A 125,270-nucleotide genomic window follows, 5' to 3' on the forward strand; every position below is an offset into this window, starting at 1 on the left:
CTTGCGGTTCCAGGACGACCTGTACAAGTTGGACACCGAACCTACAGGCCTCTGTGTGATCATGAACAACGAGAAATTTACCGGGTCTAAACCCAGAGCTGGAACAAACCTTGATGCTGGTATGAATGTTGTTTGGATACCATGGCACTTACGCTCATGCTCTTACTGTTGGCTGTTTGTAATACTGGTCATCTACACAGCAGTGGTTCTCAACCTTTTCAGCAATTTGAACTGGGGACCTCCCCCCACCCAAACAAGCAATTTGGAAATGTAAACATTTGTTTTCTCAGGGGACTTTTACACAAGTACGAATTTCTTTGACTCTGCTAAAAGAAACTATTGATACAGCGATATTGACACACAGGCGCGTATTTCTGACTCTGAGCGGTTCTCAGGGTGGAAATCCACGTTTTCATATTGAGTAAGCAGCTGTATAAAAAGCCCAGTACGGAAAATACGATGATGTCATAGTAGAGGGTAGCACGGGTCCAAAAAATGGGAGCCGAGCTGAAACGGAACTGAGGATATTTGGACCGAACTTCAAAAAAACAACAAAAAAAAAACTACTGGGACCGGCCCGAAATGGCAGCGAGAGTGATTGGATCCGATCCGAAACGGAGCCCCCAGGTTGAGAAGCACTGATCTACAGATCATTCTCTGACTGCAGTGGTTGTAAACTGCTCTTCGCAAGTTTGTGTCAATTTCACATCTGAAATGGAAATATGAGAAGTAAATGCTATACTGTAATATAAACTGTAGTACTGTACTGTAGTGTTTCTTTGGAGGTTGAACATTAATGAGTCATTTGTGTTTGTGTGTTTGTTCATTTTCCTTTCCTGTAGTTGATTTGGCGCGTACATTCAGCTGGCTGGGCTTCAGAGTGCTGATGTTTAAAGACCAGACCAAGAGCCAAATGGAGAAGACGTTGAAACTCCTGTCGTCTTTGGAGAACCCTGCTGAGCTAGAAGCAAAAAAAGGTAAAAGCAATTTAGCATATGAATGGAACGGAGACAAATTTGACAACTTCCACGCCAACGTCGACGACCCTCTGCAGCACGGAGATGCCTTCGTCTGCTGCGTCATGAGCCACGGAGAAAAGGGCTGTGTCTCCGGGACCGACTGGGGGCGTCTCTCCATCCATGACATCACCGCAACGTTCAACGGGGTGAAATGCCCCCTCCTCGACCAAAAGCCCAAGGTGTTCTTCATCCAGGCCTGCCAGATAGAGCCTCAGCCTGGAGGGGCTCGAGCAGACACCTCTGCAGGAGGAGACGCCGTGCCACCTGGGCCGGTTGTGAAAGCGGAGGGAGATTTCCTGGTCGCCATGGCCACCGTGGAGAATTATGTGGCAAAGAGAGACGGGATAAACGGGGCCCCGTTCATGCAGTGTCTGTGGAAACGACTAAAAGATCTCTGTCCCAGGTAACTGTCAAAATCATAATTATGATACAGACATGAATATTTAAACAGACACTTGAAGTTAATAAGATATTAGTAAGGAATACCATGCAGGTCAAACTTGGTCCACAATCATTCTTTTAACATTTTCATAGTTTCTTTCATTGCTGCATGTACTACACAATTTAAAGTTGTTGGAGTGTTATGAATGCTTGCGCTCTCTCTCTCTCTCTCTCTCTCTCTCTCTCTCTCTCTCTCTCTCTCTCTCTCTCTCTGTGTGTTACAGTGGTGCTGACCTCATGGCCATCCTCTCTGGGGTCATTGCCGACGTGGCCCAGAAGGGCAGGCAGATGCCCGAAGCTAAGAAGTTCACCCTCAGGAAGAAGCTGGTGTTCAAGCCCATCTCCTAGTGATTCCAAACCACAAGCTCACAACGTTGTTCATGAAGTGGGTCTTCCTATCTTGCTATCATGACCAAGACATATAACAAACTGAGATGTGATGTCTAGTACGGCTGTTAACATTCCTCCGAAATTATATTTGAATATTGGTCAGAATATTGAATAATATTATTTTAATTTTACAGGACATCCTGTAAAATACGGGTATCCTGTTTTTTTAAGTAATTTTCTATGGGTTTTTATAATATGATACATTGCTTTTGCATTGACCCTGTCAAATGAAGATTAAAAGAATATTGAAAAATAAAACATTAATAATTCAAATATACATTTTTATATTCAAATATACAATTATTCCTCATATTTGTTTACCAGCCCTAATGTCAAGACGTAAATGTCTTGGGTGACAGCTGTCTCTGTTTCTCTTCCACTCCTACACTCTCTGTCCTCCGATCACACACACACACACACACACACACACACACACACACACACACACACACACACACACACACACACACACACACACACACACACACACACACACACATATGGAAGCGAATGGATGACATAATTCAAATGAAATGGCAAATTCGAAAATTTAATTGAAATAAGAGAAATGCATTTTAATCTTCAGGAAATTAACACATATTTTAAGACAAAAACAAATGCAATAGCGTTTACATTTATTCTACAGTTGTGCTCATTCTATCACGGAACTAAAACTATAAATAAAACATCATTTGATTTTCTAAAATGCCCTGCTAAATAGTGTACAATACTGAAATCAAAATACTAATTCAAAAATGTAAATGAAATGAGAGGAATGCCTTTTTTTGACAAAAATGTATATACAGTATAATAATGCAATAGCAATAAAAACCACAATGTCATGTTTGCCTGTCCTAATTAAGGAAGCCTTTTTTTGCATCCCTAATATTTTGAAAAATGTGAAATATTATAAGTGTTTAGTTTAGTTTAATATATGGGTTTAGTGTTTTATACAATGATTGTATCATTTAGGGATCATAATAGAAATGGTTGTTTAATGAAGTTTTTCTTTTTTAGTTGTCAAGAACTATTGGTTCATTTAGCCTGCGATAACATTTGTAAAAGTTTAGATACAGTGTATAGCATCAGAGTGGAAGAATATATAAAATAACACCACCTTTGTGACCTATTGGTAAATCACAGCAGTTAGAAACCCTACTCCTCCTGGAAAACAAGCGCTAGTAAGAGTGAATCAAGCCATTGACAGGAGGGCCCCAAATAATACAATATCTAAACTAGGGAAAGGGGACGAAAATGATTCATTTGTTTACCGATCACTGTTGCGAGAGGAATTTTGGAGCCTTTAAGCGATTGATTTCTAGAGTTGAATTTAATAATAATTTTCCCACTCAACTTATCAAACAGCTCTATAGCCTCTTGTTGGCAAAGGGATTGTGTGAGCTCCTACGACTACAAAGTATAAACTTTTAGTTACTATCTACTTTTGCAATTTTTTTCTGTGGTACTATTATTTTCCTTTAATATCTCGTTTTACTTTTGCTGTTTTTCTGGGATTCATATTAGTATAATTGTATCCCTTTTTGAAATTGTATAATTTTTGTGACTTTTTCTTTTCTGAAATTATAAATAAATCTGGGATTATTGGACATTAAGAAAATAAAAGCAGAAATAAAAGCAGAAAATATAAAGCAAAGCAAAGAAGGTTAACTTGTTAAAAGTAACAGTGGTCCAAAAATTATGAATGACAAGCAATGAGCTTGAAAACTGCATTGATGGGCCTGCACAATTAAGAGTTTCACCCATGTTATTGTAATGTGATGTGACAATAAAGTTTGATTCTGATTCTGATTCTGAGCTTGTAGATCAGCTATTTGAACAATTTTGAAATGTTTTTCAAAATAGTAAAAACATGCAAAGTGGTTTAGGGTTTAGCTTGGCGAAAATAGGGACCTTAGGCAGCGAGCAGAGAACACAGTCTGTTTATACAGCCGGAACCCCCGGCTGTATGCTGACACGTTAAGGCAGAAAGGCTCTGCTGGAGGCGTTTCATCTCGGGCACCCAGAACGCAGGAGAACAGTGTATGATTCAGACTTTTACAGTTCAGTTTCATTGAATTAACACATGTATGCAATGTATGCTAGATCTACTAGCTAACAATACAATACAATAAAAACTTGTTTTTATTTAATTTTTGACACTTGCTTTGGTAATGTAAACGCATGTTTTCTCATGCCAATAAAGCACATTTGAATTGAATTGACTAGTCCAATAACTATGCAAAGATCACATATTAACTGGTACTAATAAAATAAAATAAAATAACATTACATAAAATAAAATGTAGAGACAAATATTATAGAGCGTGCTTGGGCACCATAGAGGCACGCCACGATTATATACAATATTATTTTTGAAGAGATTTCCTATTATTATCAATATTTTATGTCAATTTAACATTTTGATATTATGCCTAATACATCTGGAAAGGTCAATGCCAAGATGACACAGGTGTCTTTTCCGAATATACAAGATATGTCCCTAGCATCTAACCAGACTAGATTAGACGGTAACTCTTCCTTTCACAGTACAGTAATTACCTGGTAATTATTAGGTAATTACAAGGTAATAACTAGTATTTACTGGGTACTGACAGCATACAATTTGATAGGATAAAATGTTGGCACAATTATAACATAACATTTCAGACAAAGAAATGGAATAAACAAATAGTGACTTGAATACAGCAATAGGGTCTATGGATATACGCCATTTTGTTCTACTTCCGGGCCTCTTTCGACTTCCTTCACAGGTGTTACTAATGAAGGGTCTGTTCCATTCTGGTCAAACAGAGTCAGGGTGCTGATATTGTGCATGTTGGCTCACTGGAAACACTCTGCTACACCAGTGGGTCTCAAAGTGTCCTTGAGTGGATTCCAAATGTCCCCATACAGGTGTGTAACTCTGAGAGTGTACAAATGGAAGCAAATGGACCCGCAAGTGTCCATTTGATTCCATCTGTTGATTCCATTTGTATAGAGTTATGGGGGTCCTTGAAATTAAAGAACCACTGTACAATAAATCAAACAGAGCCTTAATTAGTATCATCAGTAACACCTGTGAAGGAAGTCGAAAGAGGCCTGGAAGTAGAACAAAATGGCGTATATGCATATAGCCTATTGTTTTGAGTCAGGTGCAGGTGTTTTAAGACTTTGGAATGGGTATTCTGGTGTGGACTGAAACGATCTCCTGAGTCCTGCCTAGTTTTTAAGTGCATCTGTGAGGTAGACGGGAGTAAATTTGGGGATAAGGCCAAAGGGTAAGTAAGGCTAGCCTATCACAGCTAAACTATCCACCCATGTTAGTTAACGGCATAAGTCAAGTCTGGCTACGCCAGGTGAGGCATGCATGGAGGAAAGGATGTAGGAATGACATCAGTCCACTAGAGGGCACAATCACACAGGAGAAACCCTTCAATACAATGTGGAGAAAACAAGGCATGACTGAATGACTTTTCTGTTGACTCTTTGCATAAAAGCTTTTGATGTTTTATAATGACTAATATGCATATACATTAAAGGATAAAACTAAAGTTCAAGAGCTTATTTTCATTGTGGTCTTTTGGAGTGTAAATGTCTGAGTGGCACATGCATGTCGGATGGCAAAGCTAGAAAAATACAATAGCATGTGATCGTTGTCTTATTCACTCCCTCTTTTTATAGAGAAAGTCATTTATGTCAAGGACCTGCAAAATGGTATGTATTTTCCCACTACACAGAGCTGAATAAATAACGATTTGTGTTCAGGTCCAGGTATAAATAACTAATATTTAAACAGTTTCCTGCAAATATAAATCCGGGAACCAATTTCAAGATCATACAGTAACATGTTTGTACACACTACATATAGATAGATAATGTACTGATATGAATTAAGCATAATGCATATAGGCTAATGATATCTTCTATAGATTGTTGCTGTCTGGCAGAAGCCTCATACATCCATTTTCTAACTTTTTGTGTTTCCATTGGGGGCCAGTGCCCTGGGGCACCAGCCAAGGGAAAATCCCGTTTGGCCGGTGTAGCGATAGGGTGGTGTAGCGACGGCGAAGTGGACTAACAGGGGCACATGTACGAACGGGCTCTCCTACCGTACTGATGAGCAATACAATGGTTATATGTCACAGTTATTGTCCACGACATTGCAAGCGGCGCGAAGGCCACCCACTAAACAACTTATACTAGACGTCTAAGTTTATACGTATAAAAAATGGTCTACCAGAGGTATAGATATGCAAGTTTTTTAGACGTCTAAACTTAGACTAGACGTCTAATATACGTCTATTATTACCCGGCCTGTTTGGATTCTTGATTCTGATTGGTCGAGCGCTGAAATCAGAGGTCTGTTATCACCCGATAACAGACCGCTCCGCTCTATAACAGACCGCTGCCTAATCAAAGACTCAGAGCACCTGCTGCAGTCAAGTTGCACTGCGTGAACCTTGTGCTGTAGCCAACATGTCAGCCATGTAAACAACCACACAGCAACATTTACAACTAAACGTTGATCTCAAGAATGTTTTTAAAAATATTTTAAGCGAGAAAGAGAGGACGTAGTATCAGAAATGGATTCTATCTAATCAGCACTTCCTTGTTTTCCAAGGCGACCGTGTCGCGCTGGGAGGACGCCCAGCGCAACACTTGTGGAACACTTCCAGCCGTCTGTAAACAAGGAAATACTTTGTTTTGTTTTTAGTTTTGAGTCAAATTATTACTTTTATTTAGTAGCCGGGTAATAAGCGGGATAATGAATGGCTCCTTGGTGAATGACGACAGATAACTTCCCTTCGGACTGATAACTCCCCTCGGCTAGCGCCTCGGGGAGTTATCAGTCCGTCGGTCAGTTATCTGTCGTCATTCACCGCGGAGCCATTCATTATCCCTTACATAGACGTCTAAGTTTATACCTGGGTCTAAATTTAGACGTCTAATAGACGTCTATATTTAGACCTTAAGGGCCGGCAAAAGTAGTGAAAAACTGACCTTAACGGCCGTCAAAAGTAGTGGAAAAACTGATTGCCTCGCTGCCTCTGGTGCTTGAGTTCTGTTCTGATGCTCTGCATTTTTTCACAAATTTAGACCCAGGTATAAACTTAGACGTCTATTAGATGTATATTAGACGTCTAGTCTAAGTTTAGACGTCTAAAAAACTTGCATATCTATACCTCTGGTAGACCATTTTTTATACATATAAACTTAGACATCACGTCTAGTATAAGTTTAGACGTATATTAGACGTCTAATATACCTAAAATGTTTGCTGGGCAGCGGACCTTGGTCCTGCTCTTCGCACCCGAGCGCCTCAGGCGCGAGTGCCCACGAAGAGCGGGCCAGGGTTACGAAGCCGTGGTGAATGCAATGGTTATATTTATGCCCAGGCCGAAGGCCTGGGCAAGCGCACGATAAACGCATGAATGGGACGAAGACGAGTAGGTTGTGATCCAATTACCGAAACCAAAAGGAGTCACAGTGAAGCAGCCTCCAGGAGCCTCTAGGAGCCTACAGACTGTATACCTGACACTCGAGGGACAACCTTGCTACCGCACTAAGACCAGTAAGTCTCTTCTTTTATATCACTGTGTAATTTCCAGTTGCATGCCTATCTGAGGATGCAATGTGTTTTAAAGCTAAGCCAGATGTTGCAAGACTTGGAACTCAACTGTAGCCCGTTTTATTTTTATTTTGAACATATCTCTAATCTCTGATCAAGCGCAAAGAATGACTCAAAAGTCACATACAGTATAAAAATATATATTAAACAGAAACTAAAAACATAAAAAAGAAAATCCAGAAGTGGCCATTACCATGCCAGCTTGTTAAGGATAATTTTGTCAAAATGTTACATTTTTGCCACAGATAGTTAGTAGAAAGGGAAAGAGCAGCACTCATCATCATCGTACTGGTCAAAAATCCTTAAGTCTCGGGTGCACAGTTCAAGCAACAATAAACTTTTAGAAAAAAGGAAACCAGCACTCACTCTTTTCTTGTTTACTATAGACCACTTCTGGATTTTCTTTTTTGTTTTTAGTTTCTTTTTAATATATTTTTTTATGCTGTATGTGACCTTTGAGTCATATTAGCCTTATCAACAGGACTTGCAAGTGATCCCACCTAAAAAAAAAAAAAAAAGAATAGACAAAAAAGAAAAAAACAGGCTAGAGTTGAGGCCTTCCGGGCTGAAACGTTGCTTGTTGATCTGCTGATGGGGGGAAACCCTACACTAAACAAGAAAATAGTTACTGTGAGTGCTGCTTCACACCTTGTGTGTATAGGCCCAGCCCTAAAGTCTACAAGCTCTCACAATGCTTCACATTATGGCATGTTATGAGCTTGCAGATTTGCTACTGCTTTCTAAACATTTTAATCATTTTATTTTGTTTTATTATTATGTATTTATTTATTTATTTATTTATTTATTTATTGCCTATAATGACATGTCACATTTCTAGTTTGACATGAGATTTTTGGTCCAAAATTCCATATCCGTATATGGAATTTTGCATATGGTTGAGAGCTGGGGTCTCATATGACCCACATTCTGTGCAACAACTTCCTCCTCTAAATGAAGAGGTTTCTGACAGCGTATGTTATAACCATAGAGTTATAAAAGGTTATAACTTGTTGCTGTGGAATTTGACCTGCTGTGAGTCACAAAAAGCTTACAGAGAATAACTAATAGTTATAGTATAGTTATTATAGAGTCGTAGATACACTTATACTAATTAAGAATTAAAATACATTTCAAAATAATTTAGAGCGATTTTTAAAATATATATTTTTAAATCATTTTAGAGAGTTTAAAACAAACAAAAAAAACAACTCTAATAAATCCCATAAAATAATAATAATTAAGAGGTAGTGAAAATAGACGATCAACAAGCTCGCAATGCGGCCGTCACGGCGCAACGTGCTGTGCACTTTTTAGTTTGGGTCCCGGGGCAAAATGTCTAATCTCTTTTTTAGGTCTGGACCTGAAAGGTTTGGGAGCCACTGCTGTAGTAGCCTTGGGAAGTAATTTACCGTAGTTTGGCAGGTATCTGAGTACTGATACTCTGAGTATCTTAAATATCCATCATTTAGTTTGACAGGTATCTCTTAAGCAATATTACACGAGAGGGTGTGCATTAACGCGGTTATCCTGCACGACAGCCTTTTCGCAAGAACGAGCCGACAGGCGAGTTCTGTAGGAAGGGCTGGAGTTGCCCTTAAAAAAAAACACGTCAACTGTATTTCATTGTAATTAAGATATTCGATAAGAATTTGTATTTTTTTAATGCCACATTTAGCTACTGTGTCCCTGAACGTCACATGAAAACCGCTAGCCAGCCGCCAAGCATAGTGTGGGGGGAGAGGAGCGCTTGCGGTCTTTCGTGGCCAACGCAGCTGATTTTTTTACATGATGAGAGACAGTGCATCTGTGCTCGTTATATGTACGGTTGGAGAGCCTGTTTTCCATTGAGAGCCCGACTACCTGTTGTATAATATCACAATATCCCATATCATCAACATCACAGAACATCACAGTAGCACACCTCAATCAAGCCTCAATCAATCAAGGCCCTGTCATGGCTTCTGCTCCCAGACTGCAGCTACTAGTAGCAGTCCCCATGCTAGTTGCTAATGGCTAACTCCCACTCACTCTTCCTAACTCACTCTACATAGTTCCCCAGAAAACATACACACAGTGAATACATTCCCAAACATGTATCTTCCCCAAAACGTCATGTCTACAGTATGTGCATTGCCCAGTATACTCATCTCAACTGTAAAACAGAAAATAGCCTACTGCTCTCATTATCACACACACAACATCACAGCTGAACTGAAATCTCACAGACTGCTAAAATCATGACTACAGACACCTCCACCTGGCACAAGCTCTCTGTCCCCTGGTGATACTCTGCCATCTATTGGAGATATACTGGTACTCCGATTACACTGCTGCAATGATAATGAGTTCAACACAGAAAATAACCTTTTTTCCCCACAGTAAAACAAACTTCTCATCCACCACCTGAATATAAAATCACACTTTTTAAATTGTCAGCAACTATCTGGTTGCGCCACACAAACTCACTAATATAAAAGAACAAAAAATAAAAACAGTCTCCTTGATGATCAGGGCAGGTGTGGTGGTTTTAGGTAAATGTAGGCCGATCGGGGCAGATTTGCTCTGTCAACTTTAACTCGTTCAACCTTCGAAGCTCCACCTCTGGAGGTGAAGCCAGCCTAGACTCAACAAGTCCCCCTCAGCATGAATCAGCTACCAGCAGATCTGTGCTCAGACCATGAGAGAGCAATGGTCTGAGCGGTCCCCACGGTCGCTGTGTGGATGGCCGTGTCAGTCCGCCACCTCCCCGTCCACCCCACAGATGCACTTAACGAGGCAGGAGATGGTTTGAGTCCACACCAGAATATCCTTTCCAACAAGTTCACAAGTCTTAAGACGTCTGACTTAGGACAAATGACTTCATTCCATTTGTTTGTCTGAAATGTTATTTTAATTGTGCCCTGCTTGCTATGTGAACATTTTATCTTATCAAATTGTATGCCGTCAGTATAACCTACCTAGTCATCAGCCCCTTAGGTGCTAGGAAGTAGGAAGCTCACTCTCTTATATATTATGAAATGACACCTGTGTCAACTTGGCATTGACCTTTCCAGTTTCAAGATGTATTAGTAATATCAAAATGCTAAATTTACATAAAATGTTTGAAACACTTAGGTTATCCGTACAGGGTGATTATACAGTTTTTGTTATTTAAAAGGTTTATTACTCACCGGCATGCCAAGAAAAATAGCACAAGACAAGTTCTTTATGTCCAATAATCTCTGTTTTATTTAAAATTTCAGAAAACAAAAAGTCAAATATTCAAAAGGGAATAAAATCTAATGATCCAATGATGCTAATAGTAATCACAGAAAAAAAGCAGATAAAAAAGAGATATAAAAGGAAAATAATGGAGGAAAAATAGCAAAAGTAGAACTAGAAGTTAATACTTTGTAGTTCTAGGAGCTCACAAAATCCCTTTGCCAACGATAGAGGATGTCTGAGAGCTGTTTGATAAGTTGAGTGAGGAAATAATGAAGAGGTTCAACTCTAGAAATAAATGCAAAATCGTTAAAGGCTCCAAACTTCCTCTCTCAATAGTGTTCCGTAAACAAATTCATAGTTTTCGGTCCCTTTCCCTGTTTCGTAAAAAAAAAAAAAAAGTCTTATTTTTTAGGGCCCTCCTGTCAATGGCTTTCGATTTATTCACACTTAACTCTTTGAGTGCCAGCGCCCTCTAGGGGCCAAAGAATGCCAGCGCATCTCTCATAGGCGAGCGCTTTAGCTTCCAGGACTTCACCTTCCAGGACCTGACGTGCTCACGTTCATGCACGGCATGGAAATGTCCCGGATGAAGATGCTAACAGAATGGCTATTCCCATTTTGTCATCTAAAAGATCATTTTTGGGCGATTTCGCCGTAAATAAACCTCGCGCCGCTTCCCTAAAACACAAAAAAGAGATATAAGCCTTTAAAGATGCGGTCTTTCATTGGATTAGGCGGAGATTGGCGATTGCGTTCGCAAATTACGGCCGGCCGGGAGGTTGCTAGCTTTCGGCTAGTAGCTAGAAAAATCAGGCCAGGCTTCAGAAGGCCTCTTATCATTTTATTCATTTAATTAAATAAAGCCGAACTACTTCGGGATCGGCACACTCGTGTACTCATCGGAAGCGGCGCCGAACATCGGGTGAACATTGGGGAGCTCAAAAATGTATTTTAAACCATTTTTAATGGAATATATCGTCGGACAGAGTAGAACGGCTAGCTGGCTAGCGGCTAGCGAGCCAGGACCACCCACGACTCTACAAGCAGCTCGGGGTAAGTGAATTAATAAAAAAAAGATTGTATTGGATTGAAATAAAGCCGAACTAGTTCGGGATCGGCACCAGATGAGTTAACACTTGTTTTCCAGGAGGAGTAGGGTTTCTAACTGCTGTGATTTACCAATAGGCCATAAAGTTAGGTGCTGTTATCTTATACATTCTTCCACTCTGATGCCATATCTGAACTTTTACAAATGTTATCGCAAGGCTAAATGAATCAATAGTTCTTGACAACCAAGAAAATAAACATTTCCTTAAACAACCATGTCTATTATGATCCCTAAACAGTCATTGTATAAAACACTAAAACCATATATTTCACTAAACTTTTTTTTTTTTCTAATGACCACCACAGTGAGGTAAGATATCAGTTCTCTCATCATGTTTTGTCAGCATAAACAATCATCAACAACAGTGAGAAAACAATGCATTTTTTAAGTCCTTTTGAGTCTGCCTTCATTGTGAGGGAAAGGATGGGACAAGAAATTGTACTTTTTTGTTAAATGTTGTTCGATATTGTATTGTTAGCTAATAGATCTAGCATACTTTCACTCACCAGGCAAACACAATCATTCAGCATACACACACACACACACACACACACACACACACACACACACACACACACACACACACACACACACACACACACACACACACACAGTTGTTTCTTTCATTCATATGCATACAGTACATGTACAGTTGTTTCTTTCATTCATACATGTACAGTTGTTTCTTTCATTCATAAATGTACAGTTGTTTCTTTCATTCATACATGTAAGCATGGACACTTTCACTCATACCTTACACTCAGGCATGTAAACCTTCTCATTGAACCCCATGGCTTTTCTGCCTACCCCAAAACTTGCTATCGCTAAACTCCTCCCTAGACTTCAGGCTTTGAATGCCAGGCGAACAGTTCTCAGTTCTTAGTTCTTCCAGGCACCCAGAATGGGTGCACCTAGCCATTCCCACCACTAAAATAAAAAAGGTTCGGTAGACATCAATGGGCTCTATTTTGCCAAATGCTGTTTGGCTGTTTTGACTGGCCAAACAGAATTTGCCACGCCTCCAGGTCTTAAGTTAAGGCATAAGAGCTGGTACTTTGAGGCCGGACTCACACATATGCGTGAAACATCTTCTCCGTATCGTATGAGAATGAGGGGGGAAGGGGGGTCCAAATGCATTGTCAATGGAAGGTTGTTTGTTTTTTTGTAGTTGCTGTGTCTCTTGTTCAACCACAGGCTGTCTTTTGGCCAAGAGACACGGCAACGACAAAAAACCAAACAACCTTCCATTGACAATGCATTGGATCCGCTACAAGCCAAAAGGGTTATTTTTTCATGGAAAAAGACAGGGAAAGCTAGCATCGCTCAGTGGTTTAGGGAACTATCTTTGTGCCTTCCTTTAGAAAGAATCACATACACTCTCAAAAACAAACAAGAGCTATTTTAAGAAAATATGGGGGAATTTTATTCAGTATGTCGAGGGCAATGACCTCTCTTATTTGATGGAGGAACCGGGAGTAGGATAGATGATTTCCCTCTGCAGCCATTTACCCGGCCTTGTGGCATAGGAACCTAGGTGTTAATGATATATGTGCTCTTTGTGTCATAATTGTTTAATATCCTTATGTGTCGTGTTAGTGTCAGATATTTTGTTTTTTGTTTTCTTTTGTATGTTGTACTGTATTTTTGTTTTGTCTGAGTGTAACCTTGTCTTGTAATGTACCGGTATACCTTGTCTTGCAAGGTATACATTACAATGCATTGGATCCGCCCTTCCCCCCCTCAATCTCAGACTACACGGACACGATAGCTGTCGCAACTGTGTGTAGGGCGCCTGAGACAATCAAAATAGAGCCCCAATATGCCTAAACCGCTTTACCTACTTCAATGAGTTGATTCCATGCCTACACAAACACACACTCAAAGAACATATTGCAAAAGACTACTGTTGGTCTGTTATGCTTCAAATGGTTTTGGGCCAAACAGATCGTGTGATAAGGAGCAGCAGTCCATGTTAGATCTCTCAGGTCCAGGTCTGCTTTCTGTCCACCCAGATGAAGGCCCTCAGTGACCCTTGGCCTTTTGGTCTGTGACTCTGGGGGATGACCTGAGATGAGGGTTTGGCTCTGGTCTCCAGGGAGTTGACATCCTGGAAGCTCCCCGTGGCCCATGTGCGCTCAAACAAGAAAACAGAAAACAATTTAATTTGCATTGATTCTTCTAGCATTAAGTCTGAGGGAAGGTTCACAATGCACAGACACATACATAACTCTCACTCGTTCACTCACTCAAGCAATGGAACTCAAGGAACAGTAACTATGCAAGTAAAATGACTGTCCACTACAGCACCATAGAAACGACAAGCCCCCAGGAAGGAGAGATAGGGAGAGAGAGAGAGAGGGCGAGACAAAGGGTGGGGGGCTGTCAGCCATGCTATGGACTCTACCAGGGAAAGTGTAAGTTCTGCTGTCCCACCAAGGCCAAGAAAAAGCATTCCTCTCATTTCATTTACATTTTTGAATTAGTATTTTGATATCAGTATTGATCTTTTACTTATAGTTTTAGTTCCATCATAGAATGAGTGTGTGTGTGTGTGTGTGTGTGTGTGTGTGTGTGTGTGTGTGTGTGTGTGTGTGTGTGTGTGTGTGTGTGTGTGTGTGTGTGTGTGTGTGTGTGTGTGTGTGTGTGTGTGTGTGCGCGCTAATATACTGTAGCAACGGAGGTTTTTCTGAAAACCTTTAGGATTTAGAAGACATTTCTAGAATCGGCCTCAGGTCCGAATGCGTAAAGTTAACGTTGCGAACCTGCATAGTTGCCCCACTCTATCTCCGCCAGCCTGGGGAGAGTCCTCTTGATGTCAGCATCAGTTTGTAGGAGGTAGAGAAAGGCGTTGCAAGCGTTTTCTCCTTTTCCAATAATCTTGTCCACAAGTTGGACGATTTGTTTCTCAACATTGCCCTGGTTGATGCTGGTCAGATTTCTCTTCTCACGGTGGTCTATAAACCCTTTCTGCATCGCTTTCTCAAGGATGAGTACAGCATCGTCACACAGAACATCCTGTAGGTCTGTTTTTTTAAGCTGAATGGCTTCTATGGCTGTCATTGTGACCCTGAAGAGAGGAACAGTGTTAAAAACTAACAAATGAATGAATGAATGAATGAATGAATGAATGTAAAAATGAGAGTAGCATTAAGCCACCATGACTATATGAGTTGCACTGGCGTGTACCGTGTACAATGTGTTGACTAATATCTGTAGTGGTGTGTTCCTGACTTCCTGTATCTCTTTGCGCACACAAGCGCCCCCCAAAAATCTAACTACCAATGACATCATAGATCGTGATTCCAAGCTAATCAAAGCTACAGCCTTTATCTTGCTGTAAAGTTTTCACGCTGAAATGGAAGCCATTGTTCATACATTAATAAAATAAATAAAAGCTCACACCCAGTGTGAAGTGAGTGGTGCTTTTATGGGTTCATTTCATTAAGTCTCCTGCAAACTTTGGCCAATAATCCAAGTGTGGGACATACACATTATTTGGTATTGACAGTTTGTCATATCCAACCATATATGGGTATACATCACACACACACACACACACACACACACACACACACACACACACACACACACACACACACACACACACACACGCATAAACTGTGCACAAAGCCAGATGTAGGAGCAGTTAGCACTGCTGAAAAAAAAGGAAAAACATTTTTTTAAATCTTCTATTATAATCTTCTAATGTGGATCTGCCTACTAATGATGGCACCGATAGGCAGGTTTCTGTACTGTCCACTGCCATACTAAAATCAAACTATACAGAAGTCTCAAACAAACGACTAACAATACTAGGATATGATTGACCTCATCCAGCTCACTTTGCTAGTCTGGGTGGGCTCATGGTAAATTAAATGAGTTCAACATCTCTCAATGGGCCTGGATATTTAAAGGACCTACACCATGAATTTTCACTTTTTCTATTTTAAAACCTTTTTTTGGGGTCCCACTGGCACCTTCTATCCTCACAAAGTCCTATTTCTGACCATTGTGTCTTTCTCTGTTTTTGGGAAGGCAGAGTTGAAAAGCTTTCCACAGGTTCTCAGAACAGTGCTGTTCTGAGAGTTGATCCGTGTGACATCACACGGATCCCCCCCCCCCCCCCCCCCCCCCCGCCCTTCAGGTAAAAACCAGAGCTACTGTTGTAAACCCAGCCCCTCATTTGTTTCTAATTTGCTTAGCCTCCACCTCCATCTGCAGCTGGCTTACTGTTCTGGGGCTGCTCACTCAGTGCTCTCTCACTCTGCCTCCCTGTATAGTAGACAGAGTCATTTCCTTCTTTTATTCTATCAACATTTTTGCTATCAACATGTCCAAGGAGAAGTCTTAACGTTCCTGGATTGCACTATAAATGTGACGTTATAGACTGCGAGGACCCAAGCTTCGTCCCTTCTAACAAGGAAACAAAAGACTATTTTTAATGGCGATGGTCCTGTCTGTGGCTGTGAAGAAAACCCTACCATTTAATTTTGGACAGTTACCTTTCCCACAAACCACAAACCAGCCCCCCTCCGGAGCTCAGCTCGCCGCGGTGGCCGGGTGGGTGCTCGCCGCGGAGCGAGCCGCGGTGGCCGGGTGGGTGCTCGCCACGGGGCGAGCTCCGGAGCTCGCCGCGGTGGCCGGGTGGGTGCTCGCCGCCGAGCTCGCCGCGGTGGCCGGGTGGGTGCTCGCCGCCGAGCTCGCCGCGGTGGCCGGGTGGGTGCTCGCCGCCGAGCTCGCCGCGGTGGCCGGGTGGGTGCGGAGCTCGTCAGCCAGACGGAGGTCCACCGTCTCGGGCTGCGAGCGCCCCGGAGCCCGCGGTCAAAAAGTTTGGGAACCTGGCTAGAGTGAGCTAAAACACCCCGGTCCTCCCTTCACTATCCCCGGCTATAGAGAGCTTAAACACGCCGCCTCTTCTATCACCTTCCCCGGCTAGAGGGAGCTGGCCACTCCCTTCACTATCTCCGGCTAGAAAGAGCTCCACACCCCCGGCTAGAGTGAGCTAAAACACCCCGGTCCTCCCTTCACTATCCCCGGCTATAGAGAGCTTAAACATGCCGCCTCTTCTATCACCTTCCCCGGCTAGAGGGAGCTGGCCACTCCCTTCACTATCTCCGGCTAGAAAGAGCTCCACACCCCGCCTCACACCCCCGGTCTTCCCTTCACTGTCCCCGGCTATAGTGGGCTAAAACACCCCGCCTCTCCCCTCACTCTCCCCGGCTACACGGGGCTGCTGCTGCCCGCTGCGCTGCGGATGAAAACGCTCCAAACAGGAGGAAGAGGTAAGCGACCAGACCGAGCGACCAGACACCGTGAGTGATACGTAGTATGCATCGCCGATTCTGAACGTACTTTACTATGAAATGGATGCTTCCCTCTGTTTCCCAAACACTGGGTCGGGACCCATTTGTGAGTCGCGGAGACAGTTTTATGGTTTATGGGCTGTTATATTTCATACATTTTTATACATTATACATAAATACAATGCGGGTGGGGTTGATTGTCTAATGTAGATTAACGTTCTCTAATGTCTGGTCTAGCAACGGTCGCCCTGTGTCATTTGACAGTAGGCTTATATCATACAACATAGGCCTACAGTAGGCTATAATCAGAGCTGCAACATTATCCTATTTTTGGTCTGTGGAGAGGAGAGGAGGGGAGGGGTGGAAAAACCCCACTAGATGCGCCCCTGAGCAAACAAAGGCCGTTTTGGTATTGCAGCTGGAGAGCCTAATTATAGCACAGCTATAAGAAACGGTCAGGAATGGTCAGGGTGTTTGTTGAGGGTTAAAACCTGTCTAAGACTCAATTTTGAGTATATATTTATACAAAAAATAGAGTTTTAAAAGCATGGTGTAGGCCCTTTTAAAGGACCTACACCATGAATTTTCACTTTTTCTATTTTAAAACCTTTTTTTGGGGTCCCACTGGCACCTTCTATCCTCACAAATTCCTATTTCTGACCGTTGTGTCTTTCTCTGGTTTTGGGCAGACAGAGATGAAAAGCTTTCCACGGGTTAGTTGACGAGAGTGACGTCACTCTCGTTTTCCCGTTTTTTTTTCAGAGTCAAAAAAAAAAAAAAAAATTCAAAAAAATTTTTTTTTTCAAAACTTTTTTTTTTTCAAAAAAATGCAATGCAGTCAAAAAAAAATTCAAATTTTTTTTTATTCAAAACTTAGAAATTTTTTTTTTTCAAAAATCTTTTTTTTCAAAAACTTAAAAAACTTTTTTTTTCAAAAAACTTTTTTTTTTCAAAAACTTTTTTTTTTCAAAAACTTTTTTTTTTCAAAAACTTTTTTTTTTCCTTTTTTTTCAAAAACTTTTTTTTTTTTAAAAAACTTTTTTTTTTTCAAAAAACTTTTTTTTTATTCTGGAAAAACCCCACTAGATGCGCCCCTGAGCAAACAGAGGCCGTTTTGGTATTGCAGTTGGAGAGCCTCATTATAGTAGAGCTAGAACAAACAAAAAGAATGGTCAGAGTGTTTTTTGAGGGTTAAAACCTGTCTAATGCTGCATTCACACTACAGATATATAGTTGAACGTTTTGCTTGCTTGGTCAATGTTATCTCAATGGAAACCAGCTTTAAAGATACAGGACATACACAGAACAAAGCTTTGAAAGCTTTAAAGCTGGTTTCCATTGAGATAACATTGACCAAGCAAGCAAAACGTTCAACTATATATCTGTAGTGTGAATGAGGCATTATGCTGCATTCACACTACAGATATATAGTTGAACGTTTTGCTTGCTTGGTCAATGTTATCTCAATGGAAACCAGCTTTAAAGCTTCCAAAGCTTTGTTCTGTGTGTGTCCTGTATCTTTAAAGCTGGTTTCCATTGAGATAACATTGACCAAGCAAGCAAAACGTTCAACTATATATCTGCAGTGTGAATGCAGCATAAGACTCAATTTTGAGCATATATTTATACAAAAAATATAGTTTTAAAAGCATGGTGTAGGCCCTTTAAATAATATGTAATGTGATGTGTGACATGTTATATGAATGTTGGGTTAATACTATACAGGGAAGTGGGTTATTTTGGAAAAGACAATGCATGTGAATGTTTGATACTGTGATTTGTAATGTGATTATTGAATAATGGTTATATTTTGGATATTGTATTTTGTATGTTGATGGTATTGTGATTTATGCAGGCTGTGAGTTCATTCAAGCACATGTATACTGTGTGTGTGTGTGTGTGTGTGTGTGTGTGTGTGTGTGTGTGTGTGTGTGTGTGTGTGTGTGTAACACCAGTTGGAAGCAGCCCCTCATCCTTCTTGGTCCCGTTAAATTTGTAGTTTCAGTGCCACTCCCGCTACGACCACAACTCACCTTGGAATGCATGCCAAATATATAGGCTACTCCGTTGATTTGATGTTTGTTTTTGGTTTTCATTTATGTTCAGTCACTTTTGACCTGTAGGGCTTAGACTGGTATACGCGTAAGCTTAAAGTTGTACCATGTAACTTTTTTTATAAAACAAATCTTAAAATTGTCCTAACTGTTAAATCGCTAAAGTTTTAGAACACCCACTCCGTTATTTTCAGCTTCTGAAGCCTTCTCTTTATATGTTTTCTTCTTAGCAGTGACAGGGGCGGGATTTCGCACCAAAATGACGTAATCTGCATCATCTGTATACGTTGTGTATACGTTGCCCAATCACATCGCCGATCATGCACACATGGTACACTACCGGCCAATCACAGCTTATCTGCTCTGGTCTCCAGGAAGCGCCTCCGCTTGGCTACAGTGTTTACCATGGTGAAGGATTTTAACCTCTTAATCCACAAATCCTGGCCAGAAAATTACGTTCTACCATGCGTTCTACCCCTCCACGGATTACTATCGGTCGCGGTGGTTTGCTGGCGCCGCTCCGGTGGTCCGCGGCGGTGGTCCGCGACGACTCCGGCCGAAAAACGGACGAAAAAAGCAATACCGCTACTGACCACTAGTTGAGCAACTTACACAGTATAGCTTTAATGATCATGACTTTTCTTTATATACTCATCCATACTTATATCCATATACATATAAATCTGTTAATTGGACAGGCCAAGGAGGTGTGTTAAGAGGATCTCAATTGAGAGAGAAAAAAAATTGTGAGGACCTTCTATTTCTTATTTGGGAAGTGAAGTACATATCTTTTTCAATCATCTAAATTTTGTTTGCCATTTTCCTTCCTTGTTGGAGTGACTTTTTGCCACTCCATTCTACACGAACATACACACACACACACACACACACACACACACACAAAGGAAGAGGGACAAACAGAATGGGTGTTCCCGTTTCTTTGACGACGGCTAGCCAGATTGATAAAACCCTGACCCTTCTCTCCCTTTCACCCCCTCTCACCCTTTCCTTCTTATCTTAACCATTTGTCGCCCATTCCTACATTCTCCACGGTCTGTAATAAACGATGTTATTCCAGAACCTTTTAAATCCTCTTCGTCCAGTCCTTCACAACCCTGATGATACCACAGGGATTAAGTGGTTAATACGTTTTCAGGCCAAGGACCCCTTAGCTGAGAGGGAGATGAAGCAGGGACCCCCTGCTTCTGCTTCATACATGTTGTATAAATGTGTGATGGAGATTCTCATCGATTTCATAGACTTGTTTGACACTTAACCACTTAAAATCTTAAATCTTTCACTCTGTACTTGGTCTACTCTTTTTTACCTCTACACCAAACTTATTTGCCAAAAATAGCTGATCTACAAGCGTAGATCAGCTATTTTTGGCTAAAGTTCTCCTCAGAGTATAGGGATGCAAGTTGTTAATTTTAAAGAATTATCCTACCAGTAAGACTCCCTAATCGGGAGAGAAGCGACCGTAGGTCGCTTATCTCCACAAATAGGGCAAAAATGTGTTTTTCCAAAATCGGCCTGAAGGTGGCGCTATATGGGACAGATTCATGGTGATGGGATGAGTGTAGACATACTGTGTAGCGATTTGTGTGATTTTAGGGCAAAAACTGTAGGAGCAGTGTCCAAAAATGTGTTTTAAAAATCAGCCTCATGGTGGCGCTAGAAGAGGGCCATGTGAGAAATGAGGGGTGGGGTGTCCGCGTTGCCTTGGCAGACGAATAGGTACCGGCCCCGGCTCTCACGGACCCTCCTAGCCCGAGTTACGGCATTTTATGTGAGCTGCAGTGGAGGGGGTCCTCCACTGGGGGCGCCACCACTTTTGCATCCGTTCTGGAGCACCAGGAGTCGGTGGTCCCCGGGAATTCCCCGTGAGCAGCCCCGTTGGGGTGGTCATTTGGTCATTTTTGCACATTTTGTCATTTTTTACATCTGGGGTCCCTGGAGCTCCGGGGGTCCTTGGAGGTAGTAGTTTGGCAGCCAAGGAGCGTGTGTGCAAAATTTGGCATGGATCGGGGCAACGGTTGCGGAGATATGAGCAGGGCAATAGTGTGACGTGTGAGGTGTGACAGACAGACGGACAGACTGACTCACTCACAGTTTGTGCAGGTTTTTGCGACCGTCAGGTCGCATTTACTACCAAAACCTCCACCGGCTGTCTGTGCGTCAGTGAGTCAGTGAGTCAGTGAGTCCGTCACACTTTTGCCCTGCTCATATCTCCACAACCGTTGCCCCCATCCATGCCAAATTTTGCACACACACTCCTTGACTGCCAAACTACAACCTCCAAGGACCCCGGAGCCCCAGGGACCCCCAGGTCCCTGGGGGACCCCCAGATGTAAAAAATGACCAAATGTGCTCACACGTCACACGTCACACTTTTTCCCTGCTTATATCTCCGCACCCGTTGACCCGATCCATGCCACATTTTACACACACACTCCTTGCCTGCCAAACTACAACCTCCAAGGACCCCCGGAGCCCCAGGGACCCCCAGGTCCCTGGGGGACCCCCAGATGTAAAAAATGACCAAATGTGCAAAAATGACCAAATGACCACCCCAACGGGGCTGCTCACAGGGAATTCCCGGGGACCACCCACTCCTGGTGCTCCAGAACGGATGCAAAAGTGGTGGCGCCCCCAGTGGAGGACCCCCTGCCACTGCAGCGCACATAAAATGCCCTAACTCGGCCTAGGAGCGTCCGGGAGAGCCGGGGCCGGTACCTATTCGTCCGCCAAGGCAACGCGGAGACCCCACCCCTCATTTCTCACATGGCCCTATTCTAGCGCCACCTTCAGGCCGATTTTTAAAACACATTTTTGGACACTGCTCCTACAGTTTTTGCCCTAAAATCACGAATATCACTACACAGCATGTCTACACTCATGTCATCAACATGGATCAGGAAGATTTTGGAAAAACAATTTTTTGCCCTATTTGTGGAGATAAGCCACCTACGGTCGCTTATCTCCCGATTAGGGAGTCTTACTGGTGATAGTAAGTGCGACCTACGGTCGCAATTAGTCCGGGAGCCGTGGGGGTGAACGTGGATTCGCCTGTAAAAGTTTTTTTCTCAACTGATTCTTGTAGCTTGGGGTCACCTCTTAAGGATTCAAGATGATGACCAGTGATATCCATTGAGCATTTTTTATTATTAATAATAAAAAATGCTCAATGGATATCACTGGTCATCATCTTGAATCCTTAACTCATTTACTGCCTATGACTAGTTTGACGAGTTATATAAGTGTGTCCACTCTGCCTATGACTAGTATGACGAGTTTTGAAAAAAAAAAAAGATTTGAAAAATTATTTTTGGACCCCATCAAATCTAGTAAGCATGATTTCAATCGCGATTTTGCATGTTCAACCCCCATACAACCCCATCTTTCAAACAGGGCGGCCATTTTTGTTTACATATAATGGCTATTATCTCAAGGATGCCTGAACGGATTTCCAATCTGATTTTTTTGTTTAAAAGCTGTGAACAAACTGCACAAACATGGTGCATGATCTGTGCATGGGCGTGCATGCTCTGTGCACTATAAATTACATTGAAGTCTATGGAGGCTTCTGGCGGGGAGCCCTGATGGGAGGCCATTCAAAATGGCAGTAAATGAGGTGACCCCAAGCTACAAGAATCAGTTGAGAAAAAAACTTTTACAGGCGAATCCACGTTCAGCCAAAAATCACCATTTGGCTCCCGGACTATATATCACACAAAGATTTGGCAGCCCCCCTGTAGTAACTAAGGACCCCCTAGGAGTCCAGGACCCCCTGTTGAAGACCCCTAAACTAAAGCCTTCCGTGTATTGCTAATGACCAGCGGGGCGATCCTTTGTATAAAACAAGTTTGTTGGTTGAATTTTGTATTATCTTTTAGTCATTCTCTTTTATCCTCCCATTTGCCTTTGTATTTCTCATATTCAATTGTTCTTGAGCAATATCAAAATCATAACCTGCTGACTGTTTACAGCAAATCCTTCTGATATATTCCCAAAATGCTAGCTACCATATAGGCTCTATTCATTATTCAAAGTCAGAACCAATTAGGCTACTTAGAAATGTGGTTTTGATTGTGGAATGAATAATGATCTATATATTAACATTTCATATACGCTTAACTGTGATACAGTTTCCTCAACAATTTCCTCATGTCTTTATTTATTTTAGTTCTTAATTTGCATGTCAACACTGAATGAAGCAAAAATCCTGATGTTTATAGGCTACTGTATAGGCTGTGTTATACTGAATATTTGAACATTCAGCAACCACTGAGCCCTGTCGCTGGCTACTCTTGAACCTACCACTTAGCCCCATATACAATGGCAAATAGCAATTATATAATTTTTGTGACAGTTTGAAAGTTGTTAATTTGACTGTGGGTTTGTTGTATTGTTCAATAGCAAGGCAAAGTTGCCAGGACAATGTTGTCACTGTTGAACTTAACCACCTTGATATGTTCTAGAACTTCTAGAACTTTTATGAAATAAAATGTCATGTTGCAAAGCTGTCCACAGCCACAGTTTGGTTGCTTGGAAACGTTTGTTATGTCAGGGTTAAACTATTGTTGTGTCAACTAATCTTAAAACAAAGTACCAGTATGTTTGTTTGGAAAGGCGAACGTCATGGTGACAAATATCTATTGTAGCCTAATACCCAATAATTATACATATATAAAACTAGAAGATTTGCTTAAACATGTGAACTTTATATGGGGAAATGTAACTTCAAATGTATTGGCTTTGTGCCAATCCATCTCAAAATACAGTCTTCAGCTTCAGTTGAACCACAAGTGTTCTGCCACACTGCCGATTTCTTCTTGGCTTCTAGTTTTATCAACAATTCATACTCGGACATTTTGGTCTCATAGCATACTATGATACCCAAGGAGGGAATCTGCTCTCACTGATTGTGAGTTCCTTGAAATAGATTTTATTGGAATAAGCGTATAGGACATACATGTAGGTGGTTAATCGCAAATAATTTGAAAGAAGTGTACAGTTTAGAAATATAAGATACCCGTCACTAAGCGTGACGGGTATCTGATCTTGATTTGGGTAAAAAGATCAATTATGATCACATTAATCCCTCCCTGGCAATACTAGGCCTACTTTGAAAATGGTGATGGCACTATGAACTGAACACTGAAACCAGCACCCCCAAAACAACAGGTTTGGGGATCTGTTGTGAATTGATTACATGAAACAGTGACCTGTGCATTCAGTCTTAATGTTGGAGCCAAATTGCTCTTTATGTTTATTTTTGTTTTGTTTTAGTTTAAATGAATGGTCTGGACTTGGTAATGAGGATTATGTCATGTCAATCACCACAGGGGTTACCCATTTATACCTGGCAGTGGGTGATAGTGGCCAGGTGAGCAATGAGGAAGACCACACAGTTTTCGACCGTGTTGATGATATGAATGAGTGTTGCTGGCGGCGTTCAATGTTACTTCAAGTGAGTTTTATGTTACCTGAACAGCTATATCTAACTATTAATTTACAGACTTGAGACGCAGCTCAAGCATACTATGATCAGGTGTGTATCAATAGGTAGAAGCCTACCAGTTTGTACAAAAACTACACAAATGACAACGCGCGCTAGTAGACGTGCACAGAGCTTGCTGAAGTGTGCACTGTTACGGCTGGGGGGGAGTGTTCCGTTTCCAGGCTGTGCTGTGTGTGACGTAGGACGCAACCACGCTCACTGCTAGAATGATTCTCTCTCTCTCTCTCTCTCTCTCTCTCTCCCTCTCTCTCTCTCTCTCTCTCTCTCTCTCTCCCTCTCTCTCTCTCTCTCTCTCTCTCTCTTTGTCTCACACACACACACACACACACACACACACACACACACACACACACACACACACACACACACACACACACACACACACACAGTCACACAGGATTGTTTTTTTGTTAATGATCTTCCTTGTAGCATGGAAGTAACGTGATGCATCAGCACCAGGGGTGTAATGATACATTTTAACAGCGATACAATACGCATCACGATACATTGTTGACGATACCATACATGGACGATATTGATTCATTCATGGCGATGCATTACGATTCAATGATTTAAAATCGATACAGTATTTAGCAAAGAAATAAAATCTGTGTGAAATGTATGGATAGTGCAGGTTTTTGCTCCACCTCCACGCTCCTCCAACCCACACCATGAGTTTGATTGATTGAAGACTTTATTAGAAGTTTGCATAGGAAAAGGTACAGTTTCATGACGGTACAGTTCACTGGTACAAGGTCTACTAAAAGGAGATCCTAGAAAAGACTAAGCTTATTTCCACAGGAAACCATTAAAGTATCTCATATAACATTGAATGACAGACGAATAGAACACAGTACTATGCAGTAGAAATGTAAATAAAAGAAAATGAAAGAACAAAAAAAAAGAAAACAGTAAGTCTAAACAAACAGTAAGTAGGCCTATATACAAAGAAGGGGCAGGGGAGGGTAGGGCCTAGGTTTGTTTTATTACCAGTTGCGAACGGCTGCTGCCTGTAAGTGGTTTTTCAGGGAAATTTTAAAGAATGCTAGGGATCCACACTCCTTTATGGCCTTCGGTAAGGATTTCCACATTTTGGTGGTATAGCAGAAGAACGGGTTTGACCCTTTGTTGGTTTTGACTCTGGGTTGAAAGTGATCTGTGGCACTGCCTCTGGTGTTGTAATTATGGACATCCTTAACGTTTACTTTATAAAGTATTTAGACAGGTACTTGGGTATCATAGTGGTGAAGTTTATCTTGTACACCAGGCCCATTGCAAGTTGCTGTACTCTGTCATCTACTCTGAGCCACCCCACTCTTAATTGGTTTAGTAGCAGTGAGGTGAGTCTGAGGGAAGGTTAAGCAGGACCCTAATTAGTTTATTTTGGGCTGTTTGGAGTTTAGTTTTTAGGGCTCGTGGGGCGTCACGATACCATACGTAGTCAAAGAGGGGCTGGATTATTGCACCAGCTATGGTCTTCAGTGTGTTGAAATTGACCATTGGGGCGATCCTCTGTAGGAAACGAGTTCGTTGGTTGATTTTATTTATTACTTTAGAAGTCATCTTTTCGCTGGAAAGATTAGCTTCAAGGATACATCCTAAGTAAGAGATTTTGTTTTTTCGTGTTATGACCTTGTCATCCACTTTGATTGTGAAGTTGTTTACTGCAGCTGTGACTGCCAGTAATTGTTTACATTTAGTTTTGCTCTTGTTATAGGTTAATTTTTATTCCATTTGAGTTATCGTACAGTATCAGCAGGATTTCAATGTATCGTAAATATATCGTATCGCTGACAGTGTATCGAGATGTGTATCCAATCACCTCAGTGATGGAGATCAGCACCCCTAGTGTGTGTGTGTGTGTGTGTGTGTGTGTGTGTGTGTGTGTGTGTGTGTGTGTGTCTGTCTGTCTGTCTGTCTGTCTGTCTGTCTGTCTGTCTGTCTGTCTGTCTGTCTGTCTGTCTGTCTGTCTGTCTGTCTGTCTGTCTGTCTGTCTGTCTGTCTGTCTGTGTGTGTGTGTGTGTGTGTGTGTGTGTGTGTGTGTGTGTGTGTGTGTGTGTGTGTGTGTGTGTGTGTGCGCGTGTGTGTGTGCGCGTGTGTGCCTCCACCCCTGTGTGTGTGTGTGTCTCCCCCCTTCACGCACGCCGCACATGCAATGCCTATGTGTGTGTGTGTGTGTGTATGCATTGTAACATTGACTGTACTGGAACTCAAGTGAACACGACCGAACGTGGTTAAGATAAAGATGAAGCCAGTGCATGCTCAGCAGGAAGTTGTGGTGATGCTTTCCAGACTAGCAGAGTCAACTCGAAACTGTAATTTCCTGTCTACAACACAAGCAGAGACGACAGAATATGTACTGCAGGAAAGCACTAATGTAACTAGGAGGAATGAACAACAATGTTATTGTGCTTAAATGTTTAAATAACTATCAAATGTATTGAATGATATGAAAGTAAGGGAAAGGAAGAATGGAGCATGTAAACATAGTAAGAAAAGGTGTTGTTGGTATCTATGAGGATAGTCACCACTGACATGGTTATCGGTTATGGCCAGATACATCTATGTGCAATGTGCACAAGCAATTTGGTGCTGATTGGCCCAAATGGTGGCAAGATTAGCCGGACAAACTGCTACAAACTGTAGTTGTAATAGCTGGGAGGGAATATGTCAAAACTCCAAGATTGTGCACTTGGTTTTAGATTTTTGGCATGGTGTTAGTGTTAGGTGGCTGGTAATGAAGAACTCAAATATTAGATGGCTCAGTATATGGTTCAACCCCCCCATAAAATCATACAAAAGCCTTTTCAATTAATTCTGTTACTATTGGGCATGCTAAATAAGCATGTAACTTCCAGAAAGGCGTCATTTTCAAGATGGCATCTACGATGGCTGCCAGGAGCTTAAAATGGCTGTATCTCAATTACTATTCAGCCTAAGGGGGGAACATAATTAAGCATGAATCTATTACTTACTTACAAAATTACTTGAATAACCCCAATGGGGTCGTCAAGGAATCCAGTAAGCCATAGCCTATTATAGGCAGGTTGCACCCCTTGTTCATGGCATCCATACACTCTTTTCTCCCATCCAAAACATGTAAATGATAGACCATTATGTGTGTGTGGGAGGGAATAATTATAGATGCCAACCAAAAAAATCTAGAACACACCACTGAATCCAACATGTTAGCTATTAGATAAGATCATGTGGAAACAAACAAACAGAAAAAAAAAAAAAAGAAAAAAAAAATTAATTGACACAATGCTGATGATAGGGCTGATCCACAGCGGTGCATCTGGCTTTGTTGACCAGATGTACCGGTAGCCGTGTTCGGGGGAGGGCAGCCGGGCGGGAAGGTTGATATTGGTAAATGCACGTATTCCTACGGGCTGGGGCGTCAGTGGGGAGTGTTGGGCGGGAGGAGTAGGACGAAGGCTCTACGTCCTCCCGGAGGGGGTTCCTCACTGGCAGGTGAGTCAGTAGGATACAACAGAGCAGTGACAACACAGAAATGTGTGTGAGGAGGAATTAATTGGCATAACAACTAAATTGGGGAGAAAAAGGGTGTAAAAATGTATTGGCTACTCTAAATCTTAAGAAAAACACTAAACAAAAAAACAATAGCGTTTTTGGGCACATGCCTATTTTACAGTGTGTTGGTGAGTAAAGTGGCTACAGCTAGTCTCTTGAGAAAGAAGAATGTTGTAAGTATGTGTTTATTTAAAACAAAACAACAAAAAAATGCTGCTATAGATGGAGGACTGGTCTGATGGGTGCAATTCCCTGGCAGCTCTTATTTGAGCTCTATTTTCAGAGATTTTGGAGTATTTTGGAGAGACAGACAACTGAACAAAGGAGAGTAAAAGACATACAGAGACAAAGAGAGCAACATGCTACTCCAAGGCACTTTTCTAGTTTGACATGAGATTTTTTTGGTCCAGAATTTCATATATGGGCATGCCCATTTTTGACATCACAACTATGTAAGTGAACACAATGACAAACAACTCCAGTCCACAACTCACTCTCATAACAGAGACTGGGTGACTCCTGTCATGTGGGGAGAAAGAACCAGATGAGCGGGTCGTGATCCAATTGCCCCTTTTTCAAGTCCCGCCCCTCTTCGCACCCATTGGTTGCTGTGTCTTGGTTGGACAAAAATCCTTTCTCTCCATCCACTACCACTGAAATAACATGTTTTTCAGTTGCTTCGTATTGTTATTCTGTGTATTCAATTCTCATTTTAAACTTGGTTTCAGTAAAAAGGAACATCTCAGGTGCAGCATAGTGACTGGGCATGTTTTTAAATGTTTTTATTCCTCCAAAAACAATATTTTAGCAAATTCAACATAAACAAGGCGGAACAAGGCAGATAGAGCCTGCTGGTTGGTCAGTCAGGAACCAACCAGAAGGCTGACAAAGGGTGAATTGCAGCCCACCACTACAACCTCCTGTTGCTGTGCAAGCTGCAATGGTTTGACTGGTGGAACTGACACCGACACCGTATTAGGCTGTGCAGGATGTGATTGAATATAAACAGTCACTGTCTCGCCTCTCACACAAACTGACATGCATTGATCCCAAACCCCCCAAGTTCACACCTCACCAACGCTTTAGTGTCACAACAGCGTGTTTTATCAAAGAAACAAGCCTATATGCATATCAATAGAGTTAAAACAACAAAAACATATCTCAGTGTTCAGAATACTCAGCTCTCTGGCGTGATGCCCCTTCCGACCATGAGTCAAGTTCAACTGCTTCTAGTAGCAGCAGGACTCTTACTACGACTCAGACATGCAGTAATCAACTCACACAGTGACATACAAGCCATGCATACATACATACATTTTTTCCTCTCCCTCTCTGGCTCATACTGAAGCCAGCATACAAGGTCAGATTATAGCATTGTTGTTTCTTCCTAAATAGTTTTCTTCCTATTCGTCTGCACTTATTAAGCCAGTTTAATAATCTTCGGAAAATAAAAATAAATCCACACGGCTGTGTGAGATCTCTTATTAGAGATTTTTGAGATCTTCTTTATCTCTTTCGTAGGTTCTTGTATTTTAAGCGGGGAAAGATTAGACCATCAAACTCCAGATTATCGTTTTAGTTCTAGCAGTGTTCAACCTGCTAAGTGCCCGGCTGTTTTAGGTATGGTAGCTTGACTCGCTAAAGCTCTCGCCCGCCCCGCGTTAGGGCGCCATATTGACCGTACCAGGGGGGCCCGGGGGCTCCCCTGAAAGCGGTATGGTAAATACATTTCGGACAGGAGGTCCCCGACCACAGAAAAACGGTTAGAGCCTTAACCCTCACGATGTACACTTTCTATGTCACAGACAAGACCGTTAAGGTCCTCAAAAGATTCTTACAAGACGACCTGTCCTACTCTGTCCAGAGAAACATAGAGACATGGCATGTACGCTACATTTCTCAGAACAAGGCATCTTAACTTCTCAAAACCACAGGCTATATGTCACGTACACAGCGTAGGTACTTCAAACACAGGAAATGCTTAACCACAAAGAGGCCCCTAAAAGCTTGCAAAGTTTCCAGTGCACCTGCAGTCATTTCAACCAGTCAATATTGTTCCTTCTTTAACCAGGCCAAGTGATAATATAATAAGCCTCTGAGTTGTTCAACATAAATTACGTTCTTTTAAATTTCACTATGTCCAACACTGTGATACAGTTTCCTCAACAATTTCCTCATGTCTTTATTTATTTTAGTTCTTAATTTGCATGTCAACACTGAATGAAGCAAAAATCCTGATGTTTATAGGCTACTGTATAGGCTGTGTTATACTGAATATTTGAACATTCAGCAACCACTGAGCCCTGTCGCTGGCCACTCTTGAACCTACCACTTAGCCCCATATACAATGGCAAATAGCAATTATACCAGTAAGACTCCCTAATCGGGAGATAAGCGACCGTAGGTCACTTATCTCCACAAATAGGGCAAAAATTTGTTTTTCCAAAAACTTCCGGATCCATGTTGATGACATGAGTGTAGACATACTGTGTAGTGATTTCCGTGATTTGAGGGGCAAAACTGTAGGAGCAGTGGCCAAAAATGTGTTTTAAAAATCGGCCTGTAGGTGGCGCTAGAAGAGGGCCATGTGAGAAATGAGGGGTGGGGTGTCCGCGTTGCCTTGGCGGACGATTAGGTACCGGCCCCGGCTCTCCCGGACGCTCCTAGCCCGAGTTACGGCATTTTATGTGAGCAGCAGTGGCAGGGGGTCCTCCACTGGGGGCGCCACCACTTTTGCATCCGTTCTGGAGCACCAGGAGTGGGTGGTCCCCGGGAATTCCCCGTGAGCAGCCCCGTTGGGGTGGTCATTTGGTAATTTTTGCACATTTGGTATTTTTTTTACACCTGGGGGTCCCCCAGGGACCTGGGGGTCCCTGGAACTCTGGGGGTCCTTGGAGGTTGTAGTTTGGCAGGCAAGGAGTTTGTGTGGAAATTTTGGCATGGATCGGGCCAACGGTGGCCGAGATATGAGCAGGGCAAAAGTGTGACGTGTGAGGTGTGACGGACTGACTGACGGACGCACGGACACCTCGAGCAGCTTTCTGTAGTAAGTGCGACCTACGGTCGCAATAATTTTTGTGACAGTTTGAAAGTTGTTAATTTGACTGTGGGTTTGTTGTATTGTTCAATAGCAAGGCAAAGTTGCCAGGAAAATGTTGTCACTGTTGAACATAACCACCTTGATTATGTTCTAGAACTTCTAGAACTTTTATGAAATAAAATGTCATGTTGCAGAATCACTATTGTTGTGTCTTAAAACAAAGTACCAGTATGTTTGTTTGGAAAGGCGAACGTCATGGTGACAAATATCTATTGTAGCCTAATACCCAATAATTATACATATATATAAAACTAGAAAATTTGCTTAAACATGTGAACTTTATATGGGGAAATGTAACTTCAAATGTATTGGCTTTGTGCCAACCAGCGCCCACCAAAACAACAGGTTTGGGGGTCTGTTGTGAATTGATTACATGAAACAGTGACCTGTGCATTCAGTCTTAATGTTGGAGCCAAATTGCTCTTCATGTTTATTTTTGTTTTGTTTTAGTTTAAATGAATGGTGTGGACTTGGTAATGAGGATTATGTCATGTCAATCACCCATTTATACCTGGCAGTGGGTGATAGTGGCCATGTGAGCAATGAGGAAGACCACACAGTTTTCGACCGTGTTGATGATATGAATGAGTGTTGCTGGCGGCGTTCAATGTTACTTCAAGTGAGTTTTATGTTACCTGAACAGTTATATCTAACTATTAATTTACAGACTTGAGACGCAGCTCAAGCATACTATGATCAGGTGTGTATCAATAGGTAGAAGCCTGCCAGTTTGTACAAAAACTACACAAATGACAACGCGCGTAGTAGACGTGCACAGAGCTAGCTGAAGTGTGCACTGTTACGGGTGGGGGGGGAGTGTTCCGTTTCCAGGCTGTGCTGTGTGTGACGTAGGACGCAACCACGCCCACTGCTAGAATCGGACTGAAACACCAGTAGAAAACACTCTCCCCACATTAACACACACCCTTTTCCCCAGTAAGCTTGTGGATTTTTCATAGTCCATCCTGATTGGCTAAGATTGGCTTCCAAGTGTGCTCCCTTTTGAGCAAAATGCCTCAAATCCTTTTGGAAAAACCTTTGCCCTGCAGTGCTTTCACATCGGACTATTTTAGCACCACCAGGAGGCCACAATAACATACCTGACCTGGCGGAGACCTGTGCTCGGAAGAGCTCTGCTTCTAGTCACTGATTCTCTCTCTCTCTCTCTCTCTCTCTCTCTCTCTCTCTCTCTCTCTCTCTCTCTCTTTGTCTCTCTCTCTCGCACACACACACACACACACACACACACACACACACACACACACACACACACACACACACACACAAGTCACACAGGATTGTTTTTTTGTTAATGATCTTCCTTGTAGCATGGAAGTAACGTGATGCATCAGCACCAGGGGTGTAATGATACATTTTAACAGCGATACAATACGCATCACGATACATTGTTGACGATACCATATGGACGATAAAAAAGAGTCTAAACAGTAAATAAGTAAGTATATACAAAGAAGGGGCAGGGGAGGGTAGGGTTGGGCTAGGTTAGTTTTTTTACCAGTTGCGAACGGCTGCTGCCTGTAAGTGTTTTTTCAGGGCAATTTTAAAGGATGCTAGGGATCCACACTCCTTTATGGCCTTCGGTAAGGATTTCCACATTTTGGTGGTATAGCAGAAGAACGGGTTTGACCCTTTGTTGGTTTTGACTCTGGGTTGAAAATGATCTGTGGCACTGCCTCTGGTGTTGTAATTATGGACATCCTTAACGTTTATAAAGTATTTAGACAGGTACTTGGGTATCATAGTGGTGAAGTTTATCTTGTACACCAGGCCCATTGCAAGTTGCTGTACTCTGTCATCTACTCTGAGCCACCCCACTCTTAACTGGTTTAGTAGCAGTGAGGTGAGTCTGATAGGGAAGGTTAAGCAGGACCCTAATTAGTTTATTTTGGGCTGTTTGGAGTTTAGTTTTTAGGGCTTGTGGGGCGTCACGATATCATACGTAGTAAAAGAGGGGCTGGATTATTGCACCAGCTATGGTCTTCAGTGTGTTGAAATTGACCATTGGGGCGATCCTCTGTGGGAAACGAGTTTGTTGGTTGATTTTATTTATGACTTTAGAAGTAATCTTTTCGCTGGAAAGATTAGCTTCAAGGATACATCCTAAGTAAGAGATTTCGTTTTTTTGTGTTATGACCTTGTCATCCACTTTGATTGTGAAGTTGTTTACTGCAGCTGTGACTGCCAGTAATTGTTTACATTTAGTTTTGCTCATGTTATAGGTTAATTTTTATTCCATTTGAGTTATCGTACAGTATCAGCAGGATTTCAATGTATCGTAAATATATCGTATCGCTGAGAGTGTATCGAGATGTGTATCCAATCACCTCAGTGATGGAGATCAGCACCCCTAGTGTGTGTGTGTGTGTGTGTGTGTGTGTGTGTGTGTGTGTGTGTGTGTGTGCGCGTTTGTGTGTGCGCGTGTGTGTGTGTGCGTGTGTGCCTCCACCCCTGTGTGTGTGTCTCCCCCCTTCACCCCCTGCCCCCCTCACGCACACGCACGCCGCACATGCAACGCCTATGTGTGTGTGTGTGTGTATGCATTGTAACATTGACTGTACTGGAACTCAAGTGAAGCATCACGACCGAACGTGGTTACGATAAAGATGAAGCCAGCGCTCAGCAGGAAGTTGTGGTGATGCTTTCCAGACTAGCAGAGTCAACTCAAAACTGTAATTTCCTGTCTACAACACAAGCAGAGACAACAGAATTTGTACTGAGGAAAGCACTAATGTAACTAGGAGGAATGAACAACAATGTTAGAGGGACAGCGAATGCATTTTCCGGCAGCGGCACCTGCCGCGACGTCGCCAGACTTGCCGACAACAGCCGCGGCAATGATTCCTATGCCGTAGCAATTATACCTAATCCGTGGCAACGCCGGACAGACCGACAATCGAGCTGCGTCAGCCGCTGTTGCCGAACCTATCCCCCCCCACACACACACACGCACGCAGGCACGCATGCATGCACACACGCAGGCACCATGATCAGCAGTGGACCAACGTGCTCATATAGTCAATTATGTATAAAAAAATGAACGAAGTATTAAAACAGTCATGTCTGCTCTCTCTGGTGGTCGCTTGCTGACCTTCTGGATCTGCTGGTGGACCACCGGGTCCGCCGGGCCACACCGGCAGCCGCCGTAGCCGCCGTCACCTGCCGGGCTTCACCGGCAGCCGCCGCTAGCAGCCGTCACCTGCCGGGCTTCACCGGCAGCCGCCGCTAGCCGCCGTCACCCGCCGGGCTTCACCGGCAGCCGCCGGTGACCCGCCGGGCTTCACCGGCAGCCGCCGCTAGCCGCCGTCACCCGCCGGGCTTCACCGGCAGCCGCCGCTAGCCGCCGTCACCCGCCGGGCTTCACCGGCAGCCGCCGCTAGCAGCCGTCACCTGCCGGGCTTCACCGGCAGCCGCCGCTAGCCGCCGTCACCCGCCGGGCTTCACCGGCAGCCGCCGCTAGCAGCCGTCACCCGCCGGGCTGTCTGTCTGTCTGTCTGTCTGTCTGTCTGTCTGTCTTGGGTCTTCTCCACCTCGCCTCTCCACTTATATCTATCCATTTTACGCACAGCTGTTTTGCGCTGCACGTATCTATCCCGCCACACACACACACACACACACACACACACACACACACACACACACACACACACACACACTGACAAGCGCTGTGGGATTACCTGTGCCCATTTTCCCCTTCGTTTTTACCCCTCCCTAGTCCCAAATATACAGTATATTATATACTGTATATAGGCTTATGCCTTATTGTATTCATTTTATTGTAGGCTATAATAGTTATTGACCATAGCTTAATAGTCTGTTATTTGTATTTCTTTCGCCCGGCCTGGCCGTTTAATTATCCATTTCTACCTTCTCATATCAGCCATATTACATTTTACGCACATTTTACCGACCCCCTCACCCCGAATATAAATATAACCTTCATTTTTCTTTGCAGCTAAATTAACTAAAGGTTCTCCTTAATCGAATTCATCATAGATATGTTTATGTTTCAACACATGTTCTTCATTATTATTATTTAGGCATATGGTTTCTCTGCGCTTGTCATGCGTAAATCTTTGGATTCATTGTGACCAGCATTCTGCTTATGTACTATGCGGATTTTATCGATAACATGTTGGGTTATTCACCACCTCGGCGTCAGGTTTATTATTAACCAAAGCCATTTCCGAACATAATGCCTTAATGACCCAGTTAGCCTATAAGATATTAATAATAACCAGTAAGACTCCCTGTCAGGTAGCAGCGTGATGTAATAGTTTGCAGTATGATGCCCTCATCATACATGAAAGACAGTATATGCAAAATACCTGTAATGCTCCAAGAAAGAAAAAGGACAATGCGTTTCTGTTATACTGACCAGCAGCCAGCAAGCCAGCCATGAGTGTGTGTGTGTGTGTGTGTGTGTGTGTGTGTGTGTGTGTGTGTGTGTGCGCGCGCAGTGTTTTCCACAGTGAGAGAGTGTAAAATTAAACCAAACGTTCCCCCCCTTACGGGTCCATTTGGTTTCATTTTAGGCCTATCCGCACAAGAATTAAAATGTCCATAAGGGTCCATTATATTCCAGGCGATCGTCTGACCTGGCCAAAACACTGACATGTCTGCTGGGTAGGATTGGGACATGATGCTGCTCTGTTGTGACTGGATCTATCTATCTATTTCTTATTCTTTTTTTAGCGGCCCACGGCGCCTCCGCGTTTTTTTTTTATGTGTAATAAGACATGCAATAGCCTACTAGCTCTATAGGACCAGGCCTACAGTTAATAAAATAAATATATAAAGTGAATATGAAGTGTAGGCTATTGTCTGACTATATCACCATTGACAGCTGCAAGGACTCCCTGCTGTGCGTTCAAACAAACAATTAGGTTACAAAAACCGAATGGCCCAATTTTGACTTCAAAGGAGTGCATGACGGGATCAACCGCAGACAATTTAAGTGGCCAATTTGGCCACTTTCTCTGTCTGTCTGTCTGTCTGTCTGTCTGTCTGTCTGTCTGTCTACGTACCACCCTTTCCTTCCTTAGTGTAGCCTTGTAGTAGACCTAATCATAATAATCAATGTCTATCAGTCCCTCTGACCCTCTCCACCTATTTTTTTATGCACACCTGTTTTGCACGCTGCTCGCATCTTTGTAAAATAAAAAAAAAGGAAACTCACTTTTGTCATGTTGTGAATATCTGCCCTTAACATTTATTCACATTTATATAATAACTTCAAAGCGATAGTAACAAATGTAATATGTATGCATCTACTGTATTTGTGGTTGACGAGCAGGGCTTAACTGTACATACATAAGCATGTATTTGTGGCGTTTTGCCGGGCACTGACTCCAGCGAGGCGAGACAGTGGAACGATAATTCAGCACCATGGACAGCGCCTTCGCCTATTCCATTCCCACACTGTGCCAGATTGGCATATGTGGAGATTTCTGGATTTCTGTTGTCATCAATCCCAGGCCGTAACTGGCCCAAGAGCCAGTTTTAAGCTGGCCATACACTACACGATAATCGGGCCCGACTGAATCGGGTAGAATTAAACACTACAGGATCATTTTTTCAGATTATCTGGCCAGAGAATCTAAACGGGCTCACACTAGCCGTTTTGAACAGTCGGGCGCACCGCACGCTACAGGATTCTATTCCGATTGAGTCGGGCCCAAACACAGCAATAATAAATAAATAATTTATATAATGAATACAAAACGTCACTGTTCCGAGAGCTTCGCCTTGCAACACGCGCGCAGACGCACATACAAACAAACACATTATGCTATCCACTCACAAACACACCATTGCCTCACGCAACGAACAAAAAAAAAAGCTTCAAATGATACTATGACTATGAGTTCACTTTGACGAGTTTCATGTTCATCCATGGATCAACTCTGATCGACTTTCCCCCTCTCTCTCCACTGCTAAAGTCAAGTGCTGCGCGCTGTCTGCTGGTGCTTCTCATGGTGTCTGATTTATGATTAGTCGTATGACTGTGTTGCGCAGAGAACATCAGATCTCCAAGATCAAACTGCGTCCCTCCGCGCCACATTGTAGGGTTTGTAGATCAGGCAGTGGGCGTGTAGGCCTACTTGCACTCGTGCGCTGTTCCCACTCCAGTCTGCGCCTGACGGACTGGTAGTGACTATTTCTGCTGATATAAAACAAACTCGCGACCATTGAATTTTAATTCCCATCGCAAGCAATCATGATACAACCTGGGAGGATGGATGTGGATCATTATTTGAAATAATAAGCAGTGTATTTATGTGTATTGCTTTTTTTTGGGGGGGGAACTAGTTTTCAGTCCCAAATATAGGCCTACTGTAATGCTTTAAAAAGGACAGGCCTATTAGGCCTATATCCATTATGTTTCTTTCATGTCCGCTCCAGGTTTATCATTGTCAGTTTTGATAAAGTCATTTTATTTTATAATAGTTAAGAGAGAGAGAGAGAGAGAGAGAGAGAGAGAAAGAGGACGGTTCTGTCTGGTCCATTTGAAGAACTCTCTCTCTCTTTGAGGTGGAAACATGGAGAATGCACAGGTTTATCATACATTTGAGAGTGAGAACCATAAGTTGAATGTAACTTAATTGGAGTTGGAGGAGGAGAGCAGAGCTGGAAAGTTATTAGCGAGTCCAGACTTGCACTAATTGGTTTGGCCTAGTTTTACGTCTTTGTTGATTGATTGATTGATTTCGTGTGTGTGTGTGTGTGTGTGTGTGTGTGTGTGTGTGTGTGTGTGTGTGTGTGTGTGTGTGTGTGTGTGTGTGTGTGTGTGTGTGTGTGTGTGTGTGGCGGGATAGATACGTGCAGCGCAAAACAGCTGTGCGTAAAATGGATAGATATAAGTGGAGAGGCGAGGTGGAGAAGACCCAAGACAGACAGACAGACAGACAGACAGACAGACAGACAGCCCGGCGGGTGACGGCTGCTAGCGGCGGCTGCCGGTGAAGCCCGGCGGGTGACGGCGGCTAGCGGCGGCTGCCGGTGAAGCCCGGCAGGTGACGGCTGCTAGCGGCGGCTGCCGGTGAAGCCCGGCAGGTGACGGCGGCTACGGCGGCTGCCGGTGTGGCCCGGCGGACCCGGTGGTCCACCAGCAGATCCGGAAGGTCAGCAAGCGACCACCAGAGAGAGCAGACATGACTGTTTTAATACTTCATTCATTTTTTTTATACATAATTGACTATATGAGCACGTTGGTCCACTGCTGATCATGGTGCCTGCGTGTGTGCATGCATGCGTGCCTGCGTGCGTGTGTGTGTGTGTGTGTGGGGGGGGGGGGGGGGGGGGGTAGGTTCGGCAACAGCGGCTGACGCAGCTCGATTGTCGGTCTGTCCGGCGTTGCCACGGATTAGGTATAATTGCCACGGCATAGGAATCATTGCCGCGGCTGTTGTCGGCAAGTCCGACGACGCCGCGGCAGGTGCCGCTGCCGGGAAGTGTATTCGCTCCTTCTGCAATGTTATTGTGCTTAAATGTTTAAATAACTATCAAATGTATTGAATGATGTGAAAGTAAGGGAAAGGAAGAATGGAGCATGTAAACATAGTAAGAAAAGGTGTTGTTGGTATCTATGAGGATAGTCACCACTGACATGGTTATTGTTATTGGTTATGGCCAGATACATCTATGTGCAATGTGCACAAGCAATTTGGTGCTGATTGGCCCAAAGGGTGGCAAGATTAGTCGGACAAACTGCTACAAACTGTAGTTGTAATAGCTGGGAGGGAATATGTCAAAACTCCAAGATTGTGCACTTGGTTTTAGATTTTTGGCATGGTGTTAGTGTTAGGTGGCTGGTAATGAAGCCCCCCCCATAAAATCATACAAAAGCCTTTTCAATTAATTCTGTTACTATTGGGCATGCTAAATAAGCATGTAACTTCCAGAAAGGCGTCATTTTCAAGATGGCATCTACGATGGCTGCTAGGAGCTTAAAATGGCTGTATCTCAATTACTATTCAGCCTAAGGGGGGGAACATAATTAAGCATGAATCTATTACTTACTTACAAAATTACTTGAATAACCCCAATGGGGTCGTCAAGGAATCCAGTAAGCCATAGCCTATTATAGGCAGGTTGCACCCCTTGTTCATGGCATCCATACACTCTTTTCTCCCATCCAAACCATGTGAATGATAGACCATTATGTGTGTGTGGGAGGGAATAATTATAGATGCCAACTAAAAAAATCTAGAACACACCACTGAATCCAACATGTTAGCTATTAGATAAGATCATGCGGAAACAAACAAACAGAAAAAAAAAAAGAAAAAAAAAGAACTTTAATTGACACAATGCTGATGATAGGGCTGTCTATGAAGCTATGTATGAAATCTATTGAAAAGGTTGAATCTGCAACACAATTCTAAACAATATGTAGTGTGGGTCCCTGCTTCATCTCTCTTCCAGCTAATAAGGGGTCCATGGCCTGAAGAACGTTGGCCCAAAGAGATTGAAGTAGGTAAAGCGGTTTAGGCATATTGGGGCTCTATTTTGATTGTCTTTAAGTACCAGCTCTTATGCCTTAAAGGAGTAGTTCACCCCCAAAATGATTTCTTTTTCTATTGATTACTCATGCCATGGAGACCTAAGTTCAATAATAGGTTTTCGTATTTGTCGCATTCCCAATACAAAACATCTATTTGAGTAAGTTTACCCCCATTGATTCCAGATGGGGACCCAAATGCATTTGGGTCCCCATCCGGAATCAATGGGGGTGCATTTATTGTAATCAAATTATTTTCTAAGGAATGCAACAAAAAACTAAAAATATTATTGAACTCAAGTCTCCATGGCATGAGTAATCAATAGAAAAAGTCATTTTGGGGGTGAACTACTCCTTTTAAGACCTGGAGGCGTGGCAAATTCTGTTTGGCCACTCAAGACAGCCAAACAGCATTTGGCAAAATAGAGCCCATTGATGTCTACCAAACCTTTTTTATTTTAGTGGTGGGAATGGCTAGGTGCACCCATTCTGGGTGCCTGGAAGAACTAAGAACTGAGAACTGTTCGCCTGGCCATCGAAGCCTGAAGTCTAGGGAGGAGTTTAGCGATAGCAAGTTTTGGGGTAGGCAGAAAAGCCATGGGGTTCAATGAGAAGGTTTACATGCCTGAGTGTAAGGTATGAGTGAAAGTGTCCATGCTTACATCATGTATGAATGAAAGAAACAACTGTACATCTATGCATGTATGTATGAATGAAAGAAACAACTGTATGTGTATGCATGTTTGAATGAAAGTGCATGACTGATGAATGAATGTGTATGCCTGGTAAGTGAATGTATGCTAGACAATGATAACAATACAATATCAAACACAATTTAACCAACAAAATAAAACGTTTTGTCCCCTCCTTTCCCTCACAATGAAGGCCGACTCAAAAGGCCTTAAAGGAGTAGTTCACCACTTTTCAACCTGTCTTCATATAATAGGTCCTCACTAATGGTCATGATAAAATATCACATTTTTTTCTACTTAGTCCAAGTCTCCTAGGAGAGCTGTGGGAAGTTCAGAATCCATAGTCTTGTGACATCATCATTTTCCAAAAAAAAGAATTATCAATATTTTTGAAAAAAAAAAAAGATTTTTATTATCGCGAGAACAATGGCTTCCACTTTAAAATTGCAACTTTTCAGGAATAGAAAGCCTGCAGTTTCTATAAGCTGGATTGGCAATCGATGATGTCACAAGACTATGGGTTTCTGACCTGCCCACAGCCCTCCACTGAAAAAAAAAAAAGAAAAGCTATTTTTGAGTGAGGATCAATTATATGAACATAGGTTGAAAAGTGGTGGAGTGCCCCTTTAAGAAAATGCATTGTTTTCTCACTGTTGTTGATGATTGTTTACGTTGACAAAACATGATGAGAAAGCTGATATGTTACCTCAATGAGGTGGTCATTAGAAAAAATTATAATGATTAGTGAAATATATGGTTTTAGTGTTTTATACAACTAGAAGCTGGGCCGCCCTTCGGGCGGCCCAGCGTCTAGTCGGCGACCTGGCCAACTCGGAACAATGTAAATAGGGAATGAATGCCCCGCCCTTTAATGCAAACCCCATTATACCTGTTTTCATAGGACCTGTTTTGACCATCTGTCTGCCTGTGTCCATTTATGCCCATATATGGAGATCTCTGTATCTGTCTGTCTGTGTCCCTTTTATGCCCGTATATGGAGAACTTTGTGATTCTGCGTCCATTGTATGCCCATATATGCCATATATGGAGATATCTGTTTATCTGCGTCCATTTTATGCCCATATATGAGATCTCTGTCGCTTTTTCAAACAGATGGTCAAAACGGGTCCTATGACAATAGGTATAATGGGGTTTGCATTAAAGGGGGAACCGGCACTGTGTCTGCAACACAGTCGGAGGCACAGACAGATACAGAGATCTCCATAATGGGAATAAAGGGACACAGACAAACAGATGGAGGAGGAGACAAACTTAATGCAAACCCCATTATACCTGTTGTCATAGGACCCGTTTTGACCATCTGTTTGCCTGTGTCCATTTATGCCATATATGGAGATATCTGTATCTGTCTGTCTGCGTCCACTTTATGCCCATATATGGAGATCTTTGACCATCTGTTTGCCTGTGTCCATTTATGCCCATTTATGGAGATATCTGTATCTGTCTGTCTGCATCTATTTTATGCCCATATATGGAGATCTATGCAGACACAGTGTCAGTTCCGGAAAATCCTGATGTCAGACATCAGAATCCGAACCTTTCGTGCTGGTTACAGAAAATCGTGTATCGGGTCGGGTCGAGGCCGAGCACTGCACTACCTGCTGCGGTGGGGAACGCGCGTGCCGAATTTGAAATAGGGAATGAATGCCCCACCCTTTAATGCAAACCCCATGAATGCCCCACCCTTTAATGCAAACCCCAATATACCTGTTGTCATAGGACCCGTTTTGACCATCTGTTTGTCTTTGTCCACTTATGCCCATATATGAAGATCTCTGGACACACAGTACCGGTTGTGGAAAACTCTGATGTCAGACATCAGCTCCGCATACGGGCATTCATTTTATTCCCATATATGGAGAACGCGCGTGCCGGTGGGACGAACGGTTCTCGAGATACGCGGATTACATACATACATACACACTCACAGAGATTTTTTGTTGACTCATGTGGCGTACGTGATGTCAGAGCCTTTTATGAGGTGATGTCACAAATCTCACAATGAGTCAGCGCTTGCACCGATTTCAGTTCTCAGTCTTATGCCCATATACGGAGATATCTGTCGGGTCGAGGCAAGATGCCCATATATGGAGTTCTCAGTATACGGAGATATCTGTCGGGTCTAGGGTCTGTGTCCCTTTTATGCCTATATACGGAGATATCTGTCTATGTATGCCCATATACTGTATGGAGATCTCTGTATCTGCCCATATGCCCATATATGGAGTTCTCAGTCTTATGCCCATATACGGAGATATCTGTCGGGTCGAGGCAAGGCCCGGCACTGCAGTGATGTCACAATGAGTCAGCGCTTGCGCCCGGCACTGCAGTGATGTCACAATGACCGATTTTGCGCCGATTTCCTCCGGAACAGCCTGATGTCAACAATCAGCCCCGCATAAGGAGATTCCGAACGTTTCGCGCCGGTTAGGGAAAACCGCGCGTCGGGACGGGTCGAGGCCCGGCACTGCACTCCGTGCCGCGGCGGGGAACGCGCGTGCCGAATCTGAAGCCGGTGGGACGAACGGTTCTCGAGATACACGGATTACAAACACACACGCAGAGACTTCTCGCATTTATAGATAGATGATTGTATCGTTTAGGGATCATAATAGACATGGTTGTTTAAGAACTATGGGGCTTTTAAGCCGTGACATAATTTTGTAGGCAGAGGAGAACTCTGCCCCCAGAGCATTTTCTGTCCCTCGCTATTTCAACAGATCCGAGACAAAAATAACGACTAAAGTATAATTCTAACACTTTCCTTTCAACAACAAAGAGAAGAAAAATGTGTAAATAGTAAAAATAGTAAAAAGATTCACGGAAACTGGGGGCAGAAATTCTCCTCTGCCTACAAAATGATGTCATACTTAACAGCCCCATTGGTTCATTTCGCTTGCGATAACATTTGTAAAAGTTCAGATATGACATCAGAGTGGAAGAATGTATAAGATATCACCACCTAACTTCATGGCCTATTGGTAAATCACAGCAGTTAGAAACCCTACTCCTCCTGGAAAACGAGTGCTAAGTGTGAATAAATCGAAAGCCATTGACAGGAGGGCCCTAAATAAGATATTTAAACCGGTACAAAACAGGGAAAGGGGCCGAAAAGTATTCATTATTTTACAGACCACTGTTGAGAGAGGAAGTTTGGAGCCTTTAACCATTTTGCATTTATTTCTAGAGTTGAACCTCTTCATTATTTCCCAACTCAACTTATCAAACAGCTCTCAGATATCCTCTATCGTTGGCAAAGGGATTTTGGCCGAGTTTCCCAAATCAATTTTAGCCCATCGTATCTCACGCATGGTCCAAGACCAAGCCCTGACCGTCATGTTCCCATGTTTCCATGTGTTTGGGCAGAGGGACTTATTTAGCCCCCTACAACTACAACATCATTCAGATTTCACAAAGTGCTTATAAAGTCTTGCACCTGTCTAAATATAATTACGGTACGGCATTCAATAATTACCCGTATCCTCCGTGTTCTTTAATAAGAACCTTTTTATCCGAACGCTTCCTGTTTTCCCATGTATTTCTTATTAAAGAACACAGAGGTCAATTTTTGTGACATTTTCTTTTCTGAATTTTTAAATAAACCTGGTATTATTGGACATTAAGGACTTCTCTTGTGCTATTCTCCTTGGCATCTCTAAACCTTTTATATAACAAAAACTGTTATAAAACCGTGTAATTACCCTGTACTGACAACTTGTGTTTCAAAAGAGTGCTAACTTGTTAAAAGTAACAGTGGTCCAAAAATGATTCAATGACAAGTAATGACAAGTTCCTCTTGAGTATAGGAACTTCTGTGCCTAATCTCAGTGCAGACACCTCGCTATGCCATGCTGGAGGTATCAAGGAAAACAACGGAGAAGGATACATAGGGCCTCCATGCTAAACCCTAAACCCATAAACTAAAAATAAATAAAATTAGAATACTTAAATTAGACAATCTTCATCAACACGTTGTGAGCTTGTAGATCAGCTATTTTATTTATTATTATTATTTAAAAAAATGAATAGTAAAAAAATGCAAAGTGGTTTTGGGATTTAGGGTTTAGCATGGACGAGCGGCTGTCTCTCGAAAATAGGGCCCTTAGGCCCGAGGAGACAACACAGTCCTCTATAAACCCTATGTTGCTGGTGCTGACACTTTTGACATGTTCAGGTAGAAAGGCTCTGCTGGAGGCGTGTCATCTCAGGCACAGTGTATGATTCAGACTTTTATACAAAGTACAGGTTTCATTGAATTAATAACACACTGTCAACAATGAAGGAATGTGTATGCCTAGCTGGTGAGTGAATGTATGCTAGATCTCCTAGCTAACAATACAATATTGAACAATATTGAACAGAAACATACCATTTTTATGGGATGTTTGCAAAGGGGGACAACATTGAGAGAAGATGAGTGACAAATAATTGGTTAGTAAAGATCACATATTAAATGGAACAAATAAAATAAAATGTAGAGACACACATAGAAAGCGCTTCATGGGCACCATAGAGGCACACTTATATACAATGTTATTTTTGAAGATATTTCCTATTATTACCAATATTTTATGTCAATTTAACATTTTGATATTACTAATACATCTTGAAACTGGAAAGGTCAATGCCAAGATGACACAGATGTAACTTCCTAATATATAAGAGAGTGAGGTTCCTAGCACCTAAGGGGCTGATGACGAGGTTATACTGATGGCATGCAATTTGATAAGAGAAAATGTTCACATAGCAAGGAGGGCACAATTATAATAACATTTCAGACAAACAAATAGAATAAAGTAATTTGTCTTAAGCAGGGACGTGCTGGCCATTGGGAAAAGCGGGACAACTCCCGAACGGCCGGTCCATTCCTGGCCTGTCCAGGCCGGCCATTAAAGAAATGGCCGGCCAACCTCATGTTATGGCCCACTGGCTTGTCTCATGATCTGAAATGGCCAATCTTTGAGTAGCAGCAGCGCTATAGAGAGGGATCTCTCTCTACAGCACTGAGTAACAGCAGCCCACAGAGCCATCACATAGCCCTACTGGCTTGTCTATCATCTGAATACCGGCCCACTACTCCCTAGCTTCCTTGAATACAAAAAAAAAAAACATTCCTTGGGCTAGAAATGGCCCCAGAAAACGCCCACAAAACTGTGAAAAGTGATGACTCATCACTTTCCATCACTTCATCACTGAACCATCGTTTTCTGGGGCTATTTTTACAAAGGCCATGTGAAGTGGGTGTTTATCACCTTAGTTTACCTTGATAGGGGAAATTGATTGATTTGTATTTAATTCATGAATGTATTGAAACGTATTCCATGCGATGCAGGCCTATACAGGCCTTATGTGGGGAGAAAACCAAAGTGAATGATGACAGACAATTTAGAGTAATGTATCACCAAACAGGTAGGTGATCACTGCGAAAGAGTGAGTGCGCACCTGCACGTGTGTGTGTGCGTGCGTGTGTGTGTGTGTGTGTGTGTGTGTGTGTGTGTGTGTGTGTGTGCGCGTGCGTGCGTGCGTGCGTGTGTGTGCGCGCGTGTGCATTAGAGCAGTGTTTCTCAAACCCCCCCCCCCACCCACACACACACACACACACACACACACACACACACACACACACAGGGGGGGAGAGAAGGGGGTGGCTAGCGATTCAGGGTCTGAACCAGGCTACTTTGGGGCTGCATTGATACAGTATATTACTAAGAAATTAGATCTGATTGATTGATTGATTGAAGGCTTTATTAGAAGTTTGCATAGGAAAATGTACAGTTTCATGACGGTACAGTTCACTGGTACAAGGTCTACTAAAAGGAGATCCATGAGAAGACTAAGCTTATTTCAACAGGAAACCATTAAAGTATCTCATATAACATTGAATGACAGACAAATAGAACACAGTACAGTAGATATGTAAAGAAAAGAAGAAAAAAAGAAAACAGTAAGTCTAAACAAACAGTAAGTATATACAAGGAAGGGGCAGGGGAGGGTAGGGTTGGGCTAGGTTTTTACCAGTTGCGAACGGCTGCTGCCTGTAAGTGGTTTTTCAGGGCAATTTTAAAGGATGCTAGTGATCCACACTCCTGCATTTACCTGCATTGAATTAAAACTGAGCAGCATATTAAAAACATTAGCATCCAGCATTGATCATATCATGATAACATGGCAGCATGACATAGCTGAACAAAGCAATTAAGGCAAACCGTTCACGTACAAAACACTGATGTTGGTGTAACGATATAGTAACTGGCTTTGTATGTATCGTATTGTTTTGCAATGCAAATAATCATTGTATGGATACTAAGTACTGGTGCCTTGTGTTATATCAATTAAAAAGAGGTGTCTAATTAAGTGTGCCTGCCATGCAATAGCGAAACACTTATTGTAATCCGCCATACTTAAGTAATAATATTCTTCCCGCAAATTTCGGCAATAACTGGGAATGGGATGCTATTACTTTTCTTTCTAATCCGCGTTACCATGGGGACGTAATTCTCAAAAAACGACGCCAAAAAATTGGCATACTTTTGCCTAGAAATGTTATCTAAACTTTAAAACGCTCATACGACTTTGGACTTTTTCTGGCCAATAGGGACGAGCTGTAATTGATTAAGCCCTGCCCCCTCTATATTCCCTATTGGCTGGGCTTTAAACATCCATAACTCCAGTTCACAGCATGGTACCATCTTGAAACTTGGTGTCTGGACTTAAACGGCCAATAGGGACCTATTACTTAAGCACCGACCCCTCTTAAACCCCGCCCCTGTCTTCCTATTGGCTGAGCTTTAATCAGCCATAACTCTGTTTGCAGCATTGTACTGTCTCGGAATTTGGTGTGTGTACTTACACGGCCAATAAGAATGATCTGTAATTGCTTAAGCCCCGCCCCCACTGCCTTCCTATTGGCTGGGCTTTAAACAGCCATAACTCCACTTCCCAGCACGTTACTGGTCTCAAACTCTCAGTGGGTGGTCCCACAGTCCCAAAGGCTAACCGCTAATGCTAACCACTACTTCCGCTAATGCTAAGCTAAAAATGCTAATCCAAATGGAAAAAATGCTAATGATAATGCCAAAAAATACTAAAGCTATGCTAACACCAACTGCTACACAAGGTTGCACACACTTAGCGAGCTGCAGGCACACTTAAACTTTCATAGAAATGTTCTTTTCTAGTCACTTTTCTATTCCATATAGTTACTCATGGTCTATCGATACATTTGTGTTATCTCTGTGTTCATGTCAAGGCGTGAGTTTGTCCATATGTGATGAAATATTATGTCCATGTTTTTGCTAGAGAATCACCGTGATTAGTTATTTATCCATAATAATACATTTCTCTCATAAAAAACTGCATTATTGACACGTTTCTCACATTGTGTCGTACCGCCATGAATGAACCAATATTGTCCATGTATCGTATTGTCAACCATGTATGGTGATGCTTATCATATCGCTATTAAATGTATCGTTACTGATTCTGGCCTTCAAAGCAGCCAAAGGTATGGCACCCCCATACCTTAATCAAAGCCTGATCATACTAATAAGCATTTGATGTACTGGTATGACCTTGTGCTGTTCTTGCTTATGTTAAATCGCTCTGGATTAAGAGTCTGCTAAATGCTTAAATTGTTAATTGTAAAGGAATTCCTTTTCGATATGTGTTTTTTTCAGCAGTGGAGGAAAGGGAAATCATTGAAATTGTTGATAAATATAATAATAAAATGTCCATTGACTGTAATGATATTGATTAGTCAAAACACATTATTGTAGGGATTTCTAAACCACTAATCATTCATTTCAAACCTTTAGGGCGGCTTGCACCAAGAGGGATTAAATAAATCTTAGTTTAGGGTTAATCATGGTTTTGTTGATCTAGGATTTATTTTAAATCGAGGTGTGTTGCACCACTTAAATTTAAGCATTGCTCAACAAATCGGTGTTTAAATCCTTAACCTGTGATTAAATCCTTAAACTGCGATTATTTCATGGTTTAAATGTCCTCCATCTTGGATTTGTGTATAAACACACTGGAATAAACTATTCTCTTGAGCCTAATATCATTAACGTTACTTTTTTATTTACTTCGGGGAGAATGTGGGCAGGCCTATCACCTTCTATGTTAAGAAGAGCGCCTGAGCCAAAAAATATTTAATTTTATAACGCTCCGTCATACGACGGTGACGCTCGCTACAGCGCAGCGCGGTGCCGCGCGGCGATGTGCGGCTTCTAGGAAGCAACTACTAGACAGACACCACAGTTTGATAGTTTCGTCAATTATGAAGCGATTTCGAAAATTAAAACGTCTCCATATTGGTTGGGAAGTCCACTTCCATGACAACTGACTGTATGAAGTCCCTGTAAATATTAAATGTTCGCTATTTTAAAATAGCCGATGTACAATGTATTGAAGACAACAGATGAGATGATGGTTTTCAGCTGTGAAACGCTGTCCGCAGTTTACAGTTGCAAGCCTGCAGGGCTCAAAGGAGGGGGACCCCCATTCATGTCAATGGCATGTTTGCATTTAATCCACCTCTACAGCAGGTTTAAAATGAATCCCTTACTGATGTTTAAATCAAAGTTTAAAGTAGTGGTGCAACAGGATTAACAGTAATCCAGGTTTACAGTGAAAATTCAAACCAAGATTAAAAGGATGGTTTAAAACTAAACCTGATTAATGAAAACTAGGTTTAAGGTTTGGTGCAAGCTGATTAAAATATAAACCTTGATTTAAACCAGTTTAAGGCTTAAACCGTGTTGGTGCAAGCCGCCCTTAATCCTTTAACTCATTGACTGGCTTCACTAAAAAGCGGATGTCTGGGTTGTCTGCCACGACTTTCGTACCTTTTAACATGGACGTGTCGTGTGCATGTCCATCGTGCACAATGGTGCATGGATTGTGTACCGTGTTTGACATTGGGTTTAATAAAGGTGTGCCAAACAGCAGAACTTCCTTCATTCCTTGCCCTCATTCAGTTGTAAGGTTTGTGCAACACTTGATGCCCTCAAGGCATGACTGTCTCACTGACACACGCAAAACGGCTTGGTGTAGCCCGGCCGTGAGGTGTCTTAGTAGTGATATGATAGATTTACATAGCTTTATCACTCCTGAAAGCAAACTGCTTTGGGTATTTGTTTAGATTTTATGGGCATTGCGTGAGAGCATAGACACAAACACAACCACATGAATTCATTGTCACACACAGTACATCTAAACAAACAGACACTCATACCTCCAGGCTCATTTCATAACACCTTGTGGTGATAAACGCCCACTTCAAATCTTGTGTGAATGTTTTTCTTTTTTCTTCTTCATTTCTTTTTTGTTAGCCAATCTACAAGCTCACAATGTGTCGCAGTGCAAATACAGGAGCACAACCAAGCATATATATATATATATATATATATATATATATATATATATATATATATATATAGGCCTATATATATATATATATATATATGTATGTATATATATATTTATTGATTTATTTATCTAGTAAGTTCTCCTCAAAACTTTGGCACCTATCTACTCCTACATACACTGAAAAACGCCATTCAAACTTTAATGTGTTCAGCTTTCTGTGGAGTTTTCTGCTATTACTTTTGGCCAAAGGGTGCAACATTGGCCAAAGGGTGGCGCTGTAGGAAGACTTTGAAAGTGCAAACTTTGAACAGGTATAGCTCGTGCTCTGTTTGACATAAAGCCATGAAACCTGGAACACATATGCGTCTCCTCATGCTGAATAACTTTGCCACTCTGACTTTTGACCTCTGACCTTTAGATTTCCCACCATTTTGAATTATATAAAAAACAGTAAAAATCTATCTCCTGGGATTTTCGCGTCACACACACACACACACAACTTTTTTCACATGAACTTTGGACCAATATCTACCCAGGCTATGGGGTGAGAAGTTTGTATGTGAAATAATTATTACTTTAATAATTCAATGAATATTGCAGTTTTATGCAAATTATTCTTCTGCCTCTAAATCATACATGCAAAGTCATATGTTCATGAGATTTGGCAAAGATGTAGAGTAGAGGGTTAGTCCAAATATCACTGAAACCAATCTTATTCAGTTTACAGTTTACACTACAGTTTAGGCATTTAGCAGACGCTTTTAATCCAGAGCGACTTACAATAAGCAGGTAATACACATCACTATAATAAGCAAGATAATATGTCAGTACATTAACAACAATATAACAAATGCATAGGAATATCAATCTAGAAAAAAAAACAATAACATAGGCAGACCACGCACCTAATCAGCAAAAAACCTCTAAAACCTAAAAATGCTATCTAGCTTCATGTATGGTCATTGAGGGAGGGGGAGTGTTAGTGCTATGGGTTTTGGTGGAGTCTCAAGAGGTGAGTCTTCAGTCGACAGCGGAAGCTAGGGAGTGAGTCTGTAGTTCTAAGTGCGACAGGGAGTTTATTCCACAGTTTGGGGGCCAGGAGGGCAAATTGTCTAGGACGAGTGGATTTTTGTCCTGGGGTTTTTAGCGAGGGTTCTGTCAGCATCCCTGTGTTGGCTGATCTGAGTGAACGGGTGGGGTTGTAGGGGTTGATCAGGTTTTGAGGGCTTGAGGAGCCAGGTGTGCATAATGTGTGTTGTGTTTGAGGTTTTCTAAGGTCAGGGCCCGCCCCCCTGCCAGGCACTGGAGAACTGTTATAAAGAAGAGTCAGCGTTCAAAACTGAAACACAGTGAAGCAGCCGACAGCAGCCTATACAGCAGCCTACAGACTGTATACCTAACACTCCAGGGCGAACTTTGTGACCGCAATAAGACCAGTAAGTCTCTTCTTTTATATTACTGTGTACTTTTCCAGTTGCATGTCTATCTGAGGATGCATTGTTTTTTAAGGCTAAGCCAGATGTTGTTTATTTATTTCATTTATCTTTTTATTTTTTTAGGTGGGGTCGCTTGCAAATCCTGTTGAAAAGGCTCTAATACTCCAACTGAGTGCAATAAATGACTCAAAGGTCACATACAGTATATCAAATGTATATTAAACAGAAACTAATAACAGGTTGTTAGGGCCAATTTCGTCAAAATGTTACATTTTTGCCACAGACCTAGGCCTATGTTTATAGTTAGTTGAAAGGGAAAGAGGAGCACTCATCAACGTATTGGTCAAAAAAAAAAGTCTCTGGTGCACGGTTCAAGCAACAATGAGTATTAGACCCTTTTCAACATGATTAGCAAGCGACCCCCCACCCCCCCACCCCCCCAAAAAAAAGAAAGAAAGAAAAAAGAAAAAGGAAACAAAAAATAAAAAGGCTATAGTTGAGGCCTTCCGGGCTGAAACATTGCTTGTTGATCTGCTGCTGGAGGGAAACCCTGTACTAAATAAGAAAAGAGTTTCTTCTAGAGGGCTGGTTTCCTTTTTTCTATGTTTATAGGCCTAGCCCTAAAAAAAAGTCTACAAGCTCACAATGCATCACGTTATGACATGTTATGAGCTTGCAGATTTGCTATTTCTAAAAAATGTAATTGTTATTGTATTATTATTATTACCACCCTTATTATTATTATTATGTGCCTATAATGACATGCCACTTTTCTAGTTTGACATGATCTTTTTGGTCCAAAATTCCATATACGGACATAAATGAAGAGGTTTCTGTTACAACCATAGAGTTATAAAAGGCTATAGTCCGGCTGCTAACTTGGCTTTTATGGCATAGGTATGATATTTGGTATATAGTTTTTTTTTATTGGCCTAAATTGTTGTCTATATACATTCATGAAACCACCTGCTGACCACCTGTCAGCATTGAGCAATTTTATTTATAGGGGTGAAAGTTTGTTCCATTCACTTACTATACACTATACAATAAAGCAAAAGAATACCCCCAAAAAATCTGCTTTAAGTAGCATGTGAGGGGTCAAACCAGGGGTTTATAATTATTCTGAATCCATTGCAAGCAATTGTTTTGCATGAAAAAACTTTCCTTGGGCTTAAAAAGCTCCCCACAAAATTGTGAAAAGTGATGACGCATCACTAAACCATATGTGTGTCTGTTTTTAGGCCAAGGAATGTTTTTCATGCCAAAACAATGCTTGCAATGGATTCAGAATAATTATAAACCCCTAGTTTGACCCCTCAGGCCCTCACATGCAACTTAAAGCAGATTTTTGGGGGTATTTCTTATTATAGTGTTTAGTAAGTGAATGGGCCCCACACTTTTACCCCCATAAAATAAATTGTTCAATGCTGATAGGCGGTCAGCAGGTGGATTCATGACTGTAAGTACATAGACAATATATAAGGCCAATAAAAAACATATATACCACATTCCATACCCCACCTCAGCCCAGACAAAATTGTCAAAAGTGATGACTCATCACAAAACCATATTATTGTGCGTCTGTTTTTAGGCCAAGGAATGTTTTTCATGCCAAACCAATGCTTGCAATGGATTCAGAATCATTCGAAATCCCTAGTTTGACCCTTCACATGCTATTTAAAGCAGATTATTTGAGGGTATTCTTTTCCTTTATAGTAGGCTATAGTGTATAGTAAGTGATGGGCCCCAAACCTTTACCCCCTATAAAGGAAATTGCTCAATGCTGACAGACGATCAGCAGGTGGATTCATGACTGTATTTATACAGTAGACAATATTTTAGTCCAATAAAAAAAACGATATACCAAATATCAAACCCCACCTCAGGGGCAGCCGGACTATAGCTTTAGTTAGGTAAAGTTAGCCAAAATTTAAACCAATCTGGGAACTAAATCAAAATCAATATCTTTCTTCACAAATGTGTTCATAAAGGTGTCAACTATCACCTCTGAACTTTCTCAATCACAAACTCCCTTGGGGAACTTTGTGGGAACCAATCAAAGTTGGGGGTATCAGGATACCTGGGCCCTGGATTAAAGGGGATTAAATGAAAAAAGAAAATGCCAATATGAGCATATGGGGTGTGTAATTAGGGTATTTTTGGGCTGCTGAATCCATTCCAACCATTCGTTTTCAGTTTAAATTACTCCTTGGCCATAAAATAGGCCTAATTGGCTAAGGCTTAGCCAATCATGTCATTCGAGTTCACCTGTGTCCTGTTAGTCCCTATGCTTTAAACCTTTTTGAGTGTTCCTTGTCAGATTGTATCATGTTATCATGTGTGTCATGATGTGCGCTTCGACCTGATCTTGAATAGTTTTCATGAATTCAAACCCTACTCCAACCATTTTTTTTATTGACAATATTATGTCTTGTGGACACAAAAAGGTAGTTTGTTGTGGCCTATTTTATGGCCAAGGAGTCATTTTTACTGATAACTAATGGTTGGAATGGATTCAGCAGCCCCCAAATACCCTAGTTGCACACCTCATACGCTCATATTGGCCATTTTTTATTTTGGCTCCCACAAAGTCCCCCAAGGGAGTTGTGATTGAGAAAGTTAGCCTGGAGTGGCCAAAACGACTAATCCACACCCTCTGGTGGTGGTGGTGGATCACACAGTGTGTGAATGATGAGTCTGTGCAATGCCAGGCTAGTGGAATGTAATCTCTCAAGAACAAACTTCTCTAATGATGAAACAGAGAGGGTGCTGTTTTCCCTTTTCTTTGACAATGACTAGCCAGATTGAGTGGAATGTGACATGTTGAACTGTAAGAGCGCTTATAGTGTAGTTATTATACAGTCGTAGAAACACTCTTACTAATTAGGGTGCAAGCATCCTTAATTACACTAATTAAGGTTGCAGCTATAAAAATAAGCTTAATGCTTAAAGGATGTGGTCTGCAAGATGATATAAGATGGCACCGTTTCTGTCTTACTTGCTCTGTGTCTCAGAGGATTGATTAATTGATTGATTGATTGATTGATTGATTGATTGATTGATTGATTGAATACTTTATCAACCACAGGTTTTAGATCTTACACATACACATACTGTACACACATATCACACACACACACACGCACGCACGCACGCACGCACACACACACACACACACGTCACATAGGCTACACTGACCGAGGTTGAACCAGGCACTTACGCGAGACAGTTAATATTGATAGACATACATATACACACTATTTATAAAAGCGGTTTGTGTTGTTGGTTTTATGTATTTTTTTAATCTAGGACTGGGGCCTTGTGCGGTTAATATCACTCCAAAGAGATACAGGAAGTCAGGACCACACCACTACGATATAACCACATAGTACACACCAGTGCAACTTAGTCATGGTGGCTTACTGATTAATTTGAATAAAGTAATATTTAATTAATAACGCTACTCAAATTTTTACATTTATTTTATTCATTCATTCATTTTTTAACACTGTTCCTCTCTTCAGGTTCACCATGACAGCTAGAGATGCAATTTTGCGTAACAAAACAGACCTACAGGACATTCTGTGTGGAACCCCGGAGTCCACCACACGTATCCTTGAAAAAGCGCAGGCGGAGGGGTTCATAACCCCACGTGAGTATAACAATCTGACCCAAATCGACAAGGCCAATCTGGAAGACAAAATCCGCGGACTTGTGGACAAGATCACTGCAAAAACAGAAGTCACTTGCAAAAAATTCCTGGACGTCCTGCAAACTGATGCTGACATCATCAAACTGATCCCTCGGCTGAAGGAGATACAGTGGGGCGACTATGCAGGTTAGTTACCTTGGCCTAATACTAGCCTACTTTAACTTAACGCATTAGGACCTGAGGCCGATTCTAGAAATGTCTTCTAAATCCTAACAGTTTTCTGAAAAACGTACCTTTCATGTCAAGGACCCCTGAAATTATATGTATTTGACCACAATTGTGTACAGTTTGAAAGTTGTGTGGATTTGTGATTGTCCTGATGAATAAAACCTGTAACATATAATAGCATAAGCCTCTGTTTGCTACAGAGCTTGTTTTCTGAATTCACCAAAACTCAATGCAAAATGTCCTTTTGAAATCTTAGTAGAAATAGGAAACTGCATTAGCCTAGAAAAAACATGTCATCCATGTACCTCTCTTATTCCACTAAGTACCGGTATGTTTTGGAATGTGATTTTGTTTTTTTGTTTTGAACACAGGTGGTCCTGCCCACAACAGAGGACAGGAGGCAAGTCTCAAGTATTTAATCAGTTTTAATTTTGAGAATGACCGCTCGGCGGTTTATATGCATTTCAGCTCATGATTAGGCCATGCGTAAACAATGGTGAAGGCTACCTGGCTTGTGTTGACAAGTGATCGTTGATGATGTAGCAGGCGCCAATGGGCCTTTTATGGCAGCTGTATCTTTGCATGTTAAGTTTACTGTGAGTGTGAAATAAACCAACAACACGCAACCCAACATTTTAATAGTATGGTATTTTAATGGTGATGATGATAATGTTTTAGATGGGCCCGACTGCCCCACCTAGAGGCAGAGCACGCAAAGTGCGTCTAAATCCTAATAAAATAAAATAAAGGTCTGTGTGATCTGATGGCTGGACAGACCCCATGGAGTCCCGGGCCCTTAAGCGGCGCCGCCTACCCTGACGCTCCGTGCCTGCATGGGAGGCAGTATGTGTTTTCCATAATTGCCAAGCCTCACGCATGAACTTAACCTGACTCTGCCAGATGGGGCGGTATTGAGTAGCATGGATCGTGGTCTGGTTAGTTCAGGATCATGCATTGTAGTGTATCGTTGCGTGTATTAAGTGCAAAACCTCTAAATCTGTATTTTCTGTCTTTTGCTGTTTTTCAGGACGACCAGTACAAATTGACCAGCAAACCTACAGGCCTCTGTGTGATCTTTAACAACGAGATCTTTCCCGGCTCTGAATCTCTGAATAGAGCTGGAACAAACCAGGATGCTGGTATGAATGTTGTTTGGATGTTATGGCACCTACACTCATGCTTTTACTCTTGGCTGTTTGTAATGTTGGTCATCTACACAGCAGTGGTTCTCAACCTTTTCTGGCCACGACCCAGCAATTTGAACTGGGGATCTCCCCCCACCCTGACAACCACTTAGAATGTAGGACTCAGTTGAGGCATTACATTTAGTTTGACTCAGTTCCAAAAAGCAGATCTACAAGCTCACAGTGAATTTTGAGCTGTGTTTTGAGCTTGTAGATTGGCTATGTTCACACTTTTTGCCTCTTATATTATTTGACAATTTGGGCAATGTTTGACCAGGTCTTAGATGTCCTTAAATGCTCAGTTCACTTCACTCATCTGGGGACCCCTCCATGTTGAGAAGCATTGGTCTACAGAGCTTTTTATGACTGCAGTGGTCGTAAACTGCTCTTCACAAGTTTCTGTCAATTTCACATCTGAAATGTAAACATGAGAAGTAAATGCTGTAATGATAGTGTTTCTTTGGAGGTTGAACATTAATGAGTTCTGTATGTTTGTTTGTTTGTTTGTTTGTTTGTTTGTTTGTTTGTTTGTTTGTTTGTTTATTTTCCTGCCCTGTAGTTGATTTGGCGCGTACATTCAGCTGGCTGGGCTTCAGAGTGCTGATGTTTAAAGACCAGAAACGGCACGAAATGGAAGAGACCCTGACACTCCTGTCGTCTCTGAAGAACCCCAACATCGAGCTGGAGATGCAATGGTACCAGAAAGCTGTGCTGGAATGGTACAAAGACGAGTTCACCAACTTCCGCGTCAGCGTCGACAACCCTCTGCAGCACGGAGATGCCTTTGTTTGCTGCCTCATGAGCCACGGGGAAAAGGGTGGCGTCTTCGGGACCGACCTGGGGCTCCTCTCCATCAATGACATCGCTGTGACGTTCAACGGGGTGAATTGCCCCCTCCTCAACCAAAAGCCCAAGGTGTTCTTCATCCAGGCCTGCCAGAGCAATTCGCCTGGAGGGGCTCAAGCAGACACCTCTGCAGGAGGAGACACCGAAATGGTCGTGACATCGGAGGCGGATTTCCTGGTCGCCATGGCCACCGTGGAGAATTATACGGCATACAGAGACGAGATAAACGGGACCCCGTTCGTACAGTCTCTGTGCAGACAACTAAAAGAGCTCTGTCCCAGGTAATTGTCAATATCATCATTAAGAATATGACACAGACATGAATATTTAAACACTTGAAGATAATCATATGTTATTAAGGAATGCCACGTCAAACTTGGTCCACAATCATTCTTTTAACATTGTCATAATTGCCTTCATTGCTGCATGTGCTACAAAATTTAAAGTTGTTGGAGTGTTCTGAACGTCTCTCTCTCTCTCTCTCTCTCTCTCTCTCTCTCTCTCTGTGTGTGTGTGTGTGTGTGTGTGTGTGTGTGTATGTGTGTGTGTGTGTGTGTGTGTGTGTGTGTGTGTGTGTGTGTGTGTGTGTGTGTGCGTGCGTGTGCGTGTGCGTGTGCATGTGCGTGCGTGCGTGCGTGCGTGCGTGCTTGTTACAGTGGCGCTGACCTCATGACCATTCTCTATCGGGTCAATGACGACGTGGCCAAGAAGGGGGAGCAGATGCCTGGAGCTAAGAAGCTCACCCTCAGGAAGAAGCTGGTGTTCATGCCCTCCAAATGATTCCAAACCACAAGCTCACAATGTTGTTCATGATGTGGGTCTTCCTAACTTGCTATTATGACCAAGAAATAGCAACTGCAACACAAACTGTAGGGCTGTTAACATTCCTCCGAAGTTACATTTGCTTAGAATGAAGAACCCTCAGCTAACAATAAGAACCACAATGTTATGTTTTCCTGTCCTAATTAAGGAAGCCCAAGGTGTGTGATAGTTTTGTTTGTTTCATTTAACAAATTTGAAATACAAGAATGTATTTAGGGAAAGGGGCCGAAAACAATTCATTCGTTTATGGACCACTGTTGTGAGAGGAAGTTTGGAGCCTTTAATGATTTTGCATTTATTTCTAGAGTTGATTCCCCACTCAACTTATTAAACTTATCAAAAGCCTCTATTGTTTGAAAAGGGATTTTGTGAGCTCCTATAGAACTACAAAGTATTAACTTTTAGTTAATATCTACTTTTGCTAGTTTTCCTGTGTTACTATTATTTTCCTTTTAAATCTCTTTTTACTTTTTTTCTGGGATTACTATTAGTATAATTGTATCTTTTTTTTTTACTTTTCTTTTCTGAATTTTTAAATAAATATGGCATTATTGGACATAAAGAACTCGTCTTGTGCTATTTTCCTTGGCATCTCTATAAAAGTAATAAACCTTTTAACTAACAAAAACTGTTATAAAACAGTGTAATTACCCTGTACTGATAACTTAAGTGTTTCAAACAAACCAAGCAAAGAGGGTTAACTTGTTCAAAGTACCAGTGGTCCAACAATTATGAATGACCAGCCGTAACAAGGGAAAATAAAAATGAGAGAGAGGTCTAGAAATACTTTCCCCCTCTTGAGTAGGAACTTCTGTACCTAATCTCAGTGCAGACACCTCGCTGAGCCACGCTGGAAGTATCAAGGAAAACAACAGAGAAGGAGACATAGGAGATAACACAGTCCTCCTTTATGATAGAGAGGGGAAACCCCGGCTGTAAACCCTTCGTCACAGTCGTCACTGTGACACCTAAAGGGAATCCCCAGTTTGACACGTTCAGGCAGAAAGGCTCTGCTGAGGCTGGTCATCTGAGGCACCCAGAACACAGGAGAGATCTCACATTGAACAGTTTTATCCAGTACAGTTCAGTATCATTGCATTAACACAATGTATGCTAGATCTACTAGCTAACAATACAATATCAAACAATATTGAACAAAAACAAAATGCAAGAGAAACAAATTAGAGGGGGACAACATTCATTGAGAGAAAACGAGATTTATTACATGTTTTGACACTTACTTTGGCAATGTAAACGTATGTCTTCTCATGCCAATAAAGCTCCTTTGAATTGAATTTGACAATATGGTTAGTAAAGATCACATATTAACTGGTACTAATAAAATAACATAAAATTAAATGTAGAGACAAATATAGAGCCTGCGCTTGGGCACCATAGAGGCACGATTATATACAATATTATTTTTGAAGAGATTTCCTATTATTTCCTATTATTACAAATATTTTACTAATACATCTTGAAACTGGAAAGGCCAATGCCAAGATGACAGGTGTCCTTTCCTAATAGGATATAGAGTGAGTGATCTATCATCTAACTAGACTAGATTATATTGTAACCCTTCCTTTTACAGTACAGTAATTACCAGGTAATAACTTGTATTTATTGGGTACTGACAGCATACAATTTGATAGGATAAAATATTCACATAACAAGGAGGGCACAATTATAACATAACATTTCAGACAAACAAATGGAATAAACAAATAGTGAATTGAACTCAGCAATTGTATTTTGAGTCAGATGTCTTAAGACTTTGGAATGGGTATTCTGGTGTGGATCGAAACCATCTCCTGCCTAGTTTTTAAGTGCATGTGAGGTGGACCGGGATAAGTTTGGGGATAAGGCCGAGGGGTAAGTAAGGCTAGCCTAGCACAGCTAAACTATCCACCCATGTTATTTAACTGCATGAGTATATAGTCTGGCCACGCCAGGCTAAAGTAAGGCATGCATGGAGGAAAGGATTCACTGAGGTATGGAGGACTCCATGTAGGAATGACATCAGTCCACTAGGGGGCACAATCACACAGGAGAAACCCTTCAATACAGTGTGGAGAAAACAACACATGGCTGAAGGAGGTTTCTGTTGACTCTTTGCATAAAAAGTTTTGATGTTTTATAATGATTAATATGCATATACATTAAAGGATAAAACAAAAGTTCAAGAGCTTATTTTCATTGTGGTCTTTTTGAGTGTAAATGTCCGTGAACCAATTTCAAGATCATACAGTAAAGTAACATGTTTGTACACACTACAAATAGATAGATATAGTATTGATATGAACTACTACAATGCATAGGCTAATGATATCTCCTATAAATTGTTGCATATCCATAATCTAACTTTGTTTGTGTTTCCTCATAAAATGAAAGTTTTAGCAATCAAGTTTTAGCAATCAATTCTACATGTTTGTCTCCGCCAGTCCGAAAGGCATGGGGAGACTATGTTTTACACCCTGTCCTTCCGTCCGTGTGCGGGCGTGTCCGTGACTCCACGTGTCCTATCTCTATCCACAAGTTTCCTGTGTCCCATGATTCCTTATGCGACGCCGCGACCGCAGTTTTCCCGGTGAACCTGAGCACAACGGTGGGGGCGCCGGAGTGTGTGAAATTCTAGAACACAATAACACATCACTGACTATTGCCGATGGAGAGGTTAGCATTTTGTATTGAGAGGCACTCTTGCCAATTTCGTAAGAGACTCGTCACCAATTGCAAGATATTTAAAAGTTATTTGGGGCCAAGATGATAATTAACCCCTTCCCATTATACTAACTAGCCCTTACCCGTTCAAAGATATGAGCTCTGAAATGATGTGCACTGTGCACACAGTATATGAGGGATGGAAAGTAACTTTAACTGGTGCTTACATGATAATATGTAGGAGCATCAATGTAAGAAATACCCGTTTCGTTTAATGGCTACAGAGATACTGTTTACCGATCTGCATGATTTTTGGACAACATCTGTAACAGGGCCAGACACCCCCCCCCCCCCCCCCCCCCCCCCCCCCTGCCCCGTGCACGCACGCACGCGCGCACACACACACACACACACACACACATACACACACACACACACACACACACACACACACACACACACACACATAAGCCTCATGCTAGATGCAGAATAGATAGTAGATACACCATAAAAATGCTAATATACAGCATACGATTTGTGAAAGTGACAAACGGGCTTCACAGTTATGTCAGGTGTGTTCATATGCTAATGGTGATGCGATTTCAGATCAATTGCTCCAGCCACTGAGGAGAAACGCTGTGACAGACACTCACTCAGACAGACACTCAGACAGACATTTGGAAAATGATATGTTTGATAAGGATTTATATTGTCTGTGTTATTGTTTACAACCACGATTATTCACGTGTGGCAAGATCGCGGTTCCACTAGTTTTACTAGTAGCCTAGGCTAGTGTAAGCCTTTTCAGAAGTTAATTTAATGTTTTCCATTTAATGATTTCCTTTATCCTCATCTAATCTTGTGTATATGCACGCAACTCGCCAGGTTTTAAGGTAGGCTTTTCTAGAAGTTAATTTAATGTTTTCCGTTTAATGATTTCCTTTATCGCCATCTTGCGCTACTGCACGCAACTGTTTTCGCCAGGTTTTAAGGTCTTGTTTTATTTATTTCTCATAAGCTCGCGACCCTCCTTGCCCATCAGCCCCCACCGTTGCGCTCAGGTTCACCGGGAAAACTGCGGTCGCAACATGAAAGGTGGGCATCGCTGGCCATTCCTAAGATACAACGCAACCTTTCATGGTTGGATGTGACTTATGGGAGCTAGTAAATAGCAATGAAGAAACTGCTGGCTTATTGTGTCTAAAAAGACATATTTAGCCATTTATGCCACCATGCATATGAATGCCCCACATTTTAGCACGGTAAACACGATAAAACAATAGAACGAAGCAAATGAAAACATTTTAACACTCGCTTTTTCTTTTCACTAATTACAATCTAAAATATGAACTCTTGTTCAAAAACAAAGTTATCCTTTAAAAGATAATTTTCTCAAGATCGTTCAGCCCTTGAAAGGATTATAGTATGAAGGAAACTGTTACCTTGATGACGACCTCTTTACAGAGGTTACAGAGTCCTGTAACCTCTACTTGCTGACAGATTGCTAGATGTACTGTTTAACCATGGCTTGTCGTTTGGGTAGACTTTAATAGTCTTTGTTGGGATTACATCATCAATGCATTTTTTAAAGACAGATGTATAAAATGTCCATGCTGCTATAGATGGAGTGAGTTACTGGTATGATGTGTGCATGCAGCATTCCCCTGGCAGCTTGAGCGTGCATGTGCTCTCTTTTCACAATTGAATAAAGTATTTTGCAGAGATGGACAACTGAACAAAGGAGAGTAAAAGATAGACAGACAGAGACAAAGAGAGGAACATAGTGGCAGTGACCCGTGCTGATCTCCCTATCACCACAGCCTTTACCACAAACTGCACAAGCTTAACGCTTTCTTGCCTGTATGTAAAAGACAGACAGACAAAGAGAGGAAGGTACACAGGGCGGGGGAAAAAACGTGCTGCTCCGAGGCGTGCACTTTTCTAGTTTGACATGAGATCTGTTTTTGGTCCAGGATTCCAAATATGGGCATGCCCATTGTTGACATCACTACTATGTAAGTGAACGCTGACAAACAACTCCAGCGCACAACAGAGACCACTACAACCTCCTCCTCTAAATGAAGAGGTTTCTGATAGTTTATGTTATGACCTGTTGCTGTGCCAGCTGCAATGGGTTGACTGATGGAGCGGACACCTTATCAGGCTGTGTAGGGTAAAATGTGATAGAATGTCTAAACAGTCTGTTCAGTATAACTCCAGTCTGTTTTGAGGGCTTGAGGAGCCAGATGTGCGTAATGTGTGTTGTGTATGAGGTGTCTGTTAAATAAATTAATTAAGTTAAATAAGTATGGATCTATAAATCCATAATTAAAATAAGACAAAGAGACCAAAGGACGTATATCTTAGATTGCTGTATTTGAGAGGAGTCAGACAGAGGAGACAAACAGTGAGCTACCATAGCGGCAGCTTGATAATTCTCTCTCTCCTCCAAGATGGAGGAGAACAGTATATAAAGAGTACAGTTTATGACAGTAAGAATCGTGGGACTCATTCATTCGTTCCCATATCATAACAAGGAAGTAACAGGAAGAAAGGGACACGTAGTGTTGGTAATTTTCCACTCGTGACATACAGTATATCATGATTTCGTAGCCAGGGCAACCAAAGTTACTATGACCTGTAATCTTTTAGCCTGAGCTTAAAGTATCCGACCAAAATGTGGTCTCTTATACTGTAAGTTCAGTTCATAATATATATTATATGGTCATATGAGCCTCATACACAAATCATGAATTATGTATCATAATTCTTATCTTATCAGTGTCACATTTCTAAGGTCAGGGCCCGCCTCCCCCTTCTCCAGGCACTGGAGAACTCTGTGATAAAGAAGAGTCGACGTTCAAAACCGAAACCAAAATAATTCAGCCTACATACTGTATACCAACCGACAGACTGTGTACCTAACACTCGAGGCAGAACTTTGTTACAGCAGTAACACCAGTAAGTTTCTTCTTTTATATCACTGTGTACTTTCCAGTTGCATGCCTATCTGAGGATGCATTGTGTTTTAAGGTTAAGCCAGATCTTGCGAGACTTGGACCTCTGCCAGCCTTTTCTTTTTCTTTTTTAGGTGGGGTCACCTGCAAATCTTGTTGAAAAGGGTCTAATACTCCGATCGCACGCATAAATTGACTCAAAGGTCACATACAGTATATATATATATATATATATATATATATATATATATATATATATATATATTTCATATATATATATATATATATATATATATATATATATATATATATGAAGAGGTTTCTCAGAAACCTCTTAATTTAGAAGAGGAGGTTGTTGTCGACAGTGTATGTTCTAAAAGGTTATAACTTGTTGCTGTGGAATGTGACCTGCTGTGACACTGCTCGGCTGACATGTTGAACTAGAGCAGAGTCACAAAAGCTTACAGAGAATAACTAATAGTTATAGTATAGTTATTATACAGAAGCTTACAGAGAATAACTAATAGTTATAGTATAGTTATTATACAGTCGTAGATACACTTATACTAATTAAGATTTAAAAGACATTTCAAAATAATTTAGAGCGTTTTTTTTAACATATATATTTTTAAATAATTTTAGAGAGTTAAAAAAAAAAAAAAAAAAAATCTAATAAATCCCATGAAATAATAATAATTAAGAGGTAGTGAAAATAGACGACCAACAATCTCGCAATGCAGCTGTCACTGCGCAACGTGTTGTGGGCTTTTAGATCTGCTATTTTCACTAGTTTGGGTCCCGGGGCAAAATATCTAATCTCTTTTTTATGTCTGGACCTGAAAGGTTTGGGAGTCACTGCTGTAGTAGCCTTGGGAAGTAATTTACCGTAGTTTGGCAGGTATCTGAGTACTGATACTCTGAGTATCTTAAATATCCATCATTTAGTTTGACAGGTATCTGAGTACTGGTCCTCTGGTCCTCCAGGCCCATTGAGAGATGTTGAACTCATTTAATTTACCATGAGCCCACCCAGACTAGCAAAGTGAGCTGGATGAGGTCAATCCTATCCTAGTATTGTTAGTCGTTTGTTTGAGACTTCTGTATAGTTTGATTTTAGTATGGCAGTGGACAGTACAGAAACCTGCCTATCGGTGCCATCATTAGTAGGCAGATCCACATTAGAAGATTATAATAGAAGATTAAAAAAAATATTCTGGCTTTGTGCACAGTTTATGCATGTGTGTGTGTGTGTGTGTGTGTGTGTGTGTGTGTGTGTGTGTGTGTGTGTGTGTGTGTGCGTGCGTGCGTGCGTGCGTGCGTGCGTGCGTGCGTGCGTGTGTTGATGTAGAAATCCTACTTAATTTATGTACTCCATAGCGGAATTGAAACTCTCAAAAGATCAGCAAAACCTTGACTCAGAAACGATGTTAAAAGATAATAGAAAACATTTATTTACAGTGCTGTAACAGTCAAACAACACAACATACACAATACATCCTTCACCAACGACAGACAAGACAAGACTGGCTTGCCCTCCCTTTCACAGTTCATTATTTCATCTGCTAAAACAAAAACATCTCTATTCCTTCCCTAGCTCCTTTCCCTAGCTCATTAAATGCCAAGAACTTATCTGTCATAAAACAAGGAGGCACTGACTGGCTGCCAGCTGTGACCTTCCATGCTACTACTTTCTGACTTCATCTACAAATTGTTCTCAGGACTCAAACTAGCAAATGTATTCATGACTAACCAATATACCATAGTAATATAATGGCACCTCATCAGTGTGTGTGTGTGTTTGTGTGTGTGTGTGTGTGTGTGTGTGTGTGTGTGTGTGTGTGTGTGTGTGTGTGTGTGTGTGTGTGTGTGTGTGTGTGTCTGAAGTAGATCACAGTGGATCAAAAACTACATATTCTTACTATAAGGTCCATATTCTTAAGGTTAGGTAAGAATGAACAAGCACATTTTATGTAAGCGTGACTGGACAAACAGCTATGATCATTCTCACCCTTTGAGCCTATTCGTGGCTCTTTTCAATGTAATGATTGACAGACATGACCAATATAAGTAACACTGAATGTGTGTGTGTGTGTGTGTGTGTGTGTGTGTGTGTGTGTGTGTGTGTGTGTGTGTGTGTGTGTGTGTGTGTGTGTGTGTGTGTGTGTGTGTGTGTGTGTGTGTGCGCGCGCGTGCGAGCGTGCGAGCGCGTGTGAGCATGCATGCGTGCGCGTGTGTGTGTGTGTGTGTGTGTGTGTGTGTGTGTGTGTGTGTGTGTGTGTGTGTGTGTGTGTGTGTGTGTGTGTGTGTGTGTGTGTGTGTGTTGTATACCCATATACAGTATGGTTGGATATGACATAGCAGGGACAAACTAGGGCTGTCAATACACAATAATGTGTATGTCCCACTCCCCCACACTTGGATTATTGGCCAACATTTGCAGGACACTTAACGAAATGAACCCATAAATGCACCACTCACTTCACACAGGGTGTGAGTTTTTATTTCTTTTATTAATGTATGAACAATGGCTTCCATTTCAGCGTGATAACTTTACAGCAAGATAAAGGCTGTAGCTTTGATTAGCTTGGAATCACGATCTGTGATGTCATTGGCAGTTAGGTTTTTGTAACTGTTCAGTGTGATTCAATTCAATTCAATCTTTATTTCAGACCCAAGGGAGATCCAGATCACAGTAAAACATGTCGATGCAGACTGGCGATCAAATGGATGGGAGAGCACAGTGAGTAGAGATGTGTATAATGAGCTGATGAAGAGATTAGTGAGGACCATTTATACAATGATACAGGGGTTGTTGTTTTTTTAATCTTCTGTTAAGGCATTTCTGGGGGGGGGGGGGGGGGGCTTGTGTGCGCAAAGAGATACAGGAAGTCGAACACACCACTACAGATATTAGTCAACACATTGTACACGCCATTGCAACTCATATAGTCATGGTGGCTAACTGATTCATTTGCATAAAGTAACGTTTACTATTTACTTAATAATGCTACTCTCATTTTTACATTCATTCATTCATTCATTCATTCATTCATTCATTCATTCATTTGTTAGTTTTTTAACAATGTTCCTCTCTTCAGGTTCACCATGACAGCCAAAGAAGCCATTGTGCTTAAAAAAACAGACCTACAGGACGTTCTGTGTGACGATGCTGGACTCATCCTTGAGAAAGCGATGCAGAACGGGTTTATAGACCACCGTGAGAAGAGAAATCTGACCAGCATCAACAAGGGCAATGTTGAGAACCAAATCGTCCAACTTGTGGACAAGATTATTGCAAAAGGAGAAAACGCTTGCAACGCCTTCCTGTACCTCCTACAAACTGATGCTGACATCAAGAGGACTCTCCCCAGGCTGACGGAGATAGAGTGGGGCAACTATGCAGGTTCGCAACGTTAACTTTACACATTAGGACCTGAGGCCGATTCTAGAAATGTCTTCTAAATCCTAAAGGTTTTCAGAAAAACCTTTGTTGCTACAGCGGTTCTCAAACCCTTTCATGTCAAGAACCCCCAAAATCCTTGACATAAGTCATTTTATATATTTTATATAACTTGATACATTGTTTGCATTGTCCCTGTCAAATGCACACACACACACGCACGCACGCACGCACGCACGCACGCACGCACGCACGCACGCACGCACGCACGCACGCACACACACACACACACACACACACACACACACACACACACACACACACACACACACACACACACACACACACACACACACACACACAAACACACACACACACACACACACACACACACACACATTCTATGACGGAACTAAAACTATAAATAAATAAAAGATCATTTGATTAGTGGACAATACTGATATCAATACTAATTCAAAAATGTAAATTAAATGAGAGGAATGCTTTTTCTTGGCCTTGGTGGAACGGCAGAACTTACACTTTCCCTAGAGTCCATAGCATGGCCCTTGTCTAACTCTCTCTCTCTCTCTCTCTCTCTCTCTCTCTCCTTCCTGGGGGCTTATCATTTCTATGGTGCTGTAGTGGACAGTAATTTTACTTGCATAGTTACTGTTCCTTGAGTTCCATTGCTTGAGTGAGACAACGAGTGAGAGTTATGTATGTGTGTGTGCATTGTGATTTGTGAACCTTCTCTGAGACTTAATGCTAGAAGAATTAATGCTAATGAAATTGTTTTCTGTTCTCTTGTGTTTGAGCGCACATGGGCCACGGGGAGCTTCCAGTGAGGATGTCACCTCCCTGGAGACCAGAGCCAAACCCTCATCTCAGGTCATCCCCCAGAGTCACAGACCAAAAGGCCAAGGGTCACCGATGGCCTTCATCTGGGTGGACAGAAAGCAGACCTGGACCTGAGAGATCGAACATGGACTGCTGCTCCTTATCACACAAGATCAGTTTGGCCCAAAACCATTTGAAGCATAACAGACCAACAGTTGTCTTTTGCAGTAGCCTATATTCTTTGAGTGTGTGTTTGTGTAGGCATGGAATCAACTCATTGAAGTAGGTAAAGCGGTTTAGGCATATTGGGGCTCTATTTTGATTGTCTTAAGTACTAAAAAAAAGAGAGAGAGAAAAAAAAACAGCCAAACAGCATTTGGCAAAATAGAGCCCATTGATGTCTACCAATCCTTTTTTATTTTAGTGGTGGGAATGGTTAGGTGCACCCATTCTGGGTGCCTGGAAGAACTAAGAACTGAGAACTGTTCGCCTGGCCATCGAAGCCTGAAGTCTAGGGAGGAGTTTAGCGATAGCAAGTTTTGGGGTAGGCAGAAAAGCCATGGGGTTCAATGAGAAGGCTTACATGCCTGAGTGTACATCATGTATGAATGAAAGAAACAACTGTGTGTGTGTGTGTGTGTGTGTGTGTGTGTTGGTAAATGTGGTTTAACGGGACAATTGGCCTGAATACACACCACACTAACAGGACATTTTGGATTAGCAGGACAGAACTGGTGTCCTGCTAATTCATGGACAATTCTGAAATAGCAGAAGCGTTTCTATTGGTCTAGAGAGCCCAAATCCACCTTTTTTTTTGATGTCCTGTTAATACACATACACCCGACTTTTTTGTGTCTGAACAGCGCCCCCATAGGTTGTGTAATGCTACTGCATGTTCATACACAAGCTCATGAATATTCACACACAGTGTATGTTTTGAAGCACCTGATTGGCTGGGTGTCAGAGTCCTGTTAATGCACATACATGTTTTTATGAACATTTCAATGACATAGCATTTTGGGTGAATAACGTTAGTCATAAACACTCTTCAGGGGTCTGCCATTATAATAGCAACACCACAGGCCCCATGTGGCCCCCAGGGGCCCCTGGCTGCCATAAGCACACCGTTGCTCCGATCCACACTAAACTTGGCACACACACCGTTCAGGGGTCTGCCATTATAATAGCAACACCAAGGGCCCCATGTGGCCCCCAGGGGCCCCTGGCTGCCACAGGCACACCATTGCTCTGATCCACACTAAACTTGATTGTACAAACACCGTTCTGGGGGTCTGCCATTATAATAGCAACACCACAGGCCCCACGTGGCCCCCAGGGGCCCCTGGCTGCCACAGGCATACCGTTGCTCCGATCCACACTAAACTTGGCACAAACACTGTTCAGGGGTCTACCATTATAATAGCAACACAAGGGGCCCAATGTGGCCCCCGGGTGCCCCTGGCTGACACAGGCACACCGTTGCTCCGATCCGCACTAAACTTGATTGCACAAACACCGTTCAGGGGTCGGCCATTATAATAGCAACACAAGGGGCCCAATGTGGCCCCCAGGGGCCCCTGGCTGCCACAGGCATACCATTGCTCCGATCCACACTAAACTTGATTGAACAAACACCGTTCAGGGGTCGGCCATTATAATAGCAACACAAGGGGCCCAATGTGGCTCCCAGGGGCCCCTGGCTGCCACAGGCACACCGTTGCTCCAATCCACACTAAACTTGGCATAAACACTGTTCAGGGGTCTACCATGTTGGTGGTTTGCCACACCATGGGCCTGCAACATGATTTGCATAACATACAGACAATGTTTCTTAATTATACAAATTTAATTGTTGTATTGTTATTTTGTGTAATAATTAATCAAAACGTCCCAAAAAATCACGTTTATATTAATGTCCATTTTCCAAGTTTGCCAACATTTTAGCTCACTCCAAGGAGGCTATGCATATTTTACAAACCACTCATCCAATTGACTGTACATTTTGTGGTTCTTACATGTTTCTATTTTTTATTAATGAATTGCATTTGTTTTCTTAATGAAAATCTTGGCCGGATTTAAAAGGCATTTTTAGAATCGGCCCCAGGCCTAAATGGATTAATGCAGTGGTTCTCAACCTTTTCAGGACACAACCCCCTAAATTAATAATAATAGCAGATCTACATGCTCACGAGGATGTAGATTGGCTATTTTCACAATTTCTGCATAATATTTGTCAATTTGGCCAATGTTTAATTTAAACTGTCACTCTAGAGGTATTAGAAAGTACTTAAACTGTCACTTTAAAAATGTGTAGCTATACAAGTGATGACCATGGTAATCAAATGGCTATTCGCATAACAGGTTTACCAGGCAGGCAGTGAGTGGTGGGCTTGCACATACCCCCCTATTCATATGGATAGGCTACTTTAACACCTACTGTAGGTTTCCAGCGGTGACTGTATGTGCATTGTGCGTGTCTCAGGCTACCTGGCTCCATTACTGTGATAGATGAGATTTGTTCAAAGCAAACTTTTAGTTAGCACGCACACATCTAAAGGCGCTCGTGCATGTGACGTCAATAAATGACCGTCCGCCCTGAAAAGAAAACCCCAAAGCACCACTGGTAGCAGCTCTGCACAGTCATATATGCTGATCAGCGTAGCTCCTATATACAGTATCACATGACCACATCATGACCATGACATCATGTACAGTACATATGAGTTTAAGTTAACTCCGACATACAGGAGTAGGCAGGCACCCAGGCACCATTTTTACCCTTGGGTAAAAATGCTAATTAAGTTCAAGCCTACAGATCATTTTGGTCACTTTATCATCTAATCAGGCTTTTATGAACACCCTGAACAGTTTTTAATATTTATATATTTGATGTAAATGTTATCTTTCCCCCCAGGCTCAGGGCCTCTCCACATACACACCCATTGTAACTTCAAACTTCATTAAAAACACACACTATTTTTTTCTGGTGACTCATACTACCCTCCTAATACGTGAGCAGGCCGTGTTTTCTCAATAACCCTTTTCATTTATTTTTAATAATTCTTTGGGAAAATTTGAAAAATTAAAATTATTACAAATAAATGAAAAATTGTATCGAAAAAAAACATGGCCTGCTCATGTATTAGGAGGGTAGTATGAGTCACCAGAAAAAAATATAATGGAGTTTGAAGTTACAATGGGTGTGTGTGGGGAGAGGCCCTGAGCCTGGGGAGGCAGACCCATGCAAGGCAGAGTTTTTTTAACCCTGGCTGCCACAGGCATACCGTTGCTCCGATCCACACTAAACTTGGCACAAACACTGTTCAGGGGTCTACCATTATAATAGCAACACAAGGGGCCCAATGTGGCCCCCGGGTGCCCCTGGCTGACACAGGCACACCGTTGCTCCGATCCGCACTAAACTTGATTGCACAAACACCGTTCAGGGGTCGGCCATTATAATAGCAACACAAGGGGCCCAATGTGGCCCCCAGGGGCCCCTGGCTGCCACAGGCATACCATTGCTCCGATCCACACTAAACTTGATTGAACAAACACCGTTCAGGGGTCGGCCATTATAATAGCAACACAAGGGGCCCAATGTGGCTCCCAGGGGCCCCTGGCTGCCACAGGCACACCGTTGCTCCAATCCACACTAAACTTGGCATAAACACTGTTCAGGGGTCTACCATGTTGGTGGTTTGCCACACCATGGGCCTGCAACATGATTTGCATAACATACAGACAATGTTTCTTAATTATACAAATTTAACCAGATATTGCAATTGTTGTATTGTTATTTTGTGTAATAATTAATCAAAACGTCCCAAAAAATCACGTTTATATTAATGTCCATTTTCCAAGTTTGCCAACATTTTAGCTCACTCCAAGGAGGCTATGCATATTTTACAAACCACTCATCCAATTGACTGTACATTTTGTGGTTCTTACATGTTTCTATTTTTTATTAATGAATTGCATTTGTTTTCTTAATGAAAATCTTGGCCGGATTTAAAAGGCATTTTTAGAATCGGCCCCAGGCCTAAATGGATTAATGCAGTGGTTCTCAACCTTTTCAGGACACAACCCCCTAAATTAATAATAATAGCAGATCTACATGCTCACGAGGATGTAGATTGGCTATTTTCACAATTTCTGCATAATATTTGTCAATTTGGCCAATGTTTAATTTAAACTGTCACTCTAGAGGTATTAGAAAGTACTTAAACTGTCACTTTAAAAATGTGTAGCTATACAAGTGATGACCATGGTAATCAAATGGCTATTCGCATAACAGGTTTACCAGGCAGGCAGTGAGTGGTGGGCTTGCACATACCCCCCTATTCATATGGATAGGCTACTTTAACACCTACTGTAGGTTTCCAGCGGTGACTGTATGTGCATTGTGCGTGTCTCAGGCTACCTGGCTCCATTACTGTGATAGATGAGATTTGTTCAAAGCAAACTTTTAGTTAGCACGCACACATCTAAAGGCGCTCGTGCATGTGACGTCAATAAATGACCGTCCGCCCTGAAAAGAAAACCCCAAAGCACCACTGGTAGCAGCTCTGCACAGTCATATATGCTGATCAGCGTAGCTCCTATATACAGTATCACATGACCACATCATGACCATGACATCATGTACAGTACATATGAGTTTAAGTTAACTCCGACATACAGGAGTAGGCAGGCACCCAGGCACCATTTTTACCCTTGGGTAAAAATGCTAATTAAGTTCAGGCCTACAGATCATTTTGGTCACTTTATCATCTAATCAGGCTTTTATGAACACCCTGAACAGTTTTTAATATTTATATATTTGATGTAAATGTTATCTTTCCCCCCAGGCTCAGGGCCTCTCCACATACACACCCATTGTAACTTCAAACTTCATTAAAAACACACACTATTTTTTTCTGGTGACTCATACTACCCTCCTAATACGTGAGCAGGCCGTGTTTTCTCAATAACCCTTTTCATTTATTTTTAATAATTCTTTGGGAAAATTTGAAAAATTAAAATTATTACAAATAAATGAAAAATTGTATCGAAAAAAAAACATGGCCTGCTCATGTATTAGGAAGGTAGTATGAGTCACCAGAAAAAAATATTATGGAGTTTGAAGTTACAATGGGTGTGTGTGGGGAGAGGCCCTGAGCCTGGGGAGGCAGACCCATGCAAGGCAGAGTTTTTTTAAATGGAATATCCCTTTAAATCCCGATACTGATTCTAGAATTATTCCTCTACACAGTATTACACAGTATAGGCAAAATTCTTGTGATACGAATTGTGTGTACATCTTGTAGATCAGTGACTTCACTAGCCTTCAGATACAGTATATGACACCAAAGTAGCTTACTACAATTCTAAGGTCAAATTATTCTAAATAAGCTTGTGACCTTGACCTTTTATCACTGAACTGTACTGTCTGTACTGTACTGTCTGTACTTTTACTGTACTGTAAAAACAGTGCAGTAAAAGTTTGTTTATCGGTGATGACACTGATTGACAAATTGTAGCATTCCCTGTGGGATCATAAAGCACCAAATAGAGTGTCTCGTTTGGCTTGAATAAAGCATAGCCTTATTAGCCTACTACCAAGGTTGTCCCGAATATGCCATTTCCTCATATGTGACACAATGTTACTATAGTCCGGCCAGTTTGTGCAGTATTTTGATGGAATCGCGCACTTTTTTGCCTGAAATGCTCGGACTACAATCAGTCTAACCTGCTTGATTCCTCCAGACTCAAATCTAATCCTCATCTCCTTGCTTGAGGGAGCAGGGATTTAAAGTTCCTTGAAGTACACAAGTTCCTTGAAGTACACAATAAAGAGGAGCTCAAGTGGGACACAACGCACGTGAGGATAAAGAATTTGCAACTATATTGCTTTTATCGCCTGAAGAGGTTTGGAGTCTAGGCTACTGCATCCTCAGGCTGGACTACAATAGCTCCATTGAGAGTGTTCTGTCACACCTGGATTCGCCCACGAGAATTATTAAAGTTATATCACTGGATTGATCCAGACAGACAAACAGTCTTTTAATTATATAAAAGAAAATAATGTGTGAATTAAATCAAACAAGCCACCTGTCCTGTTCTCTGATTGGCTGTAGCACGTCTCTACTCTCAGTGCTGTCACAACCCATGTTAGGCTTTTAGGTTATAGGACGGCAAAAGGATCATCTGGGCTAGCATGTTGCATTGTGAACCGGGCTTAAGAAATCTGTTATACAATCCGGGATGAGGTGCGTGTGTGCGCGTGTGCGTGGGTGCATCCGGCAGTGGTAGGTCACGTCAGACAGTGGGTAGGTAGGAGTCTATGGCATCTCAGTGATGTCATGATGACTCAGACATGCAACAAATCGGTCATATATCTGCACAAAAAGGGGTAAATTGCCCCCATTGATTACGGAAGGGTACTTTAGAAATCTGAAGATACCCTTACACTTAAACCTTATGCTGTATGTTTACTGTTCAGAGAGAAAGCAATGGTGCACAGTCATTTAGATAATCATCTGGGGACCCCCTCCCCAAAATAATTCCCTGACCCAGAGGTTGAGAACCACTGCTTTAACTAACCAGAACAAAAAAATAAGCCATGTGCATAGATTACACAGATTATGAGTTCCATTTGGTTCCATTTGTATATAGTCACTAGTAAGACTACCCTAAGCATAAAGTAACACGTAGGATTTACTTTCACACATATTCACAGTATTTAAAGCCTTGCCTTGTACAGACTGCATACAAACAAACCAACTGACTGTGGGGGGAGGGGCAGCTTCTCACTCACACAGTTTTGAGTGAGTGCAGTGAGGGAGATGGGGGATGGGGGATGGGCAGGCAGCACAGGTGAATTTGATCAGTGGCTGATTGCATTGCAAGCTAGTAATCAGCAAGTGGGCTACAGTGGAAAGAATGAGTGAAAGGGTTTCCCTGCACAAGGTGAAATCTTTGAAAAGAGTGGAGGAGAGCTTAACTCAAATTGGTTAACAATCGGCAGACAAACAGGCAGGCAGGCAGGCAGGCAGATAGACAGACAGACAGACAGACAGACAGACAGACAGACAGACAGACAGACAGACAGACAGACATATAATGTTAATTTAACCTTGCATCATGAGACTTAGTGTTCATTTGGTTCCATTTGTACTGTCAGAGCAGTGTAGATGTTGTTGACTAAAACTATGACGAAAAGTATTTGTCGATTGCATTTCTTTCACTGACAAAAACTAAATAAAAACTAAGCTGTGATGACTAAAACTAAGACTAATTATATTGACAATTTCGTCAACAAAATCAAAACTAGACTAAAACGTTAGGGAGGGACTAGTGGAGTAGAGAGTCATTTTATGTTTGGTTGTTCTCAAGTGTTGCGTGCTGAAAATAGCAGATCTACAAGCTCACAACGTGTCGCGCAACGCGTTGTGAGCTTGTAGATCTGCTATTTTCAGCACACAACCAAGTGTAAAATCACTCATTACGATGCCATCAAGGCCTGCCAAATTACATTTTAGTTGACTAAATGAACTGTAGATTTAGTCGCCTAAAAATGTATGATATTTAGTCGACTAAAATTAGACTAAAACTAAAACTCTTCAGGTCACTAAATTATGACTAAAATTAAATGACATTTTATTCAAAACTAAATCAAAATTTGTTGTCAAAAACAACAGTGTCAGAGTCCCTGGGCCTGAACAGTGGTTCTCAAAGTGGATTCCAACCTGGAATTCACTTTGAGAACCACTGTGTGAACAGAATATGAACATTTTTACATAACAGCATGGTAGCAATATCAGAATAATGATAGTTGACAAAGTAACCATCTTGGTGGTGCCGGTGGTGATAACATTAATATCCAAAGAAAACATTTGCCTTGTCATGTCATGGCATGTTCAGGGACATCATGAGCATTTAGCAATACAAAAGATTTGCATTCATTCAACCTTTATTTAATTTCTCGAAAAGATCAATTGAGGGAGATCCTCATGTACTACTTTAATGAAAATAGATGTTTTGATTTATGTAAATGTGGGGGTTTCTGGACTAACGCTGGTATTAAACATAATTCTGGAAAAAGTAGCCTATTTATACATTTGCAGGCAACTGAATAATGGGGATGCAGTAACGCACTGTAGCTTATGAGATACTGCAAATCAATTATCAAATTATAATTGCCATAATTATTCCTTGCAGCTACAAAAAGGATGTCATACAACATGTAACTCAACATTAAAGTAGGGCTGGGTGATAAATCTCAGACCTGACTTTCTTTTTTTTTTAAGATTAGTTTTTTGGGCTTTTTATGCCTTTATTTGTTAGGATAGTAGACAGACAGGAAATGGGGAGAGAGATGGGGAATGACATGTGGCAAAGGTCGTCCGGATCGGGAATCGAACCGGCGACCTGCATACCTAGACTTGTGGATCTGCTATATTTTAAAGATTCACTTAATTTTTCTTCCTGTGCATTTACCCGCTGGAAAAAACAATGTCATTGCTTAATTGCAGTGCACTTAAAACTGACCCAAAAACAACAAATGTATCGATAATTTATACCTACAATCGACAGGCTGCAGACTAAGGCAGATTTTGGTTTCGGAAAATGATTTGAAAAATGCTCCCTTCAAATGTTCTGGGTAGCTATAATCACTGTAGCAGGTCCCCCAGCAGCAACGTTTCACCATGGCCGTAATAATGTAATATAAATGTTTTTGATATTAATTTGCCTATATACCAGTAAGACTCCCTAATCGGGTCACATTTATGATCGGCTACTTTTGACTATTTTCCCATTTTTTTCCCAGGGGGTCCGTGGGGAGCCCTGGCGGTGGCTGGGCCCCTGGGTACCCCCTGGGTGCTGGCCCCGTCTCTCCCGGTCGATGGGGGGCCAAGGTACGGGCCTTTTAGCGGGTTATGGGAGCCAACTTTGGGTGGAAGTGTTTTGCTACGCTGTCGTCCAATCCTCACAGTTAGGGAGAGGGCTTTGCGACAGATCAATCATGCAGTAATCATGCAGATCTACAAGCTCGCAGCACGAAGCATTGTGAGCTTGTAGATCGTCTATTTTTTGGCAAAGAGATTTGGTAGAGAGTGAAAAACTACTGTATCAAGTACATATATTATGTACCTTTTACCAATTATAGAGGGTTTAAATAGTACTGGATATGCAGCTCGGCAAATAAAAGGTGAATTGATCCCAGTGTATGACAGAGGATGATATCACGATAAATTAAATCTCCACAATATGATTATTGTGAGTGTTTTTTATCACGATAAACGATAATATCGTATATTGTCCCATCCCTACGGTCTGAGGTGCTTTGGCGGTCTTCCCCGAATTTTGTCTGATTACAGCGGGGCAGGGCTACATTCCTGTGTCCTACAAAAAATAAATGTTGAACCTTGTTCATGATTGGTGTGTTTTTCAGCTATAGTTTTTGGTCTTATAACCCTTCCAGTAAATCTCTTATGAAAATCTCTAAAGAAGTCAAGAATAACAGACGAGCTGTAAAGTTAACTTCACAAAGCTTAAGTCTATTGACCCCTCAGTCTCCCCCTTCGACCAAGATGGATGAAAATGCTAGTTTGTTCACTGCAGAACTTTATTAACAGTAGCTCAACATTGAAGATGTTGAAATCACATCTCTCAGCCTGTTCTCAGGCCTGCTAAGTCACACACAGTAGTCATATTGCATTGAATTGTAGTTTACCATCTCAGTGGCACCAACAACACTTAGTTAGTGAGCTTTGTATCGATGTCATTCCAGTCCTGCATGTTTACTGGCTTATATTCCACTTGTATGGTTGATCCTGAGGGCAAGTCAGGTGTTGAAACAGTAACACACCACTGTAGGCAAGAGACATTGACCGAAGTGCTGTACATGGTGCATAAATGACAAACAGGCCTACCAGTAAGACTCCCTAATCGGGAGATAAGCGACCGTCAGGTCACATGTATACACAAAGACGGATGTAACTGGCATTGGTTCCTAGTTGTGTGGACAATGTATAGTTTTGGTTGGCTCAGAGAATGTGGGGTGTACCGATTTTCGTGATTTTAGGGCAAAATTTGTAGGAGCAGTGTCAAAAAATGTGTTTGAAAAAATCGGCCTGATGGGGGTGCTATATGGGACAGATCCATGTTGATGACATGAGTGTAGACATACTGTGTAGCGATTTGCGCAGGAAAATTAAGGAACATTAAAAGCCAGCGAAAAAACAAATGTGTCTTAGGAAGAGATTTAAAAACATCAATAGAATGCCTTGTTTGTGTTTAGCAATGTCACATTTAATCACATTTGACCCTTAAATACCCTGCAGTGACATATTTTCATGTGTTTAATTGCAGCTGTCCTGTTAATGTAGTTAGTCCTGTTAATTCACATGGGCGGAGCTTAGAACCTAATTATCTAATGTCCTCCTAATGTAGGATTTTGTCAGATTGTTAAAACTTGAGTTGTGTTGAGTTTATTCAACTTTTGAAGTGAAATATGTGTTCTATGGCTCAAAATAGATTTTTTGACATGCTCCACATATTAGTAAAGCAAGTGGAAAGTGGTGTCCTGCTAATGTTGTAAACCGCAGGTTTGAGCTAAAGGGTCCTGCTAAACCACATCTACCAGTATAGGTGTGTGTGTGTGTGTGTGTGTGTGTGTGTGTGTGTGTGTGTGTGTGTGTGTGTGTGTGTGTGTGTGTGTGTGTGTGTGTGTGTGTGTGTGTGTGCATGTTTGAATGAAAGTGCTGAATGATTGTGTTTGCCTGGTGAGTGAAAGTATGCTAGATCTATTAGCTAACAATACAATATCGAACAACATTTAACAAAAAAATAACATTTCTTGTCCCATCCTTTTCCTCACAATGAAGGCAGACTCAAAATGACTTAGAAAATGCATTGTTTTCTCACTGTTGTTGATGATTGTTTATGTTGACAAAACATGATGAGAGAGCTGATATCTTACCTCAATGTGTGGTGGTCAATGTGGTGGTGGTCAATGTGGTGGTTCTTTTTTGTTTTTCTGCCTTTGTATTTGATATTATGCTTTTGAAACTGATATCCAAGATAAAGTACTGTGTTCTATCCGTCTGTCTTTCAATGTTATATGAGATACTTAAAGTGTGGTTCCTGTGGAAATAAGCCTCGGCTTTCTAGGATCTCCTTTTAGTTGACCTTGTACCAGTGATTTGTACTGTTATGAAACTGTACTTTTTTCTATTGCAAACTTCTAATAAATTCTTCAATCAATCAATCAATCAGTCATTAGAAAAAAAAATCAAACCTCGGTTCGAAGTGGAGCGGTGAATTTGAGCAGCTGTACCCTATGTGAGTGAGTGAGTGAGTGAGTGAGTGAGTGTAAACTGTGCCTGTGAGTGAGTGGTGAGTGTGCCTGGCCTGCACAAAACAGCGCCCCTCCTTTAACTAGTGTGTTGTGTGTGGCCACTCAAGGTATTGCCCAGGCTACGGACAGGGCCAGCCAGCCACCCAGCCAGCCAGCCAGCCAGCCACATACCCACGGATATACCTGTTCATTGGGAGCGCTTTCACCGCTCCAATAATAATGTTTAGTGAAATATATGGTTTTAGTGTTTTATACAATGACTGTTTAGGGATCATACTAGACATGGTTGTTTAATGAAATGTTTCTTTATTTGGTTGTCAAGAACTATTGATTCATTTAGCCTGCGATAACATTTGTAAAAGTTCAGATATGGCATCAGAGTGGAAGAAGATAACAGCACCTAACTTTATGGCCTATTGGTAAATCACAGCAGTTAGAAACCCTACTCCCCCTGGAAAACAAGTGCTAAGTGTGAATAAATCAAAAGCCATTGACAGGAGGGCCCTAAATAATAAGACATTTTTTTTACAAAACAGGGAAAGGGACCGAAAACTATTAATTTGTTTACGGAACCCTGTTGAGAGAGGAAGTTTGGAGCCTTTAAGATTTTGCATTTATTTCTAGAGTTGAACCTCTTCATTATTTCCTCACTCAACTTATCAAACAGCTCTCAGACATCCTCTATCGTTGGCAAAGGGATTTTGTGAGCTCCTAGAACTACAAAGTATTAACTTCTAGTTCTACTTTTGCTATTTTTCCTCCATTATTTTCCTTTTATATCTCTTTTTTATCTGTTTTTTTCTGGGATTACTATTAGCATCATTGGATCATTAGATTGTATTCCCTTTTTAATATTTGACTTTTTGTTTTCTGATATTTTAAATAAAACCAGAGATTATTGGATTATTGTGCTATTTTCCTTGGCATCTCTATATATAATGCCGGTGAGTAATAAACCTTTTAAATAACAAAAACTTTATAATTACCCTGTACTGATAACTTAAGTGTTTCAAACATTTTATGTCAATTTAACACACACCGTCAACAGGGGGTCAACGGATGACCCGGCTCTCCTAGTCTCGGGCAAGGACCACTTGCAGGTTGAAAAGACACTTAACTCTGAACTGAGTAAGATCTGCACATGGCTTAACGACAACAAATTATCAATTCACCTGGGAAAAACCGAGTCCATCCTCTTTGGATCAAGTCATAACCTCAAAAAGGTATATGACTTCACAATCAAAGTGGGTGACAAGGTCATAACACGAAAAAACGAAATCTCTTACTTAGGATGTATCCTTGAAGCTAATCTTTCCAGCGAAAAGATGACTTCAAAAGTAATTAAAAAAAATCAACCAACGAACTCGTTTCCTACAGAGGATCGCCCCAATGGTCAACTTCAACACACTGAAGACCATAGCTGGTGCAATAATCCAGCCCCTCTTTGACTACGGAGTCCACGTATGGTATCGTGACGCCCCACAAGCCCTTAAAACTAAACTCCAAACAGCCCAAAATAAACTAATTAGGGTCCTGCTTAACCTTCCCTATCAGACTCACCTCACCGCTACTCACCAGTTAAGAGTGGGGTGGCTCAGAGTAGATGACAGAGTACAGCAACTTGCAATGGGCCCGGTGTACAAGATACACTACACCACTATGATACCCAAGTACCTGTCAAAATACTTTATAAACGTTAAGGATGTCCATAATTACAACACCAGAGGCAGTGCCACAGATCACGTTCAACCCAGAGTCAACTCAAAGAAAGGGTCGAACTCGTTCTTCTGCTATACCACAAAAATGTGGAATGCCTTACCGAAGGCCATAAAGGAGTGTGGATCACTAGCATCCTTTAAAATTGCCCTGAAAAACCACTTACAGGCAGCAGCCGTTCGCAACTGGTAAAAAACCTAGCCCAACCCTACCCTCCCTGCCCCTTCCTTGTATATACTTGTATACTTGTATATTCCTTGTATATACTTACTGTTTGTTTAGATTTACTGTATATTCCTTGTATATACTTACTGTTTGTTTAGATTTACAGTTTTCTTTTCTTTTTTTTCCCCCTTTTCTTTACATATCTACTGCATAGTACTGTGTTCTATTTGTCTGTCATTCAATGTTATATGAGACACTTAAATGGTTTCCTTGAAATAAGCTTAGTCTTTTCATGGATCTCCTTTTAGTAGACCTTGTACCAGTGAACTGTACCGTCATGAATCTGTACATTTTCCTATGCAAACTTCTAATAAAGCCTTCAATCAATCAATAACTTCAAAAGAATTGGCTTTGTGCCAATCCATCTCAAAATACCGTCTTCAGCTTCAATTAAACCACAAGTGTTCTGCAAAACTGGCGATTCATGTTCATGGCTTTGTATTTTGATTTCAGTGGGTGGGGGCATGCATAGTGGCTAAATATGTCTTTTTAGACACAATAAGCCGTCAATTTCTTTGTTACTATTTACACCAGCCCCCATAAGTCACATCTGCCCATGAAAGATTGTGGTGCATCTTGGGAATGGGCTTATTGTGTCTAAAAATACATATTTAGCCACCTGCATTTGCATGCAAATCAAAATCGTTAAAATCACTAAAACTATAGAAAGAAGTAAATGAAAACATTTTAACACCCATATTTTCTTTTATGTAATGACTATCTTGGAGTCCCTTTTTTTAACTCATATAACATTGAATAACAGACAAATAAATCACAGTTGGCTACTATGCTGTCATAAAACACAATGCAAAATAAATGGTATAATAGAAAGGTCACATGTTTGTAGACACTGCATAGACCCATACTGTCTTCAGAGTCAGACATCAGATCTCCCTTATCACTACAGCCTTTACCACAAACTGCACAAGCTTAACGCTTTCTCGCCTGTATGTAAAAGACAGACAGAGACAAAGAAGGAACATAGGGGAGGGAAAAGAACGTGCTGCTCCGAGGTGTGCACTTTTCTAGTTTGACTTGAGATCTGTTTTTGGTCCAGGATTCCAAATATGGGCATGCCTATTGTTGACATCACTACTATGTAAGTGAACACTGACAAACAACTCCAGTGCACAACAGAGACTGGGTGGGGACTTCATCTGACCCTCATCCTGTCATGTGAGGAGAAAGAACCAGACAGCGGGTTGTGATCCAATTACAACCGACCACTACAACCCCCTCCTCTAAATGAAGAGGTTTCTGACAGTTTATGTGACCTGTTGCTGTGCCAGCTGCAATGGGTTGACTGATGGAACTGACACCTTATCAGGCTGTGTAGGGTAATATGTGATAGAATGTCTAAACAGTCTGTTCAGTATAACTCCAGTCTGTTTTGAGGGCTTGAGGAGCCAGATGTGCGTAATGTGTGTTGTGTATGAGGTGTCACATTTCTAAGGTCAGGGCCCGCCTCCCCCTTTTCCAGGCACTGGAGAACTCTGTGATAAAGAAGAGTCGACATTCAAAATCGAAGCCAAAATAGTTCACAGTGAAGCAGCCTCCAGCAGCCTATACAGCAGCCTACAGACTGTATACCTAACACTCGAGGCAGAACTTTGTGACCGCAGTAACACCAGTAAGTTTCTTCTTTTATATCACTGTGTACTTTCCAGTTGCATGCCTATCTGAGGATACATTGTGTGCATTTAAGGTTAAGCCAGATGTTGCAAGACTTGGACCACTTCCAGCCTTTTCTTTTTCTTTTTTAGGTGGGGTCACCTGCAAATCATGTTGAAAAGGGTCTAATACTCGCGCACACAAATTGACTCAAAGGTCACATACAGTATTAAAAAAAATATATATATATATATATATATATATATATATATATATATATATACGTAAAAAAGAAAATCCAGAAGTGGTCATTACCATGCCAGCTTGTTAGGGACAATTTCGTCCTAATGTGACCTGGTGCGGCTTAGCATTTATCAAATTACCAGACAACGCCACCTCGAAGAAAACGAGGAATTAAATACCCAGTAACCTTGGGCTCCCCACAACAAGTAAGCAACAAGGGTTTGAGACTTAAAGTTCCCCCAAACAAAAGAGGGGTTTTATTTAACTTTCAGGTAACATATTTTAATAGCAATCAATAATAAGAGTAACAATAGGCCATAATCAATAATACAAGATTCAGTGTAATACATTTGATATTATAAGATTTAAATAGCAACAATAATGGGCTTCAACCATAGGCCTGAGTAGACAGCAGAACTGCTAAAGGAGGGGAGGGGGCTATAAGCTGAAGTAGCCAAGCTAATAGGACACCAACACCTGCCCAAACTAATAGATTATCACACTAAAAGGTATAACATAGTATAAAACTAGCCTGGCGTTGCTCATACTAATTCCTCACTGCGTGTTATACCAACAGGGGGTGGTGTTGTGCAGTCTGGTTTATTAACTAGGCTAGTATAAAACAGCATGCAAGAAAAACTGGCAACACCATAGAAAGAGGTAATCGCCTTCACACAAAACCATGGGCTATATTAAGTGTCCTATGGTGACCCCTGAAGCCAGCCTGCTGTCATCAGTAAGTAGGTTGCTTGTAATTATTATTATTATTAGAAGAGTTTCTTCTAAAAGTGAGTGCTGGTTCCTTATACGGACATGCCATTGTATAGAGACTGGGTCTCATTCTGTGCAACAACCTCCTCTTCTAAATGAAGAGGTTTCTGACAGTGTATGTTCTAACCATAGAGTTATAAAAGGTTATAACTTGTTGCTGTGGAATGTGACCTGCTGTGACACTGCTCTGCTGACATGTTGAACTGTTAGAGCGGAGTCATCTTCAGTCACAAAAGCTTACAAAGAATAACTAATAGTTATAGTAGTATAGTTATTATACAGTCGTAGATACAGTTATACTAATTAGGATTCAAAATAACATGAGCTCACCCAGACTAGCAAAGTGAGCTGGATGTGGATGGGAGAAGGTAAATCCTAGTAGTAGTCTTTATTATTTGTTTTGAGAGATCTGTATAGTTTGATTTTAGTAGGGCTGTGGACAGTTCATAAACCTGCCTATTGGTGACATAATTAGCATTCAGATCTCAGTAGAACATTTAGAAGATTTAAAACCCTTTTTAGCAGCGCTAACCGCTCCTACATCTGGCTTTGTCTGTCTCTCTCTCTCTCTGTGTCTCTTTGTGTGAGTGGGAGTGTGTCGCTGTTACTACAGTACTGTACATCTTTTTGACACCCGACTCTAACCCTCACCCTAACCCTAACCTCCGTGGAGTGAGCCGCTAACCCTCCAGTCGAAATGATGGTCGTTCGAAAGAGCGCGATTTTCCTGTGTGAGTGTGTGTGTGTGTGTGTGTGTGTGTGTGTGTGTGTGTGTGTGTGTGTGTGTGTGTGTGTGTCATTGGCCAAAATTTGCGGGACACTTAATGAAATGAACTCATAAAAGCACTGCTCACTTCACAGACTGGGTGTGATTATTTTATTTTATTTTTATTTATTTTTATTAATGCATGAACAATGGCTTCTATTTCAGCGTGATGACTTTACAGGAAGATAAAGGCTGATTTTGATTAGCTTGGAATCACGATCTATGATGTCATTGGTAGTTACATTAGGTTTTTGCAACTCTTCAGTGTGATTCAATTCAATCTTTATTTCAGACCCAAGGGAGATCCAGATCACTGCAACACAATACTGCGAATCAAATGGCTGCAAACGCACAGTGAGTAGAAAAAACATGGGAAGTTAATTATTACTATATCTCATGTGCCCATTGTGTGGTTGTGTGAATGCTAACCTGTTGAATGTTAAACTGGTTGGACAAACGGTGCTTTTTTGATACACTCGGACTTAAAGACCTGCAAAAAATACTCCCCACTCTGACATCACACACTGTGACATCACATTCACTGTGATGTCACGCTAACAGAATCCCTTTTATGCCCATATATGGAGTTCCCTGATGTCATCAATATTAAGCCCATATCTAACAGGACTTCATATGGGAATGCCCATATATGGAAGCCACATCGGCCACGTACCACACTAACGGCTGGTTCCACAGACAGGGATCTCCATGTACAGTATCGGCATAAAAGGGTATGATGTCAGATGTCATAGACATTATAGGACTTTCACATAACGAATAATTGAGCAAGCATGTTTGGGCTCTCACAGCATATCTCCATATACATGGATTTCCATATATGGGTAACTGGTACGATATACATAACTGGCCAGGGCGATTTGCATGTCGCCCTGAGGCGTCTTACTAGTAAAAGGAGTTTGTATTTTATGTGTAAGTGATAACATCTCGCTCAGTGGTCATTATCGAGTGATAGGAGTTTATATGCCACTGACGCGATAGCGGAGGTGGCATATCAACCTGAAGGGTTGAATAAAATAATAAAAAATTCATAATTTGACTCAAAACTAAAAACAAATCAAAGTATTTCCATGTTTACAGACGGCTGCAAGTGTTCCACAAGTGTTGTGCTGGGCGTCCCCCCAGCGCAACACGGGTCGCCCTGGAAAACAAGGAAGTGCTGATCAAATAGAATCCATTTTCTGATACTGTATTGTCTATTTCTCGCTTAAAATATTTTTTAAAACATTCTTGAGAGCAACGTTTAGTTGTAAATGACGCTGTGTGTTTGTTTACATGGCTGACATGTTGGATATGGCACTAAATTCACGCAGCGCAGTCTGAATGCATCAGGTGCTCTGAGCCTTTGATTAGGCAGCGGTGCATTATAGAGCGGAACGGTCATTATTCACATACAATTCACCGCTGATTTCATCGCTTGACCAATCAGAATCAAGCATTCAACCAAGCCGGGTAATACATTTGTTTAATCTTATGTTAAGGCATTTCTGGGCAGTTGTGGGCAGTTGTTTGGTTCATGTCATTCCAAAGAGATACAGGAAGTCAGGAAAACACCACTACCATTAGGATTCAGAGCTTGAATAGTCATGGTTGCTAACTGATTAATTAATTTTAACACCGTTTCTCTCTTCAGGGGCACAGCGGCAGAAGCAATTAGGAAGAACATGACAGTCTTACAGGACGTTCTGTGTGATGATCCCTTACTTATCCTTGAGAAAGCGATGGAGAAGGGCTTCATAGAGCGTCATGAGAAGAGAAATTTGAACACCATCAACAAGGGCAATGTTGGGGACCAAATCGTCCAACTTGTGGACAAGATTCTTGGAAAAGGAGAACCCACCTGCCTCGCCTTCCTGAACCTCCTACAAACTGATGCTGACATCATGAGCACTCTCCCTAGGCTGGCGGAGATAAAGTGGGGCAACTATGCAGGTACATTACAGTGTCCTGATACTACTTTAACTTAAACGACCGCTGACATTAAAAAAAATATATCCTATTTTATTTGCTAATAGTTTTATGATGTCCTTGTGGGACAGTATTTCGCGGGACGCCACGTTGCGTCGTTCGCTCGCGTGCAGTGCGGATGAGGTGTTAGGCTGTGTCCAGACATTCCGAGACAGAGGCATTAACCCCGATCCACTCCCTCTGTCTCGTCCTGTCTGGACGCGCCCACCTGACTTACCGTATCATACAGCGAGGAGGCCTTTCCATGCGGGTTGTGACCTAGGATGACGTCACAGCTAGGCTCGCTATGCACAAGGGAGGCGAACACAGAACACAATTTTCCCTACAATAAATAACGAGTTTACGAGTTTAATACCATTATTTTGCGTTGTGTTACACACGTTTTTCTTCTTTTTCTGCATTGTAGGCCTATATTGTGTTTTTGTCTGTCATTCTATGTTATAACCCTAACAGCACAGCGACCTAGTAGCTCCCTCTGTAAAAATGTAGGCGCTATGTAGCGTCGGGAGCATTTGCTCATTGGGAAGATGCATTTGCGACGTCGCTTGCCAATTTAGCTCCTTGTTCGTATAGCGACGTCGCAAATGCATCTTCCCAATGAGCAAACGCTCCCGACGCTACATAGCGCCTACATTGTTACAGAGGGAGAGAAGGCATCGGCGTTATGTCGCTGTGCTGTCTGGGAAGTTAAAAAAAGGACCCATAAAGGCTTTTTTGTAGTAGCGGGCAACACGTAAATAAAAATAAACACTATTTTCATAAAATAACAAAGAAGTGTTTATTATTTTATTTTACCCGCTGCTACTGTGCTGTCTGCAGAGATGCGCTTGACACAAGAGGTCTCCCTTCGCCTCCCTTCTGCATCGCGAGCCTAGCTGTGACGTCATCCTTGGTCATAACCCGCACGGAAAGGCCTCCTCGCCATACATGATAATTTCGGGCGTGTCAGAGGATCTTTAATGAATTAGGACCTGAGGCAGATTCTAGTAATGTCTTCTAAAACAGTTTTCAAATTCGAATATACATTTATTCCTCATATTTGAGGAACATGTGAAATCTCTTTTACCAGCCATAATGTCTAGATCACACACACACACACACACGCACGCACGCACGCACGCGCGCACACACACACACACACACACACACACACACACACAAAGGGTTAGGCCTGCCGCCTGTCTTCAGCTGGGCTCTATGGAAGCGAATAGATACCATAATTCAAATGAAATGGCAAATTCAAAAATCTATTGAAATAAGAGAAAATGCTTTTTAATCTTCAAGAAATTAATGCATTTAATTTAGACAAAAATAAATGTAAAATAAAATAGCGTTTATATTTATCTATAACAGCTGTGCTCATGGCGGAACTAAAACTATAAATAAGACTGAGACATCTTCACTACCTAAATGAAACCCTTACCCCACGTAGGTTTTGAATTTACTAAACTACCAACTCCTCCCCTATTCTAATATTCTCCTGCTCTTGCATTGCAGGGCAACCAATGTACATGGACCTTAGATGATTCGACATGATGGCATCGGTCCAAGGTAAAGGCTTTTGATTTCTTCACTTCACTTGTACGTTCTCTGTGCTTTTTCACATGTCCAATGTCGCCTTTTACACTGTGGCCATGCCTTTCTATTACTAATGCCGATTTGAAAAGAGCCCATTCATTCTATATATTCAGGGGTTCAGTATTATGCCGGCTATACTTAATTTGATAGGGAATTAAAAGTAATATTTTGTCTCAGTCCAGCCTTCCTGAAAGACTTCCTGTAAGGTGAAACACACCTTACAGATTAATACAAAACTATTATCCACTAATGATGTTGCAATGATGATGTTGTAATGATGTTCAAATCATAGTAGGCTATTCCCCACATATTCCTTAATATACTTAAAGGGGAGAACCACCCATTTTCAAGGCAACACAGAAGGGGGGGGGGGGTTCTTATTTTAACATAACAACTCCACGGTATATTAATGACATAGTTCAATGTTGAAAATGGGTGGTTCTCCCCTTTAATTATTTGGAAACAAATGCTATTTAACATTTAACAATGTTTAGCTGCCCACTGGACCTGTATCCACCTGACTCTCCTACCCCTCCTCTGTGTGCATCTAGAAGGGGCCCTTTTTGTCTCTGTAGCAGATACGAGTAGAGAGTACGTTTACTCAAGTAGTTACAGTATTTAACCAATTGGCCACAATCCCATGGCCAATCACAACGGGGCCAGTCACGGTTCTATATAGGTTAGCACCCCAGGCGAGATGGGCAAAGCAGTTTTTATTTTATTTGTAGGTCTACTTACTGTAGCGTCCCTAGCCGACCTGGCATCCCAGGCGAGCAATTGTTTCGCCTGTACCACGGGCCGGGCCTGGGTGGGACGACAGAACTTACACTCCTTTGATTGATTGATTGATTGATTGAAGAATTTATAGGGTTGCAAAGGAAGAACGTGATTAGTCAAGCTGCCTCTGGTGTTGTAGTTGTGGACATCCTTGACGTTTTTGTAGTATTATGTGACTGAGTGTGACACAGGGGCAGTCATTTCGGAAGCCACTACTTTAGACCACAGCTGAAATTACTTTTTTTTTTTTTCACTAAAATGTGATAAAGCCACAAAAGCATTTCATAAATATCAGGCTACATTTCACTTAAATGCCAGAGCTTAACTCTGCATGTAAATAAGACTTTTTTTTAATTAATGTGAGAGATCATGCAGGTCATTGCAGGTTAAAAATTTATTTAGAACTTGAATATCTCAAAAGTAGTATTTCAGCATGGCATCATTCTATAAGCCATATCTTCAAAACTGTTGGGTCAATCTCCACAACCATTATATCATTTTGTAGCTATGATTCCCAGCTTTCAAGTAAAATGAAAAAATGAAAATGAAAAAAAAAAAATTCAATGACTAGCCGTCAGCCGTGCTGGGACACGGCGGACTAAATTTTAGTCCGGTACATGGGTATCTTAGTGGTGTAGTGTATCTTGTACACCAGGCCCATTGCAAGAGGCTGTACTCTGTCAGCTACAGTAGGCCTACCTAACCACTCCATGCAGTGATAAGCGGCAGGGGCGAGGCCAGAACAGAGAAATAGGGTGGGCCTGGCAACTTAGGGTGGGCCCAGCTTGGGAAGACTATTGTGCCCGCGCCTGAAAGCGAAGGGGGAAAAATCTTTTTTTTTTCTTTTTTTTTGTTGTAAATTATTAGGTTTTTTGGGGGTTAAAACGGGTGCGGGTGGCAGCATCAATGAACAATAATTAATAAGCTAATACAATGCATCAAGTTCCCAGCTGCACTTCATCCCAACAACATATTTCCAAATATAAACTAACACTCCCCCTCCAAACACACAGTAGCCAACTGCTGCTAGTGTAGATGCATCATCCGAGCGACAGTTGTAAAGTAGCCCACTGTTCATTTATTCATATTAAGCAAGAAGATGATCACACAAAAAAATCGATGAGTGGGCCAGCTTTCTACATGGGCCAAGCAGAACCCTAATCAGTTTGTTTTGGTGCTGTAGTGGACAGTAATTTTACTTGCATAGTTACTGTACCTTGAGTACCATTGCTTGAGTGAGTGAACGAGTGAGAGTGCATTGTAAACCTTCCCTGAGACTTGATGCTAGAAGAATTAACGGAGTAGTTCACTCCCAAAATGACTATTATTTTCTATTGATTAGTCACAGCATGGAGACTTGAGTTCAATAATATTTTTTCTGTATTTGTTGCATTCCTAAGAAGAAGAACAAAAAGTGATGTTAGTAAATTTACCCCCATTGGTTCCGGATGGGGACCCACATGCATTTGGGTCTCTATCCGGAATCAATGGGGGTTCATTTATTGTAATCAAAATGGTTCATTATTGATTTATATTGCGACAAAAAAAACTAAAATTATTATTGAACACTCAATTAAGTCTCCATGGGGAGAGTAATCTTTTTGGGTGTGAACTACTCCTTTAATGCTAATGAAATCGTTTTCTGTTTTCTTGTCCCCGTCTCTCAGGTCATCCCCAGAGTCACAGAGCAAAGGCCAAGGGACCACACCTGCCCTGATCATCAAGGAGCTTGATGCTTGAATCACTTTCAGCTACTCCATTCTACACGAGCATCCACGCACGCACGCACGGCGCACACACACACACACACACACACACACACACACACACACACACACACACACACACACACACACACACACACACCTTGAACATTCCTATAAAACCCTGACAGAACGAAGCGACATTCAGAGCTACCCCTTCTCACCCTTGTCGCCCATTCCTACATCTCTTTATCCCTCCATTCTCCACTTTCTATAATAAAATGTGATTCCCAGAACTTTGTCAAAGCCTCTGCGTCCAGTCCTTCACAACCCTGAAGATACTACAGGGTTTAAAAGGTTAATACTAAATCTACTGAGTAAAGCGAAAGGTTGTTGTTGACAGGCATTTTCATAACCTGGGCCAAAAGATAAAAGAGTACAGTATGTGTGGGTCTAATCTCAACTAATATCATATTCATACACACAAACACAAGCAGTACATTTGTTAACATTAGGGTAACCCTAGCCCTAAATAAATACAACGATGGGCAACATATGAAGTATATTTATATGTCTCTAGGGCGCACAAACTGAATACTGAAACCAGTCGAGTCACCTGTGCATCCAGTCTCAATGTTGGAGCCAAATTGCCATTTAGTTTTGTTTTAATATAAATGAATGATTGATTGAATTGATTGATTGAAGAATTTATTGGAAGGTTGCATAGGAAAAAAGTACAGTTTCATGACAGTACAAATCACTGGTGCAGGGTCAACTAAAAGGAGATCCTAGGAAGCTTTTTGGCTTATTTACACAGGAACCACTTTATGTATCTCATATAACATTGAAAGACAGACGGATAGAACACAGTATACATTGCATAGGATATCAATAACAAAAGGTAAAGGCATTCAAAAAAAAAGAAAATGAAAAGAAAAAGTTTCGAGTTGCAGCCTTCTGTAGGTGACTTTTCAGTCCGATTTTGAAGGAGGTTAGCTAGGGATTTACACTCCTTTAGGGCTTGCGGTAGGGTGTTCCGCATGTTAGTGGTATAGCAGGAGAACAAATTTGAGCCTTTTTTTAGAGTTGAACGTGATTAGTGGAGCTGCCTCTGGTGTTGTAATTGTGGACATACTTGACGTTTTGGAAGTAGTTTTTCAGTTACATGGGTATCTTGGAGGTGTAGTGTATCTTGTACACCAGGCCCATTGCAAGATGTTGTACTCTGTCAGCTACCATGAGCCACCCGACACTTATATACAATAGTGATAAGCGTTAAGTTGGGCCCGAGAAGGAAGGCCAAGCTGGATCAGTTTGTTTTGGGCTGTTTGGAGCTTTAACTTTAAGGCAATTGGGGCCTCGCGATACCATAGGAGGATTCCATAGCAGGATTCCATGATCTGCAAGAAACAGATCAAATACTATTCTGTAATAGAAATGAATGGTGTTTGTTTGATTGATTGATTATTTTATTAGACAAAAGGCATTATTATTCAGCATGACAACCACCACAGGGGTTACCCATTCATACCTGGCAGTGGGCCACACAGTTTTCGACTGTGTTCATGATATGCCGACTGTGTGTTGCTGGCGGCGTTCAGTGTTACATCATGTGTGTTTTATATGTTATCTGAACGGCTATATGTTAATAAATGCCTAAATGGACTGACATATCTAATTAATCCAAAGAGACATCTTGCTCTGGACATTGAATTAATAAGTGACACGCGTCTGAGTTAAACCTACCCAGTTGCCACTCACAGTAGGACCTATAGGTACAGGCTCTACTGTGCCATGTTACACATTGACAATCTACATTGACACGCTGTGAGCTTGTAGATCAGCTATTTGAAATATATTTAAAAAAAACATCAAAACAGTAAGAAATTGGGGATAAGTGGATAAAGGGATCACTGAGGTATCTGGAGGAATTAATGCAGTCCACTAGGGGGCACTATCACACAGGAGTAACTTCAATACAGTGTGGAGAAAACAACACATACATGGCTGAATGAAGTTTCTGTTGACTCTTTGCATAAAAAGGTTTTGATGTTTTATAGTGTGATGCCCCACACATTAAGTCTGGGTCATTAGCTGGGTGGGGACTCATTGGCTCGTTGGTCTAATGGCTCATTGGAGAGCACCTGGGCCCGGTGCCTCCAGGAGTCTATAAAAGGCCTGTCCATGCCATTCTGAAGGAGAGATCCAGAGGAGGCAGACCTGTCTCCACCAGCCCCTGTTGTCTTATGTTATACGTAGAAGTTATATTAAATTTTGCTTTCCATCCAACACCCTGCACTACACCATGTCCCACTCATCCACATTTACACCACTGATTACTGACTCCACACTTCATAGGATCCTTTTGGAATTATGTTCTGTTGACAGCTTGTTCTCCCAGACCTTATTTAAAAAATACACTTTGTTATACCTTTTGCAACGTCTCCTCTCCCCAATCTTTTGCCATGACCTGAGCCAGTCATGACAATAGTTACTCATATATATGTAACAGAGGTGATCCGAACCTCCCCACCCGGTTTCAAACCCAGGTCTCCCGCGTGAAAGTCCAATATCTCAACCATCACTCCAAAGGGACATGGAACGAGAGCAGATACTAGACTTTTGAGGATTCAGACTGGGGCTGCGACTATCACACTGTATGGCGGTCTACGACCCACCACACTCACCCTTTGACCCCCTCCTACGGGGAAGCCGGATCCGGGTCACGGCACCAATGTAACGGAGGTGATCTGAACCTCCTCACCCGGTTTCGTGAAAGTCCAATATCTTAACCATCACTCCAAAGGGACATCCCTATGGAACGAGAGCAGATACTAAACTTTTGAGGCTTCAGGCTGGGGCTGCGACTATCACACTGTATGGTGGTCATCGACCCACCACATATATATTAAAGGATAAAACAAAGGTTCATTAGCTTAATTTCTTTGTGGTATTTTTGAGTGTAAATGTCTGAGTGGCACATGTTGGAGGTATACTGTAGGTCATGGCAAATAGTAGGTCAGGCTAAATGCTAGGAAAACTGAGGTTATCACCTATAACCTACCTGATCACTCACCTCTGACAACAACAGAAGGAGCTGTGTTGAAGGAAGTCAAGGACTTCAAGTACCTGGGCGCATGGGTCGACTCAACTGAGAAAGACCTTAAAGTAAGGAAGGCACTCGCTTGGAGGGCCCTGAACGGCATGAACAGTGTATGGAACTCTAGCCTCCCCCGCCAAATCAAACTTAGCTTCTTCTTCGCAACAGTGGAGTCTGTTCTCCTCTATGGCAGTGAATGCTGGACCCTGAAGCCAACCCTGCAGAAGTCTCTAAATGGGTGCTACACTAGAATGTTGCGTGCAGTACTCAACATCAACAGGAGTGCACATGTTACCAACAGGAGCCTGTATGAGGGTATACCAAGGGTAAGCGAGAAAATTGCCACCAGAAGAATGAGACTAGCAGGACACTGCCAAAGACACCAGGAGCTTCCAGCCAGCAAATTGGTACTGTGGGAGCCAACACAGGGGCACCGGTCGCGAGGACGTCCCACAAAAACATACGTGGACGTACTCAAGGAAGACGTAGGGACACAGAACACCAATGAGCTGGCCAGATGTATGGAGAACCGAGATGACTGGAAACAACGATGGAGGGCTCGTCTGAGGACGACCTAGATAGATAGATAGATGGCAAAGCTCGAAAAATAAAATACATTCATAATTTAATATCAATCGCGCGTGCACGCACGCACACACGCACGCACGCACGCACGCACGCACGCACGCACGCACGCACGCACGCACGCACGCACGCACGCACACACACACACACACACACACACACACACACACACACACACACACACACACACACATTCAGAACATTCAGAAATATCAAGTGATAGTTGGCTTATTAACTCCCTCTTTTACAGAGCAGGTCCCAGTGGTTCTCAAACTGGTATGTATTTTCCATACATATTCGGTGCCATGGTACCCCCATAAATAAAGATTTGTGTTCAGGTCCAGGTAGAAATAACTAATAATATTTGAACAGTTTACTGCTAATATAAATCCGGGAACCAATTTCAAGATCATCATATAATTAAGCCTACACACCATATAGATAGATATACTGCACTGATATGAAGTATAATGTATAGACTAATGATAATATCTTCTATAGATTGATGCTGTCTGACAGAAACCTAATCTCCATATTTAAACTCTTTGTTTTTTTCTTCATAAAATGAACGCCCTACTTGATCATAGGCTACTCCAATGTGACTGCGGAGATCACACACACACACACACACACACACACACACACACACACACACACACACGTGTGTGCGCGCGCGCGCGCACAGTTATACAGGATTGTTTTGTTTTTTCAATGAATTTCCTCGTAGCATGAATTGTGATGCATCAGCACTAGGGGTGTAACGATACATTTGAACAGCGATACGATACGCATCACGATGGTTGACGATATGATACATGGACGATACTGATTCATTCATGGCGATACGTTACGATTCAATGATTTAAAATCGATATTTAGCAAAGAAATAAAATCTGTGTGGAATGTGTGGATAGTGAGGGTGTTTTAAGGGAAACATTTATTATTATGGACATAAATAAGGAACCACAGTGATTCTCTAGCAAATACATGGACATTGTTGTTTCAATCACTCATCATAGACTGTAGCCTATCTGTTTTGTCTGTCAGGTTTATTCCTCCGTTTCATTGGGGCACACACACACACACACACACACACACACACACACACACACACACACACACACACACACACACACACACACACACATAAACACACCTTACACCACACCTACTAGTCAGGGAATTTTAATAAAACCCTGGGAATAAATTCCTTACCAAACAATTTCTTCACCAATGTGTTCGTAAAGGTGTCTAGTAACATATCTAACAAAGATTGAAATTCAACATCCCTAGCAAAATATTTGACAGCTAGGGTAATTCTGGGTCTCATTCACTTACTATACACGGTACTATAAGTACTATATGCTTTAAGTAGCATGTTAGGGGTCTAACTAGGTGTTTTTAATTATTCTGAATCCATTGCAAGCATTTGTTTTGCACGAAAAACATTCATTGGGCCAAAATCAGACGCAAAAAAACAATGTTTTAGTGATGAGTCAGCATATTTTGGGAGTGTTTTTTTTCCCTTATTCACGATATTCCTGGCCCCGCCCCCGGCTTCCTGTTCATATCCTGAAAGAAAATAAAAAACATCATTTGGTTTCCTGTGTCCTTGCATTAAAGTGTCAGTAGAGGCGCTCTGGGCTCTTGGCTCTGAATGAACCGGTGTTGCCATGTCTGCTTATAATAAGCAATTGGTGTCGTTGTTTATTGGGCTTACTTTCTAATATTTTTAAACCAGTGGTTCCCAAATCTTTTCATATCAAGGACCCCAGATTAACAGATTTGTCCACAGTCGCAGACCCCCATCTGAAAATATGTGGTGCCAGGGACCGCCACACAGATTTGTGTTGTTAAAATGTTTCAAAAATATTCAAATTATTTTCGTTTTTTCTTTCCTCTATATTTTTTAAATAGCAAATATACAAGCTCACAATGTGTCACAATGTGACACATTGTGAGCTTGCTGATCTGCTATTTTCAAATGTAAATGTAAAGTAGTAAAACTGAACCTAGTTAATTCTATTGGGCTTATTATTCATAGACCTGGCCGCTTGTCTCTGGCAATATCTGGCAACAGACAATTCCCTGTCACTTCCTTGGGATCTCTTGTTCTTCGACTTGGGAGGAAGTGAAAAGATGTTTAAAAATGCTCCAGCGCCCTCTGTAAAAGGAAAATGGCAGCCTCCATAGAATGGCCAGGAATATCGTGAATAGTACAGCGTATAGTAAGTGATTGAGACCCAGAATTACCCTAGCTGTCAATCTTTGTTGACACCTTTACGAACACATTGGTGAAGAAATTGTTTGGTAAGGAATTTATTCCCAGATTTGACAGGTATTCTGCTAATTTTCCTTGACTATACAGCTACTTATGGAATCACAACAACACTTTGTTTTGCTGTACTTTCGGCGGATGCTGGTTGTGGTTAGGAGATGCTGTTCCAGTGGAACAGGATACATGCCAGGAAGGCTCTCTATGAAAAGTAGGAGACTTGAGAAAAAGGTGCAATCATACTTGTTTATTGAAACAAATAGGAGATAAAAGACATGGCATTGGCATCTTAACCTCTTAAAATCTTGAGAGTCAAATACAAAGGACAGATAGTTAAACAAAGAGTTATATACCGGTAGATGTAGTGATGCACGGAAGCGGGGATTGAAGCCGGGACTGCCACTCGCCAGTCCAACGCACAACCAGTCGTGCTAATAGGGTTGAGCCCGATTAGCAGGGCTGTTGTCACTGGTTCATGGCTGGTAACTGTGGGGGCTATTCCTATAGACAAGGAATTCATGGCCTGTCCTGGAAGGCAGGCTTCACTGTTGTGCCACCAGCCAATCTGATTATCATGTGCCTATAAGGCCCGCCTATATGGCCTGAACAGCTGCCACATAATAGAATCATAGCCACGGGAAAACATATATGATTGAAGATGTTTACAAAATAATGTTTACAAAATAAAAGATCTAATTACAGCCAGGACACTCTCGAACCCCTGTTGTTCCCAAAACAAATTAACATAGGCTACAGAATAAGTGGTACGTGATAACGATCACAGACAGCTGTCTCTGTGAGTGTAATTTAACAACATTTACTTATAGCTTACATCATACATGGGCAACTGGCGGCCCGGGGGCCACATGCGGCCCCCACCTCCACTTAATGCGGCCCGCTGCTTAATACCAGAATACTGATGATATATTATTGATTTCAGCTGTTAAAATTCCAAACATGACCTGCTTTAATTCCGTTAGTCTATATATTAGTATATGACTAGTAGTAAAAATTAAATTAAAAAAAAAGTATATGACTAGTAGTATTAAAATGTTGTTTTTTTGTTGTTTTTCTTTTTATGTCCAATGTATTTGTATTTAGGTTCATAAAGTTAACATGAGTATATAACTAAATGCGTTTGAAATTAAATCAAAATGTTAGATTTCAGGATTCCAATTCAAAAATAACAAAAAATAATTCAGGATTCCAATTCAAAAGAAGCAAAAAATAGCCGATCTACAAGCTCAAACCGCATCGCGGATCTGCTATTTTATTTGCCTCTTTTGTATAAGATTATAGAATGACAAAGTAGGACGTAGCAATATGCAATGTGGCCCTCTGGAGTGAAGGTGGAAAAATAGTGGCCCTCTGGAGTGAAGGTGGAAATACAGTATAGTGGCCCTCTGGAGTGAAGGTGGAAATATAGTGGCCCTCGCCATCATCAAAGTCGCCCACCCCTGGCTTACATGGATGAAGGTAGATTACAGCTGTGTGTGAAGCAGCAGGTGAATAACATATTTGGGCACCTTGTAATATCACTGGATACCACACTTTCTCATCAACACCTTGTAATATCACTGGATACCACACTTTCTCATCAACATAGAGCACCTGTTCACCTTGTAATATCACTGGATACCACACTTTCTCATCAACATAGAGCACCTGTTCACCTTGTAATATCACTGGATACCACACTTTCTCATCAACATAGAGCACCTGTTCACCTTCATGGAAACCACTATTAAAGATAACAGAAGACTAGTTTGGTTGGTAGAACTTGATCTCCTCCTTTCCTCAGTGTATAATGCAGGGTTGGCCAACTTTGATGATAGAGAGGGCCTCTGTATTTCCACACTCACTCCAGGGGGGGCCACATTGCATGCTGATGCTGTCAACAGAAACCTCAGAAATCTCTATATTTGAACGTAACGTATTTCGTAAGTTGATTTCCCACTCCATAATTCTACTGTCACGAATAAGTTAAGCCAGTCTACAAGCGTTAAACGTGTCGCAATGCAGCGTTTTCTTTATTTAGTTATACTTACAATATTACAAAATTACATTTTTAATACTAGTCATCAAAAACTACTAATATGGACTTAAGTAATTAAAGGAGGTCCTGTTTTGCATGTTTGGAATTAATATAAAATATCAGTATTCCTATATTAAAGGTGGAGGCCGCACGTGCCCCCCGGGTCGCCAGTTGCCCTTGTAAAGTATGGTATAATGTATCATGACAGATTCAAATGCATTCTGCATTTCATCATTCAATTAGCGCTCCTTACAACTCACCTACGCCTCCACTCGGGACCTACAGTATATTATATACCTGTATGGTAGTGTAGTGATACGCGGAAGCGGGGATTGAACCCGGGACTCCCACTCGCCAGTCCAACGTAAAACCAGTCGTGCTAATAGGGCTGAGCCCGATTAGCAGGGCTGTTGTCGCTGGTTCATGCATGGCTGGGTGCTACATTCACCCCCCTTGTCTTTTGGAGCGCGCCCTCGCGCTTCACACATCACGCAGCAGACCGCCGCACACGACGTGGCACTAGTCCCTCACGCGAGGACATCATGCTCCTCATCCTGCCGACAACGCCAGATGTAGTGATACGCGGAAGCGGGGATTGAACCCGGGACTCCCACTCGCCAGTCCAACGCACAACCAGTCGTGCTAATAGGGCTGAGCCCGATTAGCAGGGCTGTTGTCGCTGGTTCATGGCTGGGTGCTACACTAGCAAAAGCACCCCTGCCTGTCCCGATGAAGCCGGTCGTTTTGACATATGGCCCAAGTGCGTGCCACCAAAACTGTGGGAGGAGTAGCGTGGCAAAATAAAGTTCATCTGGAAAAATGGATGGAAGGAAATAAAGTCGTACAAGTACTAGTCTTAGGGCAGCCACACTGAGGTATAAAGCTTATAAGGAAAAGAAAGTGCCAAGTGTGGTTGCTTTGCAGGGGCCCTGCAGGTGCAACCACACTAATAATTGTTGTTATAGATGTAAAATGTCCATGCTGCTGGAGTGCACTGGTTTGATTTGTGCAAACTGTGCATGCAGCAGCATTCCCCTGGCAGCAATTATTTGAGCATGCATACGCTGATTGCGCTCTCTTTTTACAATATTTTGGAGAAACGGACAACTGAACAAAGGAGAGTAAAAGACAGAGAGACAGAGACAAAGAGAGGAACATAGTGGCAGAGACCAGTGTCTTATCAGATCTGCCTTATCACCACAGCCTTAATTACCACAAACTTCACAAGCTTAACGCTTTCTTGCCTGTATGTACTTATGTGTATCTTTAGTTGTCCACTTTGTTAAAAGTGCACTTTTCTAGTTTGACATGAGATCTGTTTTTGGTCCAGAATTCCAAATGCAGGTGTGGACATGCCAATTGTTGACATCACTACTACAGTATGTAAGTGAACACTGACACACAGCTCCAGTGCACAACAGAGACTGGGTGGGGACTTCATCTGACCCTCATCCTGTCATGTGGGGAGGAAGAACCAGACGAGCGGGTCGTGATCACTACAACCTCCTCCTCTAAATGAAGAAGTTTCTGACAGTTTATGTTGTAACCTGCTGCAATGGTTTGACTGGTGGAACTGACACCGTATCAGGCTGTGTAGGATGTGATAGAACAATATGTCTAAACAGTCACTGCTGTTCAGTATAACAGGAGACAGATGTGTGTAAAATGTGTATTGTGTAAGAGGAGTCACATTTCTAAGGTCAGGGCCCGCCTCCCCCTGCAATAAAGTAGAGTCAGCGTTCAAAACCGAAAGCGAAAGAATTCACAGTGAAGCAGCCTACAGCAGCCTACAGGACCCTACAGACTGTGTACCAAACACTCGAGGCAGAACTTTGTGACCACAGTAACACCAGTAAGTTTCTACTTTTATATCACTGTGTACTTTCCAGTTGCACGCCTATCTGAGGATGCATTGTGTTTTAAGGCTAAGCCAGATGTTGCGAGACTTGGAACTCAACTAGCCTGTTGTTTCTTTTCTTTCTTTTTTTAAAGGCGGGGTCGCATGCAAAGAAATCATATTGAAAAGCGTTGAATACTGAGATTGAAAGCAAAGAAATTACTCAAAGGACACATATAAAACATTTAAAATACCAAGAATAGCCTAATAATAATGTTATTAAAAAAATACCTACAAGCTTACAATGCATCACATATTATGAGCTTGCAGATCTGCTAATTTCTAAACATTTTAATAATTGTTATTTCTTTTTGTGCCTATAATGGCACACCCACTTTTCTAGTTTGACACAAGATCTCTTTTTGGTTCAGAATTCCATATATGGGCAATTGGGTCATATGACCCACTTCCTGTCCAGCACAACAACTTCTGACAGTGTATCTCAGTGGTTCTCAACCTGTGGGTCGGGACCCCCAGGGTGGTCCCCAAATTATTTTGGGGGGTCCCCAGATGATTAACTTAATGTGCAACACTCAACAGTAAACAAACCTACATAAAGTTAAAATGTATAGAGGGAATCTGCACATTTCTAAAGTGCCAATTTAAGGACTTCTTAATACCTTTAAAAGGACAACTTAACAATTTGACAAATTGTCAAATATTAGAGGCAGAAATTGTGAAAATAAAAAGTTGTGAGCATGAATGGCTATTTTCACAATAGAACCGTGTTATACAAAATGTAACTGTAATGTAACTCTTAGTGCTCGTCAGGGTGGGGGCCGGGGGGGGGGGGGGGGGGGGGGGTCCCCAGTTCAATTATGATTATGTTGGGGGTCGCGGCCTGAAAAGGTTGAGAAGCAGTTATAACCATAGAGTTATAAAAGGTTATAATTTGTTTCTGTCTAATGTGACCTGCATGCTGTGACCTGCTGTGACACTGCTCGGCTGACATGTTGAACTGTAAGAGTGGAGTCGTCTTCAGAGAATAACAGAGAATAACTAATAGTTATAGTATAGTTATTATACAGTTGTAGATTCACTTATAATAAGATTTAAAAGAGAATCAATAGATTTATTTTTAAAAAAGAATAATAATTTTAGAGATTTTAAAACAAACAAAAAAATCTGATAAATCCCATAAAATAATAATAATAAACCTGCCTATCTGTGACATCCTTAGTAGGCAGATCTCAGTAGAAGATTTCGAAGATTTAAACCTTTTTCTTTTTTCTAACATCTGGCTTTGTCTGTGTGTATGTCTCTATGTATGTATGTATGTATGTATGTGTGTGTGTATGTATGTATGTATTTATGTGTTTTATTCGGTTGGATATGACATAGCAGGGACAAACTAGGGCTGTTAATACAACATTATGTATGTCCCACACTTGGCTCATTCGCCAAACTTTGCGGGACACTTAATGAAATTAACTCATAAAACGCACTGTACTGCGCACGTCACACTGGGCATGATTTTTTTAATTAAAGAATGAACAATGGCTTCTATTTCAGCGTGATAACTTTACAGCAAGATAAAGGCTGTAGTTTTGATTATCTTTGAATCCCGATCTATGATGTCATTGGTAGTTAGAGATTAGTGAGGAGCAATTACACGATGATACGGTTGAACATGGGAAATTAATTATTATTACTTTATTTTCTCATGTGCCCACTGTCAAGTTCAAGTTCAAGTTCAAGTGTGGCTCTCTCTGCTTTAGTGCCCAGTTTTCTCCAGCGTCCACTTTTGGTGGACATTTACTTGATAATGCTACTCAATTCTTTAATCTTTTTATTAATTTTTTTCCTCTCTTCAGGTTCACCATGTCCATGACGGCTCGAGATGCAATTGTGCGTAACAAAGTAGTCATACAGGACATTTTGTGCGAGGAGCCCCAATATGTCCTTGACACAGTGGTGGCGAAGGGGTTTATAACAACCCGTGAGCAGAGAAATCTGGCCAGCATTAACCAGGGCAATGTTGAGTCCAAAGTCTCTGCACTCGTGGACAAGATTATTGGAAAAACAGAAGACACTTGCAAAGCCTTCGTGGACCTCCTACAAACTGCTGATTTCATCAAAGAGATCCCTAGGCTGGAGGATATACAGTGGGGCAGCATTGCAGGTTCGTCACTGTGGCCTGATGATACTACTTTAACTTAACACATTAGAGCCTAAGCCTGAGGTAACCGGTCTAACTCACCAACAAACCTTCTTGCCCAGAATTCTCGCCCCTGGTGACCGAACCGTCACCCTGGGGTTAGGAACACTCATCCAACCTGTGTATATTATATATTATATACCATATTACTTGTGGAAAGGTATTGTTTGCAAAGGCATTGTTTGCAATTTATTCATACAAAAAATTCAGTTTAGAATAGTTTTATGTAAATGTCTCACTGGCTGAGTACAAAGTAATTGCATAGCAAACATTACAACAGAGGATAATGTCATATAGCCTATACGTTTATTTTTCAGTTAAAAACCGTAAAATATACAGTATATTGAAAGAAAATATTTGTTTTTCTTTACACCAGGAAAAGGAACATCAAGCAAAAGAGAAGAGGCCCCCGAGACTGTCCCATCTACCAACAAGGCTGCCACTGGTGGGTTCTTATAGGCTATCACAGTCAAATCCTCAGTGTTAATAGAACTCAGTGTAAACGTGGATCTGCAAGGTCCCATGTAGAAACGTGCTACCATAATTCCCTAACTCTTTGTAACTTTCACACAATTCACAGGCTCTAAAAAAGTCACTGAGAAGCAGCTGAGGCGGGTGGCTAATCAAATTGGAAACAAATGGAAGTTGATTGGCACACATCTGGATGTCCCTGGGGTTAAGATGGAGCAGTTCGAGGGGGACAATCCAGGCAACCATGCAAACCAAGTTTTTAGAATGCTGGAATACTGGAGCAAATGCCAGAAGACAAAAGCCACCGCTGCCAACTTACATGCCACGCTTGAAGAGTTAGAGCCAGACCTGGTACCTGAGGGTATAGAATTCCTACTGGAGGAAAACTGATGCCCTCGCACCCGGATACCAGCTTGTCATGAATTTAAATCTTTTGGACATTCTATATAGTCATACATTGTTATAACGTCTTGAGTTAAAGGAGCTATAGTCAACGTTTTCATTGTAGGGCCGACACTTTGTTTACATCCTAGTCTATAGACTAGAATGTAAACAAAGTGTCGGTCTGACAATGGCCAAAATGATTATTTTATCATTATGTTACGCTTTTTGTGTTCATTTTTGAATAGAAACACATATATGAAGCTTATTTTTTTATAAAATATTTTCGAAACATTATTTTTATTTTAGCATCCGTTTTACAAGAAAAAGTTGACTATAGCTCCTTTAAATGATTAAGAAATATCACAGTTGTTTTTTTGTATTTTTCCCTTTTTTATCAGTTTTCTTTATGACTAATAAAGGCCTTTTACCTATAAAATCCACCTTAATTGCCTGGCCTGGATTTTTGTATGGCTTTTTGACATAATTTCTCCTCCCTCCTAAAATGACATGATTTTCATTGTTCAGTCAAGTACAGGTCAAGTTCTACTTGCCCACAAAGTAAATCGTCCATTATAAAATGATAGCTAAAAACGTATTTCCAGTTCAATTTAACAGTTATCTTTTTACTTTCTGGGGCTGTGTGATAAATGTCATACTTCAATTTCTATGCCAAATACCTACATATGGAAATGACTATGGGTTATTTTATATATTTAAGTGTAACAACAGTGAAAACAGCACATTATAGGTAAACAGTACTCTTATATTACATTCCACAGACCAGAAGCACTCTGGCCATGTTCAGGTGTTTGGACAGACATATCTGCAGGTGTTGTGTTTTGCCCGCTGGTCGGGCAGCCTGAAAGCAAACTCCACCTGCTCTAAAGTTGTATTTACCTGCCAGGGGAAGGTGGGCAACCCTTAGTGTCAAAGCCTGCACTGGGGATACCTTATTACTCTAAAGCAGTTGGTTACCAAACCTTTTAGCTCAAGACCCAAAAGAGAAATGTGATGACTCCCCAGGACCCAAAGTAGTGAATGTAGTCGATCTACAATCTCGTGAGCTTGTTAGTAGATCATCCCATCAACCCTACCAGCCTTCCTGAAAACAATATAAGGTATTTACTGCCAACGTTGTGACTTGTATTCATGAGGGTTTTTGTTGATATTTTTGCCTTGAGGAAGACCTCAGTGTAAACAGGGGTATAGTAGCCAATAGCCATAAATACATCGGGGTTTTTTTGCATCAAGGCTGGAGTGTTTGAGTCTTGTACTGTAACTTTCCTCCTGAGAGAGATCATTAAGCACTTAAAACCTATATACCAGTCCAACTGGTGTCCTCCAGGGCTCTATAATAGAGCTGCTAGTATTTCCCACTACAGCGCAAGCTCACAATACATCATGCTGCAACATGATGTTGTGAGCTTATAGATCTGCTTTTCTTTGCTGAATTATCACCCCAAACAGGGACACTAGGGTTAAGGGTTCAAGTGGTTAACTTTATTTTTTTCTCGGCAGAATCTTTTCAGTCCATGTATTTTACAGCCTACTACGATGACACCTGGCCATTGAGGACCCTGGTAGACGTTCAGTGTGGCCTAAAAAAAAACAGGTTATTCCTGTCTGAATCAGTGTTATAATAAACTCTATGCCAAAAGAAATGTCTACCAATATACAGTAGGACAAAATCCCATGTTCCTATCAGTCATCCAGAGAGGAGGGAACACATGCAGTGAAGTGTTTGTATGTATGGATGACTAATGAATGCAGTCCACTAGGGGGCACTAACACACAGGAGAAACCCTTCAATACAGTGTGGAGAAAACAACACATGGCTGAATGAAGTTTCTTTTGACTCTGCGTAAAAGGTTTTGATGTTTTATAATGACTAAAATGCACATAGACCCTAATCCTGGAGTTGAGGCGCTGCAAAGCTATACAAATGTAAAATAAGTTGATAATAAATTGATAATACGCACACGTACGCGCACGTGCACACACACAGACAGACAGACAGACAGACAGACAGACAGACAGACAGACAGACAGACAGACAGTCTCATTGATAATATTACTGTATGAATTAGAGGTGTGTATCGCCCTCACGATTCGATTACGATTCACCTGAGGTAATGATTCAATTTTTTCATCATCAGTCAAAACAAGCAGTCAGGCTAACATACTTTATCTAGAATTATTACATTGTATAGCCTACTATTTATATAATTATATTATAATTGTATATGTTGTGTCAATATTTAGGCTATAATCGATTGCACACGTCACACACACACACACACACACACACACACACACACACACACACACACACACACACACACACACACACACACACACACACACACACACACACACACACACACACACACACACACACAGACAGACAGACAGACAGACAGACACACAAGATGGTTTACTATTAGGCGTTCCCAATCATCAACCTGTGTGTGTGTGTGTGTGTGTGTGTGTGTGTGTGTGTGTGTGTGTGTGTGTGTGTGTGTGTGTGTGTGTGTGTGTGTGTGTGTGTGTGTGTGTGTTGTGTCTCATTTCTAAGGTCAGGGGCCTCAGGGCCCGCCTCGCCCTGCTATGATAAAGTGGAGTCAGGGTTCAAAACCGAAACCAAAAGAATTCACAGTGAAGCAGCCTACAGCAGCCTACAGCAGCCTACAGCAGCCTACAGACCGTATACCTAACACTCCAGGGAGAAGTTTGTGACAGCAGCTGTAAGACCAGTAAGTTTCTTCTTTTATATCACTATGTACTTTCCAGTTGCACGCCTTTCTGAGGATGCATTGTGTTTTAAGGCTAAGCCAGATGTTGTGAGAGTTGGAACTCAACTGTATTAATTTATTTTATTTTAATGTATTATTATTTTTAGGTGGGGTTTTGATTGATTGATGGATTGATTGATGGATTGATTGAAGTATTTATTAGAAGTTTTGCATAGGAAAAGGTACAGTTTCATGACAGTACAGTTCACTGATAAGGTCAACTAAAAGTAAACTTGGGTAAGGCAAGGCTTATTTCCATTGAGATCCTTCTCTTTAACTCATACAACATTGAATGACAGACGGATAGAACACAGTATGATATGCAGTAGATATTTATCAGAAAAGCACTTTAAACAAAATAAAAGTTATTTACAAGGAGGGTCAGGGGGAGGGTATGGTTAGGCTCGGTGCCACTTTTCTAGTTTGACATGAGATCTCTTTTTTGTCCCAAATTCCATATCATGCGGGTGTGCCCGTGGTTGAGAGCTGTGGTCTCATAAGACCTAGCCTGGCTTGGCCAGACTATATACTAATTAGTATTACTAATGCAGCTAACTAAAACTGCAGTAGGCCTATACTGTATATCCCCACCTTTAACATAGGTGGATTGTCTGGCTGTGCTAGGCTATCATATGACCCACTTTCTGTGCAGCAACTTCCTCTTCTAAATGAAGAGGTTTGTGACAGTGTGTGTTTTAACTTGTTGCTGTGGAATGTGACCTGCTGTGACTTTGCAGTAAGTGTGTGTGTGTGTGTGTGTGTGTGTGTGTGTGTGTGTGTGTGTGTGTGTGTGTGTGTGTGTGTGTGTGTGTGTGTGTGTGTGTGTGTGTGTGTGTGTGTGTGTGTGTGTGCGTGAGCGCGTGTGTGCGTGCTTGTGTGTGTGTGCGTGCGCGCATGTGTGAGCTTGTAGATCTGCTATTTTCACTAGTTTGGGTCCCGGGGCAAAATGTCTAATCTCTCTTCTGGGTCTGGACCTGAAAGGTTTGGAAGCCACTGCTCTAGGGAAGTAATTTAGTTTGACAGGTAGCTGAGTACTGGTCCTCTGAACATCTTAAATGTCCATCATTTAGTTTGACAGGTATCTGAGTTCTGAGCCCACCCAGACTAGCAAAGTGAGCTGGATGGGAGAAGGTAAATCCTAGTAGTGTTAGTCTTAGTATTTCTTTTAAGCGATCTGTATAGTTTGTATAGGAGTTGCGACTAGTTACGATAACTGTCGTCAAAGCTAGAACGTTTTTATATGTGTGTGTGTGTGTGTGTGTGTGTGTGTGTGTGTGTGTGTGTGTGTGTGTGTGTGTGTGTGTGTGTGTGTGTGTGTGTGTGTGTGTGTGTGTATACAGTATATATACCAGTAAGACTCCCTAATCGGGAGATAAGCGACCGTTGGTCGCTTATCTCCACAAATAGGCCAAAAGTTTGTTTTACCAATTATTAAGACATACGGGCAGTTGACAGTTTGCCATGGTTACTCGTTGAAGTTGAATATCCATATATGGAGATAAGCTACGCATCACACTAAGTCTGACCTCACCAGCCCATATTTGGGCATGAGCAACTTATGTCTCCATATATGGAGATATGATGACATCACACAGTCCTCAGCCGATGATGTGGCGTGATGTCATACAATACACAAACGAGCCCTACAGTATAAAGGGGCAATTCTTGCCAGGAAAGAAGCATTTCTTCGACTCAGACCTTATCGCCAGGGTTGGCTTATAGCAGCTGTCGGTAGGACCATATATGGATTCTGTTAGTGTGGATCTCCTAACAGGGCATCATCTGGGATACCATCCCTTTTATGCCCATATATGGAGATCCCTAACAGAATCCCTTTCATGCCCATATATGGAGATCCCTAACAGAATCCCTTTTATGCCCATATATGGAGATCCCTAACAGCATCCCTTTTATGCCCATATATGGAGATCACTAACAGCTAACAGAATCCCTTTTATGCCCATATATGGAGATCCCTAACATAATCCCTTTTATGCCCATATATGGAGATCCCTAACAGAATCCCTTTTATGCCCATATATGGAGATCCCTAACAGAATCCCTTTTATGCCCATATATGGAGATCCCTAACAGAATCCCTTTTATGCCCATATATGGAGATCCCTAACAGAATCCCTTGTATGCCCATATATGGAGATCCCTAACAGAATCCCTTTTATGCCCATATATGGAGATCCCTAACAGAATCCCTTTTATGCCCATATATTATGGAGAAATCCCTGCTCTGAGTATCTGACATCAGTGTGATGTCACCTGTTTATGCCCATATATGGAGATCCCTGCTCTGCGTATCTGGTTGCTATGGTAAACAGTTGGTTGCTAGGGTAAAAAAACATGGTTGCTATGGTAAACAGTTGGTTGCTAGGGTAAACAGTTGGTTGCTAGGGTAAAACCATGGTTGCTAAGGTGGTTGCTAACGTACACTAACAAACCAGCAACAACAGACTGTTGCCACAGCAACGTACACAAAGGTTTGTGTACACATGTGGTGTGATGTCATACTGATGCGGAGATATGAGCAGGGCAAAGGTGTGACGTGTGACGGACGGACGGACGGACGGACGGTGGAGGTTTTCATAGTAAACTGCTCCCTGACGGTCGCAATAAACAGTGGTTGTGGTTAGGCATAGATTTAGTGAGGTTAGGGTTAAGGGTATAGGTACCGTCGGACTAATGGGACGTCGAAACAATAACATGGCAGTGATGCATCGAACATGGGAAGTGAATTATTACTTTATGATATCATGTGCCCCCTGTGTGGCTCTCTCAGCTTTAGTGCCCAGTTTTCTCCTATTCTACAACTCTGTTATGGTGCCAAGTGCCCACTATTTATAAAAGGGGGTTGTATTTTTTTAATCTACTGTTATTAAGGCATTTCTTGGGGCCCCTTGTGGGGTTAATGTCATTCCAAAGAGATACAGGAAGTATCACTACGATCTTAGGAAACATGCACACCAGTGCAACTCAATTAATTTGAATAAAGTAATGTTTACTTCATAATAATGCCCTTTTTTATTCATTTTTTAACACTGTTCCTCTCTTCAGGTTCACCATGGCGGCTAAAGATGCAATTGTGCGTAACAAAGTAGTCCTTCAGGACATTCTGTGCGAGGACCCCAAACGTATCCTTGACACAGTGATGGCCGCGAAGTTTATAACCACCCGTGAGCAGAGAAATCTGACCAGCATCAACCAGGGCAATGTTGAGTCCCAAATCTCTGCACTCGTGGACAAGATTATTGGAAAACCAGAAGACACTTGCAAAGCCTTCGTGGACCTCCTTCAAACTGATGCCGTCATCACCGAGATCCCTAAGCTGGCGCAGATACAGTGGGGTGACTATTCAGGTTTGTTACCGTGGCCTGATGATACTACTTTAACTTAACAGTTTTCTGAAAAACGTTGTTGTTATATCAGCTGTTCTCAAACCTTTTCATGTCAATGACCCCAAAATGATATGTATTTGATCACAATTGTGTGTGGTTTTAAAATCGTGTGGATTTGTGGAGACTGTCTTGATGAATAGGCCTACAACTTGTAATAAATAATAACATAAGCTTTCTTTTCTACAGATTTTGTTTTCTGAATTTATCCAAAACTCAATGCAAAATGTCCATTTGAAATCTTAGTAGAAATAGGAAGCTCCTACAGTATATACAAACATGTAATCTGTGTACCTCTCTTATTCCAGGAAGTATGTTTTGGAATGTGATTTTATTATAATTTTGTTTTTTAAACACAGGTGGTCCAAGCAACAAGGTCAGAACAGATGGTCCTCCCTTCCACAACAAAGCGCAAGAGGCAGTATTTGTAAGTAGAAGTAGTGAAACATTCACACAAAAAAAAGAAAATACAATTACAATACCGGTATTAAAAAAACAACTTTTGCATGCAGATTGTAGTAACTGTGTATGTTCCATAACTGAAAAGCTTTTGTCCTAATGAAGATCTATTGATCGAAACGTTGACGCAATAAACTTTATGGAGCGTAACCAGTGTGCAGACTCTACTTGTCCTCCATAACTGAAAAGCCTCATGCATGAACTTAACCTGACTCCGCCAGATGGGGCGGTATTGAGTAGCATGAACTGTGCTCTGGTTCTGGTACAAGGTCAACTAAAACGAGATCCAAGAAAGCCTCACATTTATATAGGAAATCTTTACTCATAGCATTGTAGTGTACCGTTGTGTATTAAGTGCAAAACCTCTAAATCTGTCTTTTGCTGTTTTTCAGGACGATCAGTACAAGTTGACCAGCAAACCTACAGGCCTCTGTGTGATCATGAACAACGAGAACTTTCCCGGCTCTAAACCCAGAGCTGGAACAAACCAGGATGCTGGTATGAATGTTGTTTGGATGCCATGGCACTCTCATGCTCTTACTGTTGGCTGTTGTAATGTTGGTTATCTACTCTACACATTAACAGGATTGGTTCTTGACCTTTTCTGGCCGCAACCCAGCAATTTGAACTGGGGACCTCCCCCCACTTCCCCCACCCCGACAAGCACTTTTTAGGTTGTAGCAGGAGTTGAGGCTTTAAATTCGTTTTTTGATCTGCTATTTACACACTCTCTGCCTCTTTCTTATATTATTTCACGACAACAAATAGTTCACCCAAAAACGTATTTCCTATCAATTCACCCCACGAATCCTTGAATTCATGGCGTTCTTTTCTTTTTTTTCTTTTGCATTCCTGAGGCCAATAATTGATAGGAAACAAGTCATTTTTTGAGTGAACTACTTCAGTATAGTTTTGTTGATGCAGTAATGGTCTTTTTTTGTATTAGAAAGGTCTTAGATTAGCCTACTATAGCCTACTATTTCTTTCCATTTGATGTATTGATGTTGATATACCTTGCTTATTGTTAGTCAGAGTGTCTGCTAAATGCTCTTGTCTCGTAAGCTGCTCTTCACAAGCGTGTCATTTTCACATCTGAAATGTAAACATGAGATGTAAATGCTGTAATGGTAGTGTTTCTTTGGAGGTTGAACATTAATGATTTATGTTTGTTTGTTTGTACATTTTCCTGCCCTGTAGTTGATTTGGCGCGTACATTCAGCTGGCTGGGCTTCAGAGTGCTGATGTTTAAAGACCAGACCAAGATCCAAATGGAGGAGACGCTGAAACTCCTCTCATCTTTGGAGGACCCCGGCGAGCTACGGAGGTACGGGAAGGTATGGGAGTGGTTCGGAGATGAGTTCACCAACTTCAAGGTTGACGATCCTCCGCAGCACGGAGATGCCTTCGTCTACTGCGTCATGAGCCACGGGGAAAAGGGTGGCGTATTCGGGACCGACTGGGGGCGCCTCTCCATCGATGACATCACCGCAACGTTCAGTGGGGTGAAATGCCCCCTCCTCGACCAAAAGCCCAAGGTGTTCTTCATCCAGGCCTGCCAGAACGAGGGGAAGGGTCAGCCCGGGGGTCAAGCAGACACCTCTGCAGAAGATGACGCCGCGATGGTCGTGAAAGCCCAGGGGGATTTCCTGGTCGCCATGGCCACCGTGGGGAAGTATGATGCGAAGAGACACACGATAAATGGGACCTGGTTCGTGCAGTGTCTGTGGAAACGACTACGAGAGCTCTGTCCCGGGTAACTGTCGAAATCATAATCACTAAGCATATGACACAGACATTAATATAAAACCATACTTGAAGATGTTTCTAAGGAATGCTAAGTCAAAGTTGATCAACAATAATCATGTTTCGATTTTCATAATTGCCTTCATTGCTGCATGTACCAGTTTAAAGCTGTTGGAGTGTTCTAAATCTGTGTGTGTGTGTGTGTGTGTGTGTGTGTGTGTGTGTGTGTGTGTGTGTGTGTGTGTGTGTGTGTGTGTGTGTGTGTGTGTGTGTGTGTGTGTGTGTGTGTGTGTGTGTGTGTGTGTGTGTGCGCGCGTGTGCGTATGCGTGTGCGTGTGCGTGCCGTGTATGTCTCACAGTGGTGCTGACCTCATGTCCATTCTCGTTCGGGTCAATGACGACGTGGCTCAGAAGGGCGCTCAGATGCCTGAAGCTAAGACCAGCTTCAGGAAGAAGCTGGTGTTCACGCCCATCTCCAAATGATCCCAAGCGACAAGGTCACAACGTTGATTGTTCATGAGTTCTGTGCATCGTCTGGATGACAGTCAACATAATTACATTATAGAACAGTGATTCCCAACTTTTTAGCCTGTGACCCAAAAGAGAAATCTGATAATCGCCCAGGACCCAAACTAAAAATAACTAAAATAGCGTTGTTTGAGCCACTTTGAGAGCTATTTTCACTACTTCCTAATTAGCATAATATTTTATTAATGGCATTTCTTGGATATGTTTGGTTGGTTGTTAGATTTGAAAAGGTTTTCCATCTTTTGAAATATATATTTTATTTTTGGTATGGGTCCTGTCCCACTGTTTGGGAAACAGTGTTATAGAACATGGGCCTTGTTTTTATTTTATTTCATTCCACGTCAGTTGACAACTGTTGCCAAGTGACAATGATAGAGCCTGGCAGCTAGCCTTTCTCTGCAGTCTTATCTATTGTACCTCACAGTGGACTTTACCCTTTCTGCCACAGTTGCCCCTTATTTTGTAATAGTTTACAAACTTAAAACCCATATTATGGTTGAGCGGAGTCGCTCAGGGCTCTATACTTGCGTATTTTCTGTTCTCTGTTATGCAGGGGAAACTTTTGCTGAAAATAGCCTATATATCTACAAGCTCACAACGCGTCACAGCACGAAACAATCTGTCATTTTCTGCAAAAAGCTTTCCCCCACAATACGGATACTGGAGCTTAAGTGGTTGATACTGAATGTACTGAGTAATGTGAAAGGTTGTTTTTTTAAACCTCAGACCAAAGGATAGAGAGTATTTTAGATATTGTCATTGAACAAGTGAATGAGATAAGTTGTATGCATGGGTCAATAATCTCAGCTACTATCATGTTACTGTACACTTCATTTTAACATTAGGGTAACCCTAAATACATATATGTGCATAATGCTGCTGTGCATGCAAAGATGTTGATTTAAACATTTAACAAATTCAGCGAATAACGTGGTTTGCTGTAACAGTAATTAAATAAACATGAGACCAAAATCTTTCCTGGACATTCCCAAAACATGCATGAAAGTGCTTAGGCCTCAGGCAATGGACATATAAGGGACCATCTGAAGTTGGCAACAACAGTTTCTTGGTGCTAAAATCAATTTGTTGCTGAAAATCTGATGATTGTAATTGTGATATATTACGGGAATGTTTCATAATCTTACATAATCAATATTTCCATTACATTTGATATCTATTTTTCACAGTGATGTATTCGCTATATCATTTGTTCAATACTTGCCGTGCCTGACCGTTTTAACACAATTTATTTTGTTGTTATTGTTTGTTTGTTTCAATTATTTTTACTTCCCCCTCCCATTTTTCCTTAATGAACCTCAGGTTAAGAGTATTTTGAATGTTCGGAAAAGTGCTACACAAGTTTGATTGATTGTATTATCGTTCATATTTTGAATATTGCTGTACAATTTCTTGGTATAAGCTGTTCTATATGCCATCGACAGAATTTCTTTCTGAGAATAAAATAATATTTTTACTCAATTAATTTGCTTTATTTGACGGTACTGAAAGCTGTTATTTTTTTACATCGAATTGGTTTCATTTAACTCGTTTAACACACATTAAGTAAGATCCTTGACATCATGAAAAATATGGAAAAAACAGTGCTTTACTATCACTTTTCCTACCGGTCCAGGCGCATACCACATACCGGTAGGCTCAGTGTAGCCTGACAGATTCAATTCCCAATCCCGACTACCTTTGCTGCGTGTCACTCTCTCCCCATTAGGGGCAGCTTTTATTTGAGCGTGCATGCACTCTCTTTTCACATTTCCATAAAGTATTTTGCAGAGAAGGACAACTGAACAAAGGAGAGTAAAAGACAGACAGACAGACAGAGACAAAGAGAGGAACATAGTGGCAGAGACCCATGTCTTATCAGATCTCCTTTATCACCACAGCCTTTACCACAAACTGCACAGGCTTAACACTTTCTCGCCTGCATGTAAAAGACAGACAGACAGGCAGGGACAAAGAGAGGAACATAGGGGCGGGGGGAACGTGCTGCTCCGAGGCGTGCACTTTTCTAGTTTGACATGAGATCTGTTTTTGGTCCAGAATTCCATATATGGCCATGCCTATTGTTGACATCACAACTATGTAAGTGAACACTGTGACAAACAACTCCAGTGCACAACAGAGACTGGGTGGGGATTTCATCTGACCCTCATCCTGTCATGTGGGGAGAAAGAACCAGACGAGCGGGCTGTGATCCAATTACAGCCCACCACTACAACCTCCTCCTCTAAATGAAGAAGTTTCTGACAGTTTATGTTGTAACCTGTTGTTGCTGTGCAAGCTGTAATGGTTTGACTGGTGGAACTGACACCTTATTAGGCTGTGAGGATATGATTGAATAATATGTCTAAACAGTCACTGCTGTATAACTCCAGTCCGTTTTGAGGGCTTGAGAACCAGATGTGTGTTGTATTTCAGGTGTCACATTTCTATGGTCAGGGCCCGCCTCCCCCTGCCAGGCACTGGAGAACTCTGTGATAAAGTAGAGTCAGCTTTCAAAACCGAAACTAAAATAATTCACAGTGAAGCAGCCTCCAGCAGCCTACAGACTGTGTACCTCCAGGGAGAACTTTGTGACAGCACCAGTAAGTCTCTTCTTTTACTGTATATCACTGTGTACTTTCCAGTTGCACGCCAATCTGAGGATGTATTGTGATTTAAGGCTAAGCCAGATGTTGCTTGCGAGACTTGGAACTCAACTGTAGCCTGTTTTTTTCCCATCTCTCTGTCTTTTTTTTCTTTCTTTCTTTTTTTTTTCCAAGCCCAATGTTGAGAGGCTGGGTCTCATATGACCCAGATTCTGTCCAGCACAACAACTTCCTCTTCTGAAGAGCTTTCTGACAGTTTATGGTCTAACTTGTTGCTATGGAATGTGACAGGACACAGGATGTGGCACGGCATGTTGTGGGCATGTCATTCTGCTATTTCCTGCGCACAACACGCACGTGTGTGTGTGTGTGCTCGGCTGACATGTTGAACTGTTAGAGCGGAGTCGTCTGTCACTCAAGCTTACAGAGAATAACTAATAGTTATAGTGTAGTGTAGTTATTATACAGTCGTAAATACACTCAACTAATTAAGGTGCAATCATCCTTAATTACACTAATTAAGGATGCAGCAATAAAAATAAGTTTAATGCTTAAAGGATGTGTTCTGCAAGATGATATAAGATGGTACCGTTACTGTCTACTTGCTCTGTGTCTCAGAGGATTGATTGATTAATTAACAAGTGTGGTACCTCCCCTTTTAGAGAATACCTACACACTCCTACACACTCACACAATACCTACACACTCACACTAGTCATACCTACACACACACACACTGACTACGGAGTCCACGTATGGTATTGCGACGCCCCAAAATCCCTTAAAACAAGGCTCCAAACAGCCCAAAACAAACAAATTAGGGTCCTGCTTAACCTTTCCTATCAGAGTAATCTCACCCCCACTAGTCAAGCTTGGTGTCAGGCATATTCGCCTATGTTTTTTTCACCTAGATGGATTACCTGAGACCTTTCAGGTGTCAGGCATATTCGCCTATGTTTTTTTCGCCTAGATGGATTAGGTCTTTTCTGCTGTCAGACTGTCCATGGTTCCATATTATCCCTTTGTCATTTACATATTATATTTACTGTGACAGTGGTGTCAAACGGTCACCATTACAAACGGCATTCATTAGCTTTTATCAAACTACAAGCCCACTTTGTTCTGTCTTTGCTGCCTGTATCAGCACGAGTGAGTGGTGCGCTCTGAGCTGCCCAGTCTGTGCACTGCATGCGCCTCAAAAGCCCCTTTTCCACTGACATGGCCCAACACCACACTACACCACACCGCCCACTTGTGCCAGGTTTTCCACAACAAGGATCTGGGTAGAGTGGTGTGAAAGTGGTACTAAACGTGGTATCCACTCCAGAGTAGGTCTGAGCTAGGCCAAGCAGGGCCAAACACTTCATAATGACTGATCACTCACTGACTTTATATTTAGACCACCTGGATATAGTTGTAATACATGATAATAGATTATATTGTGTTATAATCACTGTTATAATCTATTATAGTGTATTATAATTATCATAGTAATGCATTATAATAATTTATAGTGTATCATAATCACAGTTATAATCCATTATAGTGTATTATAATAAGGATAGTTGTAATACAAATTTATATTGCATTATAATCACAGTTAAAAGGGTCAATTTGTTTCTTTAATACCGATAGGGGTACTTTTGTGTAATGGAAAATGTAGATATTTTATGTGGTGCAGTGTGGTGCAGTGTAGGCCTAGTGTGGTGAAAAGGGGCTAAAGAGAAGACGCATCAGAGAGAAATTACATTGTGCTTTAGGAGGACCAGGCTGTGGACTTTTTGCCCTGTGCAAAGCCCTAATGATTCCAATAGTTCTAACTTCTAATCTGTATTAATGTGATTTCTATGGAGTGGCAGTGCATAGGATAGCCGTGATTGACAGGTAACACCCACTGGCATGCAAACATGGACAGTCTGAGGGTAGGCGAAATGGCTCTTCAACAGCGGCGAAACGGCCAGACAGGTTAGGTGAAAACACTCTCCTCCACGGCGAAAGTGCCACGCGAAAAGACCATATCCATGTAGGCGAAAAAAACATAGGCGAAAACGCTGGTGACCTCAAGCTTGGGGCATTCTCTCGCTCGAGGCAGAGTCTGATAGCTTACGCTTCTGAAGGAAGAAGGACAACCCGAGTGGGCGTTCCCTTTTCTTTGACGATGGCTAGCCAGAATGAGCGTGGGGTGGCTCAGAGTAGAAGACAGAGTACAGAATCTTGCAATGGGCCTGGTGTACAAGATACACTACACCACTAAGATACCCATGTACCAGTCAAAATATTTTAAAACCATAAAGGATGTCCACAATTACAACACCAGAGGCAGCGCCACAGATCATGTGTCAACCCAGAGTCAACTCAAACAAAGGGTCAAACTTGTTCTCCTGCTATACCACCAAAATGTGGAACGCCTTACCGAAGGCCTTAAAGGAGTGCCAATCCCTAACATCCTTTAAAACCTCCCTGAAAAACCACTTACAGGCGGCAGCCGCTCAAAACTGGTTATAATAAGCCTAACCTCCCCCGGACCCTTCTATTTTTGTCTCCACCAGCCGAAGGCAGGAAGAGACTATGTTTTCGCCTCCGTCCGTCCGTGTGTGTGTGTGTGTCCGTCCGTCTGTCCGTCCGTCCGTCCCTCCGTCCACAAAGTTTGTTACCAACTAATCTCCGGAGGTGTTGGCCCGGTCGCTGCCAAACTGAGCACACGCACTCCCTGGATGCCAATTCAGAACCTCTGCCCCACATTTTTCACATGGGCCTGTTCTAGCGCCACCTGGAGGCCAATTTGTTCAAAACTACCTTTTGGCCAGTACTCCAACAGATTTTGTCCAAAAATCACGCAAATCGGTAAACAGTATCTCTACAGTCATGTGATCGACATGGATCAGTCTGATTGTCCATATTCCATCCTGATTGGCTAAAATTGGCTTTCAAAGTTTGTAAGATTGGTCAGTTTTGAACAAAATGCCTCAAATCACGAACACAGCGTGCAATTTTTGTGAAATTGTGCACACACATTCCCACTAGGCAGAGGAAGAAATGCCACTTCAATCTTTTTAAATCAGCCTCATGGTGGCGCTATAACAGGCCGCCTTACTTTCCCTCATTTTTTTTAACACTGTTCCTCTCTTCAGGTTCACCATGACGGCTAGAGATGCAATTGTGCGTAACAAAGTAGTTCTTCAGGACATTCTGTGCGAGGACCCCAAACGTATCCTTGACACAGTGATGGCCGCGAAGTTTATAACCCCCCGTGAGCAGAGAAATCTGACCACCATCAACCAGGGCAATGTTGAGTCCCAAATCTCTGCACTCATGGACAAGATTATTGGAAAACCAGAAGACACTTGCAAAGCCTTCGTGGACCTCCTACAAACTGATGCCGTCATCACTGAGATCCCTAAGCTGGCGGAGATACAGTGGGGCGACTATGCAGGTTTGTTACCATGGCCTGATACTAACTTAACACATTAGGACCTGAGGCCGATTCTAGAAATGTCTTCTAAATCCTAACAGTTTCCATGTCAAGGACCCCAAAATGATATGTATTTGACCGCAATTGTGTGCGGTTGGAACATTTTTTGGATTTGTGGAGATCATTAATGAAACTTGTAACATATAATAACATAAGCCTTTGTTTGCTATAGAGCTTGTTCTCTTAATTAATCCAAAACTCGATGCAAAATGTCCATTTGAAATCTTAGTAGAATTAGGAAAACGGCAACTCCCACTTATAGAAAAACATGCAATTCATGTATGTTTTCTTTTCTCTTTTTTTAACACAGGTGGTCCAGGCGACAAGGTCACAGGTGGTCCAGGCGACAAGGTCACAGGTGGTCCAGGCGACAAGGTCACAGGTGGTCCAGGCGACAAGGTCAAAGGTGGTCCAGGCGACAAGGTCACAGGTGGTCCAGGCGACAAGGTGGCAGGTGGTCCAAGCGACAAGGTGGCAGGTGGTCTTCCTGTCCAGGAGCTAGTATGTGTAAGTAGAAGCAGTGAAACATTTACAAAAAAAAAAATAATAATACAATTCACCCTTTGCTAGCCATCTGGTTGGTCCCTGACTGACCAACCAGCAGGCTCTATCTGCCTTGTCCCGCACTGGTTCCGCATTTTTTATGTTGAATTTGCATAATTTTTGGAGAAATAAAAACATTTAAAAACAGTCACTATAGTGTGTGCCAGCGCTAGTCCATTGTAGTCCTTAGCGGACATTTCTTGGGTCAAAACACAGGTGTTTCAATTGTTTGATTGCATATAACTAATGCTTTACTCCAATCAGAACACCTGTGTAAGGCTGTGTTTACCCAAGAAATGGCCGCTCTTAGAACTACATTTGGCACACCCTATACTGCCACTGAGCAGCTCCATTTTACTGAAACCAAGTTTAAAATTAGAATTGAACACACAGAATAACAATACAAAGCAACTGAATTAAAATGATAGTGGATGGAGTGTCCCGAGTGTCCCACCAAGACACAGCAACCAATGAGTGTGATGAGGGTGGGGGACAACAGGCGGGACTTGACAAAGGGTGAATTTGCAATACGGTATTATAAAAAAATGATATCCTTTTGCGTATAGTAACTTTGTATTTTCCATAACTGCCAAGCCTCATGCATCAACTTAAAGGGATAGCTCATCCCCCAAATGACTTTGTCTATCGATTACTCTCCATATGTAGACTTGAGTTCATGGATATAAGCCAATAATTTGATGACCAGCAGTGGTTCCCTATGGAGACACAAAGAGCCTGCTTTGTTCCCTATGGAGCCATAAAGCGTCTCCTCAAATTATTGTCTTAGGAACGCGACAAAAACTAAAAGGATATCCAAGAATTCAAGTCTCCGTGGGGTGAGTAATTGACAGAAAATAAGATGATGTGAACTATCCCTTTAACCTGACTACGCCAGATGGGGCGGTGTTGAGTAGCATGAACTGTGTGTGGTCTGGTTAGTTCAGGATCATGCATTGTAGTGTATCGGTGTGTGTATTAAGTGCAAAACCTCGCAATCTGTCTTTTGCTGTTTTTCAGGACGATCAGTACAAGTTGAGCAGCAATCCCACAGGCCTCTGTGCGATCTTTAACAACGAGATCTTTCCCGGCTCTCCACCCAGAGCTGGAACAAACCAGGATGCAGGTATGAATGTTGTTTGAATGCAGTGGCACTTGACTCTCATGCTCTTACTGTTGGCTGTGTTTCAATATTGGTCATCTACACAAGAGTGGTTCTCAACCTTTTCAGGCTGTGACCCAGCAATTAAAACCCACAAATAGAGAGGCGTAATCTTTCCCCCCACCCTAACAAGCAATTTTACAATGTAAAATTTGTTTTCTCACATTCCCTTTAGACCGAGTGGGCGTTCCCCTTTCTTAGACGATGGTTTGCCAGATTGTTTTTTCTCATGCCACTAAAGCTTCTTTGAATTGACAAGCACTTGGAATGTAGGAGTTGAGGCATTACATTTAGTTTGACTCAGTTCCACATAGCAGATCTACAAGCTCACAATGCCTTTTGAGCTGCGTTTTGAGCTTGTAGATATTTCCACACCTTTTGCCTCTTTCTTATATTATTTGACAATTTGGGCAATGTTTGACCAGGTCTTAGAAGTCCTTCATTTCTCAATTCACTCACTGTCATCTGGGGACCCCCCAGGTTGGGGACCCCCCAGGTTGAGAAGCACTGATCTACAGATCCTTCTCCGACTGCAGTGGTCATAAACTGCTCTTCACAAGTGTGTCAATTTCACATCTGAAATGTAAACATGAGCAATGCTATGGTGTAATTGGTAGTCTTTCTTTGGAGGTTGAACATTAATGAGTTCTGTTTGTTTGTTTGTTTGTTTTCTTGTCCTGTAGTTGACTTGGCGCGTACATTCAGCGGGCTGGGCTTCAGAGTGCTGATGTTTAAAGACCAGACCAAGATCAAAATGGAGGAGACGCTGAAACTCCTGGCGTCTTTGGAGGACCCCGGCGAGCTGCAGAGGTACGGGAAAGTGCGGGAATGGTTCGGAGACGAGTTCACCGACTTCCACGTCACCGACTACAACCCTGTGCAGCACGGAGATGCCTTTGTCTGCTGCGTCATGAGCCACGGGGAAAAGGGCTGTGTCTCCGGGACCGACTGGGGGCGCCTCTCCATCGATGACATCACTGCAACGTTCAGTGGGCTAAAATGCCCCCTCCTCGACCAAAAGCCCAAGGTGTTCTTCATCGAGGCCTGCCAGAAAGAGAGGCAGGGTCAGCCTGGGGGTCAAGCAGACAACCCTGTAGGAGATGACGCCGCGCCTTCTTGGAAGGTCGTACAAGCGGAGGCAGACTTCCTGGTCGCCATGTCCACCGTGGACAATCATGAGGCAAAGAGACACACGATAAACGGGACCTGGTTCATGCAGTGTCTGTGGAAACGACTACACAAGCTCTGTCCAAGGTAACTGTCAAACATCATAATTATCCAATAGGGTATATGCACAGTAGCCATTTTGGAGATTAATTCAAATATGACACATGAATTAGCGTTCTCAAAGTGCCTGTAAATGAAGGCCAGGCCCTAACTGGGCCGACCTGAGGCCCGGCCCGGCCCGACTACTTAGCATATACATTTTAGGCCCTACCCGGCCTGAAAACAAAATTTTTTCATTGAGCCCGAGGCCCTGCCCAGCCCGACTAATTAGCATACATTTTAGGCCCTACCCTACCCTAAATGTCGGGTCGGGTTCGGGTATGGTCGGGTTCGGGCAGAATTTGAGAACTCTTACACGAATATAAACCGACACTTGAAGATGTTAACTTGATCCACAATAATTACGTTTCAGTGTTCATATTTGCCTTCATTGATGCAATGATGCATGTACTATAGTGTTCTAAATGTTTATAATGATTATAATGTGTGTGTGTGTGTGTGTGTGTGTGTGTGTGTGTGTGTGTGTGTGTGTGTGTGTGTGTGTGTGTGTGCGTGTGTCACAGTGGCGCTGACCTCATGACCATTCTCTATCGGGTCAATGATGACGTGGCTCAGAAAGGGGCCCAGATGCCAGTGGTTAAGAAGCTCACCCTCAGGAAGAAGCTGGTGTTCACGCCCATCTCCAACTGATTCCAAGCGACAAGGTCACAACGTTGTTTGAGTCATGTGCATTGTCTGGATTCAACGTTTCCCCATTTAGGACCTCCGCTAATGCTGTTGTACTCCGAGATGAGGTCCTATAGCGATATCGCCGAGCTGGCTGGGGTAGAATGCCTCCACGCCGAGGTAGATCACCCTTTTACCTGACAAGTAAAGGTAGTACCAGGCTCCCAGAGTATGATTTTCCATCCGTCGGCACATAAAACATGCACGACGACGTTGGGAAAACGGTTTAAATTGCTTATTTACTCTCATTCAACCCGGAAAAGCCCCCGGCGGCAGGTGTCAGTTCTGCTCCCTTGGCATTGTAGCAGAATAGAGAGCAGTACTGGCAACTGCTGCCGGGAGAGTTCCGAATGAATGGGAAAACATTACACTGGCTGACAAAAACAAGCGATTTAAGCGGCTGTTTCACACCGCTGTGCATGTTTTATGTTCCGACGGATGTCATACTCTGGGAGCGTGGTACTACCTTCAATTTTTGGATACCATGTCGCGAAAATGGTGATCTACCTCGGCAGGGAGGACTTCTACCCCAGCCCCGTGATAATGCTATAGGACCTCATCTTGGAGCACAACAGTATGCAGCGGAGGGTGAGGTTCTATATGGGGCTAAATTCACCAGAACCTTTTTGTAACTCCTGACTGAAACTTGTGGGTCAATGGTATCTACATAATTACATTATAGAACATGGGCCTTGTTTTTTTATTGTATTTTTCCACGTCTGTTGACACCTGGTGCCAAGTCAAAGTGATAGAGCCAAGCAGCCAGACCAGCAAACAGTTGCCTCGTATTTTGCAATAGATAACCACTTAAACCCCATATGGTGAGCAGATTTGCTCATGCCTCTGTAGCCTAGTAAACGGATTCCTCATATTTTCTGTTCTCTGTTATGCTGCATGTGGAAAGCTTTTGCTGAAAATAGCCTTTGTACAAGCTCACAATGCGTCCCAGAGTGACACAATCTTTTTCTGCAAAAGCTTTTCCCACAATACGGATACTATAGGGTTTAAGTGTTTAATACTGAATGTACTGAGTAAAGTGAAAGGTTGTTGTTGACTTTTTTATATCTCAGACCAAAAGATACAGAGTATTTTAGAAGAAGCCCTAAAGGTGTGAAGCTGAGATCTGTCTGTCACAATATGTCCATATATATGGGCATTCCCAGATATGGGCTTAATATTGATGACATCAGGGATCTCCAATATGGGCACAAATGGAGCGTGACATGAGGCTTGACTGACTGACTGACTGACATGAGGTGGAGGTTTTGATACTAACTGCTGCCTACGGTGGCAATTACCATTGAACAAGTGAATGAGATAAGTTGTATGCATGGGTCAATAATCTCAGCTAATATCATGTAATTGTACACACACAAGCTTCGTTTATGTGTTGGAACACTTAATTCTAACATTATGGAGAGAGAGAGAGATTAGAGGATCATTGGACATATGTGTGGTAAACATAAAACTTAAACCAAGTCAGTAATGTGATTATAAATACATACATACATGAATAAATAAACAAACCTGAGACCACAATCTTTTATCTCCTGGACATTCCCAAAACCCAAATGCTTAGGCAATAGACCATATTCACAGCAGCTATGTTGGCATTGATGCATTGAGGAAACAAGAGTGCTTAATAGCAAAAAGGCTGCCGTGTGAATATGGTCATGCATGGACATTAAGGGACCGTTTGAAGTTTACAACAATTTCTTGCTGTTAAAATCTGTATCAATTTGTGGTAAATAATCTGGTGCTTGTAGGCCTACTTGTAATAAGTGATGGAAACGTTTCATAATCTTAACATTTAAAATCTGTGTTCCACGTTGTTGTAATCGCTACACTACACCCCGGTTTTAACACCGTCCATTTATTTTATTGTTATTGTTTGTTTGTTTCAATTCTTCTTTTTTTTTTTTTTTTTTTTACTTTTAGCAAACCACTAGGCCTATAGACGGGTTTCTTGTTTACAAACATTGAGACTAAATGCACAGCTGACTGTATCATGTAATCAATTCCGTCCAATCCCCAAACCTGTTGTTTTGGGGCGCGCTGGTTTCATTCAAGAGCGCCTCGTTTCATTGGCTTATTTTGGTACCGACGTCTGCGCACGCATCTATCTCTTCAGTGTTACGTGTAACAGAAACCCGTCTATAGTCTTGACAGTGGTGGGCAGGACATTTACCCAGTGCCATCCGGGCATCCTCATTGATTGGTATTTTTTTTTTTTTTAGATTTGTTTTTATGGCTTTATTGATAACAGTAGACTGACAGGAAATGGGGGGAGAGAAGGGAGTGACATGCGACAAAGGTCGTCTGGATCGGGAATCAAACCGGCAACGTCGCCAGGCATCCATGCCTATGTGGCAATGCCTAAGTGGTATATAAGTGGTATAACCCTCAGGTTAAGTGTCTTTTGAATGTTCGGAAAAGTGCTACACATTATAAGCTTGATGTATTATCGACATTGTTCATATTTTGAATATTGCTGTAGGCCTAAGACATAGCTGTTAAGACAATCGCTTGGTATAAGCTGTGGTATATTCCATCAACACATGAAACCTTTACTTTTCTAAGAATAAAATACTATTTTACTCAAACTGTTTGTTTTATTTGACTGAAATGAAAGCTGCATTATGAAGTGAATGCTGTATCCATGCCAGTCAACTTGAGCCAAGATTCATATGGCTGTATTGTTCAACTGATTGATTTTGTTTCATTTAACAAGTTTAATGCATAAGGGGTGTACACAATTTGATTATTTTTATTGTTTTAATCTATACTTACATATAGTGCATGGCTAAAGGCTTATTTGAGCTAAAACTAAAAAGGGAAATTTGTTAAACTGAAACCTAAATAGTAAAATGTAAAAAAAAAAGAACCTTTAAATAAATATAATTAGTCCTACTGTATAGCCTACAATATCCTTTTTTAATCCTTCTTATGCCTCATTCACATTACAGATATATAGTTGAACGTTTTGCTTGGTAATTCAATGTAATCTCAATGGAAACCAGCTTTAAAGGCTGGGCATGTCGGCTGTCCTTGGAA

At 41.7% G+C, this 125,270-nt stretch overlaps 4 protein-coding genes across 6 annotated transcripts; all 4 read left to right on the forward strand.

Annotated features, from left to right (window-relative positions):
* The first annotated feature begins 57,180 nt into the window (after positions 1–57,180).
* Positions 57,181–58,044, forward strand: LOC308297021 (caspase-8-like). Its single transcript, XM_080740401.1, has 2 exons — positions 57,181–57,539; positions 57,915–58,044. Exons 1-2 carry the CDS (start codon positions 57,211–57,213, stop codon positions 58,036–58,038), a joined length of 453 nt encoding a protein of 150 aa, XP_080596527.1. The 5' UTR covers positions 57,181–57,210; the 3' UTR covers positions 58,039–58,044.
* Positions 58,045–82,583: 24,539 nt separating this feature from the next.
* LOC308296676 (caspase-8-like) lies at positions 82,584–121,521 on the forward strand (the record flags this gene model as incomplete). Its single annotated transcript, XM_080740004.1, has 6 exons — positions 82,584–82,657; positions 114,920–115,086; positions 118,221–118,522; positions 118,872–119,068; positions 120,122–120,227; positions 120,947–121,521. Exons 3-6 carry the CDS (start codon positions 118,228–118,230, stop codon positions 121,519–121,521), a joined length of 1,173 nt encoding a protein of 390 aa, XP_080596130.1. The 5' UTR covers positions 82,584–82,657; positions 114,920–115,086; positions 118,221–118,227.
* Positions 82,730–103,633, forward strand: LOC308296553 (uncharacterized protein). Of its 3 annotated transcripts, XM_080739849.1 has the most exons (5): positions 82,730–82,850; positions 84,904–84,965; positions 86,263–86,561; positions 88,095–88,148; positions 90,620–90,750. In XM_080739849.1, exons 2-4 carry the CDS (start codon positions 84,949–84,951, stop codon positions 88,121–88,123), a joined length of 345 nt encoding a protein of 114 aa, XP_080595975.1. In that variant the 5' UTR covers positions 82,730–82,850; positions 84,904–84,948; the 3' UTR covers positions 88,124–88,148; positions 90,620–90,750. The 3 variants fall into 3 exon arrangements, with proteins under 3 accessions (XP_080595975.1, XP_080595973.1, XP_080595974.1); XM_080739847.1 differs by lacking the exons at positions 84,904–84,965; positions 86,263–86,561; positions 88,095–88,148; positions 90,620–90,750 and adding exons at positions 102,362–102,669; positions 103,082–103,150; positions 103,286–103,633 and having other exon boundaries at positions 82,802–82,850; XM_080739848.1 differs by lacking the exons at positions 82,730–82,850; positions 84,904–84,965; positions 86,263–86,561; positions 88,095–88,148; positions 90,620–90,750 and adding exons at positions 100,412–100,502; positions 102,362–102,669; positions 103,082–103,150; positions 103,286–103,633.
* Positions 109,426–112,441, forward strand: LOC308296674 (caspase-8-like; the record flags this gene model as incomplete). Its single annotated transcript, XM_080740002.1, has 5 exons — positions 109,426–109,720; positions 110,116–110,183; positions 110,608–110,713; positions 111,413–111,968; positions 112,318–112,441. The coding sequence occupies 5 exons, from the start codon at positions 109,426–109,428 to the stop codon at positions 112,439–112,441; spliced, it is 1,149 nt and encodes a 382-aa protein (XP_080596128.1).
* Positions 121,522–125,270: the final 3,749 nt, after the last annotated feature.

This window comes from Nannobrachium achirus, assembly GCF_963921795.1.
Source record: "Nannobrachium achirus genome assembly, chromosome: 13".
Classification (NCBI taxonomy): Eukaryota; Metazoa; Chordata; class Actinopteri; order Myctophiformes; family Myctophidae; genus Nannobrachium; species Nannobrachium achirus.

What these genes read in the sequence shown, in the direction of transcription:
- LOC308297021 (XM_080740401.1), top strand. Translation starts at nt 57,211, where the DNA reads ATGAGCCACGGGGAAAAGGGTGGCGTCTTCGGGACCGACCTGGGGCTC. An exon ending in CTAAAAGAGCTCTGTCCCAG is followed by an intron (nt 57,540 to 57,914) that starts GTAATTGTCAAT and finishes TGCTTGTTACAG; the next exon opens with TGGCGCTGACCTCATGACCA.
- LOC308296553 (XM_080739847.1), top strand. Translation starts at nt 102,369, where the DNA reads ATGTCCATGACGGCTCGAGATGCAATTGTGCGTAACAAAGTAGTCATA. An exon ending in ACAGTGGGGCAGCATTGCAG is followed by an intron (nt 102,670 to 103,081) that starts GTTCGTCACTGT and finishes TCTTTACACCAG; the next exon opens with GAAAAGGAACATCAAGCAAA. An exon ending in TACCAACAAGGCTGCCACTG is followed by an intron (nt 103,151 to 103,285) that starts GTGGGTTCTTAT and finishes CACAATTCACAG; the next exon opens with GCTCTAAAAAAGTCACTGAG.